The sequence below is a fragment of the Trachypithecus francoisi genome, unplaced genomic scaffold (assembly GCF_009764315.1).
Source record: "Trachypithecus francoisi isolate TF-2019V2 unplaced genomic scaffold, Tfra_2.0 Lachesis_group3, whole genome shotgun sequence".
NCBI lineage: Eukaryota > Metazoa > Chordata > Mammalia > Primates > Cercopithecidae > Trachypithecus > Trachypithecus francoisi.
In genome coordinates, this window is record NW_022681468.1 from 144,731,235 (window position 1) to 144,864,481 (window position 133,247).

The window sequence follows — 133,247 nt, forward strand, 5'->3', positions numbered from 1 at the left end:
ACCATGCCTGGCCTGTATGTGTGTGTTTTAAAGCACTAGATAGGGATGGACATTAAATCTGTGTTGCAGGGAAACTAAACATAGAGGTTTCCAAACTGAAGGCAACCTGATTGTAAATGCCGCTGTTAAAAGAGGGAGCTTGGCCGGGCGCAATGGCTCAAGCCTGTAATCCCAGCACTTTGGGAGGCCGAGACGGGCGGATCACGAGGTCAGGAGATCGAGACCATCCTGGCTAACACGGTGAAACCCCGTCTCTACTAAAAAATAAAAAAAACTAGCCGGGCAAGGTGGCGGGCACCTGTAGTCCCAGCACCTCAGGAGGCTGAGGCAGGAGAATGGCGTAAACCTGGGAGGCGGAGCTTGCAGTGAGCTGAGATCCAGCCACTGCACTCCAGCCTGGGCGACACAGCGAGACTCCGTCTCAAAAAAAAAAAAAAGAGGGAGCTTAACTATTCATCTTTCATTTTGCAACCATTGGTTTTGAGATTATCTTTTATGTACATTTGGAGTCCCTTTTCAATAGTGACAGTTTATTACACCAAAAATGGATATGGTTCTTGGGCTCCTCTAAGAATCAGAATAGGGTAACAATGTACCAGGCAAATTGTGAGTTGAAATTCTAGATAAGGATGCAGATGACTTACAATATAAATGAAGAATAGGAAAACATTTTATCTTCTTACCAAGTACCTTACTATAAGCAAACCTAAGATAAGAAAACCCAGATTTACCTATAAGATTGTTGGGAGTTAATGGTGTCAATAAAAGGATTCATGGTCCCTCTAATGAAACCCAGTAGATGTTTGTTGAACTGAACTGAAAATTTATGTGGCCAGACACACTGGCTCATGCCTGTAATCTCAGCATTTGGGGAGGCAAAGGTGGGAGTATCACTTGAGGCCAAGAGTTCACAACCAGCATGGTCTTTTGTGGAGACCCTGTCTCTACAAAAAGATAAAAATTAGCCAGGCGTCGTGCACACCTGTAGTATCAACTACTTGTAAAGCTGTGGCAGAAGTGCTTGAGCCCAGAAGGTTGAGGCTGCAGTGAGCCGTGTCCGCATCATTGCATTCCAGCCTGAGTAACAAAATGAGACCCTATCTCAAAAAAAAAAAGGAAAAGAAAATGTACATGATGGGATTCCTATTGTGAAGTCATTTAAAATAATGACTTGAGGCCGGGCGCGGTGGCTCAAGCCTGTAATCCCAGCACTTTGGGAGGCCGAGACGGGCGGATCGCGAGGTCAGGAGATCGAGACCATCCTGGCTAACACGGTGAAACCCCGTCTCTACTAAAAATACAAAAACTAGCTGGGCGAGGTGGCGGGCGCCTGTAGTCCCAGCTACTCGGGAGGCTGAGGCAGGAGAATGGCGTAAACCCGGGGGTTGGAGCTTGCAGTGAGCTGAGATCCGGCCACTGCACTCCAGTCTGGGCGACAGAGCGAGACTCCACCTCAAAAAAAAATAAAATAATGACTTGAATTTCTCAGAAATTTCAGGAGCATATAAACTATTTAAATCAAAATATTCTTACATATAGAAACCAAGTAAGAATAAATGAGAGATATTTCAGTGGACATCTGGACATATTTATGAACTTTTGAGTATCTAGCAAGTAGAAAGGAAAAAAATATTCATCATACTCTAATCTTTTTTTATATCTATTGAGCTTGTTTCTTATAAACTTTTCTTTATCTTATAAAGGCATATCTTGCTTTTTATATCAACCTGTTCCTTAAAAATGTATTTGATAAAACAGGCTAAAATTCATTTGAGTATTGAAAAGAATTTTTTTTTTTTTTTTTAAGATGCTGTCTCACTGTCATCCAGGCTGGAGTGCAGTGGCACAATTCGGCTCACTGCAGCCTCCGCCTCCTGAGCTCAAGCGATCCTCCCATCTCAGCCTCCCAAGTAGCTGGGACTACAGGCATGCAGCACCACACCCAGCTAATTTTTTGTATTTTTGGTAGACACAGTGTTTCACCTTGTTGCCCAGGCTGGTCTTGAACTCCTGAGCTCAAGTGATCTGCCTGCCTTGGCCTCCCAAAGTGCTGGGATTGAAGGCATGAACCACTGTGCCCAGCCAAAAATAATCCTTTTGTAAAATACAGAAACACTGCAAACCTTTGTAAGTCTTTTTTTTTTTTTTTTTTTTAAATGAGATGGGGGTCTCCTTATGTTGCCCAGGCTGGTCTTGAACTCCTGGGCTCAAGAAATCCTCCCACCTTGGGGTCCCAAAGTACTGGGATTACAGGGTGTGAGCCACTGCACCTGGCCACGAAAACTTTTGTAAATCTTAACTATTGTGTTCTGCTTAAAGTGAGGTACACGTAAAGTTTCCTGTGCTTTGTTTTTATAGCAAGAACTACCTAGTTTGTATCTGTACCTTACTGAGTCTATGAGATTTGAGAATTTGATTTCACTTTTTGTAACTTAACAAAACCCACAGAAAAGGACGTTAACTTAGCAGATAGGACCAAGGACTGAATGACTTCTGACAAAAAGCGTTTGGTCTATCCTTCACGTGTTGAGCTACAGCCATTCATTACACTTCTCAGCTGAGCTCTCGACGAGCTCTATGCCCTGTGAAAAGCAGTGGCTGAGTTGGATGAACACATAGCATTGTTAATTTTGCACTGGGAAAACAGATTACGACAGGACCACAGACCACAATATAAAAACTTGACAGGGGCCGGGCGCGGTGGCTCAAGCCTGTAATCCCAGCTCTTTGGGAGGCCGAGATGGGCGGATCATGAGGTCAGGAGATTGAGACCATCCTGGCTAACACGGTGAAACCCCATCTCTACTAAAAAATACAAAAAACTAGCCGGGCGAGGTGGCGGGCGCCTGTAATCCCAGCTACTCGGGAGGCTGAGGCAGGAGAATGGCATGAACCCGGGAGGCGGAGCTTGCAGTGAGCTGAGATCTGGCCACTGCACTCCAGCCTGGGCGATAGAGCGAGACTCCGTCTCAAAAAAAAAAAAAAAAAAAAAAAAACTTGGCAGTTCTTTGGTGTGACATATTTTAATTAATATTTGCAAATAATCAGAGTTACTTGTGTACATAAACCTGTGTTTTACAATATGGCCAGATGCAGCCTTTTGATCTGTTTCAGGAAAAGACCTATTATTCCACTAACAAATATGCTGCCTTAGAAACATAATGGGAGTGTAATTGAAGAAAGCATATCTCAGAAGGTTTTGATATGCAGAACTGGAAGCTATTGTAATTCCTACATACATTTCCATTAGCTATGCCTTATGTAATGTGAGTGCAGATTTTTACAACTTAAGAGTTCCCATCAGTGTTTTTTGCCACATCACCGGGTTTCTTATTTTACTGTTTTCTTTTCATTCTCTAAAACCAAGTTTCTTGCTCTTAGGAGACTTAGTGTTCCTCTTGAACCCAGGTGTCCCACCTGACAGTGTTTGTCTTTGGTAGACTTTCCAGAATAGACATAATCAAGATCAGACACATGAGCTTCTCTCTCATTTTAATGTGAGGAAAATCATCTTTCAGAGACAAGGCACCACTTAGAAATGTATTTCCAGGTAGGAAAGAACCTTTTTAAAATGGCTGGTTGTTTCTGATCCAGATTTCTCTGCACACTGGACTTCGTAGAGTAAGTGTGGTAGACAAAGAGACTACACTGCACAACCACCAGTGAATATCATTGCTAAAAAGACTCGGGGTCATGTTTCTCAAAACAGCCATTCTCACAGCTTTTGTAGAATTAATCATTTGATTCTGAAACAAGCAGTTAGCTAAATCTGTTTTTCTTTTATGCATATATGTTATTGGTCCAACATAATACGGTGTTCTTACAGAATATGAGCCCCTTTGAAATAAGGTTTTAGGCAATTTTGCTGTTGGCTCTGATTTGTATATAGCAAATTTAAAGTTAGAGTGTTTCCTAGATATAAGATTAGTTCATTTGGTGCAGTTTGTCTTTGAACCAAGCCAAGCTCATGAGCCAGTTGGTTATTAGTCATAAATGAACACACATCACTATATGCTATGTTGAGGGGAGGCAAGTCTGATCTCCAAATAATTGATAAAGCTTGATATCTCTGTAGCCAAAATACAGTTTGCAAACCCTAACTCCAGATGTGTTGTGTGAATCTTGACAGCCAGGGCTTGAGATTTGTTTTACTGATTGCCAATCAGGTGTATTATTTGTGATGTTCGTGGGAGCATGCAAATTAGAAGACAGTGTTGTGGGAGTTCCTCAGTACTGAATTACATGTGTGCACTCGGGCCCACCCGTCATTGAATTCTCACTTATAAAGGGTTTAACCTGCTCTTCCAATCATTGAGGACCAATTGGATTTTTGATAAGACTGGAAAACATTTATGAAGACTTTCCCAGTTAAATCTATGACAGCGTCCATTTAAATAGTGTAATTTAGTATATTCTCAAATAACTGCAACACAAAATTGAAATGTGCCAGTATGTCATCTTTCTACCTGGAAGATACTGTATATTTGGAAAGTTTATGCTTCTCTCAATAAATACATGTTATTAAATAAGCCATATCACAGTATAAGAAATTGTATATACTTTATCATATGCCCTTTCAGAAACCAGGTATTTTGCATATGATTGATTTTAGAAAGATTTTGAAGCTGGGATTTGTCCATGTTAATTAAGATCAAAGTATATATATATATATAAATATATGTACTGTATTTGCAACTTACAAATTGTAATTTCCTATACATTTATTAAAGTGTTGTTTTGCCATGTGGTTTATTAAATAAAAATGTACAGTCCCTTAAATATCTGTTCTTTTTATTAAGTAATATTACTAGGCCTAAAAACGTTGTTCTTAAAAACAAAAGAAAATCTATTATAACCTATCTAGTTTTATTATGTCATTTTATGATGCCCTATGTTTAAGAAATAAAACTTGCCGGGCGCGGTGGCTCAATCCTGTAATCCCAGCCCTTTGGGAGGCCGAGACGGGTGGATGACGAGGTCAGGAGATGGAGACCATCCTGGCTAACACGGTGAAACCCCATCTCTACTAAAAAATACAAAAAACTAGCCGGGCGAGGTGGCGGGCGCCTGTAGTCCCAGCTACTCGGGAGGCTGGGAGGCTGAGGCAGGAGAATGGCGTAAACCCGGGAGGCGGAGCTTGCAGTGAGCTCAGATCCGGCCACTGCACTCCAGCCCGGGCGACAGAGCGAGACTCTTATCTCAAAAAAAAAAAAAAAGGAAATAAAACTGAAAAAAATCTTCTAGATAGTATGGAAAGATTTATTAAAAGAACCTTTCTCGCCGGGCGCGGTGGCTCAAGCCTGTAATCCCAGCACTTTGGGAGGCCGAGACGGGCGGATCACGAGGTCAGGAGATTGAGACCATCCTGGCTAACGCGGTGAAACTCCGTCTGTACTAAAAAAATACAAAAAACTAGCCGGGCGAGGTGGCGGGCGCCTATAGTCCCAGCTACTCGGGAGGCTGGGGCAGGAGAATGGCGTAAACCCGGGAGGCGGAGCTTGCAGTGAGCTGAGATCCGGCCACTGCACTCCAGCCTGGGCGACACAGGGAGACTGTCTCAAAAAAAAAAAAAAGAACCTTTCTCTTTTGGTATCAGTCACACAGTCACATGCAGTGACCTTACAGTCCCATCAACAGTGGCTGAAAGGAAGGAAAGAAGCCACTACAAAATACTGGTGAGGACCAGGAAGTCTGAGAGTAAGAGCCTGCTGACTCTAATCATGTGGACCAGTCCACACTATACCTCCCAAGCCAAATCTGGCCTGCAAGCCTGTTTTATTTGCCCCAACAACTAAGAATGATTTTTACATCTATTAGAAATAAATCACTGCGTGCAGTGGCTCACGCCTGTAATCCTAACATTTCAGGAGGCCAAGGCAGGTGGATTGCTTGAATCCAGGAGTTTAAGACCAGCCTTGGCAACATGATGAAACCTCATCTCTAGAAAAAATACAAAAATTAACTGGGCATGGTGGCACGTGCCTGTGATCCCAGCTATTCAGGAAGCTGAGAGATAGGAGGATCGCTTGAGCTCAGGAGGTCTAGGCTACACTGAGCCGTAATGGTGCCACTGCTCTCTAGCCTGAGTGACAGTGAGACCCTGTCCTACCTCCCCCAAAAAAACAGTAGAGTAATATTTCATGGCATGTGAAAATTATATGGATTTTAAGTGAATTTCTGTGTCCATCAAGCGTTGCTGGAACACAGCACACTAATTCAGTTATGTATTGCCTATGACTGCTTCCATGCTACTGTGGAGAGTGGCGTAGTGACATAAAATATTTACTATCTGACCCTTTATAGGAAACGTTTACCAACCCCTGATGTAGACTGTTTTAAGACTATAACAAGCTGGGTGCGGTGGCTCATGCCTGTAATCCCAGCACTTTGGGAGGCCGGAGTGGGCACTTGAGGTCAGGAGTTTGAGACCAGCCTGGCCAACATGGTGAAACCCCGTCTCTACTAAAAATACAAAAATTAGCTTGGCATGGTGACAGGTGCCTGTAGTCCCAGCTACTCAGAAGGCTGAAGTGGAAGAATTACTTGAACCCAGAAGGTGGAGGTTGCAGCAAGCCAAGCAACAGAGTGAGACTCCATCTCAAAAAAAAAAAAAAAAACTCTAACAGCATATATGGATGCAGTGAAGTCTCCTAGAACCTGCTTGCAAGTTTTTGTGACTCGTAAATCTGAAGTCACCTGAGTCACCAAAGGTTCTTTCATACCTTTACCTTTTTTCTCTTTTTAATCTTCCTTTGGATTTGGGGCAGAATATAAGAAAAGAGTAGCAAGATACCAAATATTATTCATGTGCCATATGCTGTAACATCACTAGCAGAGCACTTTCTTACTAGAACACCGTGATCAGCAGGATCATTTAAGTCTACTTTTTTTTTTTTTTTTTGAGACGGAGTCTTGCTCAGTCGCCCAGGCTGGAGTGCAGTGGCGTGATCTCGGCTCACTGCAAGCCCCGCCTCCCGAGTTCACGCCATTCTCCTGCCTCAGCCTCCCAAGTAGCTGGGACTACAGTCTCCCGCCGCCACGCCAGGCAAATTTTTTGCATTTTTAGTAGAGACAGGGTTTCGCCGTGTTAGCCAGGATGGTCTCGAGATCCTGACCTTGTGATCCACCCGCCTCGGCCTCCCAAAGTGCTGGGATTACAGGCGTGAGCCACCGTGCCCAGCCTAAGTATACTTTTCAACATAAAAGCTTATCCAGTTGATTTTTAAAGTTTTCACAAAAAGTTAAGAAAAGGTAATTTGTGCCAACTGAGAGCTCACAAATGATGTTCTTTAAGATTTTTAAGTTTCCTAGCAAAAGACAACAATATTTAACACATATTGTAATAAAATATAGTTGTAAACATACTAGTAAAGACTGAGCCTGTAATCCCAGAACTTTGGGAGACTGAGGCAGATGGATCACTTTGAGCTCAGGGGTTGAGCCCAGCCTGAGCAACAATGGTGAAACCCCATCTCTACAAAAAATACAAAAATTAGCCAGGCATTGTGGCACGTCTGTGGTCCCAGCTACTCAGGAGGCTGAAGCTGGAGAATTGCTTGAGTCTGGAAGGCAGATGTTGCAGGGAGCCAAGACTATGCCACTGCACTCCAGCCTGCTAGGAGACCTTGTTTAAAAAAATAAATATATATATACATATATATATATGTATGTATTATATATACTAGTAAGGACTGAGATGTTACATATTATTTGATTGTCTACCTAGCTATATTTCTATTTCGATGTGTCATTTTTTTTGGTCCATGTCAGATGTTAAAATAAATACTAATTTGTGGTAACAGTCTTACAAGCTCTTGTTTATGCTCAACTTTAGTATATTCATAGGATAATATTTTTTGGTTATATTTTGACTTCAACTATGGTCCCATAATAATTGCTATAAGCTATGATGAAATAGACTAGGCACAAATATAAAGTATGAAGCCTTAGGACAAAATATAATCTCTACGTGAGTCATGTGTTTAAGATAAGAGGTTTAAAAATCCAGTGTTATCACCAAAGATAACATTTTCAAGCAGCATTCTGGTTTAACAGGCTCTCATGTAACTTTTACAGGGCACTACAAATTAAAGTTTGGCCCATGGGTCTTACCCTACAAACATGAAGAGGGTACTGTGTGCGTTACCAAATTGCTCCCATGTCTCCTGGACTTAAATTGTTTTTTTTCTGGTTTGATTTTCAAATCCCTGTTGTCTGTGTGTCACTTGCCAGTGTCTGCACATTGGTTTGTGGTTAGTTGGTGTGTGTGTGTTTGTTTTAACACTTTTGTCACTTCAACAAAATGCTAATGCTATGGGAAAATATGTATGGATTGGTTTTTCTCCAAAACACACCGAGCTATTTCTTGGTAAGAGAGTAGGATTTTTTATAGTAGGAACATTTTGGAGACCTCATGAAAGCAAGGCTAGCCCTGAAGCAAGACAGACCATCTCTGCTCCCTTGACTTTCCTAGCATTTGAAGATCTGACCCCACTGCCTTTCAGGAGGAAACCTGCTAACAGCTTAAATGGTTACAGCAGTAGTTACCTTTGAACAGTGATCACAGTGAACGTTTGACTGCAGTCGGGGCATGACGGACTGAGGTGAAGGTAAGAAGTGTTTCCTGGACTTCCGTTCATTAATCGATCATACTCACCTGTGAAGGCTATGGGGCAATTCCTAGTTCCAACACATTCTCAGTTTACAGCTTGACTGGAATTTCAGTGTTCGCACAAGTCTCTTCCATCCTCTTTTTGCTTATTTATATAAGAATATTTTCCAAAGTCCAGGATATTTTTTAAACCTTAAAACAAAGTGTTACATAATTTAGTGTATTAGTCATTGACGTGTATTTGGTTTTAGAAGTGTTTCTCAGCTGGGCGTGGTGGCTCACCCCTGTAATCCCAGCACTTTAGGAGGCTCAGGAGGGAGGATCGCTTGAACTCAGAAGTTCAAGACCAGCCTGGGCAGCATGGTAAAACCCCATCTCTACAAAAAATTAGCCAGGCACAATGGTGCGCACCTGTAGTCCCAGATACTTGGGAGGATCCCTTGAGCCCAGCAAGTTGAGGTTGCAGTGAGCTGAAATTGTGCTGCTGCACTCCAGCCTTGATGACAGAGTGAGATCCTGTCTCAAGAAAAGAAAAAGAAGTGTTTCTCATCTTTAAGATACCATGATATTGAAATTTTGACATCTCAAAAAGTTGGTTCAGGCTGGATGCGGTGGCTCACGCCTGTAATCTCAGCACTTTGAGAGGCCGAGGCAAGCGGATCACCTGAGGTCAGGAGTTTGAGACCAGCCTGGCCAACATGGCATGGCAAAACCCTGTCTCTACTACAAATACAAAAAAATAAGCTGGGCATGGTGGCATGCACCTGTAATCCCAGCTACTCGGGAGGCTGAGGCAGGAGAATCGCTTGAACTGGGAACGAGGTCAGGGCACGGAGGTTGCAGTGAGCCGAGATCGCACCACTACATTCCAGCCTGGGCTACAGTGAGACTCTGTCTCAAAAAAAAAAAAAAATGGTTGGGTCAAGAGGTTGGAAATCGTTTTTTTCTTTTTCCTTCTTCTTTTTTTTTTTTTTAGGCAAGGTCTCCCTCTGTCGCCCAGGCTGCGGTGGTGTGATCTTGGCTCACTACAGCCTCATCCTCCTGAGTTCAACAGATTCTTGTGCCTCCGCCTCACGAGTAGCTAGGATTATAGGCATGCACCATCACGCCCAAGTAATTGTTGTATTTTTAGTAGAAATAGGGTTTCACTATGTTGGCCAAGCTGGTCTTGAACTTCTGGGCTCAAGCAATCCACTCGTCTTGGCCTCCCAAAGTGCTTAGGATTATAAGCATAAGCCACCACACCCAGCGGGAATGTTTTTTTCTGAAGTGGACCGAGATTCCAAATGTCATCCATTTTGTAATTATTCAACCAAGAATTGACCTAGGAAGATCATCTGCCTGCCACTGAACATGCTGTGAAATAGAACACACAATAGCTGTGGGTTTTTTGTTTTTTGTTTTTTAAGTTAAACAAGAAACAAAACACTGTGATGTTTTTGGAGGGCTTCTTGGGCCATAGCCCCACTCCTGTACATGGAAGATCACACTTGTCTCCCATTAGGAATGGCTTCAGAAATTGTGACCAGGAGGATAAAGTCCATCCTCTTGGTAATGACATGCAAAGTCCTGGTCTGGTCACTGCTTATCTCGACACCCTGCACTTCCAGCCTTTCCCACCACCACTAGCCTAGTTCCCATGTGTCAGCCATACCAAACTATAGGCAGCTTTTGGTTAACCAAGGAACTAAATAATTGCTAACACTTATTGAGCCCTGACTGCATTCCAGACACTGCTGCGCACTTTGTTGTGGTGTTTGTTTTTTTGAGACGAAGTCTCCCACTGTTGCCCAGGCTGGAGTGCAGTGGCAGCGATCTCGGCTCACTGCAAGCTCCGCCTCCCAGGTTCACACCATTCTCCTGCCTCAGCCTCCCGAGTAGCTGGGACTACAGGCGCCCGCCACCACGCACGGCTAATTTTTTGTATTTTTTAGTAGAGATGGGGTCTTACCGTGTTAGCCAGGATGGTCTCGATCTCCTGACCTCGTGATTCACATGCCTTGGCCTCCCAAAGTGCTAGGAAATGCTGCATAGACAATATGAACCCACTGGAAACAAAACAAAAACATAAGCTTTTGGTAATTCACAGAAACACCCAGGAAGGCCCTGCAGTTTCTACAAGTCACATAATTGGAGGTTAAAACTGATCTCATCTTGTTTGAGGAATGGGTAAGATCCAGCTGATATCTGGGTTAGTTACTAGGTAGCTCCAAACCAAATACTTAGATGTTTTCCTTGTGAGATCACACAGTCAGGGACTCAGCAGGCTGCCTGGGTTTTCATCTTGGCTCTCCCTGGCAGTGTGATTTGGGGAAAGTTACTGAACTTCTCTGTGCTTCAGTTTCTCCATCGGAAAATGGGGATAATAACTCTCTAATGTGACTTTTACGAGGATTAACTAATATACGAGGATTATATATCACAAATATACTGAGAACACACAAAACTCAAATGTTAGCTATTATTACTACAAGTTGATTTTTCTTTTGTTTGTTGTTATTTGTTGTTGTTTTTGAGATGGAGTCTCACTCTGTCATCTAGGCTGGAGTGCAGTGGTGCGATTTTGGCTCACTGCAGCCTCTGCCTCTGGGTTCAAGCAATTCTTCTGCTTCAGCCTCCCGAGTAGCAGGACTACAGGCACACACCACCATGCCCGGCTAATTTTTCTATTTTTAGTAGAGACGTGGTTTTGCCATGTTGGCCAAGCTGGTCTCAAACTCCTGGCCTCAAGTGATCCACCCACCTCGGCCCCCCAAAGTGCTGGGATTACAGGTGTGAGTCACTATGCTTAGCCACAAGTTAATTTTCACAAATGCATTACCTACTGTTATTTTTACTGGACTAAGTGAGCATTGCTCATCTTGCAGCTCGTCTTTGCCTCCTTCTTTACATAGAAGATCTTATTCCTCAACTTCTGTACCTCACTGAAACCAACAGCTCCTTAACGACTTCACTCCAGAATCATCTCCAAGAAGGTTTCTTGCTCCTGTGTGTGTGAAACTTCCATGTGTGAAGAAGGCCTCCGTGGTTTGGTGCCTCCATCACTTGGTCACCATGGAGAGCCATGCTGTCGATTACCCACAGCCACTGGGGCAGGACTCAGGTCTTTGAATCTCCAGTGTGGGAGGCAGTGAACATTCATAAGCTACATGAATGTCCCCACAGTTGGGGATTTGTTAAATATCTATCTCTGCACAGAAAAAAATTTAAAGAGCCCTGAGAACCTCCACTGTCAAGGCTCTAACCTGTCTCCTATAATGTAACTGAAACCCTAACATAAAACTGCCGTTCTATAAAAATATTCCAGATCTGCCATCTCCCAATTACAAAGACTTGGGTTTTTATACTTAGAGTATGTGTAGTTATGTACTATATCTATGCAAGTCTTTACGGTTTGTGTTATCTCTTTAAGTTTATAACAGAAATTAGCTACATTTCTGAAACACTCCAGACAATAACATAATTACAACTAAAAGTGTTAATGGCCAGCAGTTACTGTCACTTACAGAACATGATAATCTCCCTGTCAGCCCAGTGGTAGCACTGAGCTGGTTCACAACAATTCTAGCCTTGCTAATAACAGCTTGTTTTTTTTATTTTATTTTTTATTTTATTTATTTATTTATTTTTTTTGAGACGGAGTCTCGCTCTGTCGCCCAGGCTGGAGTGCAGTGGCTCACTGCAAGCTCCGTCTCCCGGGTTTACGCCATTCTCCTGCCTCAGCCTCCTGGGTAGCTGCGACTACAGGCGCCCGCCACCTCGCCCGGCTAGTTCTTTGTATTTTTTAGTAGAGACGGGGTTTCACCGTGTTAGCCAGGATGGTCTCGATCTCCTGACCTCGTGATCCGCCCGTCTCGGCCTCCCAAAGTGCTGGGATTACAGGCTTGAGCCACTGCGCCCGGCCACAGCTTGTTTTTTTAATAACAGACTATTTTTTAAATGAATTAATAAGGTGACTCTTTGCAGCTTGAAACTGTGGGAGAGCTCACTTACTACTTTATTTATTTTATTTTTTTAAAGAGACAGGATCTCACCATCACCTAGGCTGGAGTGAAACGGTGGGATCATGGTTCACTGCAGCCTTGACCTCCCAGGCTCAAGCAATCCTCCCACCTCAGCCCCCCAAGTAGCTGGGACCGTAGGCATGTGCCACCATGCCCAGCTAATTTTTTTGATTTATTTATTTTTTTGGGGGCGGGTAGAGATGAGGTCTCCCTATGTTGCCCAGGCTGGTCTTGAACTTCTGGGCTCAAGTGATCTTCCTGCGTTAACTTTCCAAAGTGCTGTGATGACAGATGTGAGCCAACATGAAAGTGGCTGACGCTACTTTCAAAGTATTAATGGATTTAAAAATCAATAATTATCTTCACTGTTAAAATATTTAACCGAGTATATACATATACACTGGATTAAGAGACAGCCAGGCACAGTGGTTCACCCCTGTAATCCCAGCACTTTGGGAGTCCAAGGCAGGAGGATCATGTGAGCCCAGCAGTTCGAGACTAGCCTGAACAATATAGCGAGACCCTGTATCTAAATATAAAATAAAATGAAATAAGAGACAGAAGAACTGGTTCTGGTCCCAGCTTTGCTAAACGTGTCTCGCTGGACACGTTACTCTGTTTTGCTAGGGCTCAGTCTAGCTGTCTGTATAATGATGATAATAATAATAAATGTTGATTGAGTGTTCCACACTGTACTTGCCAAGCACTGTTCTAAAAGCTTTTTTGGTGTTACCTCAGCGAATCCTACCAAACAGTCCTATGAATTACTATCACCCCTGTTGTACGCATGAGGAAACTGAGGCAGAGAAAAGTTAGGTAACTTCCCAAGATTGGCTAATTAGTAGCAGAGCTGGGATTCCAATACAAATTGGTGTGGCTCCAGCATTCCCAGTCTTAACCTTTATGGTGAGATTCTCCAGCTGGGACCAACACTGTCCATGATCTAGTGCAGAATTGCATGACATTCTCATAAGCCTCCTGAGGAGGCTGGGTGGCTGCCCCAGGCCACAGACAGAACCTGCCTGCAGGGGAAGCTGTGTGGGTGGGGCGGATGTGAGTGAGGAGGGCCCGGTGGGAAGGAGCCTGCTTTATCAATAATGGCCCAACTGTATGTACACTTACTTTCACTCTGTCCCCATCTCTCCTAGAACTACCAGAGGATTTCTGAATTTTTCTGCAAATAAAGACCCTGAGGGGGCTATGCTCTTACTATCTCTTCTCTTGTCCACTTTGTTAGTGAACCAGCATGGTAGGATGTTAAGGAGAGGGTTTGGATCCAGGCTGAAGTGGGTTTTGTTTCAGTTATATGAACTTAATAGCTGTGTGATCTTGGGAAGATCTCTAAGCCTTTTTTCTTCGGTTATACAACAGAATAACACCCTGAACTTCATTCACAAGGTTGCTTTAGGGATTAACTAAAATAAAGCGCATACAACATCTAGCATAGCTAGGCGCGGTGGCGCACGTCTGTAATCCCAGCACTTTAGGAGGCCGACACGGGTGGATCGCCTGAGGTCAGGAGTTCCAGACCAGCCTGACTAACATAGTGAAAACTCGTTTTTACTAAAAATACAAAAAAGTAGCTGAGAATGGTGGTGGATGCCTGTAATCCCAGCTACTCAGAAGGCCGAGGCAGGAGAATTGCTTGAACCTGGGAGGCAGAGGCTGCAGTGAGCTGCAATCATGCCATTGCACTCCAGCCTGGACAACAAGAGGGAAACTCCCTCTCAAAAAAAAAAAAAAACGCATCTAGCATAGTTCTTGATACATTGTCTCTCCCCACCTCCCCATTCCCCCAACGCCCGGCACTCCTTACTCTATGATGGAGAAATTGAGAGCCTCCCTACTGGACACATCTAGTTAATTTAGTCTAATTCAGGTAGATTCTCTCCTCAGGGATTAATCTAAGGATGGTGTAAACCAAAAATGAAATTCTAAGGCCAACCATCTGAATGTGTTATAGGACTTTTCCTTAGTTCAGATACAGGCAGGGTCTTTGTCACACGACCATGAGAAATTAGGCTCGCAGACAATTTGAAGGGTGAGAAAAATGGGATTTATTGGGCGAAAAGGAAAAAAAGGGAAACAGGGACTCTGCAAAGCCAGAGTCCTGCTAGTGTGCTTCCTGCCTCGCAGATTGAATCCCAGGTACCATATCCTGGAACGAGAGAGAGAGGCCAGGCTCCTTCCCTGCCAAGGGTGCTAACTTCCTAGGGCTCTACCCCAGTGTGCCTTTCTCCCAGTGTGCGGGCTGTCAGAGGTTCTGCCAGGGAGCACTCCCCACCCAGCTGTCTCAAAGTGACTTCCTTCTTGGCCAAGGGACTCATACATTTTTTTTTTTTTTTTGGAGACAGGATCTCTGTTGCCCAGGCTGGAGTGCAGTGGCATAGTCTTGGCTCACTGCAACCTCCATCTTCCAGGTTGAAGCGACTCTTCTACCTCAGCCTCCCAAGTAGCTGGGATCACAGGCGTGCACCACCACACCCAGCTAATTTTTGTATTTTTAGTAGAGATGGGATTTCACCATGTTGGCCAGGCTGGTTTCAAACTCCTGGCCTCAAGTCATCCACCAGCCTTGGCCTCCCAAAGTGCTGGGATTACAGGCGCCTGGCCAGGACCCATAAAATGTAACCTGAGAGACTGGTTCAGGCCATGACTGGAAGTGGGGGACATACACCCCTCATTATACCTATCAGCATTAAACATTAACACATATCTTAAGTCTGATCAAAAGCATTTACAGTCTATTCTCTCTGAAGCCTGATAACTGAAGGCTTCATCTGCATGATAAAACTTTGGTCTCCACAACCTCTTACTGCAACCCAGACATTTTCTTTCTGTTGCTCCCAGGTCTTTAGATAAACTCAACCAATATTCAACCAGAAAGATTTTAAATCTACCTATAAACTAGAATTCCCACCCACCCCTTTGAGTTGGCCCACCTTTCTGGACTGAACCAATGTATATCTTTTTTTTTTTTTGAGATGGAGTCTCATTCTGTCTCTTGCCCAGGCTGGAGTGCAGTGGCATGATCTCGGCTCACTGCAACCTCTGCCGCCCGGGTTCAAGTGATTCTGCGGCCTCAGCCTTCCAAGTAGCTGGGACTACAGGTGCCTACCACCACGCCCAGCTAATTTTTGTATTGTTAGTAGAGTTAGGGTTTTGCCATGTTGGCCAGGCTGGTCTTGAACTCCTGACCTCAGATGATCCACCCGCCTCAGCCTCCCAAAGTGCTGGGATTACAGGCGTGAGCCACCGTGCCGGGCCTGAACCAATGTATTTCTTAAATGTTTTTGACTGAAGTCTCATGTCTCCCTAAAATGTATAAAACCAAGCAGTCCCCCAACCACCTTGGGCATCTGTTCTCAGAATTTCCTGAGGTCTGTGTCATGGGCCATGGTCACTCATATTTGGCTCAGAATAATCTCTTCAAATATTTTGCATAGTTTGACTCTTTCGTCGACAATGGAAAGAAACTGTTATCAGGGGTTTTAGGCCAGGTCATTTCATACATATAGCCTGGCAATGGGGAAGAACTGACCCTGAGTTTGAATTTAGATTCAGTTGGTGTGACCTGGGATAAATTATTTGACCTCTTTGGGCTCAGATTTTTCACTGGTAAACTGGGTGTAACTGAAATGCAGGTTGGTTGCTCGTTGCATGTACAGTCAACAAGAGCAAGGCCTGATAGTAAAAAAGTGAATTTACTGCAAAGCTGGTGTGAACCCTGAAAATCTGAGACAGGTCTCAGTTAATTTGGAAAGTTTATTTTGCCAGAGTTGAGGATGTGCACCCGTGACATGTACCCAAGGTGGTCAGAGCAAAGTTTTCCCTTTTATACATGCTAGGGAGACATGCGACAGCAGTGGACATGTGCAAGATGAACACTGGTTCGGTCTGGAAAGGGGGAAGTGGGGAGGGGGCTTACAGGTCCTATAGGTAGATAAGAGACAAACAGCATTCTTTTGAGTTTCTGATGAGCCTCTCCAAAGGAGGCAATCCGATATGCATTTATTTCAGTGAGCAAAGGTCCCTAAGCAGTTCCCGGCTTGACTTTTTCCTTTAGCTTCATGATCTGAAGGTCCCAAGATTTAATTTCCTTTCACACTAGCTTGGGGAGGGGCAGCAAGTGTCCTGCCTTCAAACGTGCTGCTTCCCCTCTGGAGCAGAAAGGAGACACTTTGATGAAGTAAGAGGGGAAGAATGTATAAGGGCAGGGGGTGCCTCTGCTAGTTTGGTGCCTTATTTACCATCCAGTTGAGTTGGCACCTTCCTGGGCAGAAGTTGTAAAAGTGGCCAAGTGGGAAAAGGATGTGTTTTTGCTGTGCCCTCCTGGTGGATGAATGTCCCAAGACAACCCTCTGGAGGTGAAAGTTCCGCGGTGGGCATGACACAGTCTGCAAATCTGCCAGCTCTCAGGAGAGCTCTGTCTTGGAGCACACAGAAGAACTTGTCTGCAGGGAGTGTCTGGTGAGGGGGAGGTGAAAGGTTGTATGTGCATTTCTGAAGGGCTAAGTAGAAAATAGAGAACAGGGGGAATGGGGAGAGAAGACAACTCATTTCCGGGCACTCAGTTACATGGGGACTCATAATATTAGCTGACCTCGTAGGACTGTTGTGAGAATTAAATGAGATAATGCATGCAAAATGCCTGGCATATGTTAGTATTCAATAAATGGTGGCTATGGTTGTCATTATTCCTGTTGAGGGTTCCTGAGCTTCCCTAGCCTCATTAGAAGCTTCCCTGGCCTCACCAGCTTTCCAAGCACCCTTCTAACAGGTTCAAAATCACGGACTTAAATATACCAGTAGGATGCAGGGTCTGCTTCAGAAGCCATCACTCATAATCATCCCAGCTCAGAACATGTCACCAGCTCAGGAGTGACATCCTATCACAGCCCCTTCCCTCATCTTTCCACCAAAAGCCTATGGTTGGAGCTGCTTCTGCAGAATTAGGAGCAGAACCTGATGAGTCATAAGCAGAAGGACCTAAAAATTCTTCGGAAGCTTCTTGGTTCAATGCATCCACACCCACTCAATCATGGCCTAAAAATAGTTTTTCTCTAGGGAGAGACCTAACAAGAGATGTGTGTATGTCGTGTCACAGTGACAGAATGAGAGCTCGGATTGCTAGAAGTTTCTCAGGAGCTGAATCTTCCCCCTCTGTTCCCCCACTACATCCCCGGGACAGGCACAGCTGTACTAGCACAGTATGTCCTCCTCCTCCCCTTCCTTCTCAATAAGCACCCCACACACACGTGAAACACCAGGTTCACCAACAGCTACACCCCATCCTCCTAACTCACCTCCCTCATCCCTGTACCTGCTTCTCATTCTACAAGTTATCTCAGTAGGAGTGGGAGAGCCTGGATCCCTCACCAAACCCCACACCTCTCCTGGGGACATCTCAATGCCGAAACAGAAATCACTCCACTTTATAAATTTGCTTTGGATTCATCCTCCCATTTCTCAGCTGACTTCAATGTTGAACACACTCATAGCCCAACCAAACTGAGTCCACTAGACTATAAGCACCTTGAGGACAGGGCCCGTGTCCAGCTTGCCCCATCCCATCCTTAGTAACCACCACAGTGTAGGGCACAAAGTAAGTCTCTCTCTCTCTTTTTTTTTTTTATTATTATACTTTAGGTTCTAGGGTACATGTGCATAATGTGCAGGTTTGTTACATATGTATACTTGTGCCATGTTGGTGTGCCGCACCCATCAACTCGTCAGCACCCATCAACTCGTCATTTACATCAGGTATAACTCCCAATGCCATCCCTCCTCGCTCCCCCTCCCCATAATAGGCCCCAGTGTGTGATGTTCCCCTTCCCGAGTCCACGTGATCTCATTGTTCAGTTCCCACCTATGAGTGAGAACATGCAGTGTTTGATTTTCTGTTCTTGCGATAGTTTGCTGAGAATGATGATTTCCAGCTGCATCCATGTCCCTACAAAGGACACAAACTCATCCTTTTTTTATGGCTGCATAGTATTCCATGGTGTATATGTGCCACATTTTCTTAATCCAGTCTGTCACTGATGGACGTTTGGGTTGATTCCAAGTCTTTGCTATTGTGAATAGTGCCACAATGAACATACGACAAAGTAAGTCTCAATAAATCTTTGCTGAGTGAATGATGAGCAAGTAAATTCAAATTTTAGAGAAGGAGGGGAAGTCTTTCCCTGTTACAGAATCACTGGATTAAGGAATATACTCCACAGCTGTGCTGTCCAATATGGTAGTCACTAGCCACATTTGGCCATTTAAACGTTAGTTAAAATTAATCAAAGTCGGCCGGGCGCGGTGGCTCAAGCCTGTAATCCCAGCACTTTGGGAGGCCGAGACGGGCGGATCACGAGGTCAGGAGATCAAGACCATCGTGGCGAACACGGTGAAACCCCGTCTCTACTAAAAAATACAAAAAACTAGCCGGGCGAGGTGGCGGGCGCCTGTAGTCCCAGCTACTCAGGAGGCTGAGGCAGGAGAATGGCGTAAACCTGGGAGGCCGAGCTTGCAGTGAGCCGAGATCCGGCCACTGCACTCCAGCCTGGGCAACAGAGCGAGACTCCGTCTCAAAAAAAAAAAAAAAAAAAAAATTAATCAAAGTTAAATTCTACTATATGATCTAGCCATTCTATTCTTCGGTATTTACCCAAGAAAAATTAAAGCATATGTCCAAAGACTCATATAATGATGTTCATAGCAGCTTTATTCACAATGGCTAAAAACTGGGGAAAAAATATTTATCCACAGACAAAGAGAAAAACAAATCATAGCATATCCATATAATGGAATACTGCTGGGTGATAAGAAGGAATTAATTATTGATAAACACAACGACACGGATGAATCTCAAAATAATTATGCTGAGCAAAAGGGACAGACAAAAAAGTAAATACCGTAGGATTCCACTTATATACAATTCTTAAAAATGCTCAGCATCGTAAGACGGGGCAAAAGTAAAATTCTAAAAATTGCAACCTATCGTGATGCAAAGCAGGTCAGTAGTTGTCTGGGGATGAGTGGGAGCAGGGAAGGGCAGGAGGGAGGGATTACAAAGATGCAGGAGGAAACTCGTGTGGGTCCTACATGCGTTCACTGTCCTGATTGTGATGATGGTTTCACAGGGGTGCACTCATGTCCCAAAACTTACCAAACTGTACCCTTTAAATATGTGCAGAGCATGATATGTCAGTTATATCTCAATTTAAAACAAGAGTTAAAAACATTCAGCAGGGTGGTTCAAGCCTGTAATCCCAGCACTTTGGGAGGCCGAGACAGGCGGATCACGACGTCAGGAGATCGAGACCATCCTGGCTAACACGGTGAAACCCCGTCTCTACTAAAAAATACAAAAAACTAGCCGGGCAAGGTCCCAGCTACATGGGAGGCTGAGGCAGGAGAATGGCGGGAACCCGGGAGGTGGAGCTTGCAGTGAGCTGAGATCTGGCCACTGCCCTCCAGCCTGGGCGACAGAGCGAGCCTCCATCTCAGGAAAAAAAAAAAAAAAAAAATTCAATAAGTTTAGAAATTCAGTTCCTGAGTCACCCCAGCCACATTTCAAGCAGCCGATAGTCACATGTGATTAGTGGCTGCCATATTGCACAGCATAGTTTAGCACATTAACATCATTGAGAAAGTTCTGTTGAACAGCACTGCTCTAGAATCACAGAAAAACAGGGGCAGGGGCCTCAGAAGCTATCTGCACAACCCTCCGCAAAGCACAAATATCCCAAAATACAAAAATCCTGGGCTGTCCCTGTGACTCCACACCTATCCAGGCCTCGGGCCACCCTATGCCCAGCCCCAGCAGGGCTCAGTGGGCTGCTTGGGCTCTCAGTTCCACCCCTCTGTGTTCCATCGTCCTCCATTTCCAACCTTCCGTCTTCTGATCTCTCCCAAGCTGGAGGAACAACAAACTAGGCCACCCTGACCTTTAGTCTACCTCCGGCACTGCCCTGCTTCCATTCCTCCTCTCACAGGCAAAATCCCTTTCGTCCATTCTATGAGTCCAATCTCATGTTGCTATAAAGAAATACCTGAGACTGGGTGATTTGTAAAGAAAGTAGTTTTTTTGTTTGTTTGTTTGTTTTTTTGAGATGGAGTCTCACTGTTGTCGCCCAGGCTAGAGTGCATGGCGTGATCTTGGCTCACTGTAACTTCCACCTCCCGGGTTCAAGTGATTCTCCTGGCTCAGCCTCTCAAGTAGCTGGGATTACAGGCACCTGCTACCATGCTGGCTAACTTTTTTTTTTTTTTTTTTTGTATTTTTAGTAGAGATGGGTTTTCACTATGTTGGCCAGGCTGACCTCAGGTGATCTGCCCACCTCGACCTTCCAAAGTGCTGGGATTATAGGTGTGAGCAACCACACCTGGCCAAGAAAAGAGGTTTAATTGGCTCATGGTTCTGCAGGTTGTACAGGTTCTGCATCTGCTTCTGGAGAGGCCTCAGGGAGCTTCCAATCCTGGTGGAAGGCTAAGCGGGAGCAGGCACATCACATGGCTGGAGCAGGGGGAAGAGAGGAGCCGGTAGTGGCTCAGTCCTAGTCCAAAAGCCTCAAAAGTAGGGAAGTAGACAGTGCAGCCTTCAGTCTGTGGCCAAAGGCCTAGGAGACCCAGGCAGGCCACTAGTGCAAGTCCCTGAGTCCAAAGGCCAAAGAACCTGGAGTCTGATGTCCAAGGGCAGGAGGAACCACAGGAGAAAGATGGAAGCCAGAAGACTCAGCAAGCCAGCCCATCCCTCCTTCTTCTGCCTTCTTGGTTCTCGCTGTACTGGTAGTCAACTGGATGGTGCCTACTCCCACTAAGGGTTGGTCTGCCTCTTCTAGTCCACTGACTCAAATGTCAGTCTCCTTTGGCAACACCCTCAGAGACATACCCAGAAATCATGTTACCAACCATCTAGGCATCCCTCAATCCAATCGAGACATCTAATATTATCAATCACACCTATTGATCTATTTTATTTATTCGTTGTTTTTGAGATGGAGCTTCGCTCTTGTTGCCCAGGTTGGAGTGCAACGGCGCCACCTTGACTCACTGCAACCTCCACCTCCCGGGTTCTAGGGATTCTCCTGCCTCGGCCTCCCGAGTAGTTGGGATTATAGGCATGCACCACCACACCTGGCTAATTTTGTATTTTTTAGCAGAGACGGGGTTTCTTCATGTTGGTCAGGATGGTCTTGAACTCCCAACCTCAGGTGATCCGCCCACCTTGGCCTCCCAAAGTGCTGGGATTATAGGCATGAACCACCGTGCCCGACCCATCGATTAATATACTTTGGATTTCATTGTCTCCACTTGACCAAAATTTCTCCTGTGAGGTCACCAATGCTATTCCAAGTGACATAGCCACTGGACATGTTTCAGCCCTGTAAGTTACTAGATTTAAATATTTTTCTTTATTTTCAACACGTAAACCTTCATACAGTCCAAAAATCAAAGCAATCTAAAAAGACAGTGAATAGCTCATCCTCCTGCTCCCATTGTCCTCACTGTCTGTCCCCTAATAAAGTAACCACTTGTATTAGCCTCTTGGATGTCTTCTTCCAGAGTTTACATCCCCAAGCCTCTCCTCCGCCCCAGCCACACACAAAGGAACATGCCACACACACACACCTCCTGCTAGCGGCTTTGCCCTGTTCACTCCAGAACCTATCTCAGCCTCTCCCGAGGGAGGACTTGCAGAGCTGTCTCTGGCTCCTGTGCAGCTGAGTTCTCTCCGGCCCTGCCCATTCTGACCCTGTGACCAGGGTGCCCTGGAGACACCTCCTTGCTTCCACGCCTGCACTCTCCTGGCTCTCCTCTTACCTCTCTCACCACTTCCTCTGGCTCTCCGACCTCCTCCTGCTCCTTAAATGCTGGAGCCCTCCAGAGCCCAGTCCTTTCTTTTCATGCCCCATGTTCAGCCTGGGGAGGCTCACACCTTCCTGGCAAGGGCTCCTAGGGAAGCAGTAGCAGAAGGAGTGAGACTATTTTCATCAAGTACAAGCTATTTGAGTTGCCGGGCAGCCATCTGCCTCCACTGTTGCCACCGTGGCCATTTTCACAGCTGCCAGAAAGAGAACCTGAGAAGGAAGAACTGTAGCACAAAGGTCACACTTGGTACTTTTATGGGCATGCTTGTAAATTCCTATATCCCTATATTTGGGGAAGCAGGACCTTTGCTTTCCTGCTAATCAGAAATAGCAAAAGCAACTAACAAGAAAAAGAATCACAGAAAAGGGCCGGGCACGGTGGCTTATGTCTGTAATCCCAGCACTTTGGGAGGCCGAGGTGGGTGGATCACTTGAGGTCAGGAGTTTGAGGCAGGTGCATCACTTGAGGTCAGGAGTTTGGTGATGGTGATGGTAGTGGTGGTGGTGATGGTAGTGGTGGTGATGGTGACAGTGGTGGTTATGGTGGTGGTGGTGATGCTGATGGTGGTGGTGGTGATGGTGATGGTGGTGATGATGGTATGGTGGTGGTGGTGGTGGTGGTGATGGTGGTAGTGATGGTCGTGGTGGTGATGGTGGTGTTGGTATGATAGTGATGGTAGCTGTGGTGGTGGTGGTGGTGATGGTGGTAATGCTGTGGTGGTGGTGGTGGTGGTGATGGTGGTGGTGGTAATGATGGTGATGGTGTGGTGATGGTGATGGTGTGGTGATGGTGATGGTGTGGTGGTGGTGGTGATAGTGATGATGGTGGTGGTGGTGTAGTGGTGGTGATCATGGCCATGGTAGTAGTGGTGGTGATGATGGTGATGGTGTGGTGGTAGTGGTGAGGGTGATGGTGGCAGTGGTGGTGGTGATGGTGGTGGTGGTGCTGGTGATGATGGTGTTGGTGTTGGTGTGGTGGTGGTGGTGATGGTAGTGGTGGTGGTGATGGTAATGGTGGTGGCAGTGATGATGGTGATGGTGTGGTGGTGATGGTGATGGTAGTGGTGGTGGTGGTGATGGTGACGGTGTGGTGGTGATGGCGTGATGATGTGGTGATGGTGATGATAGTGGTGGTGGTGTGGTGGTGTTGGTGATGGTAGTTGTGGTGGTGGTAGTGATGATGGTGATGGTGTGGTGGTGATGGTGGTGATGGTGTGGTGGTGGTGATGGTGGTGATGATGGTGTGGTGGTGGTGGTAGTAATGGTAGTGGTGGTGATGATGATGGTAGTGGTGGTGGTTATGGTGGTGGTGGTGATGGTGATGGTGGTGATGGTGATGGTGGTGGAGGTGGTATTGGTGTGGTAGTGGTTTTGGCAGCCGTGGTGGTGGTGGTGATGATGGCGATGGTGTGGTGGTGATGGTGATGATGATGGCAGTGGTGGTGGTGATGGTGATGATGATGGTAGTGGCGGTGGTGATGGTGGTGATGATGGTAGTGGTGGTGGTGATGGTGGCACTGGTGGTGGTGGTGATGGTGATGATGATGGTAGTGGTGGTGGTGATGGTGTGGGGCTGGTGGTGATGATGGTGGTGGTGTTGTGGTGGTGGTGGTATGGTGGTGATGACGGTGATGGTAGTGGTGGTGATGGTGGTGGTGATAATGTGGTGGTGGTGGTGATGGTGTGGTGGTGGTAGTGATGGTAGTGGTGGTGATGGTGATGGTGGTGGTGGTGGTATTGGTGTGGTAGTGGTTTTGGTGGCTGTGGTGGTGGTGGTGGTGGTGATGATGGTGATGGTGTGGTGGTGATGATGATGGTGGTGGTGATGGTGGTGACAGTGGCAGTGGTGGTGGTGGTGATGATGGTGATGGTGTGGTGGTGGTGATGATGATGGTGGTGGTGATGGTGGTGACGGTGGCAGTGGTGGTGGTGGTGGTAATGATGGTGATGGTGTGGTGATGATGGTGTGGTGATGGTCATGGTGTGATGGTCATGGTGTGGTGGTGGTGGTGGTGATGGTGATGATGGTGGTGGTGGTATAGTGGTGGTGATCATGGCCATGGTAGTAGTGGTGGTGATGATGGTGATGGTGTGGTGGTAGTGGTGGTGGTGATGGTGGCAGTGGTGGTGCTGGTGATGATGGTGTTGGTGCTGGTGATGATGGTGTTGGTGTTGGTGTGGTGGTGGTGGTGATGGTAGTGGTGGTGGTGATGGTAATGGTGGTGGCAGTGATGATGGTGATGGTGTGGTGGTGATGGTGATGGTAGTGGTGGTGGTGGTGATGATGGTGATGGTGTGGTGGTGATGGTGTGATGATGTGGTGATGGTGATGATAGTGGTGGTGTTGTGGTAGTGTTGGTGATGGTAGTTGTAGTGGTGGCAGTGATGATGGTGATGGTGTGGTGGTGATGGTGTGATGGTAATGGTGGTGATGATGGTGTGGTGGTGGTGGTAGTAATGGTAGTGGTGGTGATGATGATGGTAGTGGTGGTGATGGTGATGGTAGTGATGGTGATGGTGGTGGAGGTGGTATTGGTGTGGTAGTGGTTTTGGTGGCCGTGGTGGTGGTGGTAGTGGTGATGATGGCGATGGTGTGGTGGTGGTGATGGTGATGATGATGGCAGTGGTGGTGGTGATGGTGATGATGATGGTAGTGGTGGTGGTGATGGTGGCACTGGTGGTGGTGGTGATGGTGATGATGATGGTAGTGGTGGTGGTGATGGTGTGGTGGTGGTGATGATGGTGGTGGTGGTGTGGTGGTGGTGGTATGGTGGTGATGATGGTGGTGGTGGTGGTGGTGATGGTGATGGTGTGGTGGTGGTGATGGTGATGGTGTGGTGGTGGTGATGATGGTGGTGGTGGTGGTGATGACAGTGATGGTGTGGTGGTGATGATGGTGGTGGTGATGGTGGCAATGGTGGTGGTGATGGTGGCACTGGTGGTGGTGGTGCTGGTGATGATGATGGTGTGGTGGTGGTGATGATGGTGGTGGTGGTGGTGGTGATGATGGTGGTGGTGATGGTGGTGATGGTGGCAGTGGTGGTGGTGATGGTGGCACTGGTGGTGATGGTGGTGATGGTGATGATGATGGTAGTGGTGGTGGTGATGGTGTGGTGGTGGTGATGATGGTGGTGGTGGTGTGGTGGTGGTGGTATGGTGGTGATGGTGGTGGTGGTGGTGGTGATGGTGATGGTGTGGTGGTGGTGATGGTGATGGTGTGGTGGTGGTGATGATGGTGGTGGTGGTGGTGATGGTGGCAATGGTGGTGGTGATGGTGGCACTGGTGGTGGTGGTGCTGGTGATGATGATGGTGTGGTGGTGGTGGTGATGGTGTGGTGGTGGTAGTGATGGTAGTGGTGGTGATGGTGATGGTGGTGGTGGTGGTATTGGTGTGGTAGTGGTTTTGGTGGCTGTGGTGGTGGTGGTGGTGGTGGTGATGGTGACGGTGTGGTGGTGGTGATGGTGATGGTGAGGTGGTGGTGATGATGGTGGTGGTGGTGGTGATGACAGTGATGGTGTGGTGGTGATGATGGTGGTGGTGATGGTGGTGATGGTGGCAATGGTGGTGGTGATGGTGGCACTGGTGGTGGTGGTGCTGGTGATGATGATGGTGTGGTGGTGGTGATGATGGTGGTGGTGGTGGTGATGATGGTGGTGGTGATGGTGGTGATGGTGGCAGTGGTGGTGGTGATGGTGGCACTGGTGGTGGTGGTGATGGTGATGATGATGGTAGTGGTGGTGGTGATGGTGATGGTGGTGGTGGTGGATGTCAACTGGGAGTACAGGGCAGGAGCAGCAGCTGTGACTGGGCTTGATGTGGATCAGCGTCTGGGCCAGCTTAGACAAGCTACCTCAGTTCCCACATTCGCACAGTGGGTTTCTGAGGAATATATTAATACAATGTGACCAGCACACGACAAGTACTCAATAACTACAGGTTTTCCCTCCATGGCTAACCCTCCCCATCTCCCAAGTATTCCTCCCCCAGGAAGGGCTAGCCGTCCTGGTGGCCAGATGGGTCTGTGGAGGCTCAGTGTTTCCAGTAACTTTGCACCCTCTGCTGTCATGCTTATGCCTCTAGCTGGCAGGTACCTGGGGAAGCTGAAGCCTCAGGTACCACTTAATGTTAGCAACAATTGAGGGCGAAGAAATTGAGTTTTGTTCATTTTGGATACAGTTATTCTTTATAAACCAATGAAACAAAATAAATATGCCAGAAATTCCCAAATTATAGAAAAAGTTCTATTCAATGAACAGAAGACAGCAAAACCAAAGAGGAATCATATTTTATAAATTCTGCTAAAAATATGGATGAATTGATGAGGAAAAATGGAAGTTGATTCATATTCTTTCACTTCATGCTGGAACAAATTCTAGATTCTGATATTCTGTGGAACACTGTAAAAGACTAAGTAGGGGAGGCATAAAAAATGCGTTTTGGAGCAGCCAGGTACAGTGGCTCTCAACTCTACTCTGAGCACTTTAGGAGGCCACGGAGGGAGGATCACTTGAGGCCAGGATTTGGAGACCAGCCTAGGCAACACAGTGAGATCCCATCTCTACAACGTTTTTAAAACTTAGCCTGCCATGCCTGTAGTCCTAGCTACCCGGGAGACTGAGGCGGGAGGATCACTTGAGTCCAGGAGGTCGAGGGTACAGTGAGCTATAACTGCACCACTGCACTACAGCCTGGGTGATAGAGTGAGTATCTGTCTCTAAAAATATATAAATAAATAAAAATTAAAAAGTTTTGCTCAAATACACTGGAAAAAATCTGTATATGATATCCCTGTCTTGGAAATAGACCACATGCATTTGTCTCTTTTGTTCACAGCTGTACAAGCCCCTAGAGCGCCTCAGAGTAGGTGCTCAATAAATATTTTCTTCAATGAACCAATTACCATCGTTAAGGTTTTATAATTACTGTAAATACAGGAAGGGATTTATTTTTGTCTAAATATTTTCCCAATTTATTTGACCATGGAACTCCTTCAGAAAAGTTTTCAGACCCAAAGAAATAAGAGAAAATCAGTCTGGAAAACATTCTTTAGAAGAAAATAAATTTATCACAACTTGGGAAGAAATATGTATAATACTATGGGTAATAGAAAAAAGTTAGAGTTAAAAATGGAAAAGCGTAACCACAAGAACATTCAAGTATATTTCAAAAGAAAATAATAAAAATTAAGATTTAAAAAGAGGCCGGGTGTGGTAGCTCATGCCTGTAATCTCAGCACTTTAGGAGGCTGAGGTGGGTGGATCATTTGAGGTCAAAAGTTCGAGACCACTAGCATGGCCAACATGGTGAAATCCCATTTCTACTAAAAATACAAAAATTAGCGGGGCTTGGTGGCAGGCGCCTGTAGTCCCAGCTAGTCTTTAGACTGAGGCACGAGAATCACTTGAACCCAGGAGCTGGAGGTTGCCATGAGCTGAGATTGTGCCACTGCTCTCAAGGCCTGGGCAACAGAGCGAGACTCCAGCTCAAAAAAAGAAAAAAAAAAAAAAGAAGAAGTAACCATTAGAATGGGAGAAACTGTGACAACCTTGACAGATAAAAAAATTTACTAATAAATATGTAGAGATCAAATATAGATACATAAAGAGAACATATTCGGCTGGTGCAAAAGTAGTTGTGGTTTTGGCATTAGTAGTAATTATGTAAATTAACAGTAATGGCAAAGACTGCAGTTACTTTTGCACCAACCTAGTTGTCTGAATAGGCAAAGGCCACCTTGACAGGCAGTGTGTATAAGAGGAAATCATTGTTAAGCATTTTAAAGGAAAATATTTTGTTTCACTAATAACTAAAGAAATGTAAATTAATCCACTTTGGTACTACTGTTTTGCAAACGTTCAATCAACAAGCTCTTTAAAACCTACCATTTTGGGCTGGGCGCGGTGGCTCAAGCCTGTAATCCCAGCACTTTGGGAGGCCGAGACGGGTGGATTCCGAGGTCAGGAGATCGAGACCATCCTGGCGAACACAGTGAAACCCCGGCTCTACTAAAAAATACAAAAAACTAGCTGGGTGAGGTGGCGGGCGCCTGTAGTCCCAGCTACTCGGGAGGCTGAGCCAGGAGAATGGCGGGAACCTGGGAGGCGGAGCTTGCAGTGAGCTGAGATCTGGCCACTACACTCCAGCCTGGGCAACAGAGCGAGACTCCATCTCAAAAAATAAAATAAAATAAAAAAAAACCTACCATTTTAAAAGTCTACCATTGAATGACTTAGGAACACATTTTGACGCTTTGTTGGGTGGCTATTCATTTGTGCAGTCTTTCTGGAGAACAATCTAGCAACATTCAAAAAACAGGGCATTAAAATAGTTATATCCTTTGGCCAAATTATTCCTCTTATGAAAATTCTTCCCATGGATATATTAATTAAAAGTAATTGCAAAAACCCAAGTACTTTTGTACTAACCTAATAATTCAAGGGAGAAAAAACCACATCGAAGCAAATGTTTGCGTAGGGCAAGAACACTCGGGGTGAGGAGAGGGAGGCACGCCCTATAGTGAGGAGAATCTGAATTACCTGGAGGTGTTTTGGGGTTTGTTTTGGTTTTGTTTTTTGCAGCCTACACCTGCCTTTCTTCTTTCCCAAGTTTTCGATTTTGTCCCTCACTCTTGCCTAATTCTATTGGTTAGAAATCCCACTCTACCATTCCATCTGTAACTTTTTAAAACTTTATAATTGCAGTGTTAAATGTATTTTTAAAATTTATTTTAAATATATTCCCAATCTCTGCCTTCATTCTCCGGGCCTAAATGTACCATTATCCTGACATCTAGCAGTATAAAATGTTTTTCCTGCTTTGGCCTTTATATATGACTATGATTATTTTATACCTGGCTTCGTTTACTCAACATCATGTTCATAAAATCCATCCATCCATATTGTTGCCATTTGTAGCTGCAGGTTCTGTTGGCTTGTTTGTCTGTTTTTCCGTTAGATATTCCATTGCGTCAATATACTACCATTTATTTTTCCAGTCTATTCTTCGTGGGCATTTGAATTGTTTCCAGTTCTTGCTATTCCCTGCCAATAATGCTGTTATAAGCAATCTTGTATGCTTCTTAGTGTCCATGTACTCACATTTTTGTTGGACATATAACAAGGAGTGAAGTTGCTATGACACAGAATACCCCTATGCTTTAACTTTTTTCTAGAGAATGCCAAACAATTTTTCAAAGTTATACCAATTTACACTTTCTCCAGCAGTGTATGAGAGTACCCGCTACCCCCCATTTTTGCCAACTTGGCAGGCTGCAGTGCAGTGCATCTCGTTGCAGTTTTATTTTGCGCATTTCCCTAGGGCAAATTTAAAACAACTAAAGTGGGTGGCACGCCCTCTAGTGGGTAATATCTGAATTACCTGAATGATTCTTGACAGAACCTACAGGCTTCCTGGGCTTTCCTCCGTCTTCTCCTCCACCAGCAGTCTCGAAGAATAAAAAGTTGAACATCTTTCACAAATTTATTGTGCATTTGATATCCTCTTTTAGAAATTGCCCCTTTAAGCCTCTTGCTTATTTTTCTACTGATTTTTTAACAGCCCAATCGCTAAGATTTTTTATATTAAATTGTAAGAGTTCTTTATAGATTCTGACAAAAGTGCTTTATCAGTTACATGTGTTTCTGCTCACACCTTTCCACCTATAACTCTTAAATCAGCTGATTTTCACCTCTATAAACACGAGGCTCAATCCAAGTTCAATTTTGTCATATTCAAAATCGACCAGGAGATGACGCCCTAGCCTTGCGTCTGAGCCTTCCACAGGCTGTGCCTGGATTTAAACTAAGCCTTCCAAAATATTTTGTAAGGGATGCTAAAGAGATACTGAACTTACAACCACTGTAAACAGATGGTATATAGCTAGAGCTGGCCTCTTGGTGAGAGCAACATATTAATATTTTAGGGGAAAGTGTCCAAAATAAAGAAATAAGCCGGGCGCCGTGGCTCAAGCCTGTAATCCCAGCACTTTCGGAGGCCGAGGCGGATCACGAGGTCAGGAGATCGAGACCATCCTGGCTAACACGGTGAAACCCCGTCTCTACTAAAAATACAAAAGACTAGCCGGGCGAGGTGGCGGGCGCCTGTAGTCCCAGCTACTCTGGAGGCTGAGGCAGGAGAATGGTGTAACCCCGGGAGGCGGAGCTTGCAGTGAGCTGAGATGCGGCCACTGCACTCCAGCCTGGGCGACAGAGCGAGACTCCGTTTCAAAAAATAATAATAATAAAAAAATAAAAAATAAAGAAAGAAATAAAAAGCTCTTTATCACAAGGCAGGAAGCTGGGGTGAGGTTGCCCAGAAACAGATGAGGACCCAGTAGAATCCATGGAAACGTTCTCTGAGAAGTAACCTACCGGCCGATAAAGAAAGCAGCCCTACCTCGTAGGCCCTGGGATGGCTGTTTCACTGTTTACAAGGGCACCCGCCAGCGCAGGGTCTCAGAAGAGGGTAGAACAGGGGTTTGGTGTTTTTCCACCTCCCTTCCCTTAGTCCTCTTCTTGGTTTTGTTTTCATTCGTTATATTTTGTGACTGCTTGAAACTTCCGTCCTCCTGCATCCTCCCAGCACCCCCGCCCTGCTTGCTGAATGCATGCATGAATGAAGGAAAGGTCTTAACCTTCTTGAGCTTAGAACCCAGTGCACATAAACCCCACGCTCGAAGGAAGACCCCCGGGGAGAGCCCTAGGTGTAGAGGAGGCTCCTCCAAGAGGGGGCTCGGGCTGGGCTGGGCTGTGCGCTTGAGAGCAAGGAAAGGCATCTGCGGCCCACGGCCATGAACAGGGGGCCGAGGCACACTGTGGGCATGCTAGGAAGGCGACCCCTTTTCTCCAGCTTTCACAAGCGCCTGGCAGGAACCACTACGTGGACATCGTGAGTGGTTCATCAGCAAGAGCACAGTAACATCAAGCCACAGATTCCACTCATTTCCTGGGGTAGCCGGGGCAGGGTTTTTACCGCTATGAATCACCACCCTGATGCCTCCAAGGCCAAGTGCAAAGAGGAGCACATGTGGAATGTGGTGAATGACGTCATCACTGCTGTTCATTCTCACTGTTCAGAAATGGCTCCCGGTTGAATTGCATCCCCAAAGCTTTCCTCTGTTTCACCTCTGTTCAGACCCAGTGCAGGCCCCTTGCAGCCCAGGGGAATAAAGATGCCTAGAAATAGGCCGTGGCCGCTTGTTCTCTTTACCTGGGATGATTGAGTAAGCCCACTGTCTGAGCAATGTGGAAATTCCAGCCCTCACGGCTTCACACCTTCAAGGGGAAGGACATTGCACCATGAAACTTCCTTGCTCTAGGCCTGCCAGGGTAGGTTTCCGGAGGGCTGGGTTCTGGGCCGGCACCAGGTCCCCAGGTCCAGGCTAGGAAAGAGCCAGTCTGCTGAGTGGGAGGGGCTGCCTGGGGCCAGGCTCTGCTCCCACTGGGGTTGACCCACACAGGGATTCTGAGACCTGCTGCCCACAACCTGATGCCCAGACTGACGGTGTCCAGACAGAGGGAGGGTGGAAGATGGGTGCAGGGAGAGGATGCAGCCCTGTGAACGTGTCTCTTGGAGTCTGGGCTTCAAAGCCTCTTCCTTTCTTCCCGGCGCTAGTGGTTTGCTGGACCCAGTTTATACTGCTTGCAAGTGCTAATTGTGGAATTCTCAGAAATTTTGTAGAGCAGTTGTTAAATTGTCATCATTTTAAAAATTAAATTATATTATAACAACTTATGAGAAAATAAGGTTTTGTTTTTGTTTTTGTTTTTGAGACAGAGTCTTGCTCTGTCACCCCAGCTGAAGTGCAGTGGTGCAATCTTGGTTCACTGCAACCTCCACCGCCCGGGTCCAAGTGATCCTCCAACCTCAGCCTCCCAAGTAGCTGAGATTACAGGTGCATGCCACACACCCATCTAAATTTTTTATTTTTAGTAGAGACAGGATTTCACCATGTTGCCCAGGCTAGTCTTGAACTCTTGAGCTCAGGTGATCCTCCCGCCTCAGCCTCCCAAAGTACTGGGATTACAGGCATGAACCACCATGCCTGACTGAAAATAAATGATTTAAAAAGCAATAAATACTCAAAACGTATCACTTCCTAATTCTTGTAGTCCGTTTTGCAATTATAGATATTCCTGAGGCTACTCCTGTCCATTGGGTCTGTAGAGTGGAAATATCGTATGGCAGGTGCTACTGCACACCTCTTCCCGTTCTGCCTTCAGTAACATCATGGTGGTTGCCTGAAATTGTCCGTGGTGGGAGTATTTGTGTCATAGAAATCAGCTAATGCTGCACTGCTTTCCCCCAGAGCCTGTTGTTATCCATTTAGCAACACACTGCTGCACCTGTGCCACAGCTCCCAGAACCTGAATGTGCAGCAGCTGGGACAGCCATCCTTGGGCTTTCCACCTGCTCTGCCAGCTCTGGGCCTTTTTCTCAGCCAGACCAGAGGGAAGGGAAGCAGGAGCAGGGAGGCAGTGGGAGGGAGAGGTGGTATCATGCCCAGGAAACACCCTTGAGCCCACTCAGAGCACAGCTGGGAAGAGCCTGGCTCACTTGCAGGGTGGCAAGACCGATCTGGGGGTGGGGCGGAGGCAGGGGAAACCGGGGTTATGAGGAGGGTGACAAGGTTCGTCTGCAAAAATGAAAGAAGTTCAGTGATGGAGCTGAGGGCAAGTGCGGCAGGCTGGCGGCAGGCCGTGCGACGACGCAGCGGGGAAACCACAGGATTTTGCATTCTTCTGACCACAAGAGGAAGGTGAGCCAGAACCCAGCAGAAACAAAACCCCAAGGCACTGGGTTGTTCATAAAGTGCTGGCCCCTCTCCCAGGGCCCTGGTCACCCTGCTGGGTAACGGCACAGGGGAAGAGGCAACAGGACCTCCGGGCCTGAGGTGGCCCTCCCGGTGTGTCCCCGAGTTCCCTGGCCACTCGATTCTCTGCCCCCTCCTTAACAGTTGTTTCTCCAGGTCACTCCCAGCCCTCCTCTCCACATCTCCAGGATGTTCCATTGCCCAGGGACGGGCAGGAGACAGATGCTTTTCTCTATCTCAACTGCCAAGAGGCCTTCTTTCCTCTTGTACTGGTCCTCCTCAGCACAGACCCTTCACGGGTGTCAGGCTGGGGGACGATCAGGTCTTTCCCTTCCCACGAGGCCATATTTCAGACTATCACATGGGGAGAAACCTTGGACAATACCTAGCTTTCCTAGGCAGAGGTCCCTGCCACCTTCCGCAGTGTACGTGTCCCTGGGTACTTGAGATTAAGAGAATGGTGATGACTCTTCACAAGCATACTGCCTTCAGGCACTTGTTTAACAAAGCACACCCTGCACAGCCCAAAATCCGTTAAACCTTGAGTCACCACAGCACGTGTCTCTTGCAAGGACAGGGTTGGGGATAGGCTCACAGATTAACAGCATCGCAAATACAGAACAAAATGGAGTCTCTTATGTCTACTTCTTTCTATATAGACATAGTAACAGTCTGATCTCTCTTTCTTTTCCCCACACCCAGGATACTCTCAAACTCCTGGCTTCAAGCAATACTCCTGCCTTGGCCTCCGAAATTGCTGGGATTACAGGTATGAGCCACTACACCTGGCCCTGAAATGATTTTTTTCTTTTGGGTGCACTATGTCTAAGACATTGCATTTACTAAACAGTAATTTATCTCTCACCCTTCTGAAAACAAAGCTGTATACACAAATTCCAACCAGAATTTCATCCACTAAACACTAACTGAGCAGTTACTATGCTCAGAGTAACTGAGCAGTTACCCTCATGTGCTGGGCATGAGAGCTGCAAAGGTGAACAGGGCCCCCCCTGGCCTTCCCTCCCTGGCCCACTTGCTGGGGCGAGTCCCATAAAGAGACAATCAATCAACAATGCCCTGAGGTAAGGATGACAATGTGGGCGTGTACACCACCCTAGGGGCCACAGTGGGAAACCTGCCAGGTCTAGAAGCCTGGCGTCCTCCCAGCCACCTCTGTCTCCCTCACTCTTGGCATCCAGTCACTCCCTGCACCCCTGAATCAAGTCTCCTTAAACTCTCAAATCTGTGCTGGCCCCTCCAGAGACACCACTGACTTTAGGTCTCAACTGAACTCTCTGATCCCGGCCGTTCTCCACACCACAGCCAAAAAGGGATTCGTAAAGGGCAAAAATGACCGTGTCATTCCTCTATTTAAAACCTTCAGTGGGCCGGGCGCAGTGGCTCACGCCTGTAATCCCAGCACCTTGGGAGGCTCAGGTGAGTGGATTGCTTGAACTTAGGAGTTCGAGACCAGCCTGGGCAACATAGTGAGACTCCATCTTGATAAAAACAAAAATAAAATCATTTATTATTATTATTATTATTATTTGAGATAGAGTTTCACTCTGTTGCCCAGGCTGGATTGCAGTGGCACAATCTCAGCTCACTGCAACATCCGCCCCCTGGGTTCAAGTGATTATCGTGTCTCAGCCTCCCCACTAGCCGGGATGACAGGCCATGCCTGGCTAATTTTTGTACTTTTAGTAGAGACGGAGTTTCACCATGTTGGCCAAGCTGGTTTCAAACTCCCCAAGTGATCCACCCACCTCACCTCCCAAAGTCCTGGGATTATAGGCATGAGCCACTGCACCCAAAATTCTAAATGATTATAAGAAAAAAACCCAAAACCTTCAGTGGCTCCTGTTGGCCCTGGGATAATGTCCAAACTCATTAGCATGACTTCACAGCCCCTTCTGATCTCACCCACGTGAGGATTATTTCTTTTACTTGTTCCTGTGACACCAATTTAAGTGAACACTTGCTATGTGCTAGGCCACTGGTTCCTGACTTTTTTGGCACCAGGGATCAGTTTCTTGGAAGACAAGTTTTCCACTGACGAGGCAGGATGGTTTCAGCATGAAACTGTTCCACCTCAGATTATCAGGCATTAGATTGTCATAAGGAGTGTGCAACCTAGATCCCTCACACGCACAGTTCACAGGGGGGTTCAAACTCCTAGGAGAATCTAATGCCACTGCTGATCTGACAGGAGGCGGAGCTCAGGTGGTAATGCCAGCCGCCTCCTGCTGTGCACCTGCTTCCTAACAGGTCACGACCAGTACTGGTCCTTGGTCTGGGGGTTGGGGACCCCTGTGCTAGGCATCGTGCTGGGTGCCAGGATGCAGCAGTGAACATACACACTGTACCTGCTCCTGGAGCTTGTGGTCTAGCAGGGGATACAGACACTAAACAAACAGCGACACAGATCATTACAATTGTGTGAGTGCAGGAAAAGGAACATTTCCCTGTCAACTTCCTGCTTCAACCACAATAAACTACTCACAGTCCCTGCCTCCTGGCCCTGGCTCAGGCTGGCCTCTCTCCTTCAGTTGGCCACATTTCTCCAGCCCTCCTGGTCTCAGCTCAAGGTTCTCCTCTCTAAAGAAGTCTTTCCTGAACCTCCTAGGCAGTTCCATGGGGTTCTGCTCCCACCCTGGGTCTGGGTCCTCCTGAGCCCAGCAGGGGGCTTGGCATACTAAATGCTCAGTAAATGTTTGCCGCGCGAATGGTGAACAGGTCCTCTTAATCCATGTGTGAGTGTTTGCTTAAAAAAAAATAATTATAGAGATTTTTACTTTTATTTTATATCTTCACAAAAGGTTGGTGCTGGGTGCTGGGTGCTTATAAAAGCAGAGAGAACCATTGCTTCAAATAGAATCCTTGTGAACCTGGGGACTTTCAGGGACTGTGACTAAGATGTGGGGATTGAGGGGTCCCCAGGATGCCTCAGGCCAGCAGGAGGTGGGTGGGGGCAAAGGGGAGGTGAGCCCGCTACCCAGCCTCATGTAGCCTGTGCTATGGCCACCAGCTCTTCTCTGGGCTCTTGGCCCAGACGCCTGACTGACCTCCCACTGCCATCCTCTACCCTTCGGCAGAAGCTTGGGGTCTGCCCTGGATTTAGCTCCTGTGGGCTATACAGTGCTAGGGAGGAGAAGAGCAGCTGGGAGGGATCGGGGGGCCTAGGGCAGCTGTACCCTAGCACTTTTCCCGGGGCCGCCCGCCTGGCTGAGGCTGCTCCGCTCCTCTCTGCTGGGTGAGGGGAGGAGCTCCACTCCCCCACCTCCTCAGTATCTGCCGGGGTTTGAGGCTGCACCAGGCCTAGGAGCAGCAAAGGAAGGTGAGCTCCGCCACCCACCCACTCTGAAAAAGCTGCTGCTCCCTCCAGAAGAGACTTTGTCCTGTGTGGGAGTCCCCACCCTCGGCCCCTTATCTACAAAATCCACACCGCTCCCTGAACTTCCTTCTTCCTTGGAATTAGAGAGTGGAAAGATCACCCGGCCCACTTCATTCAGTTTACACAAGATGACACTGAGGTCTTGAGTGAGGGGTTAAGTACCCAAGATGTCACAGCAAATAATGCCAGAGTCATGATTTCTAACAAACAAACAGAAGAGGCAAGTCCCCTGCCTGGCGGCAGCCGGGGCCCCTCTGCTACGCCTGCTCCCCTGCCTGTTTCTCATGGACTGCCCCATCTTTTGCCTCTAGTTTGAGCCTGAAAGTTACACCTCCAGTGAACGAAACTCACAGGATCATTGCCATCCAATCTTCCTCCTCCTCCGCACCCACTCTCGGCCCTCTGCCCTTCTCACCCACAGGTGGGAGCAAAGCTTGGTCAACCTGATAGGCCTCTTCCGGGCAGGGACAGGAGAAGGGACAGCACAGCAACTCTGAGTCAGGACTCCTTTCAGTAAGGCGTGGTTGCCGGGACAGCCTGAGAGAAGGAAACCAGCCCAGGTGCTCTCTGTTTACCTTCTCAGCTCACAAACACGACCAGACCCTCCCTGGCTGGCAGACTGCCACTCGCCCTCTTGGGCCTTTCTGGGCTCGCAGGTACTGTTTCCTCAGCTCCAGGACCCTTCCCTGCCTGTCCACCCAGCAAACTCCTTCTCCTTGTATCCTCCGCACTAACACTTCCCTGCTCCCTCCCCTTCTCCTCTTCTTCCTTTGTGCCTTGGTGGTACTTCTGAGACAATGTTACAAGCATAATAAAACAACAAGGTCATAAATCTGTGTCCTCTGCCAGACTCTCCTCAATGACAGTAATTGTGTGTTTATCTTTAAATTCTCAGAGCCCAGTATATAGGAAGCACTCAGTAAAGGAAAACATTGCTCAACAAATCAATATATGGACTCTGGATTTATTCCAGAGCTAAATTGGGAAGCAAGGTCACATAAGGGTTCCCTTCCGATTCATTTGTTCATCAAATAATTATTGAATACTGCTACGTGCAGAGGATGGTGTGGACAGGGTACGGGGAGCGTGAGGCTGGGGTGGACTCAGGCTCAACTTGCAAGGAGTTTGCATTTTGAAAGTACAGACAAGGCAGAAAAGAATTTGAGTTATAAGAAATGGCTAGCATTTACTGACCACCACTGTTATAAGCAGATTATTGCATTTAACTGTACATTACCCTATAAAATAGGTACTTTTATTATTAGCCTCATTTTACAGATAAGAAGATTGAGGCTTGCAGAAGTGGAGAGACGTGGCCATGGCACAACTAGGAAGTCACGGAGGCAGGATTTGCACCCAGGCATGGCCCAGACCCCACCAGAATTAATGATGGTGGAGAAGCAATTAACTTCGTCTCAGGAAACTGGGAAGTCAAGGAAGGCTTCATCAAAGAGGGGGCAGTTGAGATGTGCCCTGTAGGACAAGCAGGATTTCCATAGACAGGAAAGTAGCATACCCCAAACTATAGAAAGATCTGGTGTAAGAATTTTAGAGTTTAAATTAGTGGTCCTGAACCTTGTCTGCACACTGCAAACCCCTGGAGGACTTTTAAAAAGCATGGATGCCCACAGGTCCTGCCCTAGAGATTCTGATGTGATTGGTCCAAGAGGCTCTAAATGGGGAGGCAGGAAGGGGCCTGGTGTAAAGTGTGTAAGGCGACACCTACCTGCAGCCCGGACGTTCCCTGGATGCTCCGGGTTCTGTTTGTGGAGCTTTCCTGTCCCCTTGGTAGGGGCCCCAGACAACGTGGGCAGGGCTGGTGCTTCCTCCCTGGAATTCATTCCTTGTCTGACCGTTTTTGACCTTCCTGTGGCCTGGAGTTGCCAAAGATTCCTTGCTGGGGAAATTCCTTGGTTTCCTTGCAAGGGCACCTGGGTTCTGTAGAAGGAAGGCACCCAGCTTGCAGTAAGCAGGAGCCGAGACCTGCAGGTCAGAGTGAAGACAGCTGATCTGAGGACCCTGGGCAGGCAGTCTGTGTGCTACAGACCTGACATGGGATAGGAGGGGCTGGGACCCCCTCCTCCGCATCCCAGCAGGCAGGCTCCGTGGGGCAAGGGCGGCTGTAGGGAGAGGGCACCTGGCTTCACCGTCACACAGCTTGATACCCTCAGAACAGTGACAACCCCCAGAGCTGGGGGAGCCAGGCCGTGTGGCTGCAGCAGGCAGGGGCTGGATTTCCCCTACTCAGGCCCAGGCAGTGACTCAGGGACAAGTGTTGAAAGCAGACAGTGACCTAAGTTCCCTTGCCCACTGGGGAGTGTCACCGTGCCCCAGAGTCCCCTCAGGAGCACAGACAGCCTGGGGACCGGTGAGATGGAAGTTAGCAGCGTGGTGTCATATGGGGCACACATGACTCTTGCCCTCACCAGTTGGGTGCCCAGAGCTTCCTGTTCCTCATAGAAGTGACGTGAGCATCCAAGGAGGTGACGTTCATGAACATCAGGAAGGTGCATAAACAACTACAACCCTCTCGGTGCCTACTGCAATCCATGTATTTATATATTATTGTTTTTCACATATTAATCGGGTCTTATTTCCTTTAAGTTTTTTTTTATTATAAATACCACTGCATTTCCTTTTGAAATACTCCTCAAACTAGCCAGGCGTGGTGGCTCTTGTCTGTAATTCCAGTACTTTGGGAGGCCGAGGTGGAAGGATCACTTGAGGTCAGGAGTTAAAGACCAGCCCAGCCAACATAGTGAAACCCTGTCTCTACTAAAAATACACAAATTAGCTGGGCATGGTGGCGTGAGCTTGTAAACCCAGCTACTCGGGAGGCTGAGGCATGAGAATCACTTGAGCCTGGGAGGTGGAGGTTGCAGTGAGCCGAGATCCCACCACCGCACTCCATCCTGGGCGACAGAGCAAGACTCCATTTCACAAAACAAAACAAACAAAAAAAAAAAGAAGAAAAAAGAAAAGAAAAGAAATACTCCCCAAAGTGAACCCCTAGGGTACAGTATCTAAAGCTCTGGGTACATATTGCCAGGTTGTCCTCCAAAAAAGTTGAACTAAGTTGCAGTGCTCCTAGCAATATATGATTTGTACCTATTTCCCTATGGCTTTGTCAATGGTAGGTTTCATATTGTTAATTTATTTTTGATAATGGATGTGCAGTGTGGCCTCCAAACAGTTTGAACGGACATTCATTTAATTTCTGTCATTGCATAGAGGATCCATCTGCCTACTACAAAAGTTGCTCCTGTGGGCCAGGCGCAGCGGATCACATCTGTAATCCCAGCATTTTGGGAGGCAGAGATGGGCAGAGACTGTTTGAGGCCAGGAGTTCAAGACCAGCTTGGGCAACATAGTGATACCTCATCTCTACTATAAATTTTTAAAAATTATCTGGGCATGGTGGCACCCACCTGTAGTCCCAGCTACCCAGGAGGCTGAGGCAGGAGCATTGCCTGAGCCCAGGAGTTCGAAACTGCAGTGAACTAGGATCTCACCACTGCACTTAAGCCTGGGAGACAGAGTGAGATCCTGTCTCAAAAAAATGGAGGGAAGGAAGGGAAGGAAGGGAAGGACGGGAAGGAGGGGAAGGAAGGGAAGGAGGGGAAGGGGGGAAGGAGGGGAAGAGGGGAAGGAAGGGAAGGAGGGGAAGGAGGGGAAGGAGGGGAAGGAAGGGAAGGAGGGGAAGGAGGGGAAGGAAGGGAAGGAGGGGAAGGAGGGGAAGGAGGGGAAGGAGGGGAAGGAGGGGAAGGAGGGGAAGGAGGGGAAGGAGGGGAAGGAAGGGAAGGAGGAAGGAGGGGAAGGAAGGGAAGGAGGGGAAGGAGGGGAAGGAGGGGAAGGAAGGGAAGGAAGGGAAGGAGGGGAAGGAAGGGAAGGAAGGAAGGTGGGTCTTTCTGGAATGTGTTCCCTACTAGATGGTAGGTGGGTGGATCAATGTGCAAGCCTTCACCTCAGGGATGCCTCCCTGAAGCCCAGGCAGGCCTCTTGCCTACGCTTCCACAGTCCTGTGACCCTTCCCTTCAGTCACCTTCTCATAGCTGTCATTTTATGTGCATTTGGGAAACTGATTAGTTTATTTCTTCCCCCACAAGACTGTAACCCCAGGAGGACCTATTATTCTGCTCACCATTGGATCACTTATCACCTGGTGTGTGCCTGGCAGACAGTAGGCACTCATTTAAATATTTGTTGAAGTGTTACAGCTCTTTTAGAATTTGTCTAGCACGCTTTCTGGTTTTTGCTGGAAAGCCCCCCTCCCCCAAGAAAAGTAATTTAAAAAATGAAACGAAATAAATATATACATAAATATTTGTTGAATAAATGAATACTTAAAAATCTCATGAGTAAGTATGCCAGAGCTCAACTGTGGTATCTTTGCAAAAGGATTTGTCACTGGGTTTAATCAGAAACGTTTAAGGAACACATACCACGTGCCATGTACTCTGAAGCATGGGGTAGGGGGGCAGTATACAAAAGTGAGAAGACAAGGTCTCTGCCCTTAAAAACACAGGCTGGTGGTGAGAGCCATGTGTCTGCTGTGGCTGCTGTGGGGTCTTGCCCTGTTCTCCCTGTAAAGGAAGCTTCGGGGCAAATGAAGCTGTTTACCGATGGTCATGGCAGGATGCAGTCATCTAGGACATCCTAGCCCCCAAGATCAGAACAAGTGTGGCCATCCTAAGTCATAGTCTCCCACAGTGATTTAGAACTAGAGAAGTGGGAAGTTTGGGCACTGGGAAGGATCTCAGAGATGCGCTAACACTTAGCTTCATCCTAGACCCCCAGGCACAAATCCCAGCTCTGCTGATTACAGGGCCCTGGCAGCCAGGCAAAGCACCCGCCTCTCAGCATTCACTGAGAAAGCCTCAAGGGCTGTGGGAGGATTCAAAGGTGCCTGGCACACGGTAAGCACTGACACATGTTAGCTGGTGAGTGATTTCCCCAAGGTCCTGCAGATCGAGAGGAAAACCCCCGTCTCCTGATCTCGCAGCCCTCAAAGCCATGCTCATAAAGCTTTTGGTGTAAGTATTCCCATCAAGAGGAAGATGTTTTGGTTTTTTTATGCAAAGCAGCTTCAACTGAAACTGACCTCACCATGGGCGTCTGAGTTTGTTTTTGGAGAGGAGGGAGTGAAGGAGCCACCTCTCCAGGAACTGCGGGGACACACCCAGGTTGCCCAATTCCTCAGGGCAGTGGAGCCAAGTGCCTGCCAGGCCCCTTTTTGGGCTGGAGGGCCCTGGGGATGCCTTCCTCAGTGCCAGCTCCTCCACAATCATGGGTCTGCAGGGGACAAACCCGGAGAGAACCTTCCCCAGGATCAGCACAGGGCGAGGTTATCACAGGCAGGCCTGGAGTAACCCTCGGGACCAGCAAGAAAAGCCACATAGGCCACACTGTCTCTCACCACCCAGGACAGGGCAACGACTGTTCCCACTCACGCTTTGCCTTTGAAGCTGCCCTCACTGCTTTTCAGGGCTCCTGGCTCATAATAATAATCCCGCCAGCCCTGGATGCATGCTGTCCCACCTCGGCTTCCTTCTGGTTTTCTGCACAGTTCTTTCTCCAGATTACATCCCTTTCTGTCTCTACTCCCTCCATAAATTGGGGTGGCAGGTGCCCCTGTAATGGCCTCTCAGCTCTTTCTTTCCTCCAGTTGTGTACCTCTGGCTGGAACTCTGTCTGCTACTTCACCACTTGGGTTACAGTCTGACCCACCCAGTAAACCTTTCCAAGCCAGGGCCTGGTGGGGTGAGAAGGAGGATGTACCCTGCAAGTCCGCCAAGATCTAATCTCACCCCATCTGGTCCTGCTCTGTTTCCCGCTGATCCAACTGTTCTTCCTTTAGGGATAGAGAGGGCTTCAACACAAATGCCTCCTGCTACCACGGCTTATAACATAAACTCTGTGCTTGGTTTTCTAAGCTTTGGCCTCCAAAGAAAAACTCTTTCTCAACATACTGCATACAACGTATGCATACTGGTTTTCAGACCATGCTGTCAACTATGGCTTTTGAAGCCTCTACATTGACACATTTTTGTTCTAGGCCAGAGCTGCTCAGTCACCTGCGTATAATAACCTGAGGACGTTACATGCTAAAACACAGATTTCTGGGCCTCATCCCTAGAGACAGATTGAGATTCAGTAGCTGTGGGCTGTGGTCCCAGAATTTGCTTCCCTCTCAGGTAGTGTTGATGCTGCCGGTCCGCCAACTCCACCCAGAGCAGGACTGTCCTCAAAACCTCAGCCCTTTCCCCACAGTAAGGAATGCTCCCAGCTTAAAGGGGAGAAGAGGAATGAAGGAAAAGATGCAGGCAAGAAATATCTCACTTAAAACATTTCCAACTACTGACCAACTCCACAGGCTTACCCTTGCAAAGTAATGAGTTCTTTGCAAAACAAGATTCTGAGAAGTAAGGAAATTTGCCCAGGTCACACAGCTTTTGATTGGCAGAGGCTGGATCCAGGTGCTAACCTGTCTGCTTTGTCCTGGCCCACTGAGTCATTGAATTCATGTGAGATAGATTGTCACTGGCAGAACCATCACTAGACTCTTCTGACATGGCTGATGAGAACTGTCATCTCTGCTACCCACACAGTGTTCACAAATGCACATGCAGCTATCTCTACACCTGATAAATCCCACTGCTCCCAGGTTAGGGTGCTGGGGTTAGTGTGTCTGAACAGTGGCCGGAGCAGCCTAGCTGGAAGAGGCATTCCCACCCTTGGGTCTTTCACGCCTGGCTTGATCCTTCTCTCCAGATAGCGTGATCAGGACTGATAGGTCCGGACTGTTCTAGAATATTACTGACTGTGTGAGAATTCTCAAGCACCAAATATTATAAGGAGTAGAAAGCTAAACCAAGGGTTTAGCACTTTCTCAAAGTGTGGTCCCAAACAGGTGTGGTGGCTCACGCCTGTAATCCCAGCACTTTGGGAGGCTGAGGCTGGAGCGTAGATTGAGACCCAGAGTTCAAGACCTGGGCAACACAGTGACACCCCCGTCTCTAAAAAATATTTTAAAACAATTAGCTGGGTATGGTGGTGCGTGCCTGTAGTGCCAGCTACTCAGGAGGCTGAGGTGGGAGGATCACTTGAGCCCAGGAGTTCGAGGCTGCAGTGAGCTCTGATCAGGCCACTGCACCCAGCCTGGCTGACAGAGCAAGGCCCTGTCTCTAAAAAAATAAAAATTAAATAAAAATTAAAGAATTTTTAAAAATAAAAATGTGTGGTCCCCAGACCAGCAGCATCAGCTTCACCTGGGAACTTGTTCAAAACCCAAACACTTGGATTCCGGCCCCGACCACTGAAGCAACAACTTTGGAGTTAGGGCCCAGCAGCCCACATCTTAACATGCCTTCCAGGATTCTGACGCACAGCTAAGGTTTGAGGACTGCCGTTCTCTGGAGCGAGTTAGCCAGATCCCTAGTATGGCTGGGGAGGCTTTGATTTGGTGGCATGGAGGGTTCCCTGCTCTCTGGGTTAGCTCTGACATTCACCCATGGAGGAGGAGTTTGTGGAGCACATGGTGATAATCTAGCTGTGAGGTCAGCTGCACACTCCCGCCTCCCTCGCTTGCAGCCTTGCCCTGGAGAGGATTTATTGCCAGGATAGTCTTGTTGCTGTGGTAACTCTCTTGCATTCAGGCCAGGCCCTTCCTTCCTCAGTGGGGGATAAATTTACATCACTTAGACACTAGGTAAACTCGATGTCCTTCTCCGTTCCCCAGAGCCCAGGGAAGCCTATTTATTGTCACTGCAGTGGAAGGCCGAATCACCGCCCCGGCCCAACTGGCTTTGGTGTCTTCTCTTTTATTTTCTTTCCTTCCCTCCCTCCCTCCCTCCCTCCCTCCTCCCTCCCTCCCTCCCTCCCTCCTTCCTTCCTTCCTTCTTTCGAGTTTTGCTCTTGTTGCCCAGGCTGGAGTGCAGTGGCACGATGTCAGCTCACTGCAGGCTCTGCCTCCCGGGTTCAAGTGATTCTCCTGCCTCAGCCTCTGAGTAGCTGGGATTACAGGTCCATGCCACCATGCCCAGCTAATTTTTTGTATTTTTAATAGAGATGGGGTTTCATCATGTTGGCCAGGCTGATCTTGAACTCCTGACCTCAGGTGATCCACCCACCTCAACCTCCCAAAGTGTTGGGATTACAGGCGTGAGCCACCATGCCCGGCCGGTATATTTCTTACAATGTTCACAAACTCCCAATTTTCTGTTTTAGGGAAAAAGTAAATTGAATGTTATATATGGGGTCAGTGTGGAGGAAAAGTTAAATATTAAATTTGAATTCAATTAAACATGGACACAAACAATGATCACCAATTCCCGGAACAGGTTGTGTGAGTCTCTTGAGGTGTTCATCCAGCACTGTTCGGAGAAATCTCTATTTCAATCTACTCCTATAGGTTAGTTATTGAAAAACAATAGACAACAGCAAAACAAGTCCAACTTTTTGTGTTCCTTGAGCTCGGTCATTAAGGGCCCTCATGTCTGGGCCTCACAACTAGTGACAAACAACTAGTTACAAAAAGAACTAGGCTTCCAGACCACGCTGAAGCTTCATGAGACCTCTCCTTGTCTGTGCACGGACCAGTGGCCGACCCTGGAGCCCAGGCTGTTGCTTCCCAATCTGGTGGTGAATCCTCCATAGTCTGGTGAGTGTAAATATCTTTTCCCTTCTTCCTTTCCCATTGCAATTTGCGTATTATATCAATCTGCTTAGTATCTGTTTATTATTATATCATTTGCTTATTATAGCTGCATTGCCATTTACATGAGATAAAGGTTGTTCACCCTTAAAGGTATTGTGTGTATGTCTTTTCTTCTCCCTTCGCGCGTTTCCACACACAACAGTCGGGTACTTTATATGGTATTAAAAAATTATGCTAGCCTCTGTTATTTCTGGAAGTGACACAGCAAGTACATGTGGGGCAAATTTGTGTGTGTGTGTGGGTGTGTGTGTGTGGGTGTGTGTGTAGGAGACATAACTCACATAAAATTCATCCTTTTAAAGTGTACATTTTGGTGGCTTTTAATTTTAAAAGTAAATGGTACCACAGGAGAACTTTCTGGAGTGATAGAAATGTTCCACAGCTAGTTTTGCATGACTATTCCATGGGGCCATACAATTATCAAAATTCTTCCTTAAACTGAACAACGGAGGCCTGTTCATTTTATTGTATCTAAACTACATCTCAATTTAAAATAGTAATTTTTAAATTATTAAATTAAAATGCTGTTTTAACTCAAATTTAATGTAATTAAACATTTTTTAATTAAATAATTTTTAAATAATAATTTTAAAAGTAAATGGCACTACTTTTTAAAAAATCTGGCACAATTAAAATGTGGGAAACATACAGTGGTTGACTCAATGAAATAGTCTCCAAATTAACAAGCAAACAATATTGTATTTTTAGTACAGACGGGATTTCACCACGTTGGCCAGGCTGGTCTCGAACTCCTGACCTCAGGTGATCTGCCAGCCTCGGCCTCCCAAAGTGCTGAGATTACAGGCATAAGCCACCTCGCCCGGCCACTGGCCTTATTTTTTAAAATAGTATGCCCACCCTCCAAATAAGCAATAGCCTATTATACATGTAATATATGTAATAGAATGTCTTATTATATATTCACCAGGTGAATGAGCAAGTTGGTTTTAACATGTCTGCAAGAATTATAACATTTGGGATTTTCCTTCATTTTATTCTAATTTTCATCTTAAGCTAGGTAGTGTACAAACAGGCAAATGATATAGTAAAACATGACTAAGACAAAAACAAAAAACAGCCTTAGTTTCTACAGAGAAATGAGATAATTATCTGAGGCAATTTTCTAAGCATGAGAAGAAGACATTTTAAGGGCCAATCATACTAGAAAAACGAATTCCATTCCGAGAAAGAAAATAAACTTTTATCTGAGGAATGTTTTAGTTATCGGGCCCAGAGAGGCAATGAAATGTGACAGAGTGTGACAGCAGTCACATCCTTGAGCTAAGTGACTACCTCTTGAAGCCATTTGCTATGTGGGCTCTAGACTAATGCCAAGCAGCCATAAAATGCCATACACTGGACACCATCGTGCACACCCTGTAGTTCAATAATGTACAGTTAATCATTAATCAGTGTTATTTCTATAAACCAATGAGCACTCCTGTCAAACAACTTTGTCAGCCCACCTTTTGTTCCCTTTTGCCCTTAAAAACCTGCTTGCAGCAAACCCTAGCGGGAGCATTCTGTAAGACAACTGGGAAGTGTGTCCCAGGCTGCAGTTCTCAACCTTGGCCCCAGTAAACTCTCTGTTAATTTCGCCTCAGTGTCCTTCTTTAGGTCGAAAATTCTTACGGCTATCTTAGGTACATGCACTCAACTCCATTTCCTTCTTCAAACCACAGACCATTACTTTTGAATGTGAGAATATATGTAATTACTAAAATATGCACATTTATTTATTTATTTTTTGAGACAATAATCTCACTTTGTCACCCAGTTTGGAGTGCAGCCATGCAATCTTGGCTCACTGCAACCTCCACCTCCTGGGTTCAAGCAATTCTTAGCGTCCCGAGCGGCTGGGATTACAGATAAGCGCCAACACGCCCAGCTAGTTTTTTGTATTTTTAGTAGAGACGGGGTTTTCCTATGTTGGCCAGGCAGGTCTCAGATTCCTGGGCTCCAGTGATCCGCCCACTTGGGCCTCCCACAGTGCTGGGATTACTGATTGTGAGCCACTGTGCTGGGCCTTATTTCTAAGGAGATATGTATGTTTTTGTTATGTCTTTTCTGGTTGTGAGATCATCTATATGTGTTATGTGTGCAGGGGTTCTTATTTTAAGCTAGGTATCTATGTAGATGAGAGTGAATATGGGATGCATTTATCTACAGCTGTGTGTGCACTCTCTCTAAAAGGTATGTATGGCCGGGCGCGGTGGCTCAAGCCTGTAATCCCAGCACTTTGGGAGGCCGAGACGGGCGGATCACGAGGTCAGGAGATCGAGACCATCCTGGCTAATACGGTGAAACCCTGTCTCTACTTAAAAATACAAAAAAACTAGCCGGGCGACGAGGCGGGCGCCTGTAGTCCCAGCTACTCGGGAGGCTGAGGCAGGAGAATGGCATAAACCCGGGAGGCGGAGCTTGCAGTGAGCTGAGATCCGGCCACTGCACTCCAGCCTGGGTGGCAGAGCAAGACTCCGTCTCAAAAAATAAAAATAAAATAAAATAAAATAAAATAAAATAAAAATAAAAAAATAAAAGGTATGTAACTGGGGCATTGTGAACCAAAGGTGGGCCAGGAGTCACTGGCATAGATTTCAAACAGAGCTGGGTATGCATGGATTTGAAACAGGCAGTGCTCCCACTCATGGAATGTAATCATAAACACATATGGCAGTTTTATAGTGATAATCTCCTTTTTTTCAGACAGGGTCTTGCTTCATCACCCAAGTTGGAGTGCAGTGGTGCAATCTCGGCTCACTGCAACCTCCACCTCTTGGGTTCAAGCAATCTTCCCACTTCGGCATTCCGAATAGCACCACTGGCATGCTTCACCACACCCGGCTCATTTTTGTATTTTTTGTAGAGACAGGGTTTCACATGTTGCCCAGGCTGGTCTCGAACTCCTGAGCTCAAGCAATCTGCCTGTCTCAGCCTCCCAAGGTGCTGTTATTATAGGGATAATCTTATTTTATTTTTTATTTTTTTATTTTTATTTTTTTAAGGAAGAAGTATTCCCTTCTGTTCAGTACTTACTGAACAGCTAGTTCATGTTAAGCACCATTTTAGGAACTTTATAGCTATTATCTCCTGTAAGTAATCAGTACTACTAACCTAAACAGGTATGAACTGGCCCCGGTTTTTTTTTTTTTTTTTTTAGACAGAGTCTCGCTTTGTTGCCCAGCTTAGAGTGCAGTGGCGCGATCTTAGCTCACTGCAACCTCTGCCTCCCAGGTTCAAACAATTTTCCTGCCTCAGCCTCCTGAGTAGCTGCGATTACAGGCATGTGCCACCACACAGGGCTAATTTTTGTATTTTTAGTAGAGACGAGGTTTCACCAAGTTGGTCAGGCTGGTCTCAAACTCCTGATCTCAAGTGACCCAGCCTCAGCCTTCCAAAGTGCTGGGATTACAGGTGTGAGCCACCGTGCCTGGCCTGAACTGGCCCAGTTTTTTTTGTTGTTGTTTGTTTTGTTTTTTTGAGATGGAGTCTCGCTCTGTCTCAGGCTGGAGTGCAGTGGCACGACCTTGGCTCACTGCAACCTCCACCTCCCAGTTTCAAGCAATTCCCCTGCCTCAACCTCTTGAGTAGCTGGGACTACATGCGTGCGCCACCACATGTGGCTAATTTTTTGTTGTTGTTGTTATTTTAGCACAGACGGGGTTTCACCATGTTGGCCAGGATGGTCTCGATCTCCTGACCTCGTGATCCGCCCCCCTCGGCCTCCCAAAGTTCTGAGATTACAGGCATGAGCTACAGCACTCGGCCCCACTGGTGCAGTTTTATAGTTGAGGAACCTGAGGCTTTTCTAAAACAATGTAGTGGCAGAGCAGCCTGATTTCTGAGCCTGTAATTTCTTTGTCTACCACAAAGTCTCAACTAAAATGTAAAATAATTTCTTCAAGAAAATGAAAAATGATAAGCTCTCACTCCAGTTTCTAGTGATACGGAATGTGATACTAACTTTTTTGCTCAGGGCCGGGCGCAGTGGCTCAAGCCTGTAATCCCAGCACTTTGGGAGGCCGAGACGGGCGGATCACGAGGTCAGGAGATGGAGACCATCCTGGCTAACACGGTGAAACCCCGTCTCTACTAAAAAATACAAAAACTAGCCGGGCGAGGTGGCGGGCGCCTGTAGTCCCAGCTACTCGGGAGGCTGAGGCAGGAGAATGGCGTGAACCTGGGAGGCAGAGCTTGCAGGGAGCTGAGAGATCTGGCCACTGCACTCCAGTCCGGGCGACAGAGCGAGACTCCGCCTCAAAAAAAAAAAAAAAAAACTTTTTTGCTCAGAAAGCATCATATTTGATTTGTATGTAGAAGAGAATTCCAGATGTTTGCTTAAAGTTCAACACCACAAAACTGAAAGGATTCTGGGCTTTGGTTTTACTGCAAACAGCAGCAAGCTCTTGACTGGGAAGAGCATTTCCTCCTCTCTGGGCTCCTCCACACCACATCTCTCCTCAATCCCCATGATAGACGGGTCCTCTTTCTCTGCCTGCCTCTTACAGTGTTCATTTCAATCTTCATTTTGCTCTAGAAGCCCTCTGTAGGCCAACTCATCCATGCCCTGGTTTTATCCCTCTTTCACCTGTTTCCAGGTGTAGCACCTAGATGGCTCTCCAGGCTCTCCAGTGAACAATTTCAAAGCCTAACTCATTTTCTTCTTTATCCCCTCCTCCCCACATTCCACTTTTTTCTCCTGCATTTCTTTTTTATTATTATTTATTTACTATTTTTGAGACGGAATCTCACTCTGCTGCCCAGGCTGGAGGGCAATGGTGTGATCTTGGCAACCTTCACCTCTGGGTTCAAGTGATTCTCCTGTCTCAGCCTCCCGAGTAGCTGGGATTACAGGCGTGCACCACCAGGCCCAGCTAATTTTTGTATTTTTGGTAGAGACGGGGTTTCACCATATTGGTCAGGCTGGTCTCGAACTCTCGACCTCAGGTGATCTGCCCGCCTCAGCCTCCCAAAGTGCTGGGATTACAGGCATGAGCCACCGCACCGGCTCTCCTGCATTTCTATGTTGGCTTTCTTAGGGATGATAATGATATTCTAGTCAGCTAGAAAGTCGTTTATCTTAGGCAGTGAATACATGCTTAAATTTTTAGGGACAAAAGCCTTATATCTGTAACTTGTTCTTTTTTTTTTTTTTTTGAGACAGGATCTTACTTGGGTTGCCCAGGCTGGAGTGTAGTGGCACAAGATCAAGGCTCACTGCAGCCTTGACCTCCCAGGCTCAGGTGATCCTCCTACCTCAGCCTCCCAAATAGCTGGGACCACAGGTGTGCGCCACCACATCTGGCTCATTTTTGCATTTTTAGTGGAGATGGGGTTTCACCATGTTGCCCACACTGGTCTCAAACTCCTGGACTCAAGCCATCTGCCTGGCTCAGCCTCCCAAAGTGTTGGGATTATAGGCATGAGCCACTGCACCTGGCCTCAACGAGTTAATTTTTGAAAAGCATACATATATATACAGGGAGATACAGCAAATGAGGCAAACTCTTCATTGATAAGAAGTGTGAGTATCCATCTTTCAACTTCTCTGCATATTTGAAAAATTTCAAAATAAAATATTTGAGGGAAATGCTAAGAACACAACAAAACCCAAATCTTTTGAAATTGAAGCATCAACATTGCTTTTGACCTCTCTCCCTCCCAAACCTGCAGAAGAGTACCTCCCATTGCCATGTTCGCACCACATTTCAATCAGGTTTGTGTTTTAAAGTTGAAAGCCACAGTCATCCTTTGAAAAACACTCTATACTTTGCTCTCTTAGTTGACCAACTATCACTAGGCTGTAAATGTTTATTTGTGCGAGTGATATTACATTCAACTTTAGAAGCTTAAGCAAATAAAAATATGCTTCCCAATTGCTGCATGTAATTCCTTGGGATCAACTGTCAGAGACTTTCATCTGAGATGACTTGAGGTGATAAGGAAGCAACAGAAGTTGGCAGCAGTCTTGCTTTAATCCTCTCAGAGTTGCCAAGTTCCTGGCAAGACCTAGTTATTTTTTTATTGCTGTGAAGGTAACGCTGGAGCCCCAAAAATGATACCCCAAATGAAGGCCGCAGAAGCAGTTTCTCTGTCCTCCTGTCTGTTGCCCCTGATTCTCCCCCAGGTGAGCCATAGAAACTAGAATTCCTCTTCTCCAAGGCGGGTCATAGAAGCCAGAATCCGTTTTCCTGAAAGCCAGTCATAAAACCTAAAGACATTGCTCTTAAATTTCCCCCACCTTTCTATGTAACAGCTGGCCATAAAGAAATTAAGACACTCATTCCAGAGGGAGCCTACCCCCACACCTGGCAGGGGGTAATGCTGCAGACAGACCTTGGTGAGCTTCCCCATGAAGTCTATTCTAATAGCATTAGGACCATACCCTTTTTGTCCATATTTCTACATTGACTTTTCATTGAACATAAGCATAAAAATGAATAGTTTTCCCTGTATCTTTGGGTCTTCATTCTGAAGGCTACCATGTCAAGTAAAACTGTAAGTTTGTTATGCTTTTTCTTGTTAACCTGTCTTTTGTTATAGGGGTGTCAGCCATGATCCAATGGAGAGGAAAGGGATCACTCCTTTCCTCAAGTGATCAGGCGGGTGGATCACTTAAGGTCAGGAGTTCAAGACCAGCGTGGCCAACATGGCAAAACCCTGCCTCTACTAAAAATACAAAAATTAGCCAGGTGTGGTGGTGGTGCATGCCTGTGATCCCAGCTACTGGGGAGGCTGAGGCACGAGAATTGCTTGAGCCCAGGAGGTAGAGGCTGTGAGATGGTGCCACTGCACTCCAACCTGTCTAGTCAGGGTGACACAGCAAGACCCTGTCTCAAAAAAAAAAAAAAAGAAAAAAGAAAAAAAAGTTAATGAACTTAGGTACCTACTTAGGAGAACCGAAAATATATGGCCACACAAAAGTTTGTACATGGCTGTTCATAGCAGCATTATTCATAATAGCCAAAAAGTAGAAACAACCCAAATGTTCGTCAACTTACCAATGGATAAGCAAAAATGGCATATCCTTACATTGGAACAGTACTGTCAGAAAAAGTAATGCAACACTGAATATAGACATGGCACAACATGGATGACTCTTAAAAACACTATACCAAATTAAAGGAGCCAAACCCAAAGGTCACAGATGACATGATTCCATTTACATGAGATGTCCGGAATGGGCAAATCCGTAGAGGTGGTTTATTAGTATTTCCCTGGGGCTGGGAGCAGAGGGATTGGGACTAGGGAAATGACTGTTAATGGTACAGAGCTCTTTCTGGGGTGAGGAAAACGTTCTAGAATTAGATAGAGATGGTTGCACAACTTTGTGAATATGCTAAAAACCACTGAATTGTGCAATTTAAATGGGTGAATACTATGGCATGTGAATTATATCTCCATTTTTAAAAGAAGTTAATGAAAAGTAACTTTCTTATTTCATTTTTAAAGACAGTCAGGGGGCCGGGCGCGGTGGCTCAAGCCTGTAATCCCAGCACTTTGGGAGGCCGAGACGGGCGGATCACGAGGTCAGGAGATCGAGACCATCCTGGCTAATACGGTGAAACCCCGTCTCTACTAAAAATACAAAAACTAGCCGGGCGAGGTGGCGGGCGCCTGTAGTCCCAGCTACTTGGGAGGCTGAGGCAGGAGAATGGCGGAAACCCAGGAGGCGGAGCTTGCAGTGAGCTGAGATCTGGCCACTGCACTCCAGTCCGGGCGACAGAGCGAGACTCCGCCTCAAAAAAAAAAAAAAAAAAAAAAGACAGTCAGGGGAGCCCAGGGGGTGTGTGTTGGATATGAGTGTGTCTCTAGCCTTCAAGTTACCATTGGCCAGAGGGAAGAGTGGCCCCAAACTCTGAAGGGTGCTGGCAAGGTTCCCCACCTTCCCCTCCCCAGCCCCCACAGGAACATCACAGTATGGCTTGGCATCTTTAGGGCAGATCTCAGTATGCCTTGCATTCCAGTCCACCTCCAGAATCCCAGCACTTCCTCCAAGATCAATCCTCATGTGAGTCTCCAACCTCATCCCCACTTCATTTTCCTCATTGTACTTACCATCTTTTATTCATATCCAACCAAATTTTGGCTTTGTTAGCTATACTGCAAACAGTAGGTGCTCAATAAACTACTAGTGAATGAATGAACTTGGGGGAAAAAAAGCTTACGCAGAAATCTGTACTGGATGTTATTTAAAAGATGAAATTTAAGGGTTCAAATGTATTTTTCTCCCATAAAAATATTTTCTCTTCCATTTAAATATATATCTAGTCTTTGAGAAATCTTGCACAAATGGCATATTATAGACGATCTAATTTACAAAGCTTTATAAATTTTAAGAAAAATATTCATAGGTCATAAACAAAAATTTCAATATGCAACATTCAAATTTACAAGAAAATAAGCACAAACTTTTAGACAATGCAGTTATTGCTGCACTCCTTTAATTCCTTATCTGGAGCCCAAAAAATGTAGACAAACCCTAAAAATGCAGCAGAAGCATTTCCGCACACTGGTGTCCAGAATCTACTTTGTGCAGAAATGTTTCCACTAGATTTATAGAGTACTCTTTGGAAGAAAGAGGCGAGGGCTGGTCATTTGGTCACCCTTTGGACCTTTTGCAACTCTTCAATGGGCTTCCATTGTTGGTTGATTGTTATAAGCTGAAGGGAAAAAAGGAAAAAAAAATTGTGTTAAAAATTTGACTTTCATTTGCATGTCCCTCTTTGGGATTTGTCCACACTCTCCTTCAGAAAAAGCATCACCATTGTGTTTGTACCTACCTCTTTCCATCTCTAAAACATGCACAAAATAGTAATGGGATCTTTTTTCCTTTTTTTTTTTTTTTTTTGAGACGGAGTCTGGCTCTGTCGCCTGGGCTGGAGTGCGGTGGCCGGATCTCAGCTCACTGCAAGCTCCGCCTCCCAGGTTCACGCCATTCTCCTGCCTCCGCCTCCCAAGTAGCTGGGACTACAGTCGCCAGCCTCGTCGCCCGGCTAGTTTTTTGTATTCTTTACCGTATTAGCCAGGATGGTCTCGATCTCCTGACCTTGTGATCCGCCCGTCTCGGCCTCCCAAAGTGCTGGGATTACAGGCTTGAGCCACCGCACCCGGCCCAATGGGAGCTTTTTTCTATCAGCCCATCTTTTTAAAAAAGCCCTTGGGTTCCTAAGTGTCATGCAATCACAGGGAAAGATCAAATATATGTGCCCTACTTTCACTTACCAGTATCCAGATTTTTAAAAGACAGAGTCTTGCTGTGTTGCCCAGGCTGGAGTGGAGTGGAGTGGCACAAACTCACTGCAGCTTCTGCCTCCCAGGTTCAAGCAATTCTCGCGCAGGAGCTGGGTTTACAGGTGTGTGCCACTACGCCCAGCTAATTTTTGTATTTTTAGTAAAGATGGGGTTTTACCATGTTGGGCAAGCTGGTCTCGAACTCCTGACTTCAAGTGATCCACCTGCCTCGGCCTCCCGAAGTGTTGGCACTACAGGTGTGAGACACCGTGCCTGGCCAGGATGCAGATTTTTGAGTTTGCCATGTGTTATGTGAGCTGTAAGTTCCAAGTGTATGTGCTCCTCATGAGTGGATAGACAATGCTCCCGGCCTAGAGGAGGCTCTTAAAATTTCCTCATTTTAATTACTCGATGAAGGCACAATTGATCTAAGTTACACAATAAGGGTAAGGTACTAAATCTATCTTGCTGACAAAGGTGCTAAGGTTTGGGCAAAATGGAAATCATTTGTTTTTAATTTAACAATACCTTTTGCGGTATAGTAGGGTCCACAGTTTCCCAAGGTTCTGGATTTCTTTTTCGATCAAGGCTAAAATTAGTAGAAAGCCAATTAAACATTAAAATATGTGGATTTAAACCAACACTGACACTGGGTCTATAAACGTGCTAGGGACAAAACCAATCTCATACTTAGGCATTTGTCTACTAATGATCAGGAACCATCAGTAGTAACTAAAATTGATGGAAAATTCTCTAAGGGAGTTTGAAGGTGTGGCTCAAATAGTAAGCATCAATTCCTCTAAAGGGTAGGAGGTACTCTGTATTCTCTTGATGGGGCTACATTGCAGAAAGATCCCACAAATCGAATAACCATGGGAGTAAAACTGCCAAGCCAAGGACATGCAATAATGTTCTGATCTCAGTTTGTGGGAGGGGCAGGTTGAACTCTGCAGGTGGTGAACTCCAGGGCTCTAGGCCCTTCTCCCAGTGGTTACAGGACTGCCCTCTCTCCAGCCTCCATCAGTTTCAAGTTTATCTTTTGCTCATATTCCAAGATACATGTTTTTGTTTTTTACTTTCTTCTACCCAAAGTTGAGATTAGGTTCATCCTAGACAACTGAATCTATCAATTCTACCACATTAGTAAAAATCTAATAAGCTAAATTTTAAAATTTTAATTAAAATGATTGCTTTATTGTATGTATATATCTCACAAAACCACTGAAGAACTTTAAATTTCAAAACTTAAAAAAAAAAAAAGAAGCTTTACTTCACTGCCGGAGAGTGGAGGAGGGCCAATGGGTAAAAGAATAAACACAAGAAATAAACTAATTTGATTAATATCAAGGGTTTTAAAATATTTTGTCTTTCTTCTTTTTAAATTTTTTTCTAATTTTCATTTTCTGACTCATTGGTAGACAATATCATGAGTTTTCCGATAAAAGATGCGTCTTAACCCTGACTCCCAGTTCACAATTTAGCATTCTTATGCATGGGAAAAAAATAGGAAACTTCTCTCGTACATTTCATAAACTAAAGGTCAACCAAACACTGCCAAAAACGCTTTTATAAATTGAGACCTACTCACATCACATCGGTTTTCCAAAGAGAATACACAGCAAAAGACGAGGCTCCACCCGCCGCCACACTCGTGAACAGCACCAAGGGAATGAGCTAACACACAACAGGTGGAGGGGACACATTCGGACATTTCAATATGAAACGTTTGAAACAGCCAAACAGCTATATTTATCTTACACGTTCTTCAAAATCTGTGCCATCTTTTCATCTTTAAAAATTAAAACTTTAGTCAAGATTTTCAATTGTTTTAAAAACTTACTTCCTTCCTTTTCATCAGGAGTTGGAAAAAGCTCATGATGACTTCAGCGAAGAATTGCCAAATCTAGAAATTAACAAGATCACCTGGTGGGCGCCAAACCGTCCACCGCGCCCCGCAAGCCAACCGCGGGCCGGCGCGTCCGCGTCTCCGCAGATGGCAGACTCACCTGGACGTGGGACGGTGCGCACGGACGATGGTAACGCCCGGAACCGAACGGGCGGGCGGCCTCCCCACCTTATATATAGCAACCACAACCGCCCCGGGTGGGCCGGGCCAGCGCGCTCTGGTCACGCGCGTGGGGCGGGGAGCGAGCGGGAGCTGACTCGCTTTCCCTGTTGGGCACGCGGCTCCCGGGCGCCCCCTGCAGTTCATTGTGCGGCCGACGTGAAGCGTCCAAACGCGGGCGCTGGCGCCCCCTGCCGCTCGCCGCGGTCTTCCTTACCTGCCGACCCCGGTAGCTCTTGGCCACCCCTGGCGCTTGTGAGGAGTTTGAAGGTTTGGGGAGTAGGAGGTGGAACCCCTAAGAGGGGAGCGCTGATAGCCAAGACCTGAGGGAAAACCAACTCTTCTAAAAGGGGATCCGGGCCTGGCGCGGTGGCTCAGGACTGTAATCCCAACACTTTGGGAGGCTGAGGCAGGAGGATCACTCCTGGCCAGCCTGGCCAACATGACGAAACCTCTTCTTTACTAAAAAAAAAAAAAAGAATTAGCAGGCGTGTTGGTGTACGCCTGTAGTCCCAGCTACTGAGGAGGGTGAGGCAGGAGAATCGCTTGAGTCTAGGCCTTTGAGGTTGCAGAGAGCCAAGATTGCACCACTGTATTCCAGCCTGGGCAAAACAGCCAGACCCTGTATAAATAAAATACAATAAAACAAAATATTTAAATAAGCAAATAAACAAACAATAAAAGGGGGCCGGAAAAATGAGCCGCAGACCCGAGGGTCCCGGGAGAGGCTCCCCGGTGCAGGCGGGTAAATTAGAATTAATCCAATCACATTAAAATCTCCAAAATGTGGTGCTGTGCACATATGGAGATCATTAAAATTAAATTGTAAAGTTTATTTCAGAATAACTCCCAGGGCGTCCTGACTTTTTCCGCTAAACAACAACAACAAAAACAAAATAAAACAAAAACCCGAGGTTGAGGGAAAACAAAAGAATCAGCTGGGGAGGTTGTCAGGAGAAGCTCTGCAAACGACCCTGCTGGCTGACTTCGTCCTTGGGTTCCCTCCTAACTCTCCCCGAAGCCAGCAGCCTCACCTTGCAGTTTGCCGTGTGGGCTGCAATGGTAACAATTTCACAGAGCCAGGGGCTGTGTTCAGTAGAGACAGGTATATATATATATATCTTGGCTCACTACAACCTCTGCAGTGAGAAATATCATGTTGTCTGGAATTTACTTTAAAATACTTCCACTAGGCCAGGTGCGGTGGCTCATGTCTGTAATCTCAGCACTTTGGGAGGCCGAGGTGGGTGGATCACCTAAGGTCAGGGGTTCAAGACCAGCCTGACCAATATTGCTACTAAAAATACAAAAATTTAGCCGGGTGTGGGTGGGCGCCTGTAATTGCATAATACCAGTTACTCGGGAGGCTGAGGAAGGAGAACCACTTAAACCTGGGAGGTGGAGGTTGCAGTAGGTCAAGATCACGCCATTGCACTCCAGCCTGGGCAACAAGAGCAAAACTCCATCTCAAAACAAAAACAAAAACACTTCAACTAAAAAGCAAATTATAAATATTTTACAAAATAATAATTATTTAATGTAGGTGATAGGTATGTGTGGGTTTGTTATACTCTTATTTTTATGTATGTTTGGAAATGTTTAAAATAAAACAGTTTTAAAATTCACAAATTGTAGGTAGGTAGTTACAGATATAATTTGTCCATATAACCTTTAAGATCTGCTTATTCCTATTTGCAGCAATAAAAATTAAACCCAGAAAGCGACATTTTTCTTCCTTTTCATAATGCCTGGGTATATCAAGCTTTTGAGAGATCAAAGTCAATATGTAGTTTCCCTGATTCAAGAATTATAACACTGTGCTTTGGGTGACTCATTTATATTTTACTGTTAAAAATATTAAGGCAAATGCAGCAATTTTGAATTATGTACTCAATAAATTCTGTTGGCCAGGTGCCGTGGCTCAGGCCTGCAACCCCAGCACTTGGGGAAGCAGAGGTAGGAGGATCACTCAAGGCCAGGAATTTGAGACCAGACTGGATAACATAACATAGCCAGACTGTACATTTTTTTTTTTTTTTTTTGAGACAGAGTTTCACTCTTACTGCCCAGGATGGAGTGCAGTGGTGTAATCTCAGCCCACGGCAACCTCCGCCTCCCAGGTTCAAGCAATTCTCCTGCCTCAGCCTCCTGAGTAGCTGGGATCACAGGCACACGCCACCATGCCCGGCTAATTTTTTGTATTTTTAGTAGAGACAGGGTTTTACCATGCTGGCCAGGCTGGTTTCTAACTCCTGACCTCAGGTGATCCACCTATCTCGGCCTCCCAAAGTGCTGGGATTACAGGTGTGAACCACTGTGCCCAGTCTACAAAAAATTTTAATAATTAGCTGGGTATGGTGGTGTAGGCCTTTAGTCCTAGCTAGTTGGGAGGCTGAGGCGAGAGGATTGCTTGAGCACAGGAGCTTGAGGTTACAGTGAGCTATGGTTGTGCCACTGCACTCCAGCCTGGAGTGAGACAGAGTTTCACTCTTATTGCCCAGGCCAGAGTGCAATGGTGTGATCTTGGCTCACTGCAACCTTCACTTGCTGGGTTCAAGCCATTCTCCTGCCTCAGCCTCTCAAGTAGCTGGGATTAACAAGCATGTGTCACCACATCGGCTTTCTTTTTTTTTTTTTATTTTTTATTTTTAGTAAAGATGGGGTTTCACTATGCTGGCCAGGCTGGTCTCGAACTCCTGATCTCAAGTGATCCACTCGCCTTGGCCTCCCAAAGTGCTGGGATTACAGACGTGAGCCACCGCGCCCAGCCCAAAACCCTGTTTCTTAAACTAACAACAACAAAAAACTGTCGCCAAAACAAATACAGTTGACCCTTGAACAACTTGGGGGTTAGGGGAACTTACACAACTCTGCTCTCCACACAGAAATCTGCATATAACTTTTGACTCCCCCAATATTTAACTACTCATAACCCAGTATTGACCAGAAGCCTTACTGATAACCTAAACAGTTGACTAACTCATATTTTGCTTTTTATATAAAGTTCTTACAATAAAGCAAGCAAGAGAAAATAACAATGTTATGAAGAAAATCATAAGGAAAAGAAAATATCCTTCTTTTTTTTTTTGAGACGGAGTCTTGCTCTGTCTCCCGGGCTAGAGTGCAGTGGCAAGATCTCGGCTCACTGCAACCTCCACCTCCCGGGTTCAAGCGATTTCGAGTAGCTGGGACTACAGGCGCGCACCACCATGCTGGCTAATTTCTTTATGTTTTAGTAGAGACAGGGTTTCACCATGTTGGCCAGAATAGTATAGTTCTTTTTTTTGAGACGGAGTCTTGCTCTGTCACCCAGGCTGGAGTGCAGTGGGATGATGTCAGCTCACTACAACCTCCGCCTCCTAAGTTCAAGTGATTCTCCTGCCTCAGCTTCCGGAGTAGCTGGGATTACAGGCATGAGCCACCGTGCCTGGCTGAGAAAATATATTTCTATTCATTTAGCAGAAGTGGGTCATCAGAAAGGCCTCCATCTCTTCAAATTGAGTAGGCTGAGAAGGAGGAAGAAGAGGAGGGGTTGGTTTGCTACTTCAGTGTGGCAGAGGTGGAAGAAAATTCACATACAAGTGGACCCACGCAAATCCCAGCACTTTGGGAGGCCGAGAGGCAGATCACCTGAGGTCAGGAGTTCGAGACCAGGCTGAACAACATGTTGAAACCCTGTCTCTACTAAAAATATAAAAATTAGCCAGGTGTGGTGGCGGGTGCCTGTAATCCCAGTTACTTGGGAGGCTGAGGCAGGAGAATAGTTTGAACCCAGGAGGCGGAGGTTGCAGCGAGCCGAGATCATGCCACTGCACTCCAGCCTGGGCGACAAAGTGAGACTCCGTCTAAAAGATAATTAATAATAAGTGGACCCAAGGAGTTTAAACCTGTGTTGTTCAAGGGTCAACTGTATGTGACTCAAGAACCTTCAGATTTTCTGCCCTTTTGCCTGAGGTTGTGAAGTCAAGACCCCAGAAAAGAAGTTTGTCATTCAGTTCTTGAGCAATAAGAACACTTCCCACTCCAAAATGTAATGGAATTCATAGCCTCACCACTAGCAACTGGAGGATAGACATGAAATTAGGGTCATCCCTGCCCCCAAACCCTGTGTACTGGCCAGGGTGCCCAGAAGGCACCACCAGGCCAGTACTGCCTAGGTGACCAGGATGAGAAACAGGCACCTCACAGCCCTTCAGACCCTGTCAGCCCCCAAAGAAGTCCACTCAGGACACTCACCAGCATCACCATCACCTTCTGTGGCTGCCCCAGAGCCCATAATCCCTTGGGGGGGGGTCTTCTCCCCCCCCCCCCGTTACCAGCAACTTGTAGAGCCTTTCTCTAGCTACTACCACCTAGGCTTGCAGGGGCAGGGAGACATGGCTGCTTGGTTCCTACCCCAGGAATTTAGATTTTTTTTTTTTTTTTTTTAAGATGGAGTCTCATTCTGTTGCCCAGGCTGCAGTGCAGTGGCGCGATCTTGGCTTACTGCAACCTCTGCCTACTGGGTTCAAGCAATCCTCTTGCCTCAGCCTCCCAAGTAACTGGGATTACAGGCATGAGCCATTACGCCTGGCTAATTTTTGTAGAGACGGGGCTTCACCATGTTTGCCAGGGTGGTCTTGAACTCCTGACCAGCCTGAGTCAGGTAAGGTGATCTGCCCGCCTCAGCCTTCCAAAGTGCTGGGATTACAGGCGTGAGCCACCATGCCCGGCCAGGAATTTAGATTTTAATCAGCCCAGCTCAGGCTTTTATGAGAAAAACAGAATATTTCATTATTAAATATTTTTTGTTGAAATTCTTTCTCCCTGTTCCTGATTGTGGATGTGTGCATCCTGACACCTCATCCTTCAGTGGCTGCCTTATGACCAGGCTTATAACACTGGATTTGCTGAATTTTGGGGGTTCCAGGGATGTTCTATATTGTTTAAGGTTAGTCAGCCTAGAAAGTGGCCCAGAAAGCAGTTTGAGTTCAGTTTATAGGGAAAACTGTTTACACTTCCCGGTATACCAGAAGAAAGGTGTCAGAAGCTGGTGTTTTAATTTTCTCGCAGATCAAGAACACAGCTTTTGGAAGTTGCCCAGAGTCATTCTAAAATCAGATTGGAACAGGAGCAAAGACATTCTTGATCTCATTTTGTCATCTATTGAGCATTTATGCTCAGGAAGCTTCCAATGTCCTCCTGAGAAGTTACAGAGTCCTCCCTCTATATCTGCAGGGAATTGGTTCCAGGACCCCTCTCAGACACCAAAATCCACGAATACTCAAGTCCCTGATATACGATGGTGTAGTATATGCAGGTTGCCTACATATGTCCTCCTGGTTATACTTTAAAAAACATCTCTAAATTACTTATAATACCTAATATAATATAAATGCTATATAAGTAATTGCTACACTGTTGTTTTTTATTTATGATTTAGACAGAGTCTTGCTCGGTCACCCAGGCTAGAATACAGTGGTATGATTTTGGCTCACTGCAACCTCCGCCTCCTGGGTTCAAGCAATTCTCCCACCTGAGCCCAGACTAGCTGGGATTACAGGCGCACACCACCACGCCCCAGCTAATTTTTTGTATTTTTAGTAGAGATGGGGTTTCACCATAGTGACCAGGTTGGTCTTGAACTCCTGACCTCAGGTGATCTGCCCACCTCGGCCTTCCAAAGTGCTGGGATTATAGGTGAGAGCCACCACACCTGGCCTATTTTTTATTGTTGTATTGTTTTTGTTTTTTCAAGTATTTTCAACCCACATGGTTGGTTGAATCTGCCCATGTGTAACCCACAGATAGGGAGTGCTGACTTTAATTACAATTTAAAAAGACATCTTCACATCAGCTCAGCCTTGAACAAGCATGGTTGCTAAATTACCAGCCTACTAGAAACTTTCTGGAAAAGAAAGACATCTAGCTCACAGCTAGATGTCTGAGTTAAGGGGTTCAGGCCAGGGTTTGTCAGCTGCAGGATGGCTGCCTTCTTCAATAAGATCAATAACCAACAAAGAAAATATATAGTAAGAATTCCGGTATGTTTTCTAGGTATTTTCCTATACTCAAAAGCAAAGGTCAGTGTGTTAGAATAATTTTGAGTATTTTATACCTATAAATCAGGTTTTTTCCTTAATTATTCCCAATAGTCCTGGCTGCACTCAGCAATAGGAAACTTTCCAGTAACTCCTTAACATTTTTTTTTTTTTTTTTTGAGACGGAGTCTAGCTCTGTAGCCCAGGCTGGAGTGCAGTGGCCGGATCTCAGCTCACTGCAAGCTCCGCCTCCCGGGTTCATGCCATTCTCTTGCCTCAGCCTCCTGAGTAGCTGGGACTACAGGCGCCCACCACCTCGCCCGGCTAGGTTTTTGTATTTTTTTTAGTAGAGATGGGGTTTCACCGTGTTAGCCAGGATGGTCTCGATCTCCTGACCTCGTGATCCACCCGTCTCGGCCTCCCAAAGTGCTGGGATTACAGGCTTGAGCCACCGCGCCCGGCCACTCCTTAACATTTTATGACTACATACATTTCATGCAGTAGTCTCTCATCGTACACTCTACTTCTTTTGAAGCACTTCTTACCATTGTAATTAATTCACTGACAATTTGTCTGATGCCTGCCTTGTTCACTGGATGTTCCAGCACCCAGCTTAGCACCTTGTGAGTGGAGAATGGCCTACTAAGATGTTTACCAGATATTGTTAGGTGAGAAGATCAAGAGTTATGCAGTATCATTCCTTTCTGGTTTTAAAAATTATCTGTACATGCGTGAAGGACTGGAAGGTTAAACACTAAAGGATTTTTTTATGTTTTTGTATTTTCTAGTATTCTAAATTATTTTGTAATAAATGAAAATAAAAATGTACATGTAACCTGTCTCTTTAAAAACTTTAAACTACTTGCAACTACAAAAGGAAAAATAGCAATATGGTGGAGAAACCAGACCATACTGCAAACAAATGATCAAAATTAACATCAATAATGTACAGATGTCATGTGTCTTCAGCTGTGATACTCTGAGAACACAATGCCCCTATGCATGCTCCATTGGTAATACATAACCTGAATCTACCATGACAAAACATCAACTACAAGTCCAGGAATGAACTGTTCAATAAAATAATTGGTCTATACTCTTCAAAAATGTCAGGGTCAAGAAAGATTGAGAAACTGTTTCAAGTTAAGAGGCTAAAGAGACATGGTGACTAAATGAAATGTGTGATCCTAGACTGGATCCTGTAATGGGGAAAATTATCACATAGGACGTTATTGTGACAATACATGAAATTCACTGGATGATAGATTAGAATACTGTGTCAGTATTAAATTTCCTGAATTTAGTCATATAATAACCTTATTTGTAACAAATACACACTCAAGTATTAAGGAGGGAAGGGGACATTATGTATATAATCTATTCTCAAACCACTCAAAAAAAACTGTGTGTGTGTATGTGTATATGTACAAGGGGTGGGGAAGACAGAGAAAGCAAACGTGGCAAAATGTTAAAAATCAGTGACTCTGGGTTTGAGCACATAAAAATTATTTGTACTATTTTTGCAACTTTTCTGTAAGTATGAAATTATTTCAGGGTTTAATAAAAAAGCAATCACCCAAAACCAACCACCCCTTACAACAAAATCAATACACACATACTTTCTTCCTAAATTACAGTATTTTATTTAATATGCCTTTTAAAAATAAATGAGCCTTGGCTTATCAGGCACAAGGTTTTGTGTTTTTTGTTTTTTTGTTTTTATTTATTTACTTACAGGAAATACAAACAAATTCTAAAAGTGTGAAGTTGCAAACAACAGGCAAGTTCACATTTCAATTAACATGAACAACTGAACAAGGGTGTAAGGTGATTTTTAAATACCTTCCAAGTTAGAAAATCCTCCTTCCTTAAATAAGTTTTCATATAAAGCCAAGTCCTTTCGACTTAACGATGGTTTTACAGTCTTAAGTGATTTTAGAAAGTGCTCTTGTTTCACTGTAGTTGTGTCTAGTCCATTTTCTTGCAGAGCCAGCAAAGCAGCCTATTAAGAGACAAGCAATAGAAAACAATTTCTTTTTGCTTTCTTTTTTGAGACAGATTTCGCTCTTGTTGCCCAGGCTGGAGTGCAGAGGCGTGATCTCGACTCACTGCAACCTCCACCTTCCGGTTTCAACCCATTCTCCTGCCTCAGCCTCCCGAATAGCTGGGATTACAGGCGTCTGCCACCACACCTGACTAATTTTTGTATTTTTAGTAGAGATGGGGTTTCACCATGTCGGCCAGGTTGGTCTCGAACTCCTGACCTCGTGATCCACCTGCTTCAGCCTCCCAAAGTGTTGGAATTACAGGCGTTAGCCACAGCGCCTGGCCTCTTTTCTTTTTTTTTTAACAATATATGGTAATACTTTAAACTCTGAATGGAAAATCTCAGCCTCACTTCATAGGATTCTAATTTTCATATCACTAAAAATATTATGCTAAAAAGTTAAATAAGGTGATTAAAAATCCACTTTGTATACCATAACCTCTTACATTAATGGGAAAAAAGAAAGCCTTACATGGGAAGAAAGAAAAAGCAAGTTGTATATTAATATATATTTTATGAACCCACATGTACTTTTAAAGATGAGAGAATATCTTCTTGATGGTGAAGGAGGGAAGAGTCTTCAGCCAGCACTTGTTATAAAGGAATAGATGAAACACACACCGTGTGACCCAGCCATTCTCCTTGTAGCTAAGCATGTTTACAAACAGACAGAAGTAGACATGGGAACTAAGAGGCATGTACAAGGCTGTTCACAGCAGCATAACTCATAATGGCAAAAAAGTAGAAACCCAGATACTCCAAAATAAAAGAATGGATAAACAAATATAGAATATTCGTGTACTAGAATATTATAAACTATGTTACACACAAAACCATGATGAATTTCTTTTTGGGTTAAAGAACCAGACAGAAAATAACATATGCCACATGCTTCCATTCATATAAAGTTCAAAAGCAGACAAAACTAATCCCCACTGTTGGAAGTGAGGACAGTGGTTCCCTTTTGTGTGTGTGTGTGTGTGTGTGTTTGGGGGGGGGGGGGGACAGTCTTGCTCTATCACCCAGGCAGAAGTACAGTGACATAATCATGGCTCACTACAGCCTTGACCTCCAGGCTCAAGTGATCCTCTCACCTCAGCTTCCTGAGTAGCCGGGACAATTAAAAAAAAATTTTTTAGAGACATGGGCTCCCCATGTTGCCCAGGCTGGTCTCAACTCCTGGGCTCTGATGATCCTCCTGCCTTGGCCCCAACAAAGTGCTGGGATTACAGGCATGAGTCACTAAGCCCAGTTCTCTTTCAGAAGAAGGTAGGAGACAGAGGTTGGGAAAGGACCCAAAGGAAGATTCTGGGGTGTTGATAATGTTCTATTCCCTGACATAAGTAGTGATTATAAAAATGTGATCATTTAATTCAATGAACTGTACCCTTATGATCCGTGCATTTTTCTGAATGTTATATTTAGTAAAAGTTTACGAGAAACTTTTCTTCGTAAGCCTGTACCACACAGGCTTTTAGTTAATACTGCTGAGTGAATGAAGATGTGAAAAGATGAAGAAATGTTTTGAACCACACATTTCTTCACTAATTAACTTACTTCTGTGCAGAGGTTTCTAAGATCAGCTCCAGAAAAAAAACAGGTTTCTGCTGCTAGGTTTTCTAAGGAGACATCAGGACCTACTGGCATGTTTTTTGTACAGACTTTTAAAATAGAAAGCCTGCCCTGGAACAAAATAAAACACAGTATTTTAAATCGTATAACATTTATGTTTGATACAATGATTTATTAAAATATTTTTAGCTTGAGTTTTCTTTCACATTACCGAGAAAGTATATACAGGGGTTAGAAAGACTAAGTCATCAATGGCCCATATGACAATGGTAAAAATCATGACATCATAAAAAACTTATGAATCTCTCTCTTTTTTTTGAGATGGAGTCTTGCTCTGTAGTCCAGGCTGGAGTGCAGTGGCACGATCTTGGCTCACTACAACCTCTGCCTCCTGGGTTCAAGTGATTCTCCTGCCTTGGCCTCCCGAGCAGTTGCAATTACAAGCGCTTGCCACCACACCCAGCTCATTTTTGTATTTTTAGTAGAGACGGTGTTTCACCATGTCGGCCAAGCTAGTCTCAAACTCCTGACCTCAGTTGATCTGCTCGCCTTGGCCTTCCAAAGTGTGGGATTATAGATGTGAGCCACCACGCCCAGCTGAATCTCTCTTTTGGGTACAAATAATACTATTAGACATGGCTTAAGAAGCAAATACATGAATTATCAGATATAACTTAAAGGTATAACAGATAATACATTTTATTTTTCTTTTTTTTTGAGACAGAGTCTCGCTCTGTCGCCCAGGCTGGAGTGCAGTGGCCGGATCTCAGCTCACTGCAAGCTCCGCCTCCCGGGTTCATGCCATTCTCCTGCCTCAGCCTCCTGAGTAGCTGGGACTACAGGCGCACGCCACCTTGCCTGGCTAGCTTTTTGTATTTTTTAGTAGAGACGGGGTTTCACCATATTAGGCAGGATGGTCTCGATCTCCTGACCTCGTGATCCGCCCATCTCGGCCTCCCAAAGTGCTGGGATTACAGGCTAGAGCCACCACACCCGGCCTAAATTTTATTTTTCCATCCCTTCAAAACTTGATAGAAACTCAAGGAACAAAAAAATTCACTCTGTGCCTTTCGCCCTCCCTGTCAGTGGCTCTGGATGTTAACGACAAAAAATGTACTGGTTGACCATGATACACTGCATAATCTCTGTAATCTCAGGTTTCTGCATTGTACTTTAAGGACAACAAATTTACTGGTTGACCACGATACACAGCATAATCTCTGTGATTTCCGCCTTCTGCACTGTACTATAAGGATGCTGACTCAATCTTCAAAGCTCTTTTAACACTTTACGATTCCTCCACTCTAGTTGCAAAATAATGCTGAGTTGACTCTGTATTTAGAGTCTGCCACAACACATACAATAACCACCTTACATTTAGGCTTATGTTTCTCTGTGAACAGGATCAGAGTATCCAACAAAGGCAGATCAAAATTATGATGCAATGAAAGGAAGGAAGGAAGGAAGGAAGGAAGGAAGGAAGGCAAGGAAGAAGGTAGAACCCAGGGTGAGTAGAACACCATGGACACCTAAATCCAGACTGGAATTCCATTGTGCTGAGCTCACACAGAGTGAATGTTTATAATGATCACCTTGTGATCTGGAGGTGGGATATAGATGACCTTATCTAATCTTCCAGGTCGTAACAAAGCAGTATCTAACACATCAGGTCTATTTGTTGCTGCAACAATCATGACACTTCGGTTAAAAACTTCTTGAAACTCTGAGGGCAAACACACAACAAAAAGTAATTCCAATCAGTTGTTAGTAAGTTTTTAAAAAATTATAAATCAGAAGGCTATTTAAATTGAAATAGGGATATCCTTTTCTTGGGACCAGAATGCTTACATCCCCTTTCCAGATCAGCTTCTTGATATCAAGATATCCCAGAAACAAATCATTAATCGAAGAAGTACTTTGTGTGCATGGCTAAGGGAGTACCTAAGAGACATTCTCCATATGAAAACTTATGAAAAGCCTTATCCCAAAGAGAACACTCATCTGGTGACTTGAGTGCACCTGAGCCTCCAATGAAGGATTACACCTTAAACGGGCTACTTGAAAAGACAGATATGTATGACCAACAGGTGGAGATATATGGTTACAGAAAAGTCTTGACTCTCATATCCCTAAAGAGTCGAAGATTTACTGGACTTTTTATTTGTCTGTGAAATGACAATCTAAGTTGCAGGTATGCAAATCCTGGATAAAGAAATGTGTGAAAGCAGACAGAGAAAGGCTTTACATATACTAAGCATTCAAAATCATTTGTTGAATAATCAGGCAACTCTCCAGTGACATAATCCCTCAAAGTACTAAGGTCCCTATGTTTGCAAGTATTTTAGCAGATGCTGGGTGAATACCTGTCAGATGCTATAGAAGGAATTTCTGTATTATGGAATGATTTGATTAGATAACCTCGTGGGTACCTCCAAATTCTAGTATGACATGTTCCTAAGGAGTGTATGCAACAATCCCATGCAACAATTTTAAAAATAGGAAATGAGTGAGAACAAGAAAGGAATAAAAGAAAACGTATTAGGGATAATTTAAGGATACCAAACTCTATCTGGAGAAGAGACTCAGAAAGAGAGGGAGGGGACTTCCAAAGGCCATTTTAATTCATTAAAACCAAAGAAACCCATTTCTCAAGAAAACTGGAAATTTTCCATTACTAAGACTATTGGAAATAATATCCTATGTCATTCATTCATTCATTCATTCCTTCATTCATTCATAGATGGGGCCTTGCAATGTTGGCCAGGCTAGTCTCAAACTCCTGGTCTCAAGCAATCCTTCTGCCTTGGCCTTCCAAAGTGCTGGGATAACAGGGGTGTGCCACTGTGCCCAGCCTACATAAAAATTTTTAGAAAGAAATGAATACTGGTTTCTTAGGACATGGAAACAAGAATAAACTGCCTTCTCTATTAGCAATAAGAAAATTATATTTCTCATTCTTAGGAAAAATAAAATTTACATTCTTATATTTAAGATAACTTATTGTAAGATGTACCTCACCTTTTCTAGCCACATCACAATTTTTATTAGCTCTAAAAGCCCTAACAAAGTCAAACTGAAATTATAATAAATCCTTCTACGAGATGAATTCAGCGTAAGTAAAGCTATAGCATATATGCATTCTATTTAATGTTGGCCTGGATTTTAGGTGCATTCTGGCTAATAAATACCTCTTCATTTTTCAGCTCCTTGTATTTACCCTGTTTACTTGATTTACTTCCTCTTCTCTCTATTGCCTTAAGTCCAACACCATCTAATTCATTCAGGAGAACAGAAAGAACTCGTTCTTGAACATCACATCCTGTCTTGCTGGCTGAGCGAGCTCCCAAGATTGAATCAACTTCATCCAAAAACACAATTGCTGGAGTACTGGCTCTTGCTTGTCGAAATATCTTTTGTTAGGAAAAAAATATTAAAAAGCTGTATGTTATACATTAGTCATGTGAATGTATGCTTTCCACATTACTATTTATAATTCTGTTTTTGAGACAGTCATGCTCTGTTGCTCAGTTTGGAGTATAGTGGTGCAATTTCAGCTCACCGCAACCTCTGCCTCCTAGGCTCAAGCAATTCTTGTGCCTCAGTCTCCCGAGTAGCTGAGATTATAGGTGTGCGCCACCACACCCACCTAATTTTTTTGTATTTTTAGTAGAGATGGGGTTTCGCCATATTGGCCAGGCTGGTCTCAAACTCCTGGCCTAAAGTGATTCACCCGCCTTGGCCTCCCAAAGTGCTTGGATTACAAGCATGAGCCACCACTCCTGGCCACTATTTATACTTTTTAAAATATATTAAAAAAGATTCTGAATTCTAGGAATTGGGGAACGAGTAAATAAAACAAGAAACAATGGAGTATTATGTAAGAGTTAAAAACCGTATTTTCAAAGAATTGATACTATAGAATTTCAAAAGTGGTAATATTAAGTTTTAAAAAGCAGGATAAAGCTATAGCTATATAAAACCTACTCTTGATTTTATTTAAAACAGAAAAAAAAGACAAAGGAAATTCACCAAAATGTTAACAGTAGGTAGGAGGATTATGAAGGATTTCATATTTACACTTTCCTATATTTTCTAAATTTTCAATAAACATGTATAACTTTTTTAACTGGAAAAAAAAACTAGTAATATTTTAAAAAATGTTTGTCCATAAGAAATGAAATAAAAATTCAAAAGTAAATTTAAACATATGGGGAAATAAACAAACCTGAGACAAGAATTTTTCTGAATCTCCAACAAATGGTGAAAACAGATCAGCTCCACTCACTGAAACAAAAGAGCAGGGGCAGCTTGTGGCCAGGGCCCTCACCAGAGTGGTTTTAGCACATCCAGGGGGCCCATAGAGGAGAACTCCCTTCGGTTGTATCAGGCCCAGCCTAACAAATTCCCGAGGGAATTTCAGAGGCCACTCAATGCTCTGAAAGTACACAAAACGAGAAGAGTTGTTTTAGTGTAATAATAAAATGTCAAATCATCCAGTAAATTCATTTGTTCATTTAACAATTCTCAGGCTCCTGTTATGAGCTGGAAACAGTCCATTCGCCACACTGCAGAGAGCTTATAATTTGAGTCAGGTGACATCACTTCCTGTTTAAAATCCTTCAATGATTTACTATTAGAACGAGAATAAAATCCAAATTCAAACTCCTTACTCACCACAGCTGACAAGGCCTTATATAATCTAACTATCTCCTAAACACTTAGTTTGTTCCCATCTCAGAGCCTTTCCTTGCTTTCCTCGCTTTCCTCGCTGCCTGAACGTTCCCCTGAGATCTTCATGTGGCTATCCCTCATCACTCAGGTCTCAGCACAGATGTCAATTCCTTGGAGAGGTCTTTCCTGACCACCTGGTTAAAGCGTAACCCCCCGCTTCCTCCTACTCATTCTCTATGCTACTGCCCATCCTTTACTTTTAAAGCACTTATTCACTATTATTATTTTTCCACGTTGGGTTTGTCATTCTACTCTGCTAGAACATAAGCAAAGCTCACCTTAAAATCCCCAGCACCTAGAATGACACCGACCCAAAGGAGGCACTCAGTAGTAGTAAACTGAATAGTGAATGAGTCCTCATTACCTTTAAGGTAAATGGTTTTTAGCCATTTTAATCATTATTTTACAGATGCAAAAACTCAGGCTTAAACCAAGTTAAGTAATGACGTTGAAGTGGAGATAGGAGCCAGATCACAACAGGCCTTGAAAGCTTTAGTCTGCACTGAGGAAGCAGTATGAAGAATGGACTGGAAGGAAATGAAACTAGAGGCAGGGAGACCAGTTAGAAGTTTCTTGCAATGATTCAGTCTACAAAAGTAATAACACTGGAGTGTCACAAGTAGTGAAGATGGTGTGGAAGGGATGGATATCTGAAACATAAAACAGAATTGTACTTTACATAAGGACAAAGTTCTAATGCTATGCCTTTAGAAGACAGATTTCTGACTTAGGGGATGGGGTGGCTAGCTGTATTAACTGAGGTAGGGGATCCAAGTGTGGGGGCAGAGCTGACTAGCTGAACTGTGGACATGCTGAGTTTGACATCTCTGGGGTTATCCAGTAGGCAGGCAGTGAAGTAGTTCTGATGATCAGAAGAAACATCTACTCTAGATATACAGATTTCTGAGTCAACAGTTTTCAGGGGTCAGTTGATGCTGCGGACATCAAGATCATCATAAAATCACCCACAGCTCCAACAAGAGGACTCCGGGAGCCTCTTGAGCACTAACATTTAAGGCAGGGGAGAGGGGTGCCCAGAAAGGCAGAAAAGCTTAATGTCTCAAAGCAAAGGAAACAGAGTGCTTCCAAGAGGAAGGTGTGGCTAATTTCTCTCATGCATCTTGTAAAGATTAAATAAGACAATGCATAAAAAATATTGGCACCTATGATAAATGCTCTTATCCATGGACTCAAAAATTCTAGGGTTCACTGGAGATAGAGCTCCTGGCTAAGATGAAAAAATTATAACTATTACTTATATATCAGTCTGTTATGTGTGTGGTTAGAGAAACCTAGTTCATTAGGGCAGGATCACATGTAGGCGAATTGGCAAAATCAATTTCTGAAACTGGAATGCAGGTGAGAGGATCTGAAGAGTTGTGAAATCCACTATCAGGTAGCCATCTTGTTCATTTCTATTTTGTGCTTTTACCAGTCCCTGTACTGTATCCATTTAATGTCTTTTAGATCAGATATCCAGGCAAACTAAGGCCTTCCACCTATATTTGGTACAGCCCAAACTAAGAATTTTTCATTTTTAAATGCTTGAAAAAAAATCAAAAGAATATTTTCTGACATGTGAGAATTATGTAATTTCAGTGTCCATAATTTTATCGGAATACAATTACTCATTTACATATGGTTTACAGCTGCTTTGATGCTACAATGGCAGAGGTGAGTGGTTGTGAAGTTTAAAACATGTACTGTGTGGCTCTCTCTATAGAAAATTTGCTGACCCGTTTTAGATTATAAATTGATTTTTCTTTTTTTTTTTTTGAGATGGAGTCTTACTCTGTCCCAGGCTGGAGTGCAGTGGTGCGATCTCAGCTCACTGCAACCTCTGCCTCTTGGGTTCAAGCGATTCTCTTGCCTCAGCCTCCCGAGTAGCTGGGATTACAGGATTGCGTCACCACACCAGGCTGATTTTTGTATTTTTAGTAGAGACAGGGTTTCATCATGTTGGCCAGGCTGGTCTTGAACTCCTGACCTCGTGATCCTCCCACCTCGGCCTCCCAAAGTGCTGGGATTACAGGTGTGAGCCACCGCGCCTGGCCTATACGTTGTTTTTGTTTTTTTGAGATGGAGTTTCACTTTTGTTGCCCAAGTTGGAGTGCAGTGGCGCGATCTTGGCTCACTGCAACCTACATCTCCTGGGTTCAAGCGATTCTCCTGCCTCAGCATCCTGAGTAGCTGGGATTAGAGACACGCGCCACCATGCCCAGCTAATTTTTTGCATTTTTAGTAGAAACAGGGTTTCTCCACGTTAGCCAGGCCGGTTTCTAACTCCTGACCTCAGGTGATCTGCCTGCCTCAGCCTCTCAAAGTGCTGGGATTACAGGCATGAGCCACTGTGCCCAGCCAAAATTGTTTTTTACATTTTTTTGAAGACACAGGATCTCATTCTGTTGCCCCAGCTGCAGTGCAGTGGTGCAATCATAGCTCACTGCGGCCTCCATCTCCTGGGGTCAAGGCTCAAGTGATCCTCCTGAGTAGCTAGGACCACAAGCAGGTGCCACCACACCTGGCTTGTTAAAAAATTTTTTTTGCAGGCCAGGCATGGTGGCTCATGCCTATAATCCCAGCACTTTAGAAGGCCGAGTTGGAGGACTGTTTAAGCCCAGGAGTTCAAGGCCAACTTAAGTAACACAGTGGGACCCTATCTCTACAAAAAATTAAAAAATTAGCCAGGCGTGGTGGTACGCACCTGCAGTCCCAGCTACTTGGGGGGCTGAGGCAGACGGACTGCCTGAGCCCAGGAGTTCAAGGGTACAGTGAGCTGTGTTTGTGACACCATACTCTAGCATGGGTGACAGAGCAACCGTGTCTCAAAAAAAATTCTTTTTGTAGAGACAGGGAGTCTTACTGTGTTGCTCAGTCTGGTCTTGAATTCTTGGCCTCAAGAGATCCTCCTGTCTCCGCCTTCTGAAGTTGTAAGACTATAGGTTACACACTTTTTCCCCCCGCAGACAGGATCTTTCTCTGTCGCCCAGGCTGAAGTACAGTGGTGGGATCTTGGATCACTGCAACCTCCGCCTCCCAGGTTCAAGTGATTCTCCTGCTTCAGCCTCCCGAGTAGCTGGGATTATGGGCACCTGCCAGCATGCCCAGCTAATTTTTATATTTTTAGTAGAGATGAAGTTTCACCATGTTGGCCAGGCTGGTCTTGAACTCCTGACCTCAGGTGATCCACCCGCCTCAGCCTCCCAAAATGCTGGGATTACAGGTATGAGTCACCGTGCCCAGCCTTAGGTTATGAACTTTTTTTTTTTTAAATAGAGACAAGGGCTTGCTATGTTGCCCAGGCTGGTTTTGAACTCCTGAACTCAAGCAATCCTCCTCCCTTGACCTCCCAAAGTGCTGGGATTATAGACATGAGCCACCACACCCAGCCTTAGTTATAAACTCTTTAAAGCAAAAACAAAAAAAGAGAGGGTCGAGGTGGGAAATTATAAAAACCAATTTAGACATCCATAGAAGTCCAATTAAATAAGGACTGAAAAGCAATCATTGGATTTAGATGTTAGGATCACATTAGTGACAGGAGAAAGAGTGGTTTCAGTGCAGTATGTTGTCATCATAAATGCACAGAATGTTAATCTGTAATATCCTACTGGATTAAGTAGATTCTCTGTCTTACCTGTTTTAACTTCAGTTTTACATCTTCAAGGCCACCAATCTGCTCCCAGTCAACAGGCTTGATATCCATCAATCCAATGACGCTTCGAAATGATGAGGGTTGAATATTTTTAAAAGCTTCAAGGAAGTCTGTTTCATCAATCACAGGATTGTCCTGGTTCTGAACAAATACACCCAAAAAAGCAAAATTAAACCAAAAATTAGGTTGGTCTTTTTTTACGGCACAATTCGTTTTTTAAATCTTCTTTTGGATTTGTAATTTTGTTATCATTATAAAAACAATTTATATAAATAGTACAAAGAATAAATGTCTCCCTGCCAATTCCCGCCAGTTAATTCTTCCCTGAAAGATGTCAACAGTTTCTTGTGATTCTTCCAGTATGTTATGATAATAAGCATACAAATATCCTTTTAAATAGATACACAAATGGAATCATACTATATCAACCTATACTTTTCTTCTTTCACCTTTTCATGTCAACTACTATAGTTCTTTTCATGTCAACTAATACAGATCTTTTCATGTCAACCAATACAGTTCTACGTCATTCTTTTTGACAATTCCATAATACACTACTGAATTTACCCCAGCTACACCTTTCTGACAAACATTAGGTCATCCCCAGTCTTTTGATATTAAAAACAAAGCTGCAACTGAAAAAGTCTCTGTGCTCGTGTTCAAGTATTTGTTTGAGACAGGGTCTCACTCTGTTGCCCAGGCTGGAATGCAGTGACATTATCATAGCTCACTGCAGTCTCCCAGGCTCAAGTAATCCTTGCAACTCACCCTCTGGAGTAGCTAGAACTACAGGTGTGTGCGACCAAGCCTGGCTAATTAAATTTTTTTTCTTTTTTGAGACGGAGTCTCGCTCTGTTGCCCAGGCTGGAGTGTAGTAGCGCAATCTCGGCTCACTGCAAGCTCTGCCTCCTGGGTTCACGCCATTCTCCTGCCTCAGCCTCCTGAGTAGCTGGGACTACAGGCGCCCGCCAACACGCCCGGCTAATTTTTTGTATTTTTAGTAGAGATGGGGTTTTAAAGTGTTAGCCAGAATGGTCTCGATCTCCTGACCTCGTGATCCGCCTGCCTCAGCCTCCCAAAGTGCTGTATTACAGGTGTGAACCACCATGCCTGGCCAAAAAATAATTTTTTTTTTTGGTACAGATGGGGTCTCCCTATGTTGCCCAGGCTGGTCTGGAACTCGTGGGCTCAAGCAATCCTTCCACCTCAGCCTCCCAAAGTGCTGGGATTACAGGCATGAGCCACCATGTTCAAACTCATGTTCAAGTATTTTATGTAATAATTTCCTCAAAGTAGAATTACTGGGTTTACAAGTACACACATACACATTGACAGCTATTACCAAATTGTCCTCTAAGGAAGCTGTATCAATTTACTCTCCTTCAATAACACGAAGCTGTGTTCTCTCCACACCTCTCCAATACTGGACATTAACAAACTCTCTTTTTTTTTTTCGCAGAGTCTCGTTCTGTCACGCAGGCTGGAGTGCAGTGCTGTGATCTTGGTTCCCTGCAGCCTCCGCCTCCTGGGTTCAAGTGATTCTCATGCCTCAGCCTACCAAGTAGCTGGGATTTACAGGCATGCGCCACCACACCTGGCTAATTTTTCTATTTTTAGTAGAGATGGGGTTTCCCCATGTTGGCCAGGCTGGTCTCGAACTCCTGACCTCAAGTGACCCACCTATCTCGGCCTCCCAAAGTACCGGGATTATAGACGTGAGCCACTGTGCCTGGTCCATTACCAAACTCTTTTTTTTTTTTTTTTTTGAGACGGAGTCTAGCTCTGCCACCCAGGCTGGAGTGCAGTGGCCAGATCTCAGCTCACTGCAAGCTCTGCCTCCCGGGTTTACGCCATTCTCCTGCCTCAGCCTCCGGAATAGCTGGGACTACAGGCACCCGCCACCTCGCCCGGCTAGTTTTTTTTGTATTTTTTTAGTAGAGACGGGGTTTCACCGTGTTAGCCAGGATGGTCTCGATCTCCTGACCTCGTGATCCGCCCGCCTCGGCCTCCCAAAGTGCTGGGATTACAGGCTTGAGCCACCGCGCCCGGCCTACCAAACTCTTAAATGTCTGCCAATATGACAGAGGAACCAGTACTCATTCATTACTGTGTTAACTAAATTTCTTCAATTCAGAATGAGGTAGAGGGAATATTGGAATTAGAAAAATTGCCTTTTTTGCAATCATGATATTAAAGGCTGTTATGAGCAAGAATTGGATGCTACATTGAGGGGAGTTTATTCTTTTTTTTTTGAGACGGAGTCTCGCTCTGTCGCCCAGGCTGGAGTGCAGTGGCCAGATCTCAGCTCACTGCAAGCTCCGCCTCCCAGGTTTACACCATTCTCCTGCCTCAGCCTCCCGAGTAGCTGGGACTACAGGCGCCCGCCACCTCACCCGGCTAGTTTTTTGTATTTTTTAGTAGAGACGGGGTTTCACCGTGTTAGCCAGGATGGTCTTGATCTCCTGACCTCGTGATCCGCCCGTCTTGGCCTCCCATAGTGCTAGGATTACAGGCTTGAGCCACCGTGCCCGGCCTGGGAGTTTATTCTTTTATGAGACAGGGTCTTGCTCTGCTGCCCAGGCTGGAGTGCAGTGGCACTGAGGCAACAGCTCACTGAGCCTCGAACACCTGGGTTCAAGTGATCCTCCTGTCTCAGCCTTGAGCAGCTGGGACTATAGGCATAAGCCACTGCGCCCAGCCTGAAAGTTTGATGAGGAGCAGGATATCTCCAAGTGTCTCCCCATAGGTTTCTCATTAGTGGCAAAGGGAAAAAATAGCAGTTACACAGTGGAGAAACTGCACACCACCTGAACTAGTTGACAAAAATTAGCATTACCAATGAGGAACCAATGAACACCCTGTGCCTCTACATGTGAGGCTCTAAGGATGCAATACTACACATGACCATACTGTGGTGACATACAGGAACACTGCTGTTCTTAGGAAATAGACATTAAAATGTTAAGGGATAAAATGTTATGATATATGCAACCTATTCTCTCAAATGGTCCAAAATAAATAAATACTATGGACATATAAATACATATATACAGAGATGAGAGAGAGAAAGAGAAGAGGAGGAGAGAGCGCAAGAAAGAGAGCAAAAGAGAATGATAAAGCTTATTTGGCAAATGTTTAAAATTGGTGAATTTGGATAAAGGGTTTAGTGGAAGTTCTTTGTAACTATCTTGCAACTTTCCTATATGTTTTAAATTATTTCAAAATAAAGACAATAATTTTAAAAGAAATCAAGGTTGAAGATTTTTCATGTTTATTGACATTCCTTTTATTGTCAACTACCTGTTCATATCCTATTACCCATTTTCTCTTGGACTGTTGGTCTATTCTCGCTGATTTGCAAAAGTTCTTTCCAAATCATGGAAATTGGACTGAAAGTATTTTTCCTACTCTGACTTTATAGTATTGTTTTGCCACCCCCAAATGGTCACATCAGCAAATAATTTCCTTTAGGGTTTATGTTATGCCTAGAAAAGTCGTCTTCACTCTCAGGTTATATTTTGGAGACTCTTTACACTCTCCTTGATCATTCTAGTGAAACACATTGTTGTTAGTTAAAAGGTCCTCAAAATTTTATTAAAAATGTCTGTACTGTATTTATTATTAAAGTATTTGCCCTCTTATATCTAATTCTAAACATCTAGTTGTCCACAAATTCCCATTTTCAAAAACAAACAGTCTTGTCTTATTTGTGAACTGATGTGAAGTGAATCTGTATGTATAGAGCTATTCCGTATAGTATTCTCCCAAAAGTGTTAACAATTGTCATCTCTGGAAAGTGACATTTCAGGTAGGCAGTTCTTTATAATTTTCTATCTTCATTTCTCATGAATAACACTATCACATACTTAAAAAAATAGCCTTTTTAACTGGCTGACAGTATCAGATGCTAGGTGTCTGATGTCCAAATACTAACTAATCTTTAGGTAACACCAACTAGTATTTGAAAATCTCATTTATAGTTCCAGATCATGTGTGTACACATTATTTTACTTGATTCTTTGGGCAAATACATTCTTTCCCCTCTGTGTATGTGTGAGTGTTAAACTACATTTCTAATCCTTTAATAGGAATACTTCACAAAAAGTTTAACAAACTGTAAGGTATCCCTTATCTGCCCTGGCATAGGTAGAGGTAGTGGAAGCCCCTCAGCTGGTGGGGGAAAGAATAAAAGATGGAGCCAGTACCTTCCCAGTTGTCTCTGTCCCTTCATCCTTTTTTGCCTTTCTTCCTTCCACTTCCCCTTGGTTGTTTCTGAACTCAGCCATCAACTGTGGTAACTACACCTGAGCAGGCCCCTCCTGAAGTAGCAGTGGGCTCCACCCTGGGACAACAGCAGCTGACTGGGCCACCTAAGTCAGAGGTGCCTACGGTCAAACCTGGAACTTCAAAGCAGAGGAAATCCTAAATGTAAATCTCCCTTCCATCTCCTGCTTACTCTTACTGTCTCCCTCAAAAGACATGTATTCTCACACCTTTACACACAGAACTTTAAAACTTCAAGCAGTTTTGGTCTAAACCTACAAGATGAAGACTTAAAAGATCACTAGAAGATCACATAACTCCTCCCCACCTTCGGTGTAACTGTAGAAATAAAGGAAAGGAAGTGAAGCAAGGTATAAATTATTGAGGTAAAAAGGCTTTTCAAAATTTAGGATAACAAATCATTCTTTCGCATTTTAAGATGAAAAGACAATTTTGATGTTACAAATGAGATTGAAAACTCTGTTTCAGAATCCTTAGCCTGCTGAAATCAGTTTTTTCCTGAACGGGTTTAAGGATTCAGGACTATTTATTATATACAAAATACTGGATTTTCCAAACAACAATGTTGAAAAGTATTATATTTAATCTAATATCTTAAATATTGTTAGGAAAGGTAGTCATGAATTACAGACCTGCAGGTCAAGGACAAATTTAGATACAATTCCAAGTGCCCAATCTTCTCCTAGGTTAGAAAAGTTTATGTCTCCCACTAGATAACTTATTAACACTACAGAGAAAAACAGTATCTTGACAATGGAGAAATCTCACAGACACCACCTTATCCAAGAAATCAAAGTTAACTTCACCAGTGATAGAACAGAAACATATCATGTGCTGCCTAACAGATGCAAAGAGAAACACACAGGATCATTTCTGTTATATTCCTGCCCAAAATGCAAAAACTGAATTGAATCATGAAGAAACATTAGTCAAACTCAAACTGAGGAATATTCTACAGAATAACTGACTCTTAAAAAGTTATGGTCATAGAAGAAAGCCTGAAGTATGATTCTAGATTAAGACCTATTTAAGTACAAGTATTGTGTCTGTGTTAATTTTCTCAGCTTGATCATCTGTTTGACTTTGTACAAAGTCCTTGTTTTTCAGAAAGATACACTTACGTTTTCAAGGGTAAAGGGGCATCATGGATGTAGCATATTCTCAAATATTTCATTATATATATGTATATATAAAAGAAAATACACACTAAGAGAGAAGAAAATACACAAGAGACAATGATAAAGCACATGTGGCAAATGTTACATTTGGAGAATCTGGGAGAAGGGTATATGGAAAATCTCTGTACTGTTTTTGTAACTTCTAAGTCTGAATTTGCCTCAAAATAAAAAAATTCAAATAAAAAAAAACTCTTTGATTCTTCTGGGGATACATTATTTCTTGGCTGCTCTGGGCTTCAGTACAAGGGAGTTACTGTAAGAGTAGAGTACACATTTACTCAGTAGACCCAGAGGACTCAGCCCTTTATCCCCACCCTCAATCATATACTATTTATATAGAGTTGAGATGTAAAATGTATAAGCAACAGCTGTGGAAACTATCAAATGTTCTAAGGAAATGTACTCACCATTTTTTTAACCCTCAAATTAATCTGTTACAATAACAGATGAACACAGATGGTCATAAATTAACGCTTCTTACCTTCTCACTATGAAGGAGAGCATGCATGGCAGCCTCCCTACAGAGTGCTGTCAGGTCGGCACCAACATAGCCAACTGTCATTTCTGCAAGAAGGCCCAAATCAACATGACTGGAGATGGGCATCTTTGAGGTAATCGCTTGCAGAATTTCCTTTCTTTGTTTAAGTGTGGGAGTCCCAATGACCACCTATATGCAAAGCAAAACAACAAAAAAGAAGTTTATAGTTTAAAATATATTCTTTTTAAAGTTATCTCATGGATGGAGGTAGACAGCAGAATGAATAGCAACCAAAGACTGGGAAGGGTTGGGGGGTGAGGGGATGAAGAGAGGTTGGCTCATGGGTAGAAACATACAGTTAGGGCCGGGCGCGGTGGCTCAAGCCTGTAATCCCAGCACTTTGGGAGGCCGAGACGGGCGGATCAGGAGGTCAGGAGATCGAGACCCTCCTGGCTAATACAGTGAAACCCCGTCTCTACTAAAAATACAAAAACTAGCCGGGCGAGGTGGCGGGCGCCTGTAGTCCCAGCTACTCGGGAGGCTGAGGCAGGAGAATGGCGTAAACCCGGGAGGCGGAGCTTGCAGTGAGCTGAGATCCGGCCACTGCACTCCAGCCTGGGCGACAGAGCGAGACTCCGCCACAAAAAAAAAAAAAAAAAAAAAAAAAAAAAAAAAAAAAAAAAAAAAAAAAAAAAGAAACATACAGTTAGATAGAAGGACTAAGTGTAATGTTTGATAGCAGAGTAGGTTGAACATAGTTAACAATAATTTCTTGTATATTTCAAAATTGCTACTGGAGAGAATTTGAAATATTCCCAACACTCAGGTAAGAAATGATAAATGTTTGAGGTGATGGATATCCTAAACACCCTGATTTGATAATTACAAACTGTATGCAGGTACCAAAATATCACATGTACCCCAAAACATACACAATTATGTATCAATAAAAATAGATCAATTAAAAAAGTTACTTCCAAAAAAAATTTATATGTGTGTGTGTGTGTGTATATATATATACTATGAATTCATTTTTGAGACACAGTTTCACTCTGTTGCCCAGGCTGGAGGGCAATGGGCACCATCGGCTCACTGAAACCTCCACCTCCTGGTTCAAGTGATTCTTGAACCAGGCGCCTCAGCCTCCCGAGTAGCTGGAACTACAGGCACGCGCCACCATGCCCAGCTTATTTTTGTATTTTTAGTAGAGACGGGGTTTCAGCATCTTGGCCAGGCTGGTCTCGACCTCCTGACCTCAGGTGATCCACCCACCTCAGCCTCTCAAAGTGCTGAGATTGCAGGCGTGAGCCACCAAGCCCTGCCAAAATAATAATGTATGTTTTCTATGCTGATAAACATGTCTGACAATTTAGTGAACCATTTTGGAACTAGTACTGTGCACTTTACGTACAGCTTAGATTCTGAATATATGAAAATCCTAATAGTCCAGGAGTAACACTGGCTAGAAAGTTGCACAATGAAAATTCTATGTCATTTAACAAGTTTTTGTTATTTTTAACAACACACAAAGTTCTAGAAGCCAGGTATAGATAGTTAGGTCCCTGCTCTTAAGGACACAAAGGTACTAGATAGTGCAAGGAAGAAATCCACTCAAGTCCTGAACTAACTAAAAGAGTGTAATTATCATTTCTCTTTTGAATCCTATCACAAAATAGAAATATCAGTCACTAAATTTCAAACTATTCTTTAGCATTCAAGTCAATTTAGGACCAAAGCTTATAAAATAGGACGGCTCTGAATATTCAACCTCCCTGACCACTCAGGGAGCAGTTGTGGGTACTTCCTCAATTGTGGGATAGGGTGCTGGTGTTATGACAAGGAATGAATAAATCCAGAAGAGTTAATGCCTGCTTCCTTTTAGTTCTTCCCCGCCTTCTCCCTTTTTATTTCAACACACTTACTTCTTGAGGTTATCCTTCTTTAAATTCTCATTCCAAAACATGAGTTTAACATGCTTGTAGGTGACCAAAATTCTCTTAAGAATTAACATTACTGATTATAGGACCTGCACAAAATTAATCCGTAATGGCCACCCCGCTTCCCAAAACAATTAGACTCTGGGGAAATACAGATCCTGACTCACAGGTCCTGACAATCTGACTCTGGGGAAACACGGGTCCTGACTCACAGATCATATATGGGCAGAGAACGTGTTCTCTGCATTGCAAAGAGCCCCACTCCAACCTCACCGATGCTCAAACCCAAGAGACAAACGCCTCCGGGGCAGCCAACTGGCGCCAGAAAAGGCCGAGGTTCCACCGACGGTGGGCCAACCCGCCAAGCCTATTCACCTCTCGGTCAAATCTCCCGGGTCTACGCAGCGCTGGATCTAGAGCGTCCGGCCGGTTTGTGGCTCCCACAACCACGACCTCGCGGTCCCCACTTGCGCCGTCCAGCAGCGTCAACACCTGGGCCACTACGCGGCTCTCGGGTGCTCGACCGCCCCGCCGGGGACACAAAGCGTCCACCTCGTCCAGGAAGAGGAGGCTGGACCCGCGACTGGCCAGCTCCCGGGCGCGCTGGAAGACCAGCCGCACGTTCTCCTCGGTCTCCCCAGGCCGGGAACCCTGGAGCGCGGGGGCGCTGACTGCCAGCAGCTCCGCACCCGCCTCGCGCGCCACGGCCCGCACCAGCTGGGTCTTGCCCACTCCGGGGGGCCCCGCCAGGAGCACCCCGCGGGGCACCGCTAAGCCCAGCGAGGCCAGGGCGCGCGGGTAGCGGAGCGGAAGGTGGAGGAGCTCCCGCAGCGAGTCGGCCGCCTCCGAAAGTCCTCCCAGGGGCACCTCGGGCTGCGGCTGGGCTTCCGACGGAGGCTCCCCGCCAAGGCCGACGCGAGTGTGAGGGGTGACCAGCCCAGCGGGATCGGGACTGGGCGTTCCGCCGACGATGTGCAAGGCAGCCACCGGGCCAGGAGCGCCCGGCGGAGCGACCACCACGTGGCCCAGGGAGACAGGTCGGTTTCTCAACAGCTCCTGCGCCGCCTCCAGCACCGCGGCTGTATTTGGGGCACCAGGTGCGCCCGCCAGCTCTCGCAACACCGGCCACACGGAGACGCGCCGCAGGGGCGGACAGGGCACTAGGAGGAGGTGGCTCAGGCTGAGACTCCTCCGGGATCTCGGCGCCCCGACCGCCGCCCCGGGACTCGCGCACAACGGGTCCAGCTGCACAAAGCCGTTCGCTCCGTCCCGCCGAGGCCAGACAGTGCAGAGGCAGGAGCCGCCGTCGGGTAGAGAGATCTTCACTGCCGAGCCCAAGCGCGCGCCCAGGGCGTGGAGGGCGGCCGGGCCCAGCCGGCAGCGCTGGGTGCCCCGGTCTCTAGCGTCTAGGGGTAGCAGCTTTAAGAGAGGCCCTTCAGGAAAGGGATCCGAGTCCAGAGCCATCGCACGCAGATCAACCAGGCAAAAGAAAAGCAGGGCAGGAAATCCACCCGGCCCACAAAGAGCGGAACACCGAACTCGCAGGCCGGAAGCAGATGGCGCGCATGCGCCAGGGAAGACTGCGTTGCCAGCCACTGAGTGAAGGCCGAAAGGGCCAATGGGAACATTAGAAAACGCATTTATCCCTGGATAGAGCGTTGGTGTCCGCTTTCGTGAAATCGAGTTGCCCACCCAAGAGCTTTGCCGAGATGGGCTTCATTACAGGTGTCTGGGAGGCGGCCTAAGCTAACTTCACTAGTCATTAAGCATGTACTTTGGTGGTTACATATATTTTGGAAGCTACCGGCGTTACATTCTCTTTTCCTGGCCTTCGAACTGGAGCATCAGTACTGCCGCTGTTGGAATAGCAACCTAGAGACTGCTATTTTGTGAACAAACTCCAACTATCCTCATGGGCACAGAATTCTGGGTGCTCTGGTGCAAATATCTGAGGTGACTTGGTGTAGCTGAGAATACAGCCTTGGGACCTTAGATAATCGGCGTTCCAATCTGGGAGGTCCAGGCACAACCCTTCCTATGGAAAAGCACCAGCATAGTGGGAGGGAAGCACACTGTGGCACTTAAGATCCCTTGTAGAGAGGAAAGAAGAAAAACTAGGCTACCTGATGGATTTGAAACACACTAATAGTATATTTGCTCTGATTTCTGATATTCTTTTGAATATTATTTGGCAACAAGTTATCACTACTTAAGTTCATGCGATCAATGCCTGCTCTCTAATTGGGGCACAACAGTGTTGAGTCCTGTATTAGAGGCGATACCTATCTACATTATTAAGACAACTGCCTGCTGTTTTTTTTTTTTTTTTTTTTTTTCCCATCTGCTTTCTGCCTTTCCTCTCCCTTTCGCACAGGGAATTCCTTTTTATCAGCTGGAATACATTTTCTATCCTTCTTAATTGCCTTTAAAAAAGAACTACAGATATTCAAAGACAAGAAGATACACCTTGTTTTTATTTGACTTACATCTTCCTATCTCTGTTTTTCCCACTTTCACCGCAACCCAAATTTGTGAGTTGACAAAACTGATATTTAAGAGTTCTTAAGTTGCTGGGGAAGTTTGTTTGTTTTTTATCTATGCAAATAATCAATTACAGACTGTGTAGTAATATCTTATCAATGGGAAGTACTGTCAGATCTGGGATCTTAAGACCAATGCCAATTCCTGATCTCATCCTATCCAAACTTCATGGCAGACATGACAGACTTCTTGACTCCACAGTAACTTATCTGGTCTCTGCTGTACTTTTCTGCTTAAATCGATTCTGGAACAACTTAGGGATCAGAAAATAGCAGGAGAAGGTCTTGAAATGGGTAAGTCACCCATTACTTCCTGTTTTCTTTTTATCTCTTAATCTCATTGGCTTCAGTTCTTTTTGGTTTTGGGACTTTAAAATAAGAGCTTTGCATTTTCTGGAAAAAAAAAAAGCCATTGTTTTTACTTACTCCTAAAGGTGTGAATAACATGCCTATCAAGTTATTTTACATATATCTTGTACAGAAGCCTGTACCTCATGGAGTTCCTGAATAGTTCCAAGAAGTTTTGAGGATCTGGGAGAGGGAAAGAAGACTTACTGAGGACATGATAACTGTCTTAAATATGTAAAGAGATCTCATGTAAAGGAGTTAGTAGATTTACTTACATTTACAATGCAGAAATGGCCAAGAAGTAAAGGTTTAATGGAGTGGAATAACCAAAGCCAACATAGGGAGCCAATAAAGTTAAATTGGCCTTAAAGTTTTCTGAATTGGTGTAAAACAGAGTCACAAACTATGCTATTAGGAATATGATGAGGAGGAAACTACATGTTGCTTTGGGTTGGTCTAAGAGGCTGATTTTATACAAGGTCAAACAAGAACCCTCTGACCTTATAGAATCCATATGCACAGGAAATATTCTTTCACTTCACTCTTTCCCTAAAAGATGCAGTCTTTACCATAGGTCGCAAACAAAAGCAACAAGGAATTCTGTTACTGGGCCGTCAGCTCTTACCCACTCATTCTAAGCAAAACTGTAAATGTCTTTGCCAATCAACCAGTAAAATCTATTCTGTCCCTTTAGGTCTAACCATTTGCAACCCTATGATTTCATCCATGTTTATTACTGCCATTCAGTGACATAATCTCCTTGTGGTAAACCATTCTTTTTATTTTTAAAATTTTATTTATTTTTTAGACAGTCTTGCTGTGTCACCCAGTCTGGAGTGCAATGGCAGGATCTCAGCTCACTGCAACATCTGCCTCCCAGGTTCAAGCAATTCTCCTGCCTCAGACTCCCGAGTAGCTGAAATTACAGGTGCCTTCCACCACACCCGGCGAATTTTTTGACTTTTAGTAGAGATGGGGTTTCACCCTGTTGGCCAGGCTGGTCTCAAACCCCAGGCCTCAAGTGATCCACCTGCCGCAGCCTCCCAAAGTGCTGGGAGTACAGGCACGAGCCACTGCACCTGGCCTCCTTGTGGTAAACCATTCTAATGGGACTTGTGTGGCTCTTTTGCTTAGTTGTTTTTAATCTGACCAGAGATTTGGTAATTCTGAATTGAAGAACATCTGTTAAAGCACCAGAATTGAACCACTAGAGGGAGTCCAGAACCAACTAAGCCTGAAGGCTACAGGATTGTTAGGACATTGGTGTTCTCAACTGTGGTTTCCGACTCGATTTTCCCAGGATCCTCACCTAGATGTATGAAGCCATCTGTTGTCTCTATTAACTGGCTTAGTCTGTTCAGGTTGCTGTAACAAAATACCACAAACCAGGTAGCTTATAAATAACAGCAATTTATTTCTTACAGTTCTGGAGGCTGGGAAGTCAAAGACAAGGCACTGGCAGATTCCATGTCTGGTAAGGGCCCACTGTCTGGTTTAGAGACAGCTCACTACCCGCGCATGGTGGAAGGGACTAGCTAGCTCTCTCATGTTTGTTTTATAAGCACACTAATCCCATTCATGAGGGCTCCACTCTCATGCCCTAATCACCTCCCAAAAGGCCCTGACTCCTACTACCATCATCTCAAGGGTTAAAATTTCGACAAATGAATTTTGTGGAGGACACAAATATTGAGACCACAGCAGTAACTGACTTATTCTCACATAATTTTCACATGCCTCAAGCCATGTAAAACTCAGTTTCTAAGTTAAAATTTAATTTCTGTGTTAAGTATAAAAATGAGACCCTTCCTAAATCCAAAATTTAGTGGTAGGTCAAAATCCAAACCAATGGAATTCATCTTGCTATAGCCTAGAAACATTTCTAGCTTTAAATTGTTTCAAATAGCTTTGCCAAACAAAATCTTTTGTGAGATTTTCCCAAAGATACATGTAACAAATAGTTTCTCTTTATGTCCTTTGCTGCTTTCAAGGTTACAATCTAATTTTTAATTAACTATAAAAATTCTTAATTAGCTTTAAGTCTATAATTCAAAAGAAATAATTGGAACCTGTTTATTCTTGAGGATAATGATCATACATGATTTTTGTCCCTTCAGCATATTTTATATATATATATATAAATATATATTCCTGTACATGAAAAAAATCTAAAGAAAATGGTTAAACCAGTAGCATGAGTCATCTGTAGCTTAAATAATGTTAATCTTTCCTGCATTTCCATTTTTGTGTTATGTTCAACCCTCATATATTTGAACATTAGCAATGATTATGAGTTGTAATAGATAAATACAGATTTGTTTAGCCACCCTTGAAAAAGCATGAGTTTCAAATACTTTCATCTCAACAGGCTCATGTAGATATAGTAAGTGATTTATTTCCACAGATACCTAATATGCCAAACCTATGTTCTTATCTTAAAGTATGTAATGAAAATCCCCCTAAATAGGACATTGTTAAAATTGTTCTTTAGAATCTTCCATCTTTACTCTTTATCTTGTATCCAGGTTAGAATTAGTCTTTAGAGTAATTCTAGATATAGAATAAGCTATAGAATCCAAAGAAGGAGGATGAAAACATTTGCTGGATTTCAAATGACCTGCAGACTATGGTTCATAGAACATCATTCTGAAAGTCTGTTCTTGCACATTTTCATGAAATTGCTTGATTGATCATTTTTTTAGAAGTTAATTTTAAGGTAATTTTTCCCTATGATGTTGATTCACACTTTTCAACTTACAAACATAATATATATTTATTAAAACAAATATTTATTGAACATCTACTTCTTGCTAGTTACTATACCAGAGGCTGAGTATTTGGTGGCAAACAACAACAATAAAAACACTGTAATCCTTGCCTTCATGAAGCTTATAGTCTACTGGGAAGTCAAACATTAAAGAAGTAAACAAGTGAATAAATCTGATAATTAAAGGTGATGAAAATTGCTTTGAAAGAAATAAACAGAAAAGGGCTACTTTAAACAGGTATTAAGGATAATTGTTTTTCCTACTTTCATACACCGCTCAGCCACTCAACACAGCACTTCTGACACCAGGTGTTGGTTGGGGGTTTCCCCACATATCAAGCAGATTTTCCCACAGACACTACCTAGTGTCCTCTGATTCAATTCAGTGCCGAGACTGTCTACCTGGAGATAGCATCAGACTCCACAGGTTCAGGGCCCAGTCCCTCAAGACTACCCCCCACTTCAGATGCCAATCACAAGTTCCAGGTTGTGACCTGTGCTTCTAACCAGGGACAGGCTGTAAATTGGGCTTCCCGTGACTCCCTTCTTAGGTTCTATTAATTTACTAGGACGGCTCATGGAATTCAGGAAAACACATTACTTACATTTACTGGCTTATTAATAAAGGATGTAATAAAGGATACAGATGAACAGCCAGGGAATACAAAGGGTGAGATCTGGAAGGGTCCTGAGTACAGGAGCTTCTGTCCCCATGGAGTTGGTATGTACCACATTCCAGGCACATGGATGTGTGTTTGCCAACCTGGAAACTCTCTGAACCCCATAGTTAAGGGATTTTTATGGGGCCTTCATCATGTAGGCATGATCGATTATTAACTAAATTTCCAGCCTCTGTCCTCTCACTGGAGAATGGAGGTAGGGGCTGAAAGCTCTAAGTTTATAATTATGGTTGGTCTTTCCAGTGACCAACCGTCATCTAGGAGCCGGGCAAGAATTGCCTTGGTAGAACAAAAGACTGCGGCTATCACTCAGGAAAGTCCATGGGATTTAGGAGCTCCATGTCAGGAACGAGAGCAAAGACCAAACATTAGAACCAAAGATTCTCCTAGCACCCCTGTAACTCAGGAAATTACAAGGGTGTTGGGAGCTCTAGGCCAGGGACTAGAGGCAGAGACCATATATATATTTCTTATTTCACAACAGGAAAGGAGAGAAGGCCTCTGAGGAAGTGACATTCCAGCTGAGACCTGAAGGGTAAGTAGAACCAGGCAGAAGAATTAGAAGGGGAGAGGGGAGAGGGAAAACCTGTGCCAATGCCCTGAGATTGGAATATGCTTTTTGTGTTTAAGAAAATAACAGAAGGTCAGTATTATCTTTACCACACTTTTATACTTTGGGCTTTTTTTTTTTTTTTTTAATGAGACAGAGTCTCGCCCTGCTGCCCAGGCTGGAGTGCAGTGGCGTGATCTCTGCTTACTGCAACCTCTACCTGCTGGATTCAAGTGATTCTCCTGCCTTAGCCTCCCAAGTAGCTGGGATTACAGGCACATGCCGACACACATGGCTAATTTTTGTATTTTCAGTAGAGACGGGGTTTCTCCACGTTGGCCAGGATGGTCTCAATCTCTTGACTTCGTGATTCGCCCACCTCAGCCTCCCAAAGTGCTGGGATTACAGGCATGAGCCACCACACCCAACCCAAATACTGTATCTTAAGATTGACTATACCATACCTTTGGAAACTGTATGCTGCCAGCTTATCTAAACATTCATCTACTCTTTTCTATGCTTACCATCAGTAAGAATTTGTATTACTTTTATTGGAACATTGCAGAAATGTCCTAATTAAACTCCATCCCTCTAATCTCTCCCTAAATTGTGACTATATTAATCCTATACTTTGGTTTGAGGATTATGTCTGAGTTATATTAAATCTGAAAATTTAGTTTATCTAAATGAATTTTAGAATGTTCAAATTTGTCTTAAGCGTTGACCCAATATTGTATAAGATCAGATCTTGGGGACTGAGCCAGAAAGAAGACTAGGCTCCAGGAACAAGGAAGATACTGTCCCATGGTTTATTCATAGCAACTTCAAGGACAGTTTATCAACCTTCCTTGATCTCTTTCCCTCCTCCAAAATAAGTATTCTTGCTCTGAGTTTCCTTGATACCCTGCACGTACCTCTTAGAACAATTATCATATTGTGTTTTAGTTGTGGTATCCTTGTCTTTCTAAACCCTTTAAGGACAGAAAACAGGTCTTGCTCTTCTCCAGGTGCTCTGTACTTACCACGGTACCTAAAGGATTTAAGTGTAAAATCAAGATATGTTGAATGAATTAATGAGTAGCAGCAAGGCTGGATTGGTAAAATGGGACTTAGTCTTGGAAAGCCTTGAATGCCATTTATTTATTCATTCTGTACCAGGAAATGTGCGGGAAATGGGAGGGAATGACATCCAGAGCACTACAGTACAATGGCGGACAGGGCCGAGTTAATGGTATTCTCTCCTCCAAGTACACCCTTTACTCCAGGTCATTCATTTATAAAGCCTTCATGCAAACTGAACTTCCCTCCAGGAAGATTTATTTCACATCTTTGGTTCAAACTGCTCTTGTCTTAATCTGAGGTCCTGTAGCACTGTCCATACATTTATGCATCTAGTTGCATTCTGTTTGTATTGCTAGACAATTGTTTAAAGTGACTTTGTATTATTTTTCCAGTGAGATCTTTAAGTGCTTTGGGAATTTGTACCTCTTTTTTTCTAATCTTTTAAAATTTTTGCTCCCCATCCCAGCATTGAGCAAAATGCTAGGTGTTTAATAGTTAAGTCTGTCTGTTTCCTCAAATACTAGAAATTCACTTAGTTTTTATTTGAATATAGGAGAATGAGCTTGAAAAATCTAAAATAAAAAAAAAAGTTGGTTTGGGTTTTATACCTACGGTATATTAGAGCTGAGAATTTTCATCTGCTATAATAACTCTTAGATCTTTAGAACACTCAGACTTGTCTAGTAGTTGACCTAATATTAAATATGACCTGTTCTTGGGGACTGACCCAGAAACAAGGCCAGCCTACAGATAGGATAGAGACTGTCTGCAAATGGTTTATTCATATTAATTCACAGGTATCCATTTCATCAAAGTTTCCTCTAGTGCTTTGCTACACCCCATCCAAAAAATGGGATGAAGTCTCTAATTTCTTCTTTCTAAGGTACTAAAATCAAACAGAGGAGACAGAAATATCTCTTTGCTGTACCGTTATATCTCACGGATTGACAAGATCTTGCCAAAACAATGCAAGCCCTGAGAGAGAGGGGAGAGAGAGATCTCATGACCTTTTAGCCTTGGAATGGGAGAGCTGACTCCAAAAGAATCGATCCACTGGGTTCCAAAATAACAAAACCGAAGACAAAAGGATGAAGATACGTGTTCTGAATCCTCTCAAACTGAGCAGATAGGGAACTTTGTTTAGAATAATTACATTATTCATACCATCCTTAGTACTGAATGTTTCATTTGTCCATTGAAATGAAGGTCACTGTTTCCCTCCCACACCCAAAAAAGTGTGGGAGTAGCCATGAATGCCTAGGCATTTTTCAGAATTTTCTTTGTCCCACTTCTTTCTAGACCTGCAAACTTTTCTGACTTTGAGTGAACTCAGTATGTTTCAGAACCATGAAATAGTGCCTGACCTGCCTGATGCCTTTGGAATGAAATCTTGGCAAACACACTACCCCCAGACAGAATTCAACAATTCTTCTTCTGGTTTTCCTCAACATGTAACCTTCCCACCTTTTTAGCATTTGGCTTAATTCTGCCTTGAGTTAGTTGTTTTCCTATCTGTCTTTCCTCTACTTCAGCAGTCTCCAACCTTTTTGGCACCAGGGACCAATTTCGTGGAAGACAATTTTTCCACAGATGGGGTGTGGCAGGGGGATGATTTTGGGATGAAACTGTTCCACCTCATGTCATCAGTTAGGCATTAAATTCTCATAAGGAACGCCCAACCTAGATCCTCTGCATGCCAGTTCACAGTATACAATAAGGTTCACACTCCTATGATGATCTAATGCAGCTGATCTGACAGGAGGTGGAGTTCAGGTGGTAATGCTCGCTCAGCCCCGCTCACCTCCTGCTGTGTGGCCTGGTTCCTAACAGGCTGTGGACTGGTACCGGTCTGTGGCCCAAGGGTTGGGGACCCCTGCTTTACTCCCTCCTAAGTGTAAGAGTCGATGCTATGTGTTAGACATCTTTGATCTTTCATTTTACCTTCTTCCAGCAGGGGCTATAAATGCTACTGGCTTGCTGTATGGTCTTGAGGAATTCATTTAACCTTTCTAAGCCTGATTGTTAAAATCTATGAAATAGATTATTGTGAGATTAAGTGACATACTACAGGTTGAGCATTCCTAATCCAGAAATCCAAAATTCAAAATGCTCAGCATCAAAAACTTTTTGAGTCCTGACATGATGCTTAAAGGCAATGCTCATTACAGCATTTCAGATTTTGGATTTCTGAATTCGGATATTGAATCAGTAAGTATAATGCAAATATTCCAAACTTCAAAAAAATCCAAAGTCCAAAACCCTTCTGGTCCCAAGTATTTCAGATAAGGGATACTCAACCTGTATGATGTTCATTGTAATTATTATCACCTATCTTATCAGGATGTTATGAGATCATTTATGGAAATTTCTTTTGAAGAGTAAAAGCTCTATTGGCATGTAATGTAAGGCTCCACTAAACAATAATAGCTACACAGATAGAGTACCAGGTACAGTTATGTTTACATGTATGATCTCATTTAATCCTCCCAATAACCTTGAGAGGTTGGAACTATTTTTTTTAAATTTATAGTTGAGAGAACTGAGGTGCAAAACGTTCAGTAACTTTCCCAAGTTCACACAGCTAGTAAGTGGCAGAGCTAGGATTCAAAACTAAGTAGCCTGGCTGGCTCCAAAGTTTCCACTCTCAACCACTACACTATGCTATGCTATAACCAAATCTGGCTTTGCAAACTACACCCACTAATTAATAGTTATGTGACCTTACACAAGGCTTTAAAACTTTACACCTAATTTTAGTCATTTGTAAAATGGAGATAAAACTAATGCGTACCTCATAGGTTCATTTATCCAACAAATATTTCTTGAGCTCCTACCATTTGCTATACGCTGGGTATACCACAATAGCATGATAACTAAATTCATGTAATGCACTTGCCTACTGCCAGGCACATATTAAGTGGTCAGTGTTAATTATTATTTTAATTAATAGTAATAAGCCAGTGACCTCTCTGAGACATATTTCCCATTCCTTGGCTAGAGATTGTTCTATGTCATCACCATATAGCTGTTTTTTACTGATCCCCTAATTGTATTTGACGTTTTCAAGTTGTATTTGAAAAACAAGAAAACAGCAATACAAGCATCTTGCAGGGCTCAACAGAGTGGCTACTTCGAAGTGGATCTGACACATAGTAAAGGCTAGGCAGGGCGTGCAAAATATGCTTACTGCCAAGGAACATGAAGTACATTTGGTGAATGTGAAGATATGAAGATGACCAAATATAATGCTTTTGGAAAATGTGTGGTGAGGTCATCTGAGGAAACAAAGATGTGGCCCCACATTACATCCCTAGTGATACATTAAAAAAAACCCAGCATCCTACTTCTCAGAATCCATCTAGGAATGAATGGCTTGTGGTGGGCACTCTTCTGTGCTGTGCTTTGGTGCTCTCAGGATTCATCCTGTGTTTACCTACCCCATGTTCTGTGAGAGCCAGAAGTAATTCGCTATGTTACATAAGAGACTTTGTAGCCTGCTGGTAATCAAATGAGATGATATGTATGAAATCATTTTGAAACACTACACACACACACACACGCACACACGCAGAAGGTTTTCTACAAGAGTGTTGTATCGTGTAGAGAATGCTCACTGTGGGAACCAGATATGGAAAGTACTTTCTTCCTCATTTCGAAGCTTGCTCTCAGCATCTTTTTCTTCCTTACTGGCACTAAGTTTGCCTTCCTGTCCTGACTAGTTCCCCTTCTGCACATTTTAGTTCCTAATAATAACAGTAGCTAACATGTAAGTGGTTAAGTGCTTTACATGTATTAATTGATTTAATCATTATAACAAGCCTATGAGTTACATACTGTTATTATCCTTATTATATTTGAGAAAGCTGAGGTGCAGAAGGGTTAAGTTACTTACACAAGGTCATACAGCTTAAATTGTAGGGTCAGGCTTTAAAGCTGGGTAGTTTGGTTCCAGAGCCCACACTCTTTATTATGATGCTGTACTGTGTTTTACTCTGCCATAGGGCCTGCCACTGTCTGAGGTACACATTTGCCAACCTAAAATCTTTTCTATCCTTTTATTTGTCATGTTTTTTTTTTCTTTACCAGAAGAACTTGAAAATTTTTTAGGCAGCAATTGGCAGTTTTTCTCTTTACCTTCTACAGTTCAAGCAATGAAAATCATTTTTTACTAACACCAACTCTAATATAAATTTGTTACTCAGTTATGAGAAATGCAGAATCTTACCAAGTAGTATAATTCATGCTACAAACTTTTATCTTTAGTAATTGTCTGGGGCAACAATTCTGCATAGTGTTAACTAAACCACTGGCTAGCTTATAAACACAAATCTATTCAAGAAATGAGGTCAAAATCTCAGATATTTTTCTTCTGCTGATTACTTGGTTTAAGATGACATTCAAGCTACTACTTGCTCAACGATTAGGCACGAAGTTGGCAGAATCAGCTCTCTTCATGGCATTATAAAAAGAGATGAGCACTGTTTTTGTTGTTGTTGGTTTTTGAGACAGAGTCTCGCTCTGTCACCCAGGTTGGAGTGCAATGGCATGATCTTGACTCAATGCAACCTCCGCCTCCCGGGTTCAAGTAATTCTCCTGCCTCAGCCTCTAGAGTAGCTGGGATTACAGGCGCATGCCACCACGCCCTGCTTTTGTGTGTGTGTGTGTATTTTTAGTAGAGATGGGGTTTCACCATGTTGGCCAGGCTGGTCTCAAACTTCTAACCTCAGATGATCCACCCGCCTCGGCCTCCCAAAGTGCTGGGATGACAGGTGTGAGCCACCGTGCCCAGCCTAGCGTTGTTTTGAAACATATACAAAATACCTTTCTAAGGTATTAGAATAGAATGGTGAAACTAGGACTTGAACAAAACGTTGAGATTAACTAGTTTGTACAAGTGGGTGTGGAGAGATTAAGTGACTTGCTCAAGGTTATCCAAGTAGTTAATGATCAAGCAGTGATCTGCAGGTCAATTCCGATCTCCACATCTGCATGCATGGTGCACTGCCCTGAGCACTGCACTTCTGACTGGAACTGTCTCAGACAGGCTGTGTGGACATCCATACAGTGATGTGAAAGACTTCTCAAAGTTGAAAAACCTTTATTAGTTGCCCTAATAAAGGCACTATATTTCACTCAGGAATCATATACTTCATTTTATATTTAAATAAGTAGATTCTATGTATCATATCAGCTTAATTTGAAAGAGCTACGAGTTTGGCTGCTGTTGCTTAAATCCTAAAGGACAGACTTCTGCTTGTGAGAAAATAGTAGCAGAAACAATGTTATAAAATGTGCATTGATGCCGTCCTAAAATCCTCAAGTGCAATTTTAGGGTAAGAAGCCTCAGGTTCTAGAAGTGGACCTTCTCTCCACACAACTGATGATAATACTAGCTTATTGTCATTTTGATGTGATCTGGATACCTCCTTTCACCGAATCAAAGGAACCATAGCATCAAAGGTTATTCTCTTAAGGAAAAGAATTTTCATTCCTTTCTTTGGTTTCTATTACAGGAATATGTTTTTAATTTTTGTCACCTAGCTCCTTCTTTTTGTAACATGTCGACCGTATTTAACAAACAATCCATGTCTAAAATATTTTGCAGCATGACAGAAAAGCTCCAACTGCCTTAGGAACTCACTGGCCCTGTCAACAGCCAGACCACAACATTTGGTGTGTGGGATTCCCTGAGTCCTTGCTCAGCGTGTGACCTGTGGACTGGCAGCATGGGTATCATGTGGGAGGTTGTTAGAAATGCAGAATTTGGGCGGGGCATGGGGGCTCACGCCTGTAATCCCAGCACTTTGGGAGGCTGTGGCAGGCAGATCGCTTGAGCCCAGGAGTTTGAGACCAGCCTGGCCAACATGGCAAAACCCAGTCTCCACTAAAAATATAAAAATTAGATGGGCATGCACCTGTAGTCCCAGCTACTCGGGACGCTGGGGCACGAGAATTGCTTGAACCCAGGAAGTGGAGGTTGCACTGAGCTGAGATCGTGCCACTGTACTCCATCCTGGGCAACAGTGCGAGACTCTGTCTCAAAAAAAGAAACAAAACAAAAATTAGCTGGGCTTGGTGGCGGGCACCTGTAGTCCCAGCTACTTGGGAGGCTGAGGCAGGAGAATGGCATGAACCTGGGAGGTGGAGCTTGCAGTGAGCTGAGATTGCGCCACTGCACTACAGCCTGGGCAACAGGGCAATACTCCATCTCAAATTAAAAAAAAAAAAAGAAAGAAAGAAAAAAAAGAAAAAAGAAAGAAAGAAATGCAGAATCTTAGGCCTGAATCAGAATTTGCCTTTTAACAAGCTCCCCAGGTGATTCCTATATGCATCCCTGGATGCCTTCATAAGAATACCTATTGCTTCTTTCTAGTCTAGAAGTGAGGCTGAGACTTTCTCTACCCCTCTCCCAAGATAAAAACCTTAAGAAGTCAGACTGAGCAACATGGCGAAAACCCATCTCTACAAAAAATACACAAATTACTTGGGCATGATGGGATGTACCTGTTGTCCCAGCTATGCAGGTGGCTGAGGTGGGAGGATCACTTTAGCTTGGGAGGTGGAGCTTGCAGTGAGCCAAGATTGTGCCACTGCACTCCAGCCTGGGCAACAGCGCCAGACCTTGTCTAAAAAACAAAACATAACAAAAAGCCCCACACAAACAAGAAGTCTTTGTTTATTTGGGGGCATAGCTTCATTAATTTTGTTAGATAGTTATCAAACCATAGAAATTTGGACTGGAAGAAACCTTAGAGGTCATCAAGTTCAACCATCATCACTGCTGTGAATTTCAGTATAAAGACCAATGTTTGTAAAAAGGTTAAATTGTGTTCAGGTTATTCTGTTCAATGTTCAAGAAGATAAAAAGGCCGGGCGCGGTGGCTCAAGCCTGTAATCCCAGCACTTTGGGAGGCCGAGACGGGCGGATCACGAGGTCAGGAGGTCAAGACCATCCTGGCTAACACGGTGAAACCCCGTCTCTACTAAAAAATACAAAAAAATTAGCCGGGCGAGGTGGTGGGCGCCTGTAGTCCCAGCTACTAGGGAGGCTGAGGCAGGAGAATGGCGTGAACCCGGGAGGCGGAGCTTGCAGTGAGCTGAGATCCGGCCACAGCACTCCAGCCTGGGCGGCAGAGCGAGACTCCGTCTCAAAAAAAAAAAAAAAAAAGATAAAAAGTATTTAATTCATGTTAGAAAGGCAGCCATACAAATGGGAGAAGTATATATACTACCAAAAATATATATATATAAAATATATATATTTTGAGACAGAGTCTTGCTCTGTCACCCAGGCTGGAGTGCAATGGCGCGATCTCCACTCACTGCAAGCTATGCCTCCCAGGTTCACGGCGTTCTCCTGCCTCAGCCTCCCAAGTAGCTGGGACTACAGGCGCCCGCCACCACACCTAGCTGATTTTTTGTATTTTTAGTAGAGATGGGTTTTCACTCTATTAGCCAGGATGGTCTTGATCTCCTGAGCTCGTGATCCACCTGTCTCGGCCTCCCAGAGTGCTGGGATTACAGGTGGGAGCCACCTTGCCCGGCCCTAAGAAGTTTATATATTTAAAAACTTTTAGTGTTAAAGGAAAAAGCTCCAGTTATCTGGAAAGTTTATTGATATGAAATGTCTTGGCCATGATGATATCCCCTAAGGAGAGTTTTATCTTTTAAACTCATATTCCAACTATTTTATATCTGCCAAGCATTACTGTCTTACACAATTATAACTTTAACTTCCCCAACTAAGAAAATTATTACTTATCAAACTAAATTTTCCATAAGGAGAGGAAAAGAGATAAATCTTCCTTGCAGAAGAATTCCAAGCAATATATGTATGTAAACCCCTCTTCCTTTCCAGGGCTGTTGGTCTTAGTGACTCAATTCCAAAGAACAAAGTATGAAAAGGAAAAAAACACCAACTTTACAGAGGAAAAACCCGGCAGACACTACCTTAAGCAAATGACAGGGTTAATACCATCAGTGATATGAGAGTATTACATACTATCTGACATGATGTGATGAAAAGGGCACTTCATCTCTGCAGTATTCTTTCCAAAACTCCATAATGCCAGTCCGATCATGAGAAAAACATAAACCCAATTCAAAGGATAGACTACAAAATACCTGATTGGTATTCCTCAAAACTGTCAAGGTCCTGAAAAACCAAAGAAAGACTAAGATACTGTCACAGAGCAGAGGTAATCACAGAAGACATTACCACTAAATATAGTGTGGTATCCTGGATTGGATATTGGAACAGAAAAAGAATGTTAGTGGAAAAACTGGTAAGATCCAAGTAAAGTCTGGAGTTTAGTTAATAATGATTTATAGTGTTGGTAGCTTAGTTTTGGCAAGTGTATCATAGCTGTGGAAGACAATAACAGGGTAAACGGAAACAGGGCGATACGTGTACAGGAACTCTGTACTATCTTTGTAACTTTTCTGTAAATCCAAAAACAGAAAACAAAATTTCCCACAAACTCATGAAAATTATTATTATTATTTTTATTTTTTTATTAGTATACTTTAAGTTCTAGGGTACATGTGCATAACGTGCAGGTTTGTTACAAATGTATATTTGTGCCATGGTGGTGTGCTGCACCCATCAACTCGTCAGCACCCATCAACTCGTCCTTTACATCAGGTATAAGTCCCAATGCAATCCCTCCCCCCTCTCCATAATAGGCCCTGGTGTGTGAAAATTATTTTAACATATTAAAGTACAGATAGACTTCCACAAGTTTAGAAGGCCAACTTGTGCAAAACACCTACTTTCAGTATGCACACTTAATCAGTCTGGCATAGTGCCTCACGCCTGTAATCTCAGCACTTTGGGGGGCCAACTGAGGCAGGAGGAGCACTGGAGCCCAGGAGTTCAAGACCATCCTGAGCAAAACAGCAAGATTCTGTCTTTAATTTTAAAAAATTAATATCATATTCACACTTAAAGCCCTTCTTGAGGTGTATAGCACCATTTTGCTAGACTCAGAAGTTAAAGGTTTTCAGATTTGAATTCCCAGAGTATAAAATCAGATTCTGTTTTCCAAAAGTTCATTTAACTCTTGAAAAAAGAATTGCACTGAGATTTTATCTCAGCAGAGTTTGGTGAATTTTGATGAATCATTTAGCCTTCTTGGGCCATGGTTATCCCAACTACAAAATAAGGTCCCTCTTAGTTTTAAAATTCTATAAATATGCCTCTCTCAAACAATGTAAATATTGTTTTAAAGTGAGGTACAAATTCCAAGGGAAAAAATAAAACTTTGACTAGGCAATTGATTCCACAAACATTTATTAAGTGACAATCACTGTGCTAGGTACAGGACCTGTAACCCTTGCTCTCCAGTGGTCTGGTGAAAGAGAGAGATGTATAAACAAGCTGTTACAGCCTGTATAGGTGCCCTAAAAGAAGTATTAACAAGGTGTGCTGTGGTATACAGGAAGACGTTGCTTCACTTTTCCTGGAGATGTTATTTTGGACATAAAAACTAGGAATACCATGAAATAGTAGTACTGTCTGATCTAACCAGAGTCAGTGAGGAATTAGTCCTATGCTAGTAAACATTTATCTTCATTGGCTGTTTGTAAATATCTGGGAATTACTGGATTTTCCCAGTGATAAACTGGCTGCAGAGTCAGAAATTTGGTTGCTACAGTGTTGTGCCAGAAAAGTACAAGTGTCTCAAGTTATAGATGCATTCTCTTGGGAATGTCTGAAATCTGTCCCCTGAGATGATTTAATTGCTGTCACATTAACAACATAACTTTCCAGAAAAGGCAGTGTGTTGGTTGTCATAGTCTGTCATTACTAAATCAAGCCTTCATAAAAAACTCACGCCTCACAGGTCATTCCATCTTATAGCTGAATGTTTCTAGTTTAGCTTTTGCAATATGTAGTCTTACATGGTCTTGGTATTTAGTTTTGCTTTTAAATTCTGAATAGCATGGTAAACAGTAATTTAGAGTTCCTAAGCAAAAGTTCAATATTCGATCCTACTTTGATTCTAAGCTTGCAAATTCTGAATAGTTCTATTTGAACAGACCTTTCTTTAGCAGGGACAACATGACTATGGAGGACATTTTGTCACTTAAATGACCATGGGTGGAGGAGATGAGTGCTTCCTTCTGGGATGCTGCCCAAGACAAGTAAGAATATTCGAGAGGGGTGCAGAAAACTGGCGAATGTTCCTTCTCCAATTCCCAGGGCCCAGCTAGAGAAGTGCCTTTTGCTGGGAATGATAATTCTGGAAAATTCCCTACCAGCAACAAGTGAGACAGACAAGAGTGAAATAGCAAGCACAGACTGAGAACTCGGCAAAGTGCACAACAGTGAGATAGGCAGAAGTGTCTTCCCACGCTAATCTCCCTGTCCTGCCAGATCACAGCGTGTATGGACATGAGAGGAGCCAGATGGCTGTGGGAGGTTTTCTCCCAGAGCAGTATCTACAGTTTTCTTAGGGCAGAGCTGCAAGGGAAAATATCTTGTGACAACAAGAATTGTTTCTAAGCAGACACAGGGCCCTTTGCTTCTAAAAAAAAAAAAATAGCCATTAGGGTTTTTTTCTGATTATAAATGTAATAATATCTCATAGAGAAAGGTATACAAATTGCAGAAAAGCAGAAAGAAGAATATAAAAGTTACCCATTACATCTCCATGCAAAGATTGTCACTATTTAAATTTTGGTAAATTTCCTTCCAGAATTTTATGTGCATACATATATTCAACATGGTTGAGAGAATACTGTATGTATAATTTCATATTTGGTTATTCTTCAGTTAATATTGTGAGGAAGCCAGAGATCACCTCCAACCCCACTTTTAGCTCTTAGTGGGCTTTTTAGCTGGATGTAGAGGCCAAATTGAGACCAGGCAGATTAACAAGACAAAAGCATACCAATTTTATTAGTTTTACATGTACATAAGGATCTCCACAGGAGAGTGAAGTGTGAAGCAGTAGTCAAAGCAAGATGCTTTTATGCTTTTTTTAGACAAGGAACAATAAATATGAGTAGAAATGCCAGGACAAAGAAAATCTGGCTAGGGACAGTCAATTTTCTAGAGGAGTCACTAGGAGATATATGGTGGGGTATAAAACTAGTTAAAGATAGGAGTTACTTCATTAGGTATGTTTATTTAGGTCCATTGTCAACTGCAATTCCAAGTCCCTGGTGATAAGAGCTGTTTTCTCGCCTTAGTATGGAGACAGTACCCCTCCCAGAGAAATCTTTATTGCTTACTATATACAGAAAGACAGATCAACTTGCTTTTTCTAACACTAAATTTTCTCTAATGTTTTCAACTCAAATAGTCAACCTGACATATTTTAAAATTACACATCCTAGCTTATTAAAAGAAAAACTCTCTCTAAACATTATTTTTAGTGGTGCATGTTCATCTTATGATGAAATTTATTTATTATAAATCCTAAATTTATTCATTCACTTAAGAAATATTAAGAAAAATGTATTTATTCATTTAAGAGCCAAGCATTTTGCCAAATGCTGAATGTGTAATAATTTCCTTAACCATTCTTTAACTGTTGTTGGTCAATCTGTTTCTTACAGCATTTTTTTGAGGCTTTAGACAAAAACTGTAAATAGAGAATCAGCTTGGAGAAGATGTTTGAAAAAGTACTGGGAAAGGAATTTAGGCTACAAGAATGAGATGAGGGAGAAGGTTCCAGTGACAGCTGCTGTCTTACCACTAAGGTGCCCCCAAAAGTATTTCCTGCAATACCAGGGATTGTTTATGGACAGTGGTATCTTCGTGGCACCGATACCATGTAACATAATGATAGAGATTCACTAACTTCTGCCTCATTTCTGGAATTAGCCAAAATGACTTCCTCACTTTTGGGCACTGTCTAGATATGCAGTGTCTGACCAGCACAACCAGTGCTAGAGGATGCTGGGTTAAGAAAGGGAAAGGTTGGCTCACACCTGTAATCTCATTGCTTTGGGAGGCTGAGGCAGGAGGATCATGTGAACCCAGGAGTTTGAGACCAGCCTAGGCTACATAGTACGACCCCATCTCTGCAAAAAAATTTAAACATTAGCCAGGCAGTGATGCACATCTGTAGTCCCTGGTACTTGGGAGGCTGAGGTGGGAGGATTGCTTGAGCCTGGCAGGTCAAGGCTGCAGTGAGCTATGATCACACCGCTGCACTCAACCAGGGTGACAGAGTGAGACTCTGTCTCAAAAAACAAAGGAGGGGTGGGGAAATGTCAATTTAGGGAGAAATGTAAGGCATAACTTTTTCAGCAGGGTGAGTGGAGCTATTTTAGCTACCACTAAAAGTCTGAGGGTTGTAATTAAGTCAGGATGAACATACATTGTATTTCCAGAACCATCCCAATGGGACAGACCTTTCTAAGGCACTTTCCCCTTCCTGCTGTCCCTTCTTTGACTACAGTGCAGGGAGCAACAGCTACCCCTATGCTAAAATACCTTCTCTTGCCTCTGTAGAGTTCCCAATAGAGATCTAAGCTATACCTGAGCTTGTTTAGAGGACTTATACTAGTTCTGGACTTTCCGTCTCTTTAGCATTCAGCTCTAGCTGACCCACATAAGTTCAGTTTGTCAAAGACTCATTATCATGCAGTTTTTATGGGTATAGCATTATCCTAAGAAGGACAGTTATCCAATAAATAACTCCCAGAAAAAACACTCAGAGATATCTTGACATATCAAGATGGCAGCATGCGACACAATATGCAGCTTACAGGACAGTGTTGAACACTAGAAGTAGTTAGACTACATTTATGCACCCTGCATCATGCAGTAGCTATTCCCCTGAGAATCTCTGAGAAAATCAAGTGTCCTAGAAGTTAAAGGCTCAGGCTTTTGAGTCTTAGAGGCCTGGATTTGAATTTTGGCTCTATTAGCCACTTGGCCACTGTTTCACTTAGGGCAATTTGTAGGGCTCGGTTTCTTCACCTTTGAAACAAGAATATTATAAGAGTACCTCATAGATGACTAAATGAAATAACATGTGAAGCTCTTATCTGGCACATAGTAAGTGCTCAGTAAATAGTAGTTATTATTATTAGAGTAGAAATGATTTTAAAATTAATTGAAGCCGGCCAGACATGGTGGCTCACGCCTGTAATCCCAGCACTTTGGGAGGCTGAGGCAGGCAGATCATGAGGTCAGGAGTTTGAGACCAGCCTGGCCAATATGGTGAAACCCCATCTCTACTAAAGATACAAAAATTAGCTGGAAATCGCTTTAACCCGGGAGGCGGAGCTTGCAGTGAGCTGAGATCATGCCATTGCACTCCAGCCTAGGCAACAGAGTGAGACTACATTAAAAAAAAAAAAAAAGAGGCCGGGCGCGGTGGCTCAACCCTGTAATCCCAGCACTTTGGGAGGCCGAGACGGGCGGATCACGAGGTCAGGAGATCGAGACCATCCTGGCTAACACGGTGAAACCCCGTCTCTACTAAAAACTACAAAAAACTAGCCGGGCGAGTTGGCGGGTGCCTGTAGTCCCAGCTACTCGGGAGGCTGAGGCAGGAGAATGGCGTAAACCCGGGAGGTGGAGCTTGCAGTGAGCTGAGATCCGGCCACTGCACTCCAGCCTGGGCAACAGAGCCAGACTCCGTCTCAAAAAAAAAAAAAAAAAAGGAAGTAATTTGGTAAATGGGTTGGCCTTCGCTTGTAAGTTTAGTCAGAACCTTAAGAAAGAGAACGGTGTTTACTGTTTTTAAATTCCAGAAGGGTATTTGAAGACTGAAGTAAAAGAAATAAGATTCCTTGGAGCAGACTTCAGATGTTTCTTCCTCAGTTTTCTTAAAGTTTTTCTTAAGTTTCAGTACTAACCTAAGCTGAGATTATTTTAAATACTTGGAGAAAGCTGGCGTTTAATTTAGCTGGAGCTAGTGTTTTGCAGTTGTCTTCCAATGAAAGAATCTACCTCATTGGGAGATGCTGAACAGTAATAACACAGCTGTTCAAAACTAGTAAAAATCCTAAAATGATTTGTAAGGGACAGTGCAGAGGCTGTCTTCACAACATTTTGTAACTCATTTGAAATCAAAGACTGCAAAGTACCAGAGAGGGAGCTCAGGTTATTCTAGGCTGGGCCATCAGAGTGGCAGTGAACAATTGATTAAGGACTCTGGCTGTGTCAGGCACTATGCTAGGGATATACTGGTGGATAAAACAGACTCCCTGTCCTTAAGGAGCCAACAGCCCAGTGAGAGAGACATATAAGCAGGCAATTCTAGGGCAGTGTGATAGGTACTGTGTGTGGGCTAGTGGAACACAGGCTATTGTGAGATCAGGCCAGTCCCACAGCATTTCAGATTTAGAAAGTAAATTCCATCAGTTTACCCAGAATCGACTAGGTAGGCGGAAAAAAGAGAACATTAAGAAGGGAAACATAATTAGGAAGCAAGAACTGAGCTAGAACTCACTAGACTCTGAGGGATAAGCTAGAATATTTATTATTATTATTATTATTATTATTACTACTAATATTTTTGAGACAGAGTTTCTCTCCTGTTGCCTAGGCTGGAGTGCAGTGGTATGATCTCGGCTCACTGCAACCTCCACCTCCTGGGTTCAAGCAATTCTCCTGCCTCAACCTCCCGAGTAGCTGGGATTACAGGTGTACACCAACACACCTGGCTAATTTTTGTATTTTTAGTAGAGACAGGGTTTTGCCATATTTGTCAGGCTGGTCACAAATGGGTTCAAGCAATTCTCCTGCCTCAGCTTCCCAAGTAGCTGGGATTACAGGTGTGTACCAACACACCTGGCTAATTTTTGTATTTTTAGTAGAGACGGGGTTTCGCCATGTTTGCCAGGCTGGTCTCAAACTTCTGACCTCAGGTGATCCACCCACCTCAGCTTCCCAGAGTGCTGAGATTACAGGCATGAACCACCGCGCCCAGCAGAATACTGATTTAATATTTTACAATGAGATCTTCATCTTTCCAGCTATCTGATCACTTACTTGTGCTCAGCGTGCAAGGTAACTCCCCCATGCTAAGGTTCCCAGGGATGAGCTTAGTGAGCTCACAAGTTAGAGGAGGTGAATAGTTTTGAGGGATATTTCATAAAACCCACAGAATTATTCTTGTCCTCAATAGGTTTAACCTTTCCAGAGGCCAGAATATTCTGATTCCATCCTTAGGTAGAGCTGGATGAACAGACTCGGATAGGTTGGCCATGCAGGCTTCCTTTTTTAAAACTCTATGTTGATAATCACACCTCTGCAGATGCAGTCTTTTAAATATGCTTTTTGTTTATTAGGTAATTTACTCACATGTTCAAAATTCAAAGGTACAATAAGGCTTACAGTGGAAAATCTCTCTCATTCTTGTTTCCCAGCCATTCAGGTCCCCTCCCCAGGGACAACTTAGGTTATCAGTATCTGTGTATCCTTCCAAATATATTTATTGATGCAACCCAAATAATATTTTCTTAAAAAATTGCAGCTTTATTTACATTCTGTAATGAGAATATATACTTTAGTCACCTTGTTTGAACTTGAGTAATACATTATTGTTTCTAACTTACTTTGAGAGATATCCTTCCCCTAAACTATAGGTACAAATGTCTTTTAGAATAGGTGACTTCTGTAGATAGCTAATCTCATCCAGTGTATCTGTGTGTATATGTGTGTGCTTACCAATTTCACAGAGTATCTGTATTCTTAAGTTCTAGGAACACCTTCCTCTGTACTTGTTTACGCCCTATGTACAGATTCTGAAGTCAACCATGATAAAGAAATAGTGAATTCTTATAACGGGCTTTGTTGTTTATTTTGTTAATACAATGACTTTACTCGCTTTTTTTTGTTTTATTTTAATCTCAAGACACATTTCAAAAACTCTGTGCTTTGTTGGTTGGAACTAGGGAGAGTTGAGCATATCCCCAAAGCAACGGTGATGAGGGAGAATTGAAAAGCTGAATTTTTGCCATGCTTCTGGTGTGTTTTCTATTCCTTGTCCTTTTAGACCCCTTTACACACACACTATCCTACATTATGCCTTTAAGTTAAGCTACAAAGATGCACTACTATTAGACTTGAATATGCATAATGACTAGGTATGAGACTAGCAAGATCCTAAAATTATTGGTTCAATCAAAGTTATTGATGGTATCTACTGCCAATAGGGGAAGGCAAGACAGGACTTCACAGTCTATTCCATTTTTTCTGAATAAGACAGCAACTAAAGACCACAGAGTTGCCAACTATCACTATATAGATACTTTGCAGAGTTGGCCCAATATTAGACACACAATCTAGTATGGAAAGCTTGTACTTTAAATTGATAAGGTCATTCTAGAAATTGTTACATAATTTTTTTCAAAAACAGAACATAAAAGAGAATGAAAAAATATAATTGTAGTAAATGAAAAAAAGTGTGGTATAAAAGGGGAAAAAGGACAAAAATAAATGAGAGGCATGGCAAAGAGGAGGAGTGAGTGCTTTGATTTACTTTTATAACAGCAGGACTGGTTTGGGTGGCGCTATCCACACACTTTCTGCTGGATCCCAGGAGATAAGGGTATACTCTTTGGCTATGAGTTTTTCATTATGTAAAACTTAACAGGCCGGGCGCGGTGGCTCAAGCCTGTAATCCCAGCACTTTGGGAGGCCGAGACAGACGGATCACGAGGTCAGGAGATCGAGACCACCCTGGCTAACACGGTGAAACCCCGTCTCTACTAAAAATACAAAAAACTAGCTGGGCGAGGTGGCGGCGCCTGTAGTCCCAGCTACTCGGGAGGCTGAGGCAGGAGAATGGCGTGAACCCGGGAGGCGGAGCTTGCAGTGAGCTGAGATCTGGCCACTGCACTCCAGCCTGGGTGACAGAGCGAGACTCCGTCTCAAAAAAACAAAAATAAAAACAAAAACAAAAAAAAAAACTTAACAACATCGTAACTTCATTATTACCAGGCACTCCCAATTCTTACATCTGCAAAATTAAAATAGTGCTTTTAGTGGGTGGCAAGAGGATGTCCTCCAATCTCAAACAGTAATGCTATAGTAATCTCAAGGCCTTGTTATGTGTACTTACTGTACTCTTCAATTCGTTTGAGGAGAAGCACATATCTGGCTGCCCTCAGTACACTAAGAGAATCAGACCTCAGAGGTGGCTACATTTTATTGTTGGGAGAAAGTACTTTTAAAATTTTGAGAAATGTTAGAGATTTCTCAAAACCTCACTAGAAGTATGAAGCCTTGATTGGAAAGATAAAGGGATCTGGTTCCAGGTCACACAGCAAATTAGTGGCGGAATTAAGTTATGAATTTAGACTTACTCCTTTCACCATATTATGGCATTTGGGGACCTCCTTATTGCTAGAGTAGTAACACATTACCTCATATAGCTTTTTTTTTCCCCCCCCAGATGGAGTCTTGCTTTGTCGCCCAGGCTGGAGTGTAGTGGCTCCATCTCAGCTCAGTAGCTGGAATTACAGGCACCCACCACCATGCTCGGCTAATTTTTTTTTTTTTGAGACGGAGTCTAGCTCTGTCGCCCAGGCGGCTGGAGTGCAGTGGGGAGATCTCGGCTCACTGCAAGCTCTGCCTCCCAGGTTCACGCCATTCTCCTGACTCAGCCACCACCCCCGGCTAATTTTTTTTTTTAATTTTTTTTTGTATTTTTAGTAGAGACAGGGTTTCACCGTGTTAGCCAGGATGGTCTCGATCTCCTGACCCCGTGATCTGCCCAGCTCGGCCTCGCAAAGTGCTGGGATTACAAACATAAGCCACTATGCCCAGCCTAGTTTTTGTATTTTTGGTAGAGACAGGGTTTCATCATGTTGGCCAGGATAGTTTCAAACTCCTGACCTCAGGCGTTCTGCCCGCCTCGGCCTCCCAAATTGCTGGGATTACAACCGTGAGCCACTGCACCAGGCCTCATACAGCTCTAATGCCACGAATCAAGTTCTGCATGTATAGTCTCTCATTTTGGCCCCTCAGCAACCCCCCATGTGCTAGGGACAGTAAATTCTATTCTCACTTTGCAGATAAGAAGACTGCAATTCAAGAAGACACACAGTAGTCTATAACTGAGTCAAGACTGGAACTCAGTTATCCTAATTCCCTCTAGGAGGCTCTTTCTACCATGCCATCTGCTTGTCTGTTGCTTTCCATCCATGAACTCTGGAAAACAAGCTTGAGATACCAAAATTAAAAAGACAGCTCATCAAAAATGAATAGTTACAACTCTGTAAGTACGAAAATGAAATACTCAAATCTCTTGCCTCCTCTCCTACTAGGAGCATAAATGTTAACCTGAGTTCTCTAGCTTTGCACAAATCCACAGCAATTAAGACTGCACAGTGAGGGAAAATACTTTTCTAAAAAATAATCCTAATAAAGTTGAAACAAAAAATTTAAAACATGAAATGGAAGGAACGAAACTGTCGTCCTCCCTTATTTCTGACCCACACTTGTCGATTTTCATGTCGGAGTTTCTCAAGCCAGGGGCACATGGCCAAAAACCATGTGAAACGGCAGGTGTTCCAAATAACACCCGACGGGGTAGTGGAAGGAAAGCACTACCTCCCCGGGGAGCAAATGGCCCAACTTCCAGACTTAGTTTTGTGCAGTCTCAAACCCGATGTTGCACGAAGAAGCCACCTAATTTTTAGGCGGTTTCGTTTACCGAAAAATGAGGTGACTGGGTCCGTGCGCATATGTGAATTTAAGCGTAACACTGTACTCACGCTTTGCATAATTAAATTCTCAAATATTCACTTAATATATGCATAGACCATGGTCACTTCGTCGGAAGGCACGTCCTGCCCAGTTGCGCGAGACTCCAGCGGGCCTTCTTGCGGCGCTCGGGTCGGGGTCCAGGTCCGGGCGTGCAACAGAAGCCGTCAGTGGCCCCGCTGGCTAAAAAAGGGCAACCGTCGGAGGCTCGAGCCAGCGGCCGCGGCGCCTCCCAACAGTTCCTAATTCGGGGCGCTCTGTCGGCCCCACCACCTGTTCCCGGCAGCCAATGGGGCCGCGGGGGGCGGCCGGGGCGGAGCACGGCTACAAAAGGCCGCGGGCCCAGCACACCCGCCCATCACGCTCCGGGCGCGCTCTCGGGGAGGCTTGGACCGACGCGGCCCAGGGCCAGGAACATTCCGTGCGTGGACCAGCCAGGCCGGGGCGATGCTGCGGGTGCGGTGTCTGCGCGGCGGGAGCCGCGGCGCCGAGGCGGTGCACTACATCGGGTCTCGGGTGCGTGCGCCACCGGCCTTGTCTGGCGGCCGCGTGACTCACTCGGTCTTGAGGGCGGCGTGGAGCACTCGCTCGCTCGCTCCCTCCACAGAGCCGCCGCCTTCCCTCGCTTTCCCCAGCCAGAATTGCACGAGAGTGTCCCTTCTGGTATCCCTGGGAAGCTCAGCTTCAAGAGGCTTTGCAGGCTCCAGGAGCTGGGCGGCGTCCCCGGGTCCAGGGGAACTGGTGTTGCGGCTCCACCCCTTGGGGTCCACTTGCTGTCTGCGGGTCTGCGGCCTGCTGGCCCACGGTGCAGGGGGCGCTGCCCTCCTCTACCGGACCTTGGTGCGCTGCACCAAGCTTCCGGCTCGGAGCAAGGGGCTGGGATGACGGAGGCTCCTCTTAGTAAAAGGGTGGCGTTATTGGGGTTCAGTAGCCTGAGTGGGCATCGAGTTGGGGAGATTTCTGGAAAATGCGTGTGGGGTGGATGGATGGGGAGAAGAGACAGGCAAAGTGGTAATCGGGGACGGGGAGCGAGCGACCAGATTCACTCCACGTATAACATGCGGTCCCACGTCTGGAGAGGAGTCTGGCGAGTGCAGCCTGTAAGCAGAGTTTCTGCGCTCCCCGCCTTCGGCTGCCCTGGCGGCAGACCCTCCCTTGCTCCTAGGACTGGAATCGCTCCGACATTCTGGCCTCCCCCCAGCAACTGGTTCCTGAACAGCTGCCACTCTCCGTCTTGCTTCTGCCTCCACCCGAGTTCCCCTCTTGCCTACTTCCTAAGGCTTTTAACAGAGCAGGATAGAGATTTGGGGGGTTGAGGTTAACTCGGGTTGAGGGACCCTCCCTGCTCTAGATTTTATAGGCCATGTATTTTTTAAAGGCTTTTGAAGTTTTTAGATCTCCTTTTTAATTGTTTGAATTTACGCCTGGGCTAATCCTGATCTTGGCTAGGGTACTGTGGACCATCTGTAAAATGGAGCAGATGGCAGTTGCTCACTCTTAGAATTGAAGTGCCAAAGAATGCGAAGTGTATGTCAAAGATGAAAAAAATTTGATTTGAAGCTGGCTATTCTGAAAGATACGATCCTTTACAAATGTTCCCACCTTTTCATTTGTAAAAATAAAATAAAATAAAATAAAATAAGCCTAATATTGGTAACCTTTGATACTTGAGGGAAAAGGGGGTTCCATCCTCAGCTGGGACTGGCGGGAAGTTTTAGAGCAGCTGTCTGTGGTTTTCTGAGAGGAGGATCGACCCATCTGCAGAAGAGTTGCTTAAAGCTTGAGTGCAGGAATTGCATTCTGAGATAAAGATGGAGGTGTATGGTCGCTGGGGACACGGTCTTCTGAGGAATTTTAAAGAGTTACAGCAATTAATAGATAAGACAATTTGTAGATAAACAAGAGGGTTAAAAAAATTATCTGTAATCCCACTACCCACCTACACACTGTTAACATCTTGGTTTACGCTCTTCTAAAGGGAAACTTTAAGTGGCAATGTTATGCTGGATTTTTACCCCATCTCCACTTCTTCCTCTCTGCAAGTACTGATAGAGCAATGCAATACAATAATGTTTTCTTTGTTCTTGGAAGCTTGGACGAACCTTGACGGGATGGGTGCAGCGAACTTTCCAGAGCACCCAGGCAGCTACGGCTTCCTCCCGGAACTCCTTTGCAGCTGACGACAAGGCCACTGAACCTCTGCCCAAGGACTGCCCTGTCTCTTCTTACAACGAATGGGACCCCTTGGAGGAAGTGATAGTAGGCAGAGCAGAAAACGCCTGTGTTCCACCGTTCACCGTCGAGGTGAAGGTAAAGCAAGACTGTTCACATGTCTGAAAGTGCGTTCCCTCCTCACCTGCTGCTGCTACCCTCTGACTGCTTTCCCTTCAGCTTACTCTCAGACCTCTCAATGCAGTGACTAAGTTATCTTACCTGACACCTCTGTGGTATTTGACACTGTTTACACCCATGATAATTGCTTCCTTCCTGAAACTCTTCCCCTTGGAATCTGAGAGAGCTTTTCTGGGAATAATAGTTCTTTCTCTTTTCCTCAGATCTTCTTCCCTCACAGCCTGTAATGCCAAGGTTGAACAGAATATTACTTTCAGCACCCTTCTCTTAGCCATTCTCACAGCTGCCCCTCCCACCTCCTCTCTGGTCGGGATCTCTGTATTGAACTCCTTCCAGATCAACAAGTTAAACTCCTTATGGGATATTGCCACATGACTTCAAACTTGGCACATCTGGAGTTCATTTGCCAGCCACCCTGCTAAAGTGGACCCCCCCCCATTCCCTCCTTTTAATTATTGGCATTCCTATTTAATCAAGCTAAAACACAAAAGAATCATCTTTGATTTCTCCTTATGTCACGTCCTCCACATCCATTCTCCAAGGTTTAACAAGGCTTTTGTCAGAATGAATCTTGCCTCATCCCTCTGCTTTGCCTCTCCCTAAGGGTTGGGCACTCATCTGCTGCCTGGACTATTGCAGTTAACTCCTAACTGGTCACTGCTACTCACTCTTCTTACCAAACCACCTTGCAGCTGCAATCCAAGTGATTTTTTAAAACTCAAATGTGATCATGTTACTCATCCTGCTTCTTTTCCTCCTCTACTTTGCTAGCCAACCCCCTCCCCACCCCCACCCCCGAATTGCTCAGGATAAAGTCCTCATGGTATTCAACATCCTTCACAATCTGGCTCTTGTCTGCATTTCCAGGATTCCCCATTCCAGTTATTGACTCATCTGTTAGTACAGCAGATTAGCAGTGTTCATTTCTGGTCAAGTCCCTCTCTCCTCTAGTATCCCACCCTGGTTTTCAGCAGACTTTATAAGACAACCATATAAGGCAGCTAAACTAGACTACTCACTGTTTCTTCACAAGCCCTGCATCTTTGCCCCTACCTAAGTCTCTTCCACCCATCTTCCTGTGCCCTTTAGTCTGTAGTTTAAACCTACTACCACCTAGCTTCAATGACACCTTTCACAGAGTGTTCCAGAATTTCCCTGGCAACAAGTAATATCTCCCTTTTTAAAAACTCCTAGTGGTGGCCAGGCACTGTGGCTCACGCCTGTAATCCCAACACTTTGGGAGGATGAGGTGGGAGGATCACAAGGTCGGGAGATCAAGAACATCCTGGCTAACATGGTGAAAGCCCGTCTCCACTAAAAATACAAAAATTAGCTGGGCATGGTGGCGGGCGCCTGTAGTCCCAGCTACTCGGGAGGCTGAGTCAGGAGAATGGCGTGAACCCAGGAGGCGGAGGTTGCAGTGAGCCGAGATTGCACCGCTGCACTCCAGCCTGGGCAATAGAACGAGACTCCGTCTCAAAAACAAACAAACAAACAAACAAAAACTCCTAGTGGTTTTCATCTGTACTATTCTTATGTCCAGGGCCCCTGTGGGCCAGTGTTCAGGTTCTGTACTGCATAAGGGTCCCATATCTAAGGGACCACCATCCGCATTGTAGACACAGCCTAGACTCCTATTAATAATGGGTTACAAATCTATCTATAATGTCCTTAAATTTTTCCTGAATATTTACACTTTTATTTGTAAAGTGGACTGAGGAAAGAAGTTCTGTAACAGCATTTTCGTGGTCTTCAGAAATATTGCCTACGATGTTCCAGGGCTCTAGAGGTATTAATGTAAAAGATCTTCCTTTCTATTTGAAGAAATATGATGTCCACATAGAAACGAAGACCAAGTATCTTATTCCAATCGACTGACAAGGCAGTTGAAGTGCCAGGAAAGCTAAGAAAAGAGAAATGACCAAGTTCTGGCCAGTTAAGAAGTCCTCTTGAAGAAAATGACTCCTGAGTTAGACCAGGAAGACAGGGAAATAGAAAAAGTAATAACTTCTAATTGTTCTGAAACTGTCTTTGGTTCTGATATTTGGAATTTGGTGAGAAGATTAATTTATACACCATCCACATGTTTTTAAAAGGCATAGTCTTCTTAAGTCTTTTCTTGAAAAGTCCCATCCTCTAACCATTTTAATTGGGTGGAATTAAAATTTAAATCCAAGCAATAATTTATCCTTCTACTTGTCTTTACAATGATAGACTTTCATATCATGTGATTTTACAGAATCAGAATTCTCAGACATAATTTTGAGTTCTTTGTCACTTGATTTATGACTTCAGACTTTGTCATTTCATGGGCTTTTGGAAAATGTACTATGCTGAAGTCAGGAGTCTGGGATTAATTAAGTATTTGATAAAAGCTTGATAGCTAGTCTCGGTTAATCAGTTATTTGACCTTGTACAAGATTCCATAGCTTTCTGGGCCACCGTAAAATGAAGATATTAGAGGTTTGCCATCTACCTAACAGGATTAAGGATTAATCTAAAAGTAAAAGGTTAAATGTTAAGTATTTTAAAGGACAAAACAACAACTTGTTATAGTTGTATGGATCCAATTTGCCAATAACATTCCAAAGGTACTTTGGGGGTATAACAGTTGTAGATTCCAGTAACATTAGCAGTATTGATTTCATTCATTTGTCTGGTTCTTTTTGTTTGTTTATTCTTCTCTCTTTCTCTTTCTCTCTTTGATTCTAGACAGGAAATAATGGTTATTTCTGTTTCATGCCATGTGCTAAGCCTGGGTTTGAGGGACAAGAAAGTAAATCCAAGACATGCATGGATCCTAGCAGACAAGGCCGTGCCTTGTAGTAAAGAAGAATGACATATATTAATCAGTTTAGGAATAATAAAAAGAAAAAATAATGTAGTAAACTGTCTATAGGCAATCAGAGCAGAAGATGTTGGAAGATATAAGTACTAGAGAAATTTTAAGGAAAGGAATGTGAAACATAATTGTTAGGAAGCATAACTTTTTAAAGCTCTGTGACTTTTTGTTCTGCAAAATATAGTAAATATTTGCTATCAATTTTTTTTTTTTTTTTTTTTTGAGACAGAGTCTTGCTTTGTCACCCAGACTGGAGTGCAGTGGCGCAATCTTGGCTCACTGCAAGCTCCGCCTCCCAGGTTCACGCCATTCTCCTGCCTTAGCCTCCTGAGTAGCTGGGACTACAGGTGTCCACCACCAGACCTGGCTAATTTTTTTTTGTATGTTCAGTAGAGACAGGGTTTCACCATATTAGCCAGGATGGTCTCTATCTTCTGACCTCGTGATCTGCCTGCCTTGGCCTCCCAAAGTGCTGGGATTTACAGGGGTGAGCCACCGTGCCCAGCCTCAAATATGTTTTTTGCTTTGCTTTTGTCTTTTTAAAAGTAAAGCCCTTGATAAAGGACCTTTTATAAAATACAAGATTAATCAAGATTAGTGTAATATAAGCTTACAGCTGGATAAATACATTTCTGTTGTCATTTCTTAGCCTTCCAAAGACAGTATTTAAAAATTCACTTGGCAAACCGTTGCAAAGGGTTTTAGGCTTTGAAAGAGTATAAAGGTTCAAGGAATGCAGACATACCTTTGCAACAGATTATTATAAGCATCATATGCTAAGCATCTAATATAGTGTTCATTATCTTGCAAACAACTTGGTAAATGATTGCTAGCTCATTTAGCAAGGTTATAAAGGAAGTGTAAACAATTTCTAGCTTTCTCTTGTAAAATGTATTGTGCCCTGATCATTTGTACTTTGCCCAACCTTTGCCAGATTATAAACTCTACAAGAAAAATTCACATTTGTTCAAATAACCTTTTTCTCCCAGGAAAGTTTAATTTATCAAAGCAAGTTTCACTCTGCACAAATAGTCACGGAGGATACTTTGGAATGAGTCTGGTGAGACTGCATAACTCTGCATCTCCTGTAACCCAGTGTTAAATTTTCAAAGGCTTCTTGTCCCTAGTGGATTGTAGGAGATGTGCCTGGCATGAGAAGGAGGAAGTGGTGAATGGATGAGTAGTACCAGCGTGTATCTGAGAGGAATATAAAGAGTCATTATTACCCTCTTTCTGGTTGCTGTTGCAGAAATTCCTAGGAGTAGAAAACAGTGGAGTGCTTTTATTTTGTTTTTTGAAAGGGTAGCTTGGTCTTGTAAAATGTTTACTGCTGGTAACATTTTTCATAGGCCAGAAATTCAGCCTGCTGTTTGCCTATAGACCTTAGTAAAAGAGCTAATTAATGATTCAGACCCCAGGCGTCAGCAAACTTCATCTTTCTACCAGATAATAAGTAATTTAGGCTTTGCAGACCATCGGTCTCTGTTGAACTACTCAACTCTCAGCTGTGCCATTGTAGTGCAAAAGCAGTCATAGACAATATGTAAACAAATGAATGTGCCTGCATTCCCATAAAACTTTATTTACAAAAACAAGCAGCAGGCCAAATTTGCCTATAGACCTTTGTTTACCAGCCTCTATTTAAGAGTTTCACTGGCATCATTCAGTTTTTCTAAAGACCTGTTTCTTGGCTTATTCCTTATTCACCAAGCTGGGTTCCAGCGTCACTGATGTGAACTTGGATATTGAACTAAGAAGAAATGGGTCCACTTTCATATATTTGATATTTATCAGACAGATAAAAATGGACGTAGAGACACAAAATCTAGAAAAGATACTGTCTTTGGCATTAAAGAGCTAAACATCTAGACATTTGGTCAGTCTTGATGAGTAAAAGCCATTGGGACAGTTTGAACTTGTTAAGCAATTCCAGTCTTAAAAGTTTTTGCACATCTAGTTAGAAGTGTTCAAACCAGTATAACATGCAAGTCCCATGATGTATTAGGGACACTCTTCAAGTAACAGTCAGAGAACTTGAGTTCTAGTCCTGCTTGTCCAGATAGTTAGCAAGCATGTGACCAGCCAGAGCCTCTTTCCTTACATGTGAAATAAGCATATGAGAGCTTGCCCTGTTTCTTTGATAGGATTGCTGGGAAACCAAATGAGAATATCCAGATAAAGCAGACACACTCTGACACACTTGAGCCCATTACCAAGTTTTACACCTTCTTTCTAGTACTTATTGATATCCGAAATTATCTGATTGATGGTGGAGACCCTCATATCTGACATGGTCAGGACTAAGTTAGTCGTACATCAATTATATAAATAAACATTTAAAAAATACCTGCTTTAAACATTTTTAAACAAAAATTTAAATTAAAACATTTAAAACATTTTTAAACTTAAAATATATCAATGTACATTGCTTTGCTAATCTTTTGATGAAGGTTTGAGGCTTTTTCTTAGAGTCTGGATTCTCTGATTGGAGTTCTGCTTCATGTAGCTTGAAAAATGGGAAGATGTATCATGTACATTTCCCAATGTATTTATGCAAATTGACTGAGAACTTAGACATTTGGAAAACAATCTGAATGCAGAATATGCCTAGATTTTTACATTTTTGAAAACCAATATTTTGGCCAGGCACGGTGGCTCACGCCTGTAATCCCAGCGCTTTGGGAGGCCGAGGCAGGTGGATTACGAGGTCAGGAGTTCAAGACCAGCCTGGCCAACGTGGTGAAACCTTGTCTCTACTAAAAATACAAAAAATTAGCCGGGTGTGGTGGCCTGCACCTGTAATCCCAGCTACTCAGGAAGCTGAGGCAGGAGAATCATTTGAACCTGGTGGGAGGCGGAGGGTGCAGTGAGCTGAGGGTGCAGTACCACTGCACTCCTGCCTGGGCAACAGAGTGAGACTCCATATCAAACAAAACAAAACAATATTTTAGAGCTGTTGCACCTACCCTATTCAACAATAATTTTTAGCAAACTGATTGAGCCATTTTAAAGCATTCAAATGTTTTCTCTTTGGTAGTCTTTTAAAATACATATAGCCCTGGAAACTTTCTAAATTTTTTTTTCAGTTATTAAAAATTTGTGAATTTGGTTATCATATCACTTTCTTCTATGACAAAAAGACTGGAAAAGATGTAAGAACTGAATGGATTAGAAAAAGGAGAGGTGTGGTTGGTGTGAGGCATTTTGACAGGGAGTTACCAAAGGCATATTTGTACTGTTACACAATTTTGGCAAGTGTTAATTCTGTTGAATGGGCAAATCAATAATTTTTTTGTTGTTGTTGTCTTTCTTTCTTCCTCTCCTCTCCTCTCTTTTCTTTTCTTTTCTTTTCCTTTCTTTCTGTTTTTGACCCAGAGTCTCGCTCTGTTGCCCAGGCTGGAGTGCTGTGGCATGATCTCAGCTCACTGCAACCTCTGCCTCCTGTGTTCAAGCAGTTCTCCTGCCTTGGCCTCCAAAGTAGCTGTGACTATAGGCACATGCCACCAGGCCTGGCTAATTTTTGAATTTTTAGTAGAAATGAGGTTTCGCCATGTTGGCCAGGTTGGTCTCGAACTCCTGACCTCAAGCTATCTGCCCGCCTCGGCCTCCCAAAGTGCTGGGATTACAGGCTGAGCCACCATGCCTGACCAATGATGGGGTTTAAAGAGAAATAAAGCATATTTGAAAGTATATTCCTGATCTTAACAGGGTCTAAATATCTTTTTTTCCCTTCACAAAATATCTTGAGGTGCTATTTTCCAGACAGAATTCTGAGATGCATGGATAACCCATGGTTTTGGCTTAGTATAAGTGCTTTTATTCTCTTATGCTAGTTTGTGTGTTCTCTTGTTCCGTTTTATTGAGGCTCTCTGATAGAAATGCTATGTCCTGTTTTGTCTGCAAAGTGTGGCAAAAAAAACTGGCCAAGAGGATTCCAAGCCTGTCTGAAGGTAAACATGCTGTTAGTGGTTGGGCATGAGATCTCAGGCAGAAGGAGCAAAAGACCTCAAAACATCAAGATGTTTTAGAGTTCTTCATTCAGCAGATACTGAGTGTCTGCCCAGAGAGCATATGTGCTCAATGCTAGAAATCAGCACTGAACATGGCGTGGTTGGAGTCTCAATTCTAATACCTTATACAAAGAGCTGTTTACTGCCTGTGAACCTATCATGAGCTGTATTTTTCTCCTGTAAGTATTGCGTTTATTTGCTTCTACTTCCAGGCCAACACATATGAAAAGTACTGGCCATTTTACCAGAAGCATGGAGGGCATTATTTTCCCAAAGATCATTTGAAAAAGGCTGTTACTGAAATTGAAGAAATGTGCAATATTTTAAAAATGGAAGGAGTGACAGTGAGGAGGCCTGACCCCATTGACTGGTCATTGAAGTATAAAACTCCTGATTTTGAGTCTACGGGTAAGTGATGTCAGATAACTAAACTGCCAGTGTGAATTTTCAGTGTCTTTCTTAATGTGTAAGGGGAAAGCTCCAAAAAATTTCTTGGAGAGTCCTTTGCTTTGCTAGTTCTTGAAAACTTTAAAGATTTATTTAGGAATGGTTTGGTCCATGTTGATATGATTAAGATGTATACATTCTAAACTCCATTCCATCTAGTGGAATCTCCGCGAAATAACAAATTTTCCTAAACTTTATAGTCATTTCCTTACATAAGAACAGTGGGTTCATTTAATTTTCCTCAAGAACAGAAATTAAAAGGGGAATAGAAACATTTCCATTTTATTTTTAACTGACATTGCTGCATGACTGTTCTTGTGCCTTAGGTCACTGTTCTAATTTCTAGTTTTAGATCGATCCTTTGCTCAGTTTTTATCTTGTGATGCTGATGGTCCTTTAAGAGCTCTATTTCTGTATAGCAAGAAAGGAGCTTACAAATGGTGAAAGCTTGGTGGTTCAACATCTCTTTGTACAAGGACTTTATTCCTTCACTTTTTTTCTTGTCTTTTTTTCTTGGCTTCCTCACCACCACACAGAATTCATGTGAACAATCTAGTATGTATTATTCAAATTTTTTGCCATTTTCATATATACATATACACATGTATTTTTACTAGTTTTTTTTAACCAAAAAAAGAGGTCCTATTATATAGACTTTTTTTTTTGAGACAGAGTCTCACTCTGTTGCCCAGGCTGGAGTGTGGTGGTACGATCTCCGCTCACTGCAGCCTTGGCCTCCTGGTTCAAGTGATTCTCCTGCCTCAGTCTCCCGAGTAGCTAGGATTACAGGCACATGCCACCATGCCTGGCTAATTTTTTTTGTATTCTTTTAGTAGAGACGGGGCTTGACCATGTTGGCCAGGCTGCTCTTGAACTCCTGACCAGCCCGGTCAGGATCAAGTGATCTGCCCGTCTTTGCCTCCCAAAGTGCTGAGATTACAGGCATGAGCCACTGCGCCTGGCCCTATATAGACTTTTTTGTCTTGGAAATTAACACTGCTGAAGTTGTCACGGAATTTTTTGGTCTGACAGGTTTATACAGTGCAATGCCTCGAGACATCCTGATAGTTGTGGGCAATGAGATTATCGAGGCTCCCATGGCATGGCGTTCACGCTTCTTTGAGTACCGAGCATACAGGTCAATTATCAAAGACTACTTCCACCGTGGCGCCAAGTGGACAACAGCTCCTAAGCCCACAATGGCTGATGAGCTTTATGACCGGGTGAGTCCCTAATAATAGGCTAGTTTATTACTAACTTTTCTAACTGATCCACAAAGAGTAAGATAGAGATTCTGTGATACCTTTTACATATTATGCATTTTAGAAAGAGAAAACATCATCTTATTTTTAAAAAGTGATTATTTTATGATGAATATGATAAGAGTAAATGATCCTATGATAGTAATAATAATCGCTAGCACTTTTTGGTGCTTACCTTCTTCTGGGTCCTGGGTTAAACCCTTTATTTACATCCTCAATCCTGTTTGTTTTTCACAACAACCCTAATGATACTGTAGTATCATTCCATTAGAGGGGGAAAAACTTGCCTACAGGTGTACCACTATTCATTAGTGGAACCAGAAAAGTCAGTAGACTGAAGTTCACTTTTCTTCTTCTAGAAAAAGAACCTGGTCTACAGTCCAAATTCACAGTAAAGTGAAATGTATGTCCCTTATTAAATCAGTTACCATTTGATCTTTTATGGAAAAAAAACTGAAAATCAAAATAGCTTCTGGGTTTAAAGACAGAAATAATGAATTAGTTTTGCCACTCCCAATCAAATTTGGCAGGGGAAACATGGCATCTCATTTTATGGTATGAGTTAGGCTCGGGACCAAATTCCTTTTCTAAAAGAACAGAATGACTTCATCCTGTTTACTTTCCATACGGGTCATGGAGTATTCTCAGAATCAGTTACTGCCTCTGTATCACTTTTTTTTTTTTTTGAGACAGAGCCTTGCTCTGTTGCCCAGACTGGAGTGCAGTGGCATGATCTCAGCTCACTGTAGCCTCTACCTCCCAGGTTCCAGCAATTCTCCTGCCTCAGCCTCTTGGGTAGCTGTGATGACAGGTACATCCACTATGCCTGACTAATTTTTGTATTTTTAGTAGAAACGGGATTTCACCATGTTGGCCAGGCTGGTCTCGAACTCCTGACTTCAGGTGATCTGCCCACTTCAGCCTCCCAAAGTGCTGGGATTACAGGCGTGAGCCATCTCACCTGGCATGTGCCATTTTTTTCTAAGTACATAGTGCCCCCTCATCCTTAGGGGATCGTTCCAGACTCTCAGTGGATGCTGATACTGAACTCTATATATTTTGTTTTTTCCTATACATATATACATACCTATGATGAAGTTGAATTTACAAATTAGGCACAGTAAGACTAACAACAATAATCTATAAGAAAATGGAACAATTATATAAATATACTTTACTAAAAGTTAGGTGAATGTGGTCTCTCTGTTTCTCTCAAAATAATGTTTTGGGACAACAGTTGACTACAGGTAACTGAAACCATGGAAAGTGAAATCATGGGTAAAGGAAGACTATTGTATCAGGAAATTACTGTAATGCTAGTTTGTTGTTTTATTGTTGTTTTGGTTTATTTATCATGGACCCACTTCTTTCCCAGGCATGTTTTAGTCTAGAACTGAGTAGTAATATTTTGAAAAATGATGTTAAACTAATTTTCTTAGTACTGTATGCCTTATAAATAATTTTCTCATGATCCAATGCATTGTTTGTGTTCATTCTTGTTCCAATTAGGATTATCCCATCCACTCTGTAGAAGACAGACACAAATTGGCTGCTCAGGGAAAATTTGTGACAACTGAGTTTGAGCCATGCTTTGATGCTGCTGACTTCATTCGAGCTGGAAAAGATATTTTTGCACAGAGAAGCCAGGTAAATGCAGGCTGCCTCTGAAATTTCACACTATATTATTGTATTCTTTACTTCCAAATTAAAATATTTTCATCCTAAATTTTTTTCACCTTGAATATTTTTAGTTTTCTAGACATAGAACCAAATATTTATTGATTGTATGTCTTTCTTTTGTTTTCAGGTTACAAACTACCTAGGCATTGAATGGATGCGTAGGCATCTTGCTCCAGATTACAGAGTACATATCATCTCCTTTAAAGATCCCAATCCCATGCATATTGATGCTACCTTCAACATCATTGGACCTGGTACTGTGCTTTCCAACCCTGACCGACCATGTCACCAGGTAAGAGATTTCTCGGGACTCTGGAAAAGCAACAAAATCTAGTAACTAAAATAATTGACACTTTTATTTTAAGCACTTCCATGGTTCCTAATGGTTCTGAATGACAGATTCAGCAGTACTTCAACATTATTATGATCAAACATTGGATTCCTTATGGTTTATTACAAGATGTCTACCATGCAGAAATATACGTAGTTGATACAGTAATTAGTATGGGATCATCAGACTTTGGCCGCTTGCTGTTGTCAAAGTCTCAGATTTGTGCATATGTGTGTATTTTTATCAAACAGGGTGGCATTATCTCATAACTTGCAACAGTGGTTCCACAGCAGCAAATTTTAGACAAGATGATCCTTGCATGGGCAGGGCAATGCCACTAGACAGTGGTTGTCTTCCCTCTACAGTGGGTTAGGCTCCCTTTGGCCAACCCTGCTTTGTAGGGAGAAGCAGAGCCACTAAACTGCAGCTGGTCTATCCCTTTCACCTGCAGCCTCCTGCTTTCTTTCCACAGCCCCCTACTTCCAGTTAGGTGATGAGTGATTTTCTGTTATTTACAAGGTTGCAGTACAACTTTTAAAAACCACTGTTATGCTGTGTCACTGTTCATTTCTGTTTTTTATTTTTAGACCCGATGACCATGACTACTTATTCATTTCATTTTATTATGATTTATTCATATAGTTAGTGGGTATGTGAACACAGGGATGGCTGAGTTGCAAAAGGTCGCTAAGGACCATATGGTTCTTTGAGAATGCATAGCTAACATCTATCTTTATACCATGGTCCTAGATACAAAATGATGGACAAGAAGTAGAAGGACTGTGGGTTTGACATAGTCACATTTTTGTTTTCTTGTAACTAAATAGGAAATTTTTCAATTTTTAATATGAGAATTTCTAAGGAAAGTATCTTTGGTTTTTTAAGACTCTGAAACCAGAGAAAAGTATAAGACTGTCTTTAAAAGCTTCAATATTTCTGTTACTTTTTAACTTTAATCTGGGGATTTTATGTACATTTTTAATTAGGATTCAGACAAAATCACCCAAATGTTTAGAAATTTTAATTTCTTTATTTTGGAAGCTAAGAAGACAGCTTCTCAAAAAGAGTTATTACTGATAAGGGTTATTAGAGACTAAGAATAATAATAGTATATGTGAATTTAACAGTTTTGGGGGGTTTTTTCGGTCATACAGATTGATCTTTTCAAGAAAGCAGGATGGACTATCATTACTCCTCCAACACCAATCATCCCAGACGGTATGTTTACTTTCATACACTGATAGACTAAAATAATGACTTTAGTGACCAAGGATCTTTTGCCTATAGAGAGCAGCCCAAATGTTAGCAGCTTAGAGAATGTGTTTCCTCAGTAAGGTGTAAAGTGGTGCTTGGGACTGTGAGCATCAGAAAAAGGCTGGGACTTGTGTTTGCAACTTTTTCTTCCATAGAAAATGAAGTGAGGAGAAGACAGAGTAAGACAGTATCACATAAAGCAAGATACGACTTTTTTTTTTTTTTTTTTTTTTTTTGAGGCAGTGTCTTGCTCTGTCGCCCAGGCTTAAGTGCAGTTGTGCATTCACAGCTCACTGCAGCCTCAGACTCCTGGGCTCAAGTGATCTTTCCACTTCAGCTTTCTAAGTAGCTGGGACTATAAGTGCAGGCCACTATGCCCAGCAAGTTATTTTTTGTTTGTTTGTTTGTTTGTTTGTTTGTAGAAACGGTGTCTTGCTGTGTTCCCCAGTGAGACACCATCTCTGGGCAATAGTCTCAAACTCCTGGGCTCAAGGAATCTCCCTGCCTCAGCCTCCCAAAGTGCTAGGATTATACCATGCCCAGCCAAGATACGACTTTTAAAAGAAAACAGGGTAAAATTCAAATGTATAATGAGTACAGATTGATTCATACCATTTATAGATAAATTGTTTTAAGATTAAAATAAGCATTCACATGGAAAGTGAACTACTGAAAGAATTCAGCTGTCACTTTAATATATTCTTCACTTGTAAATCCTTGCTTTAAACCAAAATCATAGCAGACATGGTTTAACAGTTGTTGCTGTTTTTAGATCATCCACTCTGGATGTCATCCAAATGGCTTTCCATGAATGTCTTAATGCTAGATGAAAAACGTGTTATGGTGGATGCCAATGAAGTTCCAACTCAAAAGATGTTTGAAAAGCTGGGTATGTACAACAAATGAGATATGTTGGCATACATGAAAATGTTAAAGGAGAAGAACTAAAGAAATGACATGCTAGGTTTGATAAATGGTTTATCTAATTCAATTTGGATTCCTTTTAGAGGCACCAAGTTATTATTTCACAGAAAGTCAGTATTTTTATTTTCAACACACATAGCCCCCAAAAGTTGGAGATGCATCCTGAACTCCTGAGACACCCCTTAGCAGTAAGTTTATAAATCTTACGTGACTTAGCCAGCCTCCTGGTGCCCATTTGTGGAAACCCACCCCTTTGCAGGTGAGCAAATAGCTTGGCCAGCCCTTCTTCAAATAAGAAATCATTGTGGGTCCTTTAAAAGTGTCCTGTCATCACATATTTTAAAGGACTCATAAGCGTACAGATGCAGAAGTCACTTTTATGTGTAATAAGCATAGTTAACAAAGTAGTGAAACGCCAGAAAGTGTCAGTAAATCATTCAGTTTTGAATTGAAGAGCAGGACTGGGTTTTACTTAAGTAGGAGTTTACTTACCCTGATATTCAAAATTTAGACCAATGATTCTAGTATTATTGAGAGAAATGTTGAAGGAAAGGATTTTCATATGAGCTGTTATAAAGATGTGTGTGTGTGTATGTGTGTGTGTGTGTGTGTATGTTTTGAGACAGAGCTCTGTCACCCAGGCTGTAGTGCAGTGGCGCAACCTCGACTCACTGCAACCTACACTTGCCGGGTTCAAGCGATTCTTCTGCCTCAGCCTCCTGAGTAGCTGGGATTACAGGCATGCACCACCATGCCTGGCTAATTTTGTATTTTTAGTAGAGAGTGACTTGGCCAGGCTGGTCTCGAACTCCGACCTCAAGTGATCCACCCACCTCTGCCTCCCATAGTGTTGGGATTATGGGTGTGAGCCACCATGCCCGACTAGGAAAGTCTTTCTGAATGGCTCATGCCACCTTCCTCTCTCTGGCTATACCAATGGACCCTTAGTGACTTTGTAGCCTATCCTCCTCTCAAAATAATTAGCTTCTTGAGGAAGAAGAATAGATTTTCTTTTTAAAACCCCACTATGTCTAACACAACAGATTCTTCCTAAATACCATTGGTTAAATAGGCCACGCACATCATAGCCTTGTTATTACAGATGGTACCAGATAAAACTGATTGCTGGATTTGCTTTGGTACCTGTATAACCATACAAACCCAGATATTGAAACACCAGCTGTGTTCCATTGTTTCCTTATGGTGGCCTGGTGAAGTTAATCTGTATCAGTAAACTCTCCTTACATGTGAATATGTAAAGTCAACTTTTCAGGTCAGCTAAATTTTGCTTTGCCTATTAAATTAACATGGTAAAATTGGAAACAGTCTGACAAAGTAGTTAACGTATAATTCCAAAAGGCCTTGAGATTTTAGTACTTGACCATTTTGAACATTTGGTAGGTACACCTGCTCAGTCTATTGACTTGTAAATAGTCAATAGAACAAAACTTCAGAGTTCTCTGTTGACTTTTTGGAGAAGATTTTATATTAGCAGATGAAATATAGTTGGTGAAAATAAAATTGGAAGAGAAAAGACTATTCTGGATTGGGCATCCTTAAGGATTAGAACCACAGGATTCCTCCAAATCTGTAGGCCTACTTTCTCTAGGAGAATCTTCATGTTAGTCCATCTAACTAACCTCATCTCTCTTTCAATGCAGGTATAACTACCATTAAAGTTAACATTCGTAATGCCAATTCCCTGGGAGGAGGCTTCCACTGCTGGACCTGTGATGTCCGGCGCCGAGGCACCCTACAGTCCTACTTGGACTGAACAGGCCTGATGGAGCTTGTGGCGCCGGCCTCAGATACACCTAAGAAGCTTAGGGGCAAGGTTCATTATCCTGCTTTAAAAAGTGCATGAACTGTAGTGCTTTAAACAATCATCTCCTTAACAGGGGTTGTAAGCCTGGTTTGCTTCTATTACTTTTCTTTGACATAAAGAAAATAACTTCTGCTAGGTATTACTCTCTACTCCTAAAGTTATTTACTATTTGGCTTCAAGTATAAAATTTTGGTGAATGTGTACCAAGACAAAAATTAGTCACCTGAGTAACTTGGCCACTAATAATTAACCATCTACCTCTGTTTTTAATTTTCTTTCCAAAAGGCAGCTTGAAATGTTGGTCCTAATCTTAATTTTTTTTCCTCTTCTATAGACTTGAGAATGTTTTTCTCTAAATGAGAGAAAGACTTAGAATGTACACAGATCCTAAATAGAATCAGATAATCTCTTTTTTTATAAAGGAGAGAAAGACTTAGAACATACACGGATCCTAAGTAGAACCAGGTAATTGTCTCTTTTTCTAATAAGGAATTTGGGTAATTTTTAATTTTTTGTTTTTTAAAAAATAACCTAGACTATGCAAAACATCAAAGTGAATTTTCCATGAATATTTTTAATATTCTCATCTCAATATTGTGATATATGCTACTAAAAACCTTTTCATATACATCTTACCTCATTTCAAGTGAATTATTTTAATCTTTTCCTCTCTTTCTAAAAATTTACAGGAACGTTTAGTGTAATTGGATTTCGCTATCAGTTCCCCTCCTTAAGTGTTGATATTCAGTATCTGATAGATACACTGCATCTTTGGTAATCTAAGATTTGTTTACAAATGTGCAAATTATTTAGAGCATAGACTTTGTAAGCATTAAAAAAAACTAATGGAGGTAAAACCTATATGCGATGTGAAATAATTTTAGTGTTGATACTGTATGTGTATTTTTATTCTAATAAACTTTTGTGTTCCATACTGAATTTGGCATTGGTCTAGTCATTTTAGTGTAAGTAAATTATTGGAATGTGGCTCTTGATACAGAATTCTAATTCTCTAAAATAATCAACATATTCATCACAAAAGTAAACCTAATACTTACATTCAGAAATGCTTAGCAAAGTCAGATTTTTGTTTATTAATTAATTAATTAATTCAAAAATATCTGAATATCTTCTGAGTATAAGGAGTAATCCTAGGCCCCGGAAAGGAAGAGGCTCTGTTCTTAAGTTGCTGAATGTGTTTTTTGTGAAAAATCTGCATAGATTGTGTACTTTGAAATGAGTCACAGGTTTCAACCATACCCTTACTAACACCTTTAACTCCTTTACATCCTGGTGTTCGTTTTACATCCATTACAGAAACACCTATTAGTCCTATACATGGACTGAATCCTGCTTGAGAAATCTATCCAGTTGTGTGGATTGGTGCACATTAGGGTACATATTTGCAGGCTTAAATACTACCCGACAATTCTGCTACACAGTTCTCTATGTCCTCCTCAGTAGCTATTCCAAACCTTCACTACATTTTCTTAGCTGATCATATTGTTTTATTTTTCACAAAGGAAATAGAGACCATCAGGCATTAGTTCCTTCAGTTTACAATCCTCTATAGGTTTATATACATTTGCCTATTCTGGTTAAGTTTCTTTCTCCTTTCCTTTCCAGTAAGTAGTTCTCCCTTATCCTTAGGGGATATGTTCCAAGATCCCCAATGAATGCCTGAAACTTTGGGTAGTACCAAACCCTATGTGTACTACGCCTTTTCTTATCCATGCAGACCTATGATCAAGTTAATCTGGTGCAACACATGGCTGTCAGTCGGGAACATGTTTTCTGTTCATGTCTTGCAAACAAAAATAGAATGCCTTTCCACCTTAACTAAGCACTTATCAACGCACTGTGGCCATAACTTTTGCCATGTGTAGTGCGACAGCAAAACTAGCATGAATTTCTTTTTCCTTTATCACAACTTCACAGATAGGAGATTCATTCTTACCATGGATCTCAGCAACCTCAACATGCAACTTTTTCTTTTCTTGTTGAGAACTTTCACCTTTCCCTTAAAGAAAGCCACTTAGGCTTTTTCTTTGGTGTGTCCAAATTGCCAGCATCAAGACTTGCATTTGAGTCATTATTCAGTAAAATAAGGTTACTTGAATACCAGGGCTGTAGTCTGATAACGAGGTGGCTGCTAAGTGACTGAAGGACGGGTGGCGTATACAGTGTGATATGCTGGACGGGAGGATTCACGTCTCAGGTGGAGGCAGTGGAGTGAGCCAGTGCAAGATTTCATCACACAGCTCAGAACAGCGTGCAATCTAAAACTTATGAATTATTTATTTCTGGATTTTTCTATTTAATATTTTTGGACCATGGTTGACCACTGGTAACTGAAACTGCTGAAAGTGAAACTTTGGATGAAGGGATTACTATACTACCTAAGCTTCCAGAGAGAAAAATCAGGCGTTCATCTCATTGCATGCATTTGCTTCTCAACCCTGTATAAAGGGTCACTTCTCTCACTGCTACAGAAAAAGAGGTGAACCTTCTGACCAAGTCTAATCCACACAACCATCCTTTGATCCTAATCTTTCTCGTTTTTTAGAATTTGCTACATTGATTATCTTTCTTGTAACTCCAGCACCACCACTGCCCTGTGTGTGTGGGAGGGAGTTTCCCCTCAGAAAATAGTCATGCTCAAAACAATCCACAGTGTGGTCTACATCCCTGATCCGTGATCAAGGCCTTATCGTGACAAAATGATCACTCCTAGTTGGAGAGCTACCACTTGTCTTGCAATATCATATAACCAAATAGATTATCAAAGTGTACATACAGATTCCACACATTTTTAATAACCAGTTGGTTTGGACTTCTACAGATGGCTGAACCAACCAAAAATTCTAGCATACGCTTTCTCATATATTTGAATTAACTTTACAGCAAGTCATTTGCCTACCTAATCTGTAGCAGTGTGTACTTTGTAGTGTGTATCTGTTGAGTGATTATAATTATTGTTGCTGAAGTCAAAATAATGCTTCAGGCCAATCCTGCTCCATAGGGATAATATGCTGAAGGGAATTTAGTTCAATATCCCAATATATTTGATTGTTAATATCAATATTATAAGTTATATTAGCTTCTAAAATAATAATTTTACCTCATGTGATCCGCCCGCCTCAGCCTCCCAGAGTGCTGGGATTTACAGGCATGAGCACGTGGTTTTATTCCTTCCAATTTTCTATTAACCCATTACTTTGAGGATGACAAGTAGTCTGATAAGCCTACTGAATGTGATGTATTGGCCCCCAATCCTGTGGAAGTCTTATAGTTAATGATAAATTGTATCATAAAGGAGGAAACCTTCATGGGATTTTATAGGAAGTTGGAGGGAACCCCAGCTGCTCTCTTCAAACTGCCCAGGGTGTACAAATCCCAAGGCAGATACCAAGGCTGGAAGTAGTGTGAGGTCAGTGCAGTACTCACCATGTCCACAAAATTTAGGAGGACCAAAAAAAACCTCAGTAATCCAGATAAGTATTAATGCACTATTTTTAAAGATCAAAATTAATGAAAAAATCCATGATGAACAAAATATCAAAATGTTAAATGAAGACAAGATCAGTATTACTGATGTTTCTTTTGCCTCGGGCTCCACTGTGGCTTGACGCGGCACTGACTGTACCCAGGAACTAGCGGTGAAGTGGAAGTAAACCAACCCTTGCGGTCTGCTACCCACTGCCATTCAAATTTTTCAGGTAGCCCAGAAAACCTCTAGCCTAGGATTGGATGATACTTGATTGGGCTTGACCTCCAAGATGTCCGCTTGGCCCTCTTCCAAGTGTACTTTACTTTCTTTTCATTCCTGCTCTAAAGCTGTTTAATAAACTTTCATTCCTGCTCAAAAAACAAACAAACAAAAAACGGTGATACCTGATTGCTGGCTTTCCCCAGTGCCTGAAAAAAATGAGCAAAATTCTTTTTTGAAAAAAATGTAACATCCATCTAGGCTTCAAATTATTTCTGACAATAAAATCTCAAATACAGAGTCCTCCACACAGTCAAATACAGACAGATGCAGGAGGAGAAAATATCCCTCTAGCAAAACAACATTCAAAAGACACATCCACAGGGAGTCCAGATACCAGATTATCAGACACAGAATATAAAGCATCAACCCACAGTGAAACTCCAGTAGGTATTTCTCCCCTAATCCTCACCCGCAAGTCCTAGGCAACCAATAACCTACTTCCTGTCCCTATCATTTTGTCTGTTCTGGACATTTCATGTCAATGGAATCATTCAATAAGTGGTCTTTGTGATGAGCTTCTAAAGCTTAGCAAAATATTTTCAAGTTTTATTCATTCTGTAGCCCATATCAGTACCTCACGTATTCTTATGGCCAAATGAAATTCCACCGTATAGATATACACATGTATCTATTATTTATCTATTCATCAGTTGCTGAATATTTAGGTTATTTCCACGTTGGCGCTATTATGATAAGGCTGCTGTGAACACTCACACACAAGTTTCTGCATGGGCATATGTTTTCACTTCTCTTGGGGTATATACCTAGGAGTGGAATTTCTGGGTCATGTGGTAACTCTAGGTATGACTTACAGAAAAAAAGTTGTATTAAAAAAGTAATAAAAATAAATATAAGCCCACTAATATACCAAATCAGTGTATGATTTGTATGATTCATTTGTATAATTATTTATATAATTTTAGTATGATTTTTAAAAGGCAATGAAAATGACAGAAAGGATGAAGTGGCTCCCATGTGAAGACAGACTAAAAAGATTAGAATTCAGTCTAGCAGGCGGAAAGTTGGGGAAGTTACAAAATCCAAATTATTAAAATTGTAATATAGTATTCTGACCAATCAGTTAACTTCTGATTTATTTAACAACTTTTAAAGCACCTCACTAAGGGAATACAACCTTGATTTAAAAAGAAATAGTTCAAGAACTAAATAACAAAGCTACATGGGAAGCAATAAACTGTTGTTTTTAAGCAAATAAGAAGTATACATGAATATTTATTAATTAACTCTTGAGAACCTACTATATGCTAGGCATCAAGCTGGTGCCTTTAAAACATACTTTATCTCATTTGACTGTTCTAAGAAACATCAAGACAGCTATTATTTTCCTTATTAAAGAAGAAAGAAGAAATGGAGATTAAGTGCTCATGATCAAGTTGCACCTATTTTAACCAATAGTCTTCTCTTAAATTACATCATTTCTTTCCTCCTTTTTAGAGTCATATTTTGCAAAAAGATGGCTTATACTTTCCATATTCTTTCTCTCACCTTCGATTCACCACTCGATCCACTTATATCTGCAGTTTTTCTCACATTGTCCAACTGCTTCCTCTGAGTTCAACAAATAACTGAGAGTTGCAGTGGTTGTTTTTTTTTTTTTTGAGAAGAGTGCAGGGCTTGATCCTGGCTCACTGCCACCTCCGCCCCCTGGGTTCAAGAGATTTTGCTGCCTCCGTCTCCCAAAGTGCTGGGATTACAGGCGTGAGCAACCATGCCTAGCCCAGTGACTATTTTCTAGGCTTCATCTTGAAACAATCTTCCATTTACTAAATGATGGCCTGCCATCTGTTTTTAACAGGTCCTTCAAGCTAAATTTTTTTTTTTTTACATATTCTAATAGTTGAAACAAAGGAAAAGAAAAATAATATTTCATGATGCATGAAAATGACATAAATTTCAAATTTCAGTGTCCATAAATAATGTTTTTTTGGAACACAGCCACATTTATTCATTTGCACATTGTCCATGGCTACTTTTGTGCTCCAATGGCAGATTGAGTAGTTGTGATAGAGACACTATAGGGTGCTGTCACTGCTTCGCAATGTGACTTGGCACGCCACAAATCACAGTGACACACTTATCACTTGGCAGTGTTTCAAGTGTCTCATGTGTCACTGTGCCTATGATGTTTTATTTTTTTTATTACCAGTCTATACCCATCATGTCACAACAGAAAAGAAAAGTGAATGTCACTGTCATACTTCCAAGGCACAGTGGAGTGCGGATTATCCTGATTAAATTAGATGGCAAAACATTGTACAACGACATTAGAGTTGTGCTGAAAGAATATATGCTGACATTACCAGAAGTACTCATCACAGGATTTCCAACTCACAGGAAAGCAACGGTCAGGAAAAAATAGAAAATTTAAAATGAAATATCTCATGACAGCAAAATGTCTTCACAAAAACAAAACAATGAAAAAAAAAGTCTTCAACCTTTTTGCAGATAAGTACCCCAACCGGCTCATTTGTTAGCTAATCAAGGAAAGCAATTTACTAATGGCTAGTTAATTAAATCATGTTTGGTTGCTGAAGAAATATATACAGAAGAAACAAACTGCTTAAAATTAGTATTAGCCTTTGCCATGGAGGGTTGCTCTCCGAGTTGAGGACAATGGGAGTGACAATAATCAATTAACATAAATGATGTGGAGTGATTTTCCTTGGGTCTTGGTGAATCAACATGGGTTACTGATTCTGCTCAGTTGTGGATTGTTCAAGGAATCAATATTGAGTCTTTAGTGGGAACTGAAGAATTGTGTGAATATCCTGACTTGCCCCCCTACACAGCAGTCAATGGTTCAGCAATGGTAAGATTTTTTTGCAATCTTTTGAGCTTGAGGCTAGGTTTGAAGTTTTTTTCAAATAGAAGAACTGCCCGCAACCACTGTTAATTACTTTGGAATTAGCTTTTGCTACAGACTTGATAATATTTCTTTTTTTTTTTTTTTTTTTTTTTTTTTTTTTTTGAGGCGGAGTCTTGCTCTGTCGCCCGGACTGGAGCGCAGTGGCCGGATCTCAGCTCACTGCAAGCTCCGCCTCTCGGGTTTACGCCATTCTCCTGCCTCAGCCTCCCGAGGAGCTGGGACTACAGGCGCCCGCCACCTCGCCCGGCTAGTTTTTGTATTTTTAGTAGAGACGGGGTTTCACCGTGTTAGCCAAGATGGTCTCGATCTCCTGACCTCGTGATCCGCCCGTCTCGGCCTCCCAAAGTGCTGGGATTACAGGCTTGAGCCACCGCGCCCGGCCGATAATATTTCTTAATAAATTCAACCTAAAATTATGAGGCAAAACACTGCTA

At 43.4% G+C, this 133,247-nt stretch overlaps 3 protein-coding genes, 1 long non-coding RNA gene and 1 other non-coding gene across 7 annotated transcripts; 3 read left to right on the forward strand and 2 right to left on the reverse strand.

The window, feature by feature from the left end:
- The first annotated feature begins 40,889 nt into the window (after positions 1-40,889).
- LOC117071707 lies at positions 40,890-40,951 on the forward strand. Its single transcript, XR_004432457.1, has one exon. It is a non-coding gene; the product is annotated as a U7 small nuclear RNA (small nuclear RNA).
- Positions 40,952-53,563: 12,612 nt separating this feature from the next.
- CUNH15orf48 (chromosome unknown C15orf48 homolog) lies at positions 53,564-56,793 on the reverse strand. The gene is made up of 5 exons (XM_033190232.1): positions 56,640-56,793; positions 56,474-56,536; positions 56,222-56,307; positions 55,162-55,222; positions 53,564-54,062 (listed from the first exon to the last, which is right to left on the reverse strand). The coding sequence occupies exons 2-5, from the start codon at positions 56,507-56,509 to the stop codon at positions 53,994-53,996; spliced, it is 252 nt and encodes an 83-aa protein (XP_033046123.1). The 5' UTR covers positions 56,510-56,536; positions 56,640-56,793; the 3' UTR covers positions 53,564-53,993.
- A 68-nt stretch (positions 56,794-56,861) lies between these two features.
- Positions 56,862-69,632, forward strand: LOC117070720. Its single transcript, XR_004432023.1, has 3 exons — positions 56,862-56,953; positions 67,741-67,844; positions 69,541-69,632. It is a non-coding gene; the product is annotated as an uncharacterized LOC117070720 (long non-coding RNA).
- SPATA5L1 (spermatogenesis associated 5 like 1) lies at positions 64,342-84,168 on the reverse strand. Of its 3 annotated transcripts, none has more exons than XM_033190230.1 (8): positions 82,976-84,168; positions 80,667-80,852; positions 74,706-74,864; positions 70,563-70,772; positions 69,555-69,747; positions 67,930-68,060; positions 66,323-66,448; positions 64,342-64,720 (listed from the first exon to the last, which is right to left on the reverse strand). In XM_033190230.1, exons 1-8 carry the CDS (start codon positions 84,062-84,064, stop codon positions 64,553-64,555), a joined length of 2,262 nt encoding a protein of 753 aa, XP_033046121.1. In that variant the 5' UTR covers positions 84,065-84,168; the 3' UTR covers positions 64,342-64,552. The 3 variants fall into 3 exon arrangements, 2 of the variants coding, with proteins under 2 accessions (XP_033046121.1, XP_033046122.1); XR_004432022.1 differs by having other exon boundaries at positions 64,350-64,720; positions 69,526-69,747; XM_033190231.1 differs by lacking the exon at positions 80,667-80,852.
- A 24,388-nt stretch (positions 84,169-108,556) lies between these two features.
- GATM (glycine amidinotransferase) lies at positions 108,557-127,093 on the forward strand. Its single transcript, XM_033190233.1, has 9 exons — positions 108,557-109,743; positions 111,319-111,537; positions 118,644-118,839; positions 119,911-120,101; positions 121,650-121,787; positions 121,948-122,112; positions 123,306-123,369; positions 124,178-124,294; positions 125,991-127,093. Exons 1-9 carry the CDS (start codon positions 109,675-109,677, stop codon positions 126,101-126,103), a joined length of 1,272 nt encoding a protein of 423 aa, XP_033046124.1. The 5' UTR covers positions 108,557-109,674; the 3' UTR covers positions 126,104-127,093.
- The last annotated feature ends 6,154 nt before the right edge of the window (positions 127,094-133,247 follow it).

Excerpts from the sequence above, each read along its gene's own strand:
- CUNH15orf48 (XM_033190232.1), bottom strand. The coding sequence starts at position 56,509 with ATGAGCTTTTTCCAACTCCTGATGAAAAGGAAGGAA. Across the intron at positions 56,308-56,473 it reads TCCTGATGAAAAGGAAGGAA|CTCATTCCCTTGGTGCTGTT; the intron begins GTAAGTTTTTAA and ends GTTGTGTGTTAG. Across the intron at positions 55,223-56,221 it reads CTTTGGAAAACCGATGTGAT|CCTTGATCGAAAAAGAAATC; the intron begins GTGAGTAGGTCT and ends TACTAATTTTAG.
- GATM (XM_033190233.1), top strand. The coding sequence starts at position 109,675 with ATGCTGCGGGTGCGGTGTCTGCGCGGCGGGAGCCGCGGCGCCGAGGCG. Across the intron at positions 121,788-121,947 it reads TTTTTGCACAGAGAAGCCAG|GTTACAAACTACCTAGGCAT; the intron begins GTAAATGCAGGC and ends TTTTGTTTTCAG. Across the intron at positions 123,370-124,177 it reads AACACCAATCATCCCAGACG|ATCATCCACTCTGGATGTCA; the intron begins GTATGTTTACTT and ends TGCTGTTTTTAG.
- SPATA5L1 (XM_033190230.1), bottom strand. The coding sequence starts at position 84,064 with ATGGCTCTGGACTCGGATCCCTTTCCTGAAGGGCCTCTCTTAAAGCTG. Across the intron at positions 80,853-82,975 it reads CCGGGAGATTTGACCGAGAG|GTGGTCATTGGGACTCCCAC; the intron begins GTGAATAGGCTT and ends CTTTGCATATAG. Across the intron at positions 64,721-66,322 it reads TTAGAAACCTCTGCACAGAA|GCTGCTTTGCTGGCTCTGCA; the intron begins GTAAGTTAATTA and ends GTCTCTTAATAG.